The 144,179-nt window shown below is 36.6% G+C and overlaps 1 protein-coding gene and 2 pseudogenes across 5 annotated transcripts; 2 read left to right on the top strand and 1 right to left on the bottom strand.

The window, feature by feature from the left end:
• Window positions 1–23,002: 23,002 nt before the first annotated feature.
• On the top strand, window positions 23,003–24,855 carry LOC101419164 (tudor domain-containing protein 3 pseudogene; annotated as a pseudogene).
• Window positions 24,856–57,796: 32,941 nt separating this feature from the next.
• Window positions 57,797–60,177, bottom strand: LOC101419600 (vacuolar protein sorting-associated protein 72 homolog pseudogene; annotated as a pseudogene).
• Window positions 60,178–72,794: 12,617 nt separating this feature from the next.
• On the top strand, window positions 72,795–129,459 carry GUCY1A1 (guanylate cyclase 1 soluble subunit alpha 1). 5 transcript variants are annotated; one of them, XM_023592630.3, is made up of 11 exons: window positions 72,902–73,055; window positions 73,432–73,505; window positions 82,709–82,845; window positions 99,347–99,710; window positions 103,851–103,912; window positions 107,491–107,549; window positions 108,955–109,664; window positions 111,602–112,087; window positions 115,918–116,061; window positions 120,395–120,549; window positions 128,675–129,459. In XM_023592630.3, the coding sequence occupies exons 4-11, from the start codon at window positions 99,456–99,458 to the stop codon at window positions 128,874–128,876; spliced, it is 2,073 nt and encodes a 690-aa protein (XP_023448398.1). In that variant the 5' UTR covers window positions 72,902–73,055; window positions 73,432–73,505; window positions 82,709–82,845; window positions 99,347–99,455; the 3' UTR covers window positions 128,877–129,459. The 5 variants fall into 5 exon arrangements, with proteins under 5 accessions (XP_004471705.1, XP_023448398.1, XP_071070473.1 ...); XM_004471648.4 differs by lacking the exon at window positions 82,709–82,845 and having other exon boundaries at window positions 72,795–73,055; XM_071214372.1 differs by lacking the exon at window positions 82,709–82,845 and having other exon boundaries at window positions 72,934–73,134.
• The last annotated feature ends 14,720 nt before the right edge of the window (window positions 129,460–144,179 follow it).

Raw genomic sequence — 144,179 nt, 5'->3', positions numbered from 1 at the left:
GAAACGTGTATAGTCTGTTCATTCTCATTAAATTGCTGACTTAGAGTCTGATCTTAACTCCACATTCACTGACATTTCTATTTGTTTACTATCAGAGGATAAATAATAGCACTCCTTGCACTGTTAAGAAAACATGTCCAATTCTTTCCAGGAACATTCTGAAATATCTAAAGTAGGGTGAATGTTCTAGAAGAAAAATTATTCTTGGTCAAAAGAACAATTAATTCAAAACAGATTTAAATCAGGGAAGTCATAAGGCACTGGGCTGGGAAGAGGAAAAGTAAAGGAAAAAGTTATTTTGTGTTAAGAAGGCTTAAGGGATTTCTTTTAAGTCTAGAACACAAAGCCTAAAGAACATGAAACCTAAATGAAAATAATAGCTCTATGATTCTCAGAAAAGAAATATTTTTCAATAAAATAATCAGTACATATGAGACATTGGCTTATACCAGCAATCCTATTATGTTTATATTGATGTTGGAACGTAGAGTAGTGTATATATTGGATGAAAGTTGTGCTAAAATAATACTACATAACACATGGTTTGATCACAGTGGGGTTATTTTCCAGTGTACACTTCCGTCACTAACACAGATAATGCCATCAAGCTGACCCTTGATTTAAGTTGTAACAATTATTTCTACAATTTAGTTTCAATAATTTACATAATTAAGTGATTCCATTTAAGTCAATTTCTTAATGCACACATATGTCAAAAGAAAATACTACATATTTCCATATGAAAATGTCTTTTCCATCAAAAAGATGCAGTAAACATTCAATGAAACATAATATTACATATGAATAAAAATCCATTAAGGGCTGATGGTATAAAGGACTCAATGGATATGTTACATTTTAACCAAAACGTATGTGTCTTTAAAACTATACAAACATCCATGCAGAAATACATTACAATATTAATTTTTATTTACTTTATAAATATCCAAACCATTTGTTAAGAAAGAATAAACCACTTCCTTTGGGTTTTGATAAAAATCTATATCAGAATTTTCAAATTAATGGAATGAAATAAGAAAAAGTACTTGAAACCATAAGCTATATTTAGGTATTTGTCAAGGGGCCAGATTCCATGGGTTTTGTATATCTGACCCTTTGGCATCTTCCCACATAATCAACCCTTTAACCCAGACTTGGAGTAAAGGGAATAACTATGTTTTCCCTTCTCTGTTTAACTTGGCTTAACTTCCTGTAGAAACTCTTCTTTCCCACAGCCTATTTCCAAACAAACTATGATTTTAACAATGCCTTACCATGGTTAATTCAGTCATTTTGCCAGATAACCTGCTGAAAGGCCAACCATTGGATGTCATTTCCTTTTTAAGTGAGAAAGCAGTTAAGAATTTCAACCTAAGATTGACTTGTCTTACTAGTCAAATTCCTATTTTCCTCCCCACACTACACCTGAGCACAAAATCTCTGATCTTGGGTAGAGCCTAACAAAATACCATGAGGGAGATAATATCAAATGATCTAGAAAAATTTACTTTTTTTTCCTTCATAAGTACTCAGTAAGTAATAGAATGCTATAAAATGGGCCACAGATAAATCCTTGAAATAGTTATTTTTTTCCAGAAGAATTTGAAAGGATCAAAAATCTTTGCTGTTTTTTTGTAGGTCTCAGAGAGAAAATACAGTAATTTAAGAAAGCATTGCATTTCCTAAACCAGGAAAAGATAAAGTGAGAAGCTTCTCTGGAATACTTTTGATAGAGATTAAAAAACAGCTAGGGATTGAAGAAGCAAGTCAGTGTAATCCAGCATAATGAAAATGAATATGACATTAATAGGACACACATAATTTCAGCCTTGCTCCAGGACTTCTTACTTCATTTAACAGAAGAGCAGTAATCAGGAAATGTTTGAAAAGTGCCCCTTAATGGGGCAAAGAGGATTCTGGACTCCGGATCTCTCTTACAAGCAGCTGGCTAGATTCTATGTCAGCATTTCCCAGATTGAGGTCAGTGAGAGACTAAGACTTAGTAAATGTCCACAGTATGTAGGTGTGTGGGGTGGTGGTGGGGTACAGAATGTTATGTGATTAAATATGATTTAGAAATGCTATTAGTATATTAATGGTTTAAAAAATTGCTGTAATAAACAAATGGCTTAACTTTGTTTATTCCAACATTTTCCAGTTCATTTCAACAAAGAACTATCCTTTCTAACCTTCCCCAAGCACATACGTATACATACACACATACACACACAACATATTCTTTATCCACAGAACATAAGTGGCATGCAAAAATACATTTTAGTAAAGGAGGATGTTCATCTTTTCTAATTGTCTGAAATAGGAACTAGATAGATTGGCAAAAAAGGTGGGAGGGGGAAACAGCTGTGGCTCAATCAGTTGGGCTCCCGTCTACCTTGTTGTGAAGGCAGGCTCACCTGCAAGCACCACGGAGAGCCTACTCAGCAAGGTGACGCAACAAAAAGGGAAACTAGTAAAAACACAGAAGGGTGCTCAGCGAATGGACATAGAGAGAAAAACAAAAAAACAAAAACAAGCAAGCCGCAAGGTGGAGGAATAAAAAATAAATACAGACACACAGAGAAACGCACAGCAAATGGGCACAGCAGACAGCAAGCAAGCCACATTGGGGGGGGGGGGAGGTGGTAGATACTAGGACTAACACTATTGATAAAGGTTAAGGAAAATCTCAGTGACTAATGCCCTAAGTACACAAATACTAAAAATTAATCATGTAGAAGCTTCACATTCTATCATTTAGAATATACCATGCTGAAAAATGGAAATCCTTCTTTCTTTCTATACCCAAAACAGTTACCTAATATTCATACTCAAGGTCGAATAGTCATAAAGACTGATATTTAAGGACTTTTTTTCTTTGTGTGTTTAGCTAATTGACTTTAAGTTCCCATCAAGGACATCAGATATTCTATATATTATATTCTATAACTCTAATTCCCCTTCCTCCCTATAGAAAATAAGTGTTCCCAATTTAGATAAGATCCTCAGAGCTAAGCTGTGACACTTAATCCAGTCAGGAATATTCTAAAACCCAATTGATTTAACTGGTAATTCTGTTTCATATATTACATCAAAATGAAAACTAGACCCTATAAAGATTTATTTGGTAAGTTTCCTTCATGTTATTTGCAGTAGGGTAGAATTCTTGCCTGGGAAGGGCAAGATTGGGATATTATCATTGGAAAGCAGATAATCTATATAATATTTCAAAAATCTCCTTTGACTTGAAATTGCTGGATTTTATTTCTTACCCTATTGGTTCTTAAACAGTTATAAAATAGCCCACTTGTAAGCCAACATTCTGATATTTTATTTTCTATATTTTCCCTATTCTCTGAAAATCCACAATGCAGTTAGGAAATGGGCCATACTGATACTAATAATGACAATGTACATTATTTTTATTGGGGGAAGCCAGAAGAACCATATTTAATTACTGTCTCCCTATACTTAACATCACAAGCTGAATACAGGTGCCACTTAATGCTGCATTAAATTGCAGGGACATGCTGGATCTTATATATCCTGCCATAACCCACTGAATGTCCTGGGGGAGAGTGTAAACTGCAATGTAAGCTATAATCCATGTGGTGCAGCAGTGCTCCAAAATATAGTCACCAAATGCAATGAAGGTGCCACAATGATGAAAGAATTTGTTGATGTGGGAGTCGGGGGGGTGGGGTGGGGTATGTGGGAAATTCTTGTTTTTTTTCATGTTACATTTTTTGTGATCTACGTATCTTAAAAAAATACAATAAAAAATGCTCAAAAAAAATGTTACTCATGTCAAAGTTAAGAGAGTCCTTACTCCCATTACTGGAAGATACCAGGAGGGCACCTAATATGAAAATGGAAAATAAGGTGCATTATAATGAGAATTATTTTTCTTTAGTAGGCAATTATTTTTTTCTCTCTTGCTGTTGTTCAGATCTTCTCTTTATTTTTTTTATTTTTTATTTTTTTATTTTATTCTTTTTTTTATTAGAGATGATGTGGTGGGTTTACAGAAAAATCATGCAAAAAATATTATAGTGTTTCCACTGCCTTTTTATTAACACCTTGCTTTGGTGTGGTACATCTATTATAATTCATAAAAGTACATTTTTATAATTGCACTGTTAAGTATAGTCCATAGTTTATTTAACCTAGGGTTTACTATTTGTGTTGTGCAGGTCCATAGATTTTTTTTAACACTTTTTTTATTAAATTTAATATATTACAGAGAATGTTACATTAAAAAAATAAATAAAAAACATAAGAGTTTCGCCACATATCCCGCTCCCCAACCCCCCACCCCATCATTTTTGTAAACTGTATTTTTTTAAAGATATAATATACATCTTTTCTTTATTTTGATGTTTGCAGTCTCACTGTGATGCTTGTAGGTGTGAATTTCATTTTATTTATCTTTCTTGGAATTTGTTGGACTCCCTGTTTCTGAGGATTAGCATCTCATACATCGCTCCCCTCCCAAATTAATATGTTTTTATCTCTCCTCTACTTAAAGATGTTCAATCAAACATTCTTACTATTATCTCTATTGGGGAAATCAAGACACACGCAACAGTCATTTCCCGGCCTTGCCTCTCCTCCTTTGCCCCACTTGCTTGTTTGTGTGTACAGTGTTTGGTATGTTTCCTGCTTGTTGGTGTGCAGGTATCTGTTGTGTTTATGCTCGTGTCTGTGCGCAGGTATTTGGTATGTTTCTTTTCCACAAGATACCACAGGCAGGTGGGGAGACGTTAAGTCTTAAACAACCCCAGCTTCTTACCAGGACACAACAGTTGCTTACTGGCAGCACCCTCTTCCCCTGGAATATATAAAAGCTCAGCACTCAGACAGGTCTGATGTCTCTCATCTCTGACATGAAGGGAATAGTGCAGAGCTGCTGTCAACCGACCCAAGAGTTGGCCTCCTGGGGCAATGGGCCAAGGTAAGATCTTTTGCCCTGCTCCTTTGGAATCTTGTGCTATGCAAGCAGTAAAGCAGGCAAGCAGTCATTTGCTGGGCATCTCTGTTTTGCCTGAGCCGTGTTCCCATGACACACAGGATAGCAACTCACTCTGCAATCTTCCTCTAGAAAGTTCAATACTTAGACACATAGTAGAACTTCTAATTCTTGCCTCCATCTCCATCTATCTATTATATTCCCTTCTTTTATCTATTTTTTATGTAACTTATTTAGACCTATTCTTCAGTTCATAAATTATTTCATCAACTATGCCTTATCTCTTCTATAACTACTATTGAGGTTTTTGGGTTTTAATTTTGCCATCCTAATTCCTAGAAGTACTTCTTGTTTCTTTTTACAATGTGCTGCATTTTTCTGGTGTTTGGCTTCTTATTTGTGTTTTTATTTCCATCTTTTATATTAACCTTTTAAAATTATTATAACTTATAACCCTACTGTCTGTAATTCTTTGAGATCCAATTCAATTATTTTGTTTCTGTCAACTCTCCCTTAATTTGCATGTCTGGGAGAATGTACCTTGTTCTACATATGTCTAAATATTTTAGATTATAAAGTCATGTTCTGCTGGAATTTATCTGTGGGAATTTTGAAGTGCTGACATAGATGGTACTTCTCATTGTTGCCACAATGCACCGCTAACCAAAAGATAACTTTATATTGATTTGTTTGGGTCCTAGATTTTGTCTTTCTGTTCTTGTATGACCATCAGAAGTCAAGTGATTGAGGCAGTAAGCTAACTACTCTGCCTTCTGGCCCCCTCGTAGATTTTCTCACCTGGAAACATCCCTTACTTGAGTTGCATGTACATTTATGGATTTAAAAGGATATCTGTTTTATTTTAATTAGAATTCCTAAATATTTCATAATATACAGTTTGTATGTGTAAACTCCAAAAGCAAAAAATCAGCAATTATCTTTAGAAAATGATCAAAGATGTTCATTGAATTCAGTATGTAAATATTTTAAAGGAAGATGATGAGGAAAGAAAGAAGGAAAAGGAGGAGAAAGAGTATGAGGGAATGGATAAAAGTGAGGAGGAAGATATGGAGAATAAAGTGAAGGAATTGGTTTCATTAAAATGCTTCCTTTTTAATTGCATATATTTTACCAAAAATACTAATTTCACAAACAAAAAACGATTTGAACTGGAATTAATAAAAATATTTATTTCCTCTATTTCTCTCTCACTCCATTATTTTTTGTAAATATGTGATCAACGCATTTTTATTAAATGTGAACTATTTAAAAGCAATTGTTATGGTATCATAAATGTGATCAAGAAACAGTTCTTACCTTCTAATAAATTATGATCTAGTGGAGAAGAGAGGAAAAGCCAACTAGAATGCAAGCTATTGAGACTAGAATAATGATGCAAATTATGTGATATTTAGGTAAATAGATCAATTTTGATTAGGAAAAAAATGTTAAGGTATTATCAAATTTTTATAAATACACGTTCATATCAGAATAGAACAACAAGGAATCCAGTGAATTAAATAAGGTTATTGCAAACATGTAAAGTAGCATTGTTTAAACTAAAAAGTAAATTAAAAAAGGGAAGGGAAGGGAGGAGAGGGGAGGGGAGGGAGCAGCCCGTTTCCCTATGCCCCTTTGCTACACCAGGCACAGCAGTAACTTTCTCACAAGAACCCTCTCAGGAAGGTACTATACCGCCTATGTTACAGATGAGAAAATTAGCGCTTTTCTAGATCAAATACCCATATTCATATAACATAAAGGCTACATTCTATTAATATTTCATGCTAGACTCAAAAATAATGTATGATTAGCAAGACAACCAGAATTACTTTATGAACAGTATGTCAACAGAATATTATTCCAGTTGTTATAAACTTTTTCTAAATATACCAGATGTACAAAATTGTCATGTTGTATAAAATATGCTGATTAAAAGAAAATAGAGGGAGAAATTTTAGTTTTGGATTTTTGCTTGATTTCACTTCTGATGACAGAACTCCTTGAAAGAAAATTTGCAAAGTTCTAAATAGCAGAGATGACAAAATAGAAGATATGAGTAATATAAATTTCTAAGAAATTTGTTGCATTTCAGAATCGCTGATGTGGTCTTCAGTTTGCAAAAACTGTGACAAACTAAAACATAAGCCCTGATTTTACATGGGAAACCAAATCAAATTCTTCCATTGACATCCATATTAAATTATATTCATTAAGAGACTGGGAATCCTATAGGATACATGAGGGTTTTCCTTTGGATTCCATGTTTCAGTTCTCCTCATTGTTCTTTCACCTGCTCTGCTCTCACCAACCTCTCTACCCCATCATCACTCCTATGGTACCATCTGATGTCTCACTCTGTACTGAAAACCAAGGCCTCGTCCCCACTATCCAGGAAGAGAGAAAGGAAGAGGAATAGGGAGGAAGGGGATTAAAGATTGTCTTATCCTGGTCTTTCCTTCAAGGAAGCCTATGACAGAGGCACGCCCCTCATGGATACAGCAGGAGACTGGTAGAGCTTTCTAGTACAGAAGCAGTTGTTGGAGTCCAGTCACTAAGTGTGACAAGGGCAGAAGATGGAGTGAAAGAGAAAGGAAAAATGAAGAAAAAAGCACAGTTCTTAGTGACTGGCAGCTCCATAAGGGTTTGGAGGCTCCTGCTGCTTGGAGAGAGCCATGAGTCCAGCTGAGGCTCAGTCTGGCCAGTCAGTGAGGAGACAGGGAGGCCTGGGAAGGAGGAGGGAACAGGCGGGCCAAAGCTCTACTTCCTGTAGGAGGAGAGAAGGGAGAAGGGCCTCAAAATGACGCTTGCTGGTCTATGTGTTTTTGCCATTAAATAGGGTTATGAACAGATGCCCTGCCATCTCAATAATAGTAATTTTTAAAATCCTCCTAAGCCCACCTAAACATCCATGTTTGCCCCAGGAAGAGAAATGCCTCTTGATACTATGTCCACAGGCGGCCACCACAGCCACTACTTCGTCTTGGATCTTGCTTAGCCCCCTTAGCAGTCTTAGGCATTTTTGTGAGGAGTTTGCATAATAGGTTCTCCTCTTCTTGGTTGCCCATCCCTTCTCTTTTACCTAGGGAAACTCAGCTAGATTGTGAGAAGGCAGCTCACCACTACCTGGAATAAATATTAGGACCAAAGCAGCATGCCCCTAACTCTGTACCCTACAGAACAATCCAGGAAAATAACTTGCAATTGGAGAGCATAGGTCTAAGATCAATTGTATTTAGTAGAATGTATATAATTAATTTTATTGTTTATGATACTCTTATTATAATATTTACCAACCAAAAAGTATTTCAACTTTTTAGCAATCTTTAAAGGCAAAGCTATTGAGTTCCAGTTAAATATCAGGCATAATTTTAGATGATAGTTTGATTCTACATAGTCAATTACTAAATAAGATCTGGACATCTAGAAATCACTCATCCATATATTCATGCCCTTAGCAGTATATTGAGTACTTACTATACATCAAGCACAGTGCCAGGTGCTAAGAATCAAATGGTGACCCTACCAGACAGACTAGGACTTTATGAAGCCAAGGAGTCTGCACTATGTATTTAGCCTAATTTGTTGAAGTTGTCTGTCAATTTACTGAAAGAATCAATTGCTTCCTTTCCGAGTGTGCTTTAGTTTAGATTCTGTAATTTGATAACATCACTTTTTTAAATCTTTGGATCTTAGAGTTTCTTTACTTTGAAGTAACTAAGGTATATTTGAAACATGCATTTTCAAGTTACGTATCTTTCTATGGAATAGACAGAAGCAATGTTTTATGAATTTGCTGACAGCAGTGAAATAGCAATTTGCTAACTACCTTGCATACAATACACGTATTTGTAGTAACAGTAAAGAAAAAAGTAAAAGCTTCAATTAATATAAAATGTTTATATATATTCCATATATAATCATCTTGCCCCTAAAGCCCTATGTGACATAAACATGATTTGTGATGGAAAAATGAATATCTAGTAGAAAATGTCAAGAAAACAAGTAAGTTCTTCAATGTTTATAAAATACTAGGTGGGCATATTTCCCTAGTCTTGTGTTGAACATTTTCAGATGTTAAAAAAAAAAAAAATTCATAATTTAGATATCTGAAAGAATTGGGCAAAATTACCCTCTGAAACAATCTAATCCTGGGTCTCTTTCCACTGATGTTTATATTTTTGTCAACATTAATGATGACCAACATAATACTTTTATTTTAGTTCCTAAAAGCTGCCAAGGCAATGTACCAGAAATTGGTTGACTTTTACAACAGGGATTTATTAGGTTGCAAGCTTACAGTTCTGAGGCCATGAAAATGTCCAGCTCAAAGCATCAGGCTTCTCCAGGGCTCATTGCTTTCAGCTTCCTGGTTTCCATGGCTTCCTCTCAACTTCTGGGAGCCTCTCTCAGTGCCTCTGTGCACCACTGATTCCCATCTCTGGCCTCTGGGACCCTTTTTTCTAGCCTCTGGGGTTTTCTCTCTGAGCTCCTATGGATTTTTGCAATCCCCCTCTCTGTATTCTTTCCATTTATAAAGGATTCCAGTAAGAGAATTAAGATCCATGCTAGGTCATGCCTTACTGAGATAATCTAATCAAACAGTCCCACCTACAATAGTTTCACTTCCACAGAATTGGACCAGTTTATGAACACAATTTTCTGAGATTCACAAAAGACTTAAACTACCACACCCTTCAAAAGAAGTTAATGACAGCAATTTGCTGATTGTTTATTCCTGGTGTAGTATAATTTATTTCAGTTGTAATAGAGGTATAAATAAGGTAGAGAATGATAAAAATCTGTCATACAATCATCAATTGTATGGAAAAATTCTATAAATTTCAGTTACTATAATGCTTTCCTTATCTATCCACAGCCCTGCATCTTTACCAACTCATTTTGTAATGTGCTTGGCTAATTTTCCTCAAGTGTGTCATGTTTGATTTTCTCACATTTCTCCTTGTAAAATTTCATACTTCATCTCCTATACTATACATCCAGCCCATAACAATGTTTGAAGAGCCTTAGTAATTTGAAATTTCACAAACTTGTTGGTAATTATGGCTTCCTTCTATTTACCAGTTACTCATTGTCTGATTCCCTACAGGGTAACTTCTTATCTTCCACAGTCTCTTGATTACTAAATGACCCTTCCTCTTGAAATATAGCCCCTTCCCCATCCCTACTGCCCCCACCTTTCAGTTTATGTGTAAAGGCTCCCAAAAATAATGTAAAGTCACACTGTGTGTCTGATTGAAAGCAAAAGAAACTGGCACTGGGCATCTGTCAGCCAAAGGGGTGCTGATGCAAAATACAAGAAATTGGTTGGCTTTTATAAAGGGTATCTATTTGGGGTAGGAGCCTACAGATACCAGGTCATAAAGCTTACGTTACTTTCCTCACTAAAGTCTGTTTTCACTTGTTGGAGCAAGATGGCTGCCATTGGCTCTGAGGGTTCAGGCTTCCTGGATTCCTCCCTTCCAGGGTCTTGCTTCTCTCTGGGTTCAAGGTTCCTTTCTTCCTGGGGCTGGCTTCTCTTTCTTCTGTGTGCTTACTTCCCGGGGTTCCAACTTTAGTCTTTAGCATCAAACTCCAACATCAAAACTCCAACATCAGAAACCCTCAGCTCTGATCTTTGCCATGCCTTTTTACTGTGAGTCCCCACCCCTTATGCCCTAATCATAACTCAGTCATGCCCAGGTACAGATCAGATTGCAAATGTAATCCAATATCTATTTTTGGAATTCATAACCATATCAAACTGCTATAGCATCTTAATAAGCAAGGGCATTTATAGGATAACTGGGGTGGGGGTAGCACTCATGGTCAATAGGAAGCTGACAACCTGACAAATGGCAAAAACAAAGGGATCTTAATAGCAGTTTTTGTGGCTTGAACAGTCTGGTGTTCTCACATCTCAGACACTGCACTCATTTCAACCTCCAAGCATCTTTGTAAGCTCAAAGTAAGTGAGAGTCAAAGTCCTGAAAGAGCATCTGATTAGACATGCTGGGTCACATCTCCATGTTTCCACCCACCTCCAGCTCTGGCTGTGCCAACAAACAGAATTGCTCTTCTCTTGGGTTCCAGGACACTATATCATATTTTTTGCTTTTTGTTTTTTTGTTTTTGTTCTCAGAGATGGACACATTCTTTCATCCTTCCCTACTTCCTTTGCTAGAAGTGCCAATGGTGAGGATATTCTCCTCTCTCATGCCTATCTTCATATTTTCTCCTCAGAGCAACACTCATTGTTTAAGACTATGTCATTATTCTTCTGTATTATTCTTCAACCCTGACTCTTTTTTTTTTTTTAATCCACTACCTGCTGAATATTTCTACTTGGATGAATTACTGTCACCTCAAATTCAATATGTTTAAATGTTGGTGTAACAACCTTTCCTCTCTTCCCTCCTGAAAAAAAGCCTTAAAATCTACTAATCCAAACACATACATGCTGTCAGCCTTCTACAGGCTGAAAACCTTGAGCCATTTTTAATCTCAGTTAAACCCTGTTCTAGTTCCTATGTTCTCTTCCAACTAGTTCTTCAGGTCTATCAGTTTATTTAATTTACTATCCATTAGTGACCCCATCTGCAGATTGCCTGGGCCCTGCCAAATACTCCAATGGTTTTTATTTAAAATGTCAGTAACAATAAGACCAATAAAGTTCAAAAGCTAATTGAGAAACAGGCACTGTAATAACAGACAAATATAAAATATAAGAGAATGTAGATAAAAGTGAACTCAATAAAAACTCAAGAGACTTAGATTTTATTTCACAACTTCTGTTAATGAGCTCTTGGTCCTATGGAAACCAGTAAACTTCCCTGGATCTAAGCATCTTCATCTATGAGATGAGGAGTTAGTCTCTGTGGCTAAGATCTTTTCTAGACCTAATATTAAATAACTCCAGAAGTCACTGTTTTCTGGAAGTTGACATTCAACCTAAATCATCAGAGGCGCCTAGAGTCAAGTAGTATTCTCAATAAGCAAAATATCAGGCAATTGTCTGATTTCCCTTTCCCAAACAATCAGTGTTGGAAATGCAAGCCAAAGCTGGAGTGCCCTATCTGCCACCCTGGATCAATTGTAGAACAGTATATCAGTTGCCCATGAGCTAAAATGTATGGCAGAGAAGGATAATCCAAGAAATTGTCCTAGGAAGAAACTGACTTAAAAGCCAAGAGTAGCACTCAAACTAATGAATAATATAAAGAAGTTAAGAAGAAAAGGAGAAAATATGAGGCCACTGTACATTTTAGGAAATTTCTCTTAATCAGACAATATAGAATTATATCACAGGTTTCTCATGGCCATGGCCTCAGACTAAAACATTTTACCTGACTCTGCGTCTGTGTGTGCGTGTGTGCTGGGTGTGTGTCTGTTTAAATAGAACATTGAAGGTAAAAACTAAACCGCAATGAACTAAAATGTCAATGTGGAAGTGGATTTGGCCCAATGGATAGGGCATCTGACTACCACATGGAGGTCCAAGGTTTAAACCCAGGGCCTCCTGACCCGTGTGATGAGCTGGCCCACATGCAGTGCTGATGCACACAAGGAGTGCCTTGCCATTCAGGGGTGTCCCCCGCGTAAGGGAGCCCCACACGCAAGGAGTGCGCCCCATAAGGAGAGCCACCCAGCACAAAAAAAGTGCAGCCTGCCCAGGAATGGCGCTGCACACACGGAGAACTGACACAGCAAGATGACACAACAAAACGAGACACAGATTCCTGGTGCTGCTGACAAGAACACCACTGGACACAGAAGAACACACAGCAAAGGGACACAGAGAACAGACAACTGGGAGGGGGAAGGCAGTGGGGAAGGAGAGAGAAATAAAAAATAAATCTTAAAAAAATAAAAAATAAAATGTCAATGAAATGTTAGAAAGTAAAGGTGAAAATATATCATTCTTGTAATTCTTTAAGCTATGGATACTAAGAGGAAAAAGGTATCAGTAGTAGAAAGAGGAGGATATGGATCAGAAAGTTTCATTTAAACCCAATGAATGACACCACTCTAAAGAGTGAATAACATATAATATAAACATGAATCTAAAACTATAGTGTGATTTTAGTGTAAAACTAAAATCATCAGTATTCCAGGCTAAAATTATACTGCCTAAAATCCTAGAGAAAACACGAATAGTGCAAAGAACATGCAAATAAGTCAGATTAAAGACAATTGTGACTTGCCAAACCTCCTTATAAAACTTCTGTAGATCAACCTAAAATTGAATGGCCTCCTTACTGGCTTTATTTTGATCCTAGAATAAATTGTCCTTCATGGCTTGTAGAGTTGTTAGTGGGCATGACTACCACAAGGAAATTGAACATATTCAGCAGACTCATAAGACAAAAATGCAGTCTAGGCTATGACTTCTGACTACAGTGATTCACAGAGCTCTGTAGTTTGCAAATATGTGATAACAAAGTGAGACTTGTATGTGTTAGAGGCAAAGATAACTAGGAATGCATTTTTCCCTTTCAGTTTTTCATCTGTCACCATAGTAAAAAAAAAAAAATCCAACCATAATAGCTACTCAGGCAACTTTGAGGCTGCCTTAGGGATGTACAAATGGATTTACTCTATTTTATTTATCATTTATTCATATAGCATAGTTATCACTTAACATTTATGGACAACATAAGATACAGGGATAAAATGATGAACAAGGAAGAAATGGTCCATGCGCTCAAAGAGTTGACCAACTCATAGGGCATACAAACAGTAACCATAAATAAGAGTGCAGAACAATAACTTATATTTAGGGGAAATACTGAAAGCTTTAAGAACACAAGTATGACTTCCAGCTAAGGAGTCAGAAATGGGTTATCAAGAGAGTGAAATCTCAGTGGAGACAATGAATAGGAGTTAAGCCAGCAAATAGGGGAAAAGAAACCTCTTCCAGCAAGATATATCAGTCAAAGTAGGTTAAGTTTTGCTGTGGTAACAAAAAAGTTCCCCAAGTCTTAGTGACTTACAAATACAATGGTTTATTTTTCATTCATTTTACATGTCCATCATTGGCTGCCTGCTGCTCTGCTCCTTGTCTTCCTATCTCCAGTATATTGACTGATGAATCATCTACCATCTGGAACATTGCCTGTTTCATGGCAGAGTTAAGTCAGAGATTATATTGAAGTATATAATGGCTCTTAAAGCTGCTGTCTAAAAGTGATACGTATCATGTCTACTTACATTTCACTGGGCAAAGCAAGTCACATGAACAACTCTTCAGGTCAGGGATTCACAATGTCCCAGTGGGCAAAGAGTGACACTACATTGAGGAGAACCAAACTATTTAGCCAAAGAGTGATACCATATATCAATGGTAGAAAGAAAATGATCTATGTAACATATTATATGATGTAATCTAAGATATGAATTTATTTCATCAGAGCTATAGCTTATGAGCCATGTGGTAAAGTATGGAATGGAATGAATTGGATCAGCAAGCAAGAGCTATCTCACCCAGGCCCTACAGGCTAGATTAAGGACTTAGAACTTTATCATAAAAGTGATAGGTAGTCATTGATGGTTGACTGAATGAAGTGTGGAAATTGGACTGGAGAAAGGCCAAATTTTGGAAAGAGGGCCAGTTACAAAGTGAAAGATCATGGCAGGCTGACATGGTAGCAGCAGGAATGGAAAAAGCCAATATGATTCAAGAAATGTTTGGAAAATTGATTCAGCAACACTAAGAGACTTCTTGGGTATGGAAGAGTAACAGGAGAAATGGAAGATGCAAACCAAGATCTGATTAGTTGGTTAAATGTCGTATCATTCTAAATACAGAAAGTACAGATGGGGATGATGTTTGGCAACAAAATGGTAAATTCCATTTGGGACCTTTTGAATCTGGATCTCTTGGAAGGCATCCCATACAGGTACCTGGTAAGGAGGTAGGCATTTGGGTCTAAAGCTAAGGAAGAAGGGAAAACTGAGCTAGAAATATTAATATGGGAGTCAAAATACATATTATTAATGAAGATTTTTCAGTGACTGGTGTTATTAGGGAGATGGCATGAAAGAAGAGAAGAGAGGAAAAAAGATAACAGCACAAAACTAACATTTTCCTGTGGAAAGATTTTCTTTCTACTTTATTAAAGCCACATCTCCCCATTATATTTTTCTTTCTCTATATTTTGGTGTTCATTCCAGCCTCCCACCTCCCCTTGCCTAAGCAGCTACCATCACTGAGGTTCCCAGCATGACCACAATGTAAGGAAGATGGAAATTAATAAGGGACAGAGAATCAGAATAGGAAGGAAGACATGGAAGTGTAACAACACATTCTTAAACAATCAGTGGGTCAAGGAGAAAATTGCAAAAGAAATAAGTAACTAACTTTGAAATGAATGAACATGAGAATATGGCATATCAAAACATATGGGATGCAGCTAAAACATTCTGTAAGAGAAATTTATAACTATAAATATCTATATTAAAAAAAAAGAAAGCTAAAATCAAAGACCTAACTGCATACATGGAGGAACTAGGAAAAAAAACAACAACAAACTCATCCCAAAACAAGCAGAAAGAAGAAAAATAATAAAGACCAGAACAGAACTAAATGAAATTGAGGATAAAAAAAACACTAGAAAATTTTAACAACACCAAAAGCTGGTTCTTTGAGAAGATTAAAAAAGTTGACAAACCCTTAGCTACACTAACAAGGAAAAAAAAAAGAGGTGCAAATAAAATAAACAATGAGAGAGGGACTATCAGCACTGATCCCACAGAAATAGAGTATCAAAAAAGCGTACTTTGAAAAATTGTATGTCAACAAGATGGTAACTTAGAAGAAATGGGTAAATTTCTAGAAACAAGCAACCTACATTGATGAAAGAAGAAATTAATATCAGACCAATCACAAGCAGTGATGTTGAATTATTCATCAAAAAGCTCTAAATCAAAACAAACCTAGGATCAGATGGCTTCACGGATGAATTCTTCCAATCATTATGGAAAGAACTAACACCAATCCTGATTAAACTCTTCCAAAAAAAAATGGAAGTGGAGGGAACATTGCCTAACTCATTCTATGATGTCAGCATCACTTTAATACCAAAGCCACATAAAGATGCCACAAGAAAAGTACAGACCAATCTTGCTAATGTACTTGGATGCTAAAATCCTCAAAAGAATACTTGCTAATCATATTTAACAACATATAAAATGAATTATATACCATTATCAAGTGGGTTTTGTCCCTGGTATGCAAGGATGGTTCAACATAAGAAAATCAATGTAATATTGATTACACTGTGGTTAAATCACATGAGCATCTCTATTGAAACAGAAGAAGCATTTGACAATATATAGCATCCTTTCTTGATAAAAACACTTCAAAAGATAAGAATAGAAGGAAACTTCTGTAACATGATAAAAGGTATGCAAACCTTTATCCCACAGCTAATAGCATTCTCAATGATGAAATGATAAAGGCTCTCCTAAGATCTGGAACAAGACAAGTATACCCACTGTCAGCACTGTTATTTAACATTGTGTTAGAAGCACTGGCTCTAGCACTTAGGCAAGAAAAAAAAAGTTATCCAAATTGGAAAGGATGAAGTAAAAATTTCACTATTTGCTGGTGACACATGATCCTACAGGAAATCAACAGAAGACCTATATGAATGGAAGAATATTCCATGTTCATGAATTGGGAGAAAAAAATCATTAAGACATCTGTTTTACCCAAATTGATACACAGATTTAATACAATCCCAATAAAAATTACAACAGCCTTTTTTACTGAATTGAAAAAGCCAATTATGAAATGTGTTTGGAAATGCAAGGGGCCCTGAGCATCAAAAAACATATTAAAAAGAAAAATGAAATTGGAGGAATCATGCTTCCTGACTTTAAAGCATACTACAAAGCTGCAGTGGTCAAAACTACATGGTAGTGTCACAAGGATAGGCATACTGACCAATGGGACCAAATTGAGAGCTCTGATATAGATCCTCACATATACAGTCAACTGATATTCAACAAGGTCACCAAGCCCACTCAACTGAGACAGAATGGTTTTTGGAGAACTAGATATCCATATCCAAAATAATGAGAGAGAATCACCCTCTCACACAATATACAAAAATTAACTCAAGATGTATCAAATATAAAATATAAAAGTCAAAACCAAAAAATCCCAGAAGATAATGTAGGAGCATCTACGAGATGTAGTAACAAGAAATAGTTTCATAAACTTTATATCAAAAGTGCCAGCTATGAAAGAAAAAAATAATTTGTTAAATTTAACAAATTTAACAAACACATCAAAGGAGTTTGTTAAAAAGTGAAGAGGTGGCCTAACTCAGTGGGAGAAAATATTTGGAAACACTTATATGATATGGGTCTAATATCTAGTATATATAAAGAAATCCTACATTCAAAAATACAAAGACATACAATCCATTTAAAAAATGGGCAAGAGATGTGAATAGACAGTTTTCCAAAGAGTAAATACAAATGGCTACAAATATATGAAAAGATGCTCAACATCACTAGCTATTAGGGAAATACAAATCAAAACTACAAGGAGATATCATCTTACACCTATTAGACTGGTGACTGTTAAAAAACCAGAACTACAAGTGTTGTAGAGGAAGTGCTGGTGGGAATGGTGCAATCGTTGTGGAGGATGGTTTGTTGGTTCCTCAGGAACCTAACTATAGAACTTCCATATGATCCAGCAATCCCACTTCCAGGCATATGCCCAGAAGAACTGAAAACAGGAACACAAAGAGATATATGCACACCAATGTTCAGATATATGCATTATTCACTGTTGCCAAAAGTTGGAAACAAGCAAAATGTCCATCAACAGAAAAATGGATAAGCAAAATATGGCATATACTTTCAATGGAATATTACTCAGCTGTAAGAAGGAATGAATTATTGGCACATGTGAGAATGTGACCGAATCTTAAAGATTTTATGTCGAGTGAAGTAAGCCAGCTACTAAAGGACAAATATTGCATGACTTCACTGTTGTGACCTAAGCAAATTGAGATGACTCACAGAGATAGAGTCTGGAAGATACATTATTCAGAGACAGAAAGGGAGTAGAATGTGGTAAGTCGATGCTCAATATGGGCATAACCTGTGATAAAGTGGGAAGGGGTGGTTTGGCAATGGATGGGGGTGATGATACTGGAATGTGAGGGTGAGCAGGGTGAGGGTTTGGGTTGGACTCTCTGTGGAACTGGGGGGAGGGCTGGAAGAAGAAGCAGGTGAACTCTGGGGATTTGTATGTCTGCATTATAATCTACAATGGTGGGAATGTTCTTCTGGAAAATACGGCAGGGGAGGGTCACTGGTGCACAGTGTGGGTGGGGGGGTATGTGGGGTGTACCTGGGGCATGCTTTTATGGAATATGAATGTGTTTATCTTGTCATAGACTGTTATCTCAGTGGGTAGAGACCCACAAAAGAAAAAAGAAAATTCTGGGGAGTCCTGCTGCATTTTCAGCTAGAAGTAAAAGAAGTATAAGAATCTCTCAAGAACATAAGCAGTACTTAATAAAAGAAAACAGACCAATGTGTAAAGCCTTCAATATTGTTGCATGCAACTATGAACCTTATTCTTCAAAAATTGAAACTTGTTGGTTACCATAGGTTCCAAGAGAGGGGGAGGGAAGAATAGAATAGATGGAACATATCTATTTTTAAGACACTGGAATGGTTCTGCATGATCTTGCAATAATGGATGCAGGCTATTTTAAATTTTGTCAAAACCTATAGAAGCATAGAGTACAAAATGTAAACCATAATGTAAACCATTAACAATGGTTAGTAGCAATACTTCAATATTCAATTGCAACAAATATACCATACACATGCAAAATGTTATTAATAGGGGAGAGTGGGACAGGGATGGGCTTGGATATATGGGAATCTCCTATATTTTCTCTGACTTTTCTGTAATCTAAAGCTTTTCTGAAGACAAAGCAAAAAATTAGGCACTAGCAAACATATGGAAGAAATTTTCACTGTATATGAAAGACAACAGAACTTTGATGAAAGACACAATGAATAAAATCATTTTTTATTTTGTTATTTTGTTATTTTTTATTAATTTTGTTTTGTGTGTTGTTTTTTTTCATGGAGGTTTTGGATCACAGAAGGGTCACAGCTGTAGCAGGGGAGGATTACTGGTGGGGATGTCAGTAATGGGGAATGTGTGGGAAGGGGTGCACCTGGGGCATGTCTCTAGGGCATATGAATGCATGCAGGTGTTCCTGGGGTGTTGTCTTGTGTGGTTGGAGACCCACACAATAACCAAAAGAATATTAAATTCCCATTTTGAGAAGGTCTGCTACAATATTTAATAGAGTGCAAGAATCTCCCAAGTGCATGGGCAGTGCCTGGTGAAGGAGGACAGACCATTACTCCGGACCCTTGATATTGACAATTGTACTTATGAACCTTTTCCTGTGAAATTGGAACTTAGCCTTATACTATATCTCACCCACGAATTACTTCCTGAAAGCTTCCTTGGTGCTCAAATGTGGCCTCTCTTGAAGCCAAATTCAGCATGTAAACATACCACCTTGCCAGTGTGGGACATGAATGCCAGGGATGAGCCTCCCTGGCACTAAGGGATCATTACCAAGTGCTGACTAGCAATGAATCTGGAAAAAGACCTTGACTGAAAGGGGAAATATTAAATACAAATACATTTTTATGGCTTAGAGATTTCAAAATGAGTTGGAAGTTCATTCCAGAGGTTACCTTATATATATCTCAGCAGGATCTCACAGACTGCCACAGTAAACAGTGCCTCATACAATGGAGATCCTGAGGTCTCTAGAAACATCTAGGTACTCTTAGCACTCTAAGTAGATCAGACAATCTCAGGAATTCAGCACCCTGTCAGTGGGCCTTACTTTAGAATATATGTTCCCCAATGTAAAAGAGACTTATTATTATTATATTAGTATCCTATTATAAGATTATTATTATTTTAGCAATGGAAGAACTTGAATCATTGATATAAAGGCAGTGGCCACTGGAGGTTCTGAGGGGAGGGAGAGGGAAGACTAGATGTAACATGGGGGCATTTTGGGGACACTGGAATTGTCCACTTGACATTGCAGTGATGGATACAGGCCATTATACATTTTGTTAAAACCTATAAAATTGTGTGGGGCAGTGTAAACTATAATGTAAATTTTAGTCCATAGTTAGTAGCAATGCTTCAATATGTGTCTATCATTCATAACAAATGTACCACATTAATGAAAGATATGGGAAAGTGTAGGAGGGGAGGCAGGTGTGGTATATGGAAATCCCCTATAGTATTTTTTTTCTCTCTTTTTAAATGTTACATTCAAAAAATATAAGAGGTCTCCATATAGCCCCCAACCCCCTCACCCCACTCCTCCCACATCATCAACCTCTTTCATCATCATGGCACATTCATTGCATTTGGTGAATACATTTTGGAGCACTTCTGCACCACATGGATAATAGTTTACATTGTAGTTTACACTCTCCCCCAGTCCACCCAGTGGGCCATGGCAGGCATAAAATGTCCAGCATCTGTCCATTCAGCACCACCCAGGACAACTCCAAGTCTTGAAAATGCCCCCACATCATATCTCCTCTTCCTCTCCCTACCCTCAGCAGCTACTGTGGCCACTTTCTCCACATCAATGCTACAATTTCTTCCATTACTAATCACAATGGTTCCATAGTAGAATATCAGTATGTCCATTCTAGTCCATACTCTGTTCCTCCATCCTGTGGGCCCTGGGATGATTATGTCCACTCCACCTCTATATTGGGAGGGGGCTTAGATTCCACATGGATAATGGATGCAATTCTCCTGCTTGCAGTTGTAGGCACTCTTGGCTCCCTGGTGTGGTGGCTGACCTTCTTCACCTCCCTGTTAGCTGGCCAGGGTAAGTCCAGTAAACCAGAGGGTAGGAGTTGCAAGTCTGCTGAGGCTCAGGGCCCGGCCATCACATGGACAGTCCAGAGATTCAGGTCTCCTGAGTATACACCAACCCCAGTGCCAACCACAGGTCCAGTAAAACTGACAGAAGAGGCATGTCTAGAAAGGTCACATCTGAGTCCAACTCCATCACACTCAGGAACACAAACTTCAAAGTAGGGCCAACTGACATGGCACTGAACTCCAGAGCCATCTCCCATGACCATAGAACCTGTGGGTCTCTGTAGCCCTCAGGAGAATGAGTACCTGAGGTTGTATCTACTTTAGCTTTCTCTGGGACTCTGCTGAGGCATGCATAAGTGTGGCCCTTCTGATGACCTCCCAACTCTTTTTTTGGAGAATAAAGGGGAAATGGAAAGAACAAATGAGTTTATATGGCTATGAGTCTCTTTATAGTTTTGATGTAACATTTATGTAACCTAAAGCTTCTTTAAAAATAAAGAAAAAAATTTAAATTAAAAATACAAGAAAAAAGATAAAGTGAAAAATGCCACCAGGGGAACATACAGAAGAAATTGCCAATATACAAAAAAGATAACAGATCTTATGGTGATGAAAGGCACAATGAAAAATATTTTATTTTTAATTTTTTAATTTTTTGCCTTTGTTTTCGGGGATGTTTTAGATTACAGAAGGGTTACAACTGAGGTAGGGAGGCTCACTGCTGTGGGGTGTCAGTAGTGGGGGGATGTGTGAGGAAGGGTGCACCTCGGGCATGCCTCTGTGAAATATGAATGTATTCATATAGTCATGGAGTGTTGTCCTGGTGTGTGGACACCACACACAAACCAAAAGAATATTGAATTCTCATCCTGTGGAGTCCTGCTACATTCTCTAAAAGAGTGGCAAGAATCCCTAGAGGACCTGGGCAGTGCCTAGTGAAGGAGGACAAACCAATACGCCAGGCCCTTGCTATTGATGCTTGTCATTTTGAGTCTTGTTCTTGTGAAATTGAAACTTAGCCTCGTAATATATATCTCCTAAGAGTTAACCTCCTGAAAGTCTCCTTGTTGCTCAAATATGGCCCTTCTGAAAGCCAAACTCAGCATATAAACTCATTAGATATTAAATACAATGAGTTTTTATGGCTAAGAGACTTCAAAGTGAATCGGGAGGGCATTCAGGGATTTTGCTTACGCACATCTCAGGAGCATCTCACTGATTGCCACATTAAGCAGTGCCTCAAGCAGGGGTGCTACTGAGGACTTTAGAGACAGCTGGGCACTATGAGCCAGGCAGAAAATCCCACAAAATTGGCGCCCCATCAGTGGGCTTTAACCTCAGAATACATGGTAGCCTATGTCCCTAATATATATCACAGTTAGACTCATTTATAATTTTCTTACACATGGTTCTTCTTCTCCTTTTATTTGAACCTATAATTAGCACTATACCCATTAAATATATTTCCCAGAGATGTAAAACTTCCAACTGTTCATTTATCAGTTGAGCCCTGAATCTCAGCAGAGTCGCAGTCCACACCTACTCTCCAGTTCATCAAACTCACCAGGGACAATGAGCAAAAGGAGGATGATGAACAAGGCCCGTCCCCCAAAAGTATCTATAACTGCAAACAAAACTGTTCCATCCATCTACGCCATGGCATCTAAGCCCTCTCTTAATCAGAAGCAGTGTGGGCATCACGATCCCAAAATCCTCAAGATTGAGGAATGAACAAACATAATGTGGTAATTCAACTATGGATTAAGGTAGACTTATTCTAGTAATGGAAGATCTTATAATATTGATATAAAGACAGGTCATTAGAGGTTCTTAGGGAGGGAGAAGGAAGAATAAGCGTAACATGGGGCATTTTGGGGACACTGGAATTGTTCTGCATGACATTGCAATGACAGATACAAGCCATTTTACATAAAATGGTGCGGCGCAAAGTATAAGCCATAATGTTAACTGTAGACCACAGTTAGTAGCAGTGCTTCAACATGTGCTCATCAGTTGTAACAAATGCACCACACTAATGAAAGATGTTAATGGGGGAAAGTTTGGGGAGGCAGGGATTGGGTTATATGGTAATCCTCTATATTTTCAATATAACATTTATGTACATTAAAATTTCTTTAAAAATAAAAAAATTTAAAAAGTTAAAAAAGAATGCTCATTTGGAAATGACTGATCATATAAGTTGCACAGCAGTATATTTTAATTTTTTGTCAAAAATAATCCTGAACACACTACATTGAACCAAAATTAAGCTCTCAGGTATTGCTGACATTTAAAATGCATTCCTGCTTTTGAATGACTAACATAACAGGTTGGCAATAAAGTGGAGCACTTTGTTGAGAAATGAGAATTGCGGAAAAGTTTGTCAAAACACAATAGATGCACTAATGGAACCACTCCCTTTTGTGCCATTTGAGCATAAGTGTCTATCTCATGTCTGAGTGGATAGCAGAGAACTTGACCTAAGAAAGACTTTGCAAGTATTATGCCTGTCAAGCAAGTGATAATAATGAATTTGAAAAGTAAAGGACTGCTGCTATTGCAGAAGTTGCAAAGAGTAAAGAAACCAAGCCATTCAGAAGAGGTAGTGGTGGTGGTGCTAGAAGCAAACTCAAAGTGAATGCCAGTGGTAACCAAAATAGGGAAGTTTTACAAAAAGAAAAGTCAACCAGGGGAAATATGAAGGTGTCTATAGAGAACTGGTTGATGAGAAAGCTGTGAAGCTCTGCTTCAGTAAGGAAGCATTGAAGCATGCTCTTATGGATAATGGCAAAAACTTAGAAGCAGCATTGAATATACATCTTATTAGCAATAAACAGAAACCTGTTACAAGTCCACCTCTGAGAGGTAAAGGAAAAGGCAGGGGCCAAATAAGATCTGAAGATGAAGAGGACCTGGGAAATGCACGTACATCAACATCAAGCACATTATTTGATTAATGGGAACTTTGAATGTGGAATAAACTAAATCTCAACTACAGCAGCTTCATCAGGGAAAACACAGATTGTCGAATACTGAGCAGAAAGGAATAAAAGATAATCAACAAAGGCATCTTCCTCAAAATAATACAGGACAGCCAAGAAATTAAAACTTTCCATGTTTTCAAAGAGCCATGCAAAATTCCAAGTCAATTTTAGAAGGCAGTGGATGACCTAGAAACAGAAGCTGTGGAAGACCAAAACTTCCTCAGGATCTGAAGTATGGGCTGAAAGGAGAATTAAGTGTGATAGATTTTAAACATGGTAAATTAAACTTACTTTGTATCTTTCAGTTTTTTAGCACACTGATGATGCAAAACAGACTGGGAAAAGGTCCAAACAATGCAGAGGCAAAAGTAAATCTACTTTCTCAAGTATCTACGGGCAATAGTTTCAAAAATGTGGGAAAAGAGGAAAACAGCAAATCCTAATCATTTTTATGACAGGAAACCATGAATAATAAATAAAGAAGTATTCAGTGGTGTAAAATTTGCAGCATATTTTAATGTAAATACTGATTACCAGAATCCTGTGTGGTGAACTAACAGTTTCATTGGTATTCCAAATGGAGAGATAGGAATGGCACCAAAGGAAGGTCCATAGGACCTATTAAGTCAGCAGGACTCATCATAAACTAAACTGTGTGATGATAAAAACACTTTATATCAATAGACCCAAAGGAAGATCTGAACCAATTAAACCAGGAAAAGTACTAGAATCATCTGTTCCTATGAAGTATGCAAAAATGTAGAAACCTGGAGATAAATGTTTTACACTTTATTGAGAAGACAACAAATTTTACCAAGCAGAACTTGAAGCTCTCCATTCTTCAGGGTATGACAACAGTCGTTAAATGCATTGATTATGGAAAGTATGAAGAGGTGCTACTAAGCAACATCGGGCCAATTCAAACAGATGCATGGGTATGTGATCCAAATACAATACAAAACAGCTATTTTCAAGAAAGTACATAGCTTTAAAAGATTAATCATAGTCACTCAAAATTTGCAATTGGAAAACTATTTCGAGTTTGATTAAATCTGGGTTCCCCTAAAGGAAGATTTTTATTTAATAATTATACTGAACAAATCAAAATGAATGCATTGGAATTAGTTTTCTTGTATAATGTTTTGTTTTACTATGTTTTTGGAAATATGTGCCCATATTTACATGCTTACCAAAACTTTGTATGTGTAAAATAGGTTTTTATGAATATTTTGTTCTTTCCTAATTTGTTGCTCAAGTATGTCAAGCAGTTGTCAAATTTAAATCTCTGTTGGATACATGTACATTGTTTTTTCATTTATATGTAAAATTGAGAAAACTCTTTAAATTATATATTAATTCATACTGCATTTATGACAATGCTTATATTTATATATGTATAGATTATAAATATCTCTGTTTTTATATTATTTGATTAACTTTGTTGCTGAATGTTACGTTAAAATTATGTGATAATTTTGATGATGTAATATAGAACTTACTGACGTCACGAAGTCCATTTTTTATAAGATTTAAGTGACTTTATAAAATAGATTCTCAACTACATCTAGGCAAAAACAGGAGTACAAGACATGTAAGAATTATTTTCATAATTTTTTTCTCATTTCTTTCCTTTCTCCACTTTGTAGGTAGCTATTAATAAACTTGTCCTTACACCTAATCTGTTGTTATTTCCCTAAAATATCAAAATATGCTATAAAATTATGTTTTCCAGCAGGAGCCTTCCTCATTGAAATATAGTTATGGTCTTTTTACATTTTTTCTTCCATGTCCTCAGTGGCTTTCTACCCTTCTTCCCCTACACTAATGTAAATAAAACAACAAAAAACCTGGTAGTAGGATTCAGGCCAGAATCTTTATTTTGCCTTTTTTTACTAGAGAAATTATCATTTTCTATGTAATCAATATTTCATGTTTTACAGTATAATACTACTAATGTTTTATTTAAATTGAGATCCTTTCCTTCAATCTCATTCTCTAAATTTGTAACTGTTTTTTCCCTAAAAGACTGAAATATCATCAGGAACTAACTTAGGTTCTTCTTTTCTTGGAGAAACTTGATGTGTCCACATTGTTGCCCTACTTATTCTCATGTGATAGCTATTTTCACTCTCCTTCCCCAATAATATTCACATTTTAATTTAGTTTTCATGGTGAAAGTAATTATTTATATGCCTATATTTCTAAAAGTAAAGTCTTGGTTTTCTATTTATCATGTATGTCCAATTACTTTTAGCCATTGTAAAGATTCAAATAGAATTCTTATATAATTTATTTTTTTTTATATTTTAGAAGACTTAGTAAGATATTAATTTTATTCTTCTCTCCTTAAAGAAAGGGTTGATAGTCATTTCTTCTCTATTTCCTTTTCCTGTTCCAGAGTGGCCATAGCTGATGTGTACACTCGTCATTGCTAACTGCAGCCCTTCCATTCAGAGCTGTTCAATACTGAAATCATAATTTTCTTTTTACAATCATTGACCTTTCTTTTTTCTTATAATAGTTCTCATTGCTTTACCCTTGCTTTTTTTGTCTGTATAAACTTATCTGGACAATAAATGTATCAGTTCATTTAGTTATTCTGTTGTGGACAACAGGAAATACTTTCCTATTCTGTCTGTTCATTTGTGAATAATTATCTTGGCTTTCTTGTGATATTTTCTTACCTAATTACTTTTTCTGCCATTATCTTTAAAATCTTTTATTAGATACTTGAAATATTTCACAAAGAGAAGCGGGATAGAATCACTAAATCTTTTCGAGAGTCTGGTATTTATTTTCTCCTACTTACAAATGATCAAGTGATTGCTGATGTTTTATAGCTGTGCAGGTTAATATAATACTTTGAATCATACATATCATTATTATCATATCATTATCAGTAAGATCAGCCTTTCTTTGTCTGCATGAATAATTAATTTAATTGAAAGAAACATTTCTTCCTGAATTAGAGAGGCCACCAGATTAACAAATCTTCATCCATCTCCTTAAAAATCTATGTCTGGTGGAGCAGCTGTGGCTCAAGCAGTTGGGCACCTACCTCCCACATGGGAGCTCCCTGGTTCTGTTCCTGGTGTCTCCTAAAGAAAAAACAAACAATGAACAAAAAACAATGAACATACAAGCACAAACAATGAGTAAAAACAACGAGAAAAAATAACAACAACTAACAAGCAGACAGGGGAGCCATTTCTGGGGGCAGGGAATCTATGACTGCATATATTCATAAAAACATTGAAGAAATATAATCTTTGAGGCTGTTAGTAAAATTATTGGAAAGTTAGTGTAGATTCCCCTTGACCTCTGAGAATGTTGGGGTTTATGAGCACTTTTTCTTTTTGTAAATGTGGAATTGTAATGGGTTTTAATTTAATCTTATTTATGTATCAAATGTAAAAAATTATCAAAAAACAATTCACTATAGCAATAAGATGGTAACTCTAATTTATCAGCAATATCGAAAAATTAAAGGGTAGCAAGGTACAAGGAAGTTGTTGTTAGAGGTCTTAGCACAATTATTCACTCACACTATTGATTGTGGATTTTCTAATTTATGTATCTTTCTAATGCACTGCTTACGTGCATTAGTATTTTTATATGTGAAATGGTTTTGTAACTTTCATTAAAGTTTGTTTATTATTGGGACAAGAGTTTGGAAAACCTCTCATTTTCCATTTTCACAGTGATAATTCAGCAAAGATTTTTTAATAGTTTGTGGAAAAACCAATTAACAAAAGCCTGCATATAAACCAAAGCCTTAATAGAAACCATTTGCCTGTATTGTTTCTTAAAGGTGTAAGGATAAATCATCAAATAACATTAAGATACTCCAATGGCTAAATTAGTCTGTTACATACAAAATTAAAATAAAAATCAAATTAATACTTTAAAAAAATCACATCTCCCTAAATATTTATTACTCTGTCAGTAGAAAAAGAACATTTATTCTTGGAAAAGAAGCTTTTAATTCCCGAGGACTTCCACAACACTCAAAGTGGTCAGAAGAACAATTAACTAGTGAGTCAGATAATTTGGGTTTCAATCCCCAGCTTTGCTTCATGGTAACCATGTGTCCTTGGAAATCCCATTAATCAGTCACATCTTAATTCTCTCATTTTAAAACTGGGTGCTAATGTCTTTACTTCATATGGCACAGGGTTGCCAGGACTGACAAAGTTGCAGTCCTGGCAACTTTGGAAACTGAAAGCGCTTTTCAAACAAGCTAATGTTAACTGTAGGACGGGAAATTCCTAAATCTATTTTGAGGTCTCATGAAATTCAGAGAAAATAGATATCCTTTGCCAAATCTCATAAAAGCAAAATTGACGACATTTCTGACATGACTCATTCTTCCTTTGAAAACCGCCGATCAGATAAGGGTCAGCTTCTTCTAATCAGAAGCTTGAGGAAAGCAAAACAAAAAGGTTTTTAAAAAACCTTTTTAGAGTGTGACTGTCTTCTTCACGCTGCTCATTTTGGAGGTGCCTAGTACATATTTATGTTAAGGAATATCCCTTTACATTTTCCTTTCAGGAAGACACATAAGTGTGATGGCAAAAATAGCTGAAAACTTCCAATTATGACACTAAATTTTAGTGGGTTTTTTTTGTGAAGCTTTCAGTATTAACCAAAAGCTTTGAATATCTTTCTACTTATAAAAATAACTGAATACCAAGAAGGCACCTCAAGGCAGGAGACTAGGAGTTAGAGTTTTTCAGTCTGTCAATAGCCCAATGAATGTGTTTTCTTTAACTTACCTTTTCAAACAGTAATTGTGATTTACTTGTCAATGTTTTCTAGCCATTTGGGTTAGGGCCACCCTTCTCTGTCATGGTGTGTTTGCATTATTTTAAACTCCAATTTAAAAACACATTAGTACCCTCTTTCCAAGCAGTTTATATAAGAAATGTTGGACTCTTGGTGATATGTCAATGTTTGTTTGTTTGTTTTTTAATGCTGTGCCTTGACTAGGACTTCTGCTCTGTGCTTCGCATAATCTCTTCATTTTATTTACCCATTCAAAGAGTGCTCCAAACATTGTGCAAGCAACATATACCACAGATAGTACTAGGTATGATTTAAAGAGAAAAAAGTAATAAAACCTTAACTATTTAAGTTGCTCAAAGTTTTCTGGAATAAAATGTTAAATGTATATCCAGTGTTATATAAATAATAAAATTTCGTTTCTCTTTTCATTTAATTTCTAAAACATATTTGCTTTAGAGGTAATAAACATTAGGAATACGGGCCATCTCCTCACCCCCATCCCAAGCATCACTAACTTCTATCATTATATGTTTTGTTTCAGAATCTGTCTCAACACAATGCCCGAGGCAGCCAGTACCAATCAGAGTTGGTACAGAACATGAAACCTATTTGAGACTCTGAGGCAACAGCCTGGATAAGCAATAAATAATGATAACTAAATGTATTTTGACAACAGATACAGGCCATTATATATCTTGCCATAACCTACAGAATTGGAATGGAGAGAGTGTAAACTACAATGTAACCTTTAATCTATGCTTACTGGCAGTGCTCCAAAATATGTTCATCAGTTACAGTGAATATCCCACAGTAATGAAGGATGTAGTTAATGTGGGAAAATGTGGGAGGTGTGGGGGGCAGGGCATATGGGAATCCCCTGTATTTTTTAATGTAACATTTATGTAATGGAAGTGCCCTTTAAAAAAAAATAAGTGTAATATGGTGGCATTCTCGGGACACTGGAATTGTTCTGAATGATGTTGCAGTGATGGATACAGGCCATTATATATCTTATCATAGCTTACAAAAATGTGTGGGAGAGAGTTTAAACTATAATCCACACTTGACTGGCAGTGCTCCACTATGTGTTCATCAATACACACACACTAAATAAATAAATAAATGTATATCATCTTACGTTATATCAGTTTTATCTGTGATTGTAACTTGATTTATACTACAAGTGCAAAACAGGCAATTGTTGTTTTAATATAGGTATTAACATTACTCATGGAAGAATAAATTATTATTTTCCTATGGGTACCTTTCCTAGCACCCTTCACCACTATCCAAAAACAGTGAAGTATTTGCTGTTAACCACTGAAGGCTTCTTTAGCAATAATCACTACACTCCTTTCAAGTAAACTGCAAAATTGGGAAGGAAAGGATACACTGGTTTTAAATCTTATGCAAACTTTGTTTTAGCACTTCCATGGCTACAGCCTAATTTTTCATATCTCTGCTTATCTTTTCATTATCGTTGGTAAAGCAATAACAAAACGGACGTTTATTACACACTAATGTGGAAAGTTATCATTATTCTTCCACAATACATCCTTTTGCCTTCTGTTGAAAGACATTTTCCTCTTTTCACATTCTTTTGGACTCTTCCAAATGAAACTCCACTAATTGCACTGTGAAGTCACACCATGTAGCCTTTGAGATCATGCAGATGTTTCTTGACAATATAGCTATTTCAGGCACTGTACATTGCCTTGGAAAATGTATTTTAATGACTAGAAAAGGAGATTTGTTAAAGAAAGTGAGTTGATGATAAGCAGCTGTTTCTGTTTTAACATTCTGTTAGGCCATATTTTATATATTTGTGCTGTTTTCAAGTCAGATCTTCAACAGATTCAGTTTAGTCACTGTGCATTTAAAAGTAAATATCTGGTGTAATTCTGTGTCGATATCTGTAATCAGCTGCATAGGGAGCATTTTGTTGGACACTTCTCCTGGCTGTAGCATTTGGCACCTTTGTTGGAAGTTCTTAGTCGGCAGTGTGAAATAGATTTCCAACCACCATAGAAAAATAAGATAATACCTCATGTCTATAATCACAAAAATGCTGTTCCTGTAAATACATACCTGAAAATATTGACTTCAGACGTGTGTTTTGTACCAGCACAAAATATTTTTTTTTCTGCAGAGAGTACACATTTAAAACTTATTTTGAATTAATTTAAGTCCTTGTAATGAAAATATTTTCAAATTACTCATAATGGGTCCCTTATGTAAAAATAATAATAATTAGCAGAAATTATTTCTTTGTCCTTTTTTCATATATATGTATATATATAGTATACTTGTGATACTATAGTCATTAAAATATATTTATACTCTTTGTACAAATCACTAAATAAATCTTGGTTAAATGTACTGATACATTAATTTATTCAACATTACATGATTTCTACTGGTGATGTTTCTTGAAAATATACATTCGTGTTCTCACATAAGCCTGATACCTCAGCCACTCAACATATCTTCACCCACCAGACTGAGAGATACAAAGACAGAAAGGCAGTTCCTGCTTTCAGGAGTTTATAGTTGAATGGAGCTTAAGTCAAATATTGGCCTGTCATAAAACCTACATCAAGAAGGATCCATTCATCTATTTAATTTGTTTGTTGACAAAGTAAATTTAACAAATTAGCTGTTTTAGAGCTACTGAGTAAAAACAAACTTTTAGGTTCTACTTATAATAAATGTTCTTTCCCCAGAGAGGGTCACATTTCATGGGCTGGATCAATCCCATGGATGCTCGGTCTCTTCTGTACAATGCATATCTCACTGGAGAAGTAAAATGATTTATGGTGAAATTGTGTAGACTCCCAAATGTATACTAGTGAAGGAAATTTTGTACATTTTTATGAGAATGGAAAAGTGAGAAAAAAAAAAAGTGAGACCTTGAGTCACGGGCAGAAAGATTGGGCATAGCCAGTGTTTCTGGCCTGATTTCATTCCCTCCTATACCTCCAATGGATATGTTTTAAAGATTACAGAAGGTGGAGCTTGCTAACTGGCCAAGACACTTCAATTAGAGTCTAAGAAGTATTAATCAACATAATACATCACATAAATAGAATGAAGAGGAAAAAAACACATGATGCTTAGTAGATGCAGCAAAGACATTAAACAAATACCCTTTCTAGAATAAAAAAAGAGCACTCAGAAAAGTAGGAATAGAAAGGAACTTACTCAAGAAGGCTATTTATGAAACACACAAAGTTAACATCATATTAAATGGTGAAAGACTTCAAGCTTTCCTGCTAAGATCAGGAATAAGATAAGAACACCTGCTTTCACCACTGATATTCAATAATGTAGCAAAAGTTCTAGCCAAAGCAATTAGGCAAGAAAGAAATAAAAAGTATTCACATTGGAAAGGAGGAAGTAAAGCTATCTCTATTTGGAGATGACATGACCATATTTTTATAAAAATGAAAAATTCAAAGGAATCCACAAGAAAACTATTCAAGCTGATAAGTTAAGCAAGGTGGCAGGGTACAACAAACAAAAATTCTGAAAATAAAATATATAGGAATAAATTTAACCAAGAATACAAATAACTCATACAATTAAAATACAAAATACTACTTAAAGAAATTAAATAAGTCCAAAATAAATGGCAAGACATCCCATGTTCATGCATGGGAAGAGATACTATTGGTATGATGTTAATATTACTCAAAGCCATATACAAATTCAAGGCAATCCCTGTCAACACTTTTGGAGCTTTTTTTCCGAAATGGAAAAAGAAGTTCTCAAATTTACACAGAACTGCAAAGGACCCCCAATAGTCAAAACAATAATGAACAAGAAGATCATGGTCAGAGGACTTACACTTGCTAATTTCAAATGTACAAAATTACAGTAATAGACAAAATAGATCTACAGATAAAAATAGAAAGTCTAGAAAGAGACTCACACAAATATGTAAAACTGATTTTTGTCAAAGATGCCAAGTATATGCTGTGGGGAAAGAATAGTCTCTTCAACAAATGGTGCAAGAAGACTGGATATTCCCAGCAAAAGAATGAAATTAGACCCTACCTCACACTATATGCAAAAATCTACCCAAAATGGACCATCAAGAATCTAATGATAAACATATAAACATATAACATTTGGGAAAATCTTCATAGCATGGAATTCAGCAATGGATTCTTAGATATGACACCAGTAGCAGGAGTACTAAAAGAAAAAATAGATAAATTTGATTTCATCAAAATGAAAAATGCTTGTACACTGAAAGAAAATAGGAAGAAAGTGAAAAGGTAAGTTACAGAATGGGAGAAAGTTGTTACAAACCATTTATTGGAAAAAAGATCTAATATCCAACAGATATAAAGAACTTTTACAGGGAGGCAGACTTGGCCCAGTGGTTAGGGCGGCCGTCTGCCACATGAGAGGTCCGCGGTTCGAACCCCTGGGCCTCCTTGGCCTGTGTGGAGCTGGCCCATGTGCAGTGCTGATGCGCACAGGGAGTGTCCTGCCACGCAGGGGCGTCCCCCGCGTAGGGGAGCCCCACCGGAGGGAGTGCACCCCGTAGGGAGAGCCGCCAGCGTGAAGGGGGTGCAGCCTGCCCAGGAATGGCGCCGCCCAAACTTCCCGTGCCGCTGGCGACAACGGAAGCGGACAAAGAAACAAGACGCAGCAAATAGACACAGAGAACAGACAACTAGGGGAGGGGGGGAAATTAAATAAATAATAATTTTTAAAAAAAAAAAGAACTTTTACAATGCATAAACAAAAGGACAAGCAAAATAAGTTTAAAAATGGGAAAAGGACTTGAATAGACATTTCTCCAAAACAGATACACAAATGGCCCAACAGCATATGAAAAGATGCTCAACATCATTAGCCATTAGGAAATGCAAATAAAAACCACTTCATACTCACAAGAGATACCCCTTCATACTCACAAGAGTAGCTATTATTTAAAAATAAAAATTAGAATATTGGAAAATAACAAGTGTTGTAGAAGATGTGAATAAATTGGAATGCTAGTGTAGTCTTGGTAAGAATGGAATGTGCTACAACCACTGTGGAAAGCAATATAACAGTTCCTCAAAAAGTTAAACATGGAAATTACCATTGCATTTCCACCCAGCAATTCAAATTAAAGGTATTTACCTAAAGAATGTGAAAACAGGGTCTCTAATAGATAATTTTATACCAATATTTATAGGAGCTTTATTCACATAACAAAAGGATGGAACCATCCAAAGTGTCCATCAACAAATGAATGGATAAACAAAATGTAGCTCATACTCACAATGGAACATTACTCAGCCATAAGAAAGAATGAAGTTATGATACATGCTGGAATATGGAAGAACCTTGAAAACGTCATGCTCTGTGAAATAAGCAAGGCTCATTAGCAGAGATATAGTATATTATTTATAAGTAGAAAGAGCCTTGCTTTAGAAGAAAGAGCACAGATATAAGAATTGGGAAAGAAGGAAGAAAGAAGGAAATATGTGCATATAAAAACCCATGAAATAACTATAAGTAAATTTGGCGAAGGTATAAATACTTACAATGGTAGAAATCATCAAGCTGTCATGGGAGAAGCAATGGGGGAGAGGCAAAAATGTGGCAAGGGAGGTCTGTGAGGGTGTCCTTGCCAGGACCAGGGGTGGGACAGGGAAAGCCCATTGGAGAGATGTCACCAGGCATAGACAGGTACATGTGGGGTGCAGGGGGCAGCCAGATGGCTGAACTTGGATTCATCAGGCCTTGGGACTATGATGCATCATCAAGGCAGAAGTAGAATGGGGGATTGAGAGAGGTCATCCCAAAGGAACTGGCTCTTTGGAACTGGTCTGCACCCATTTGTGGGTCCCTGACCAGGTTCTGCAAAGTTAAACACAGGCAAGTCTAAAGAATTAGAATAAATTTAAAGAAGTGCAGAAGAGCAGCCATATTGCAAAGCCAAACAGCAATAAAACTCCAGACAAGGGAGATAAACTGATCATCAGAATAAACTCATCAAGATAAGTAGACACCTAGACACCATTAAAAATTGTAAGCCATGCTAAGAAAAGATGAGACATGGAATTTGGAACAATTAATCAAAGATGTCCATACAAATCTAAACCAATTCAAGGAGAAGAGGGAAGAGATAAAATATATTAAGAAGACACTGGGTGGAACATACAGAAGAAATTGAGAATATACATTAAAAAATGGATCTTATGATAATGAAAGACGCAATAGAAGAGTTTAAAATATTAGAATCAAGACAATTAGCAAGGTAAGGAACTCCTAGAGCCAGCTCCTGCTACAGGGCAGTTAGTAATCACCCAGAGCTATCTAAAGCACCTGTTTGGGGGCTCCAGGAGACCAGAAGAGTATCCTGCAACATACTTGAAAGAATGAAAGCAGGAGACTGTCTATCTGCAGAGAAGATTCCTAGGTAGAGCACTTGATACCTTGAAGGCTGGTGTCCATCCTACACTGGAGGAATGAGTCTCCTCAGGAGCTATTCTATGGCTGGAATTGGAAGCCCCACTTCCCAAAAATAGGGGAGGAAGAGATGGTTGGGCACCAACTTCAGCCACTGATTAGTACATTCAGTGAGCTAAAGTGTTATCCTAAACACATTTAAAGTTTGAACTTGCCCAAGTTAGAAAGAGGCTGGGCATACTGAAAATCACAGTGCTGGTAGGGAAGGGCTTCTTTCCAACCAGATCAGATTGCAGCTCTAGCATAAGCCCCAACCCGACCTCAGGCAGGGAGGAAGCTGGGGGTACCTGTACCAGCCTCTCCAGGAAAATACAAGCCACGCCACCAAAGCTGGTGATCATCCTACTCTGGCAGCATGAACTGCCTCAGGAGCAATTCAGAGACTGGAATTGGAAGCTCCATTTCCCAAAAACAGAGATGGAAGAGACAGTTGGCCATTGGCTTCAGCTACTGGTTAGTAAACTCAGCTGGCTAAAGTATACCATAAGAACAACTAAAGTCTGAACATGTATGTCCAAGTCAGAAAGAGACTGGTAGCCACCATTTTGACTCTGCCCCTGGCATGAGGGGAAGCTGGGCTGACTGAAAATCACAGGGATGGTAGAGATCAGTTTCTTTCATGCAGATTGGCCTGTAGCCCTAACCTAGGATATAGGACCACCTTTAGCAGGGAGGATGCTGGCAGGCCCTGCACCAGCTTATCCAGGTAACTGCAGTTACCTTAGGCTGGCACATACTGAAAAATCAGAAGTCTACCGGGGAACTGCAGTTATCTTTGACCCACACAGCATAGATTGTTGCTCTGCCCATACTTACAGTTCTATCCTCACCCCAGACAGGGGAGAAAGGGACATAAAACTTCATCAATTTCTCTGGATAACTACAGCCTAGGCCTGAATGATTTGGATTATTCCATACAATTGTAGCTCTGTCCCTACCCCTGGCTAAGGAGAAAGTTGGGAGAAGCTTAATCAGTCCCTGGAGCACTGAAGATGGTTTGAGTCTCCAACAACTTATAGGACCAACTACATCCTTATCTCCTATTGCACAGCCAGCAAGGGAGAAAGGGCAGAAAATCCTAAACTGCACCCAGAATAAATACTCTAGTAAAACAGATGCAAAGACATGAACAAAAAATTACAATCCACACCAACAGGAAGATATGGCCCAGTTAAAGGAACAAGGTAAGCCTCTAGATGACATAAAGAAGTTGAGACAACTAATCATAGATGTTCAAACAAATCTCCTTAAAAAATTCAATGAGATGGCTAAGGAGATTAAAGATATTAAGAAGATATCAGATGAGCACAAAGAAGAATTTGAAAGCATACATAGAAAACTAACAGAATTTATGGGAATGAAAGATGCAATAAATGAAATTAAAAATGCACTGGAATCATATAATAGCAGATTTGAAGAGGCAGATGAAAGGATTGGTGAGCTTGAAGAAATGGCCTCTGAAAGTGAATATGCAAAAGAGCAGATGAAGGTAAAAATGAAAAAAATTGAATAAGGTCTCAGGAAACTAAATGACAGCAAGAGATGTGCAAGCATATGTGTCATGGGTGTTCCAGGAAAAGAGAAAGGAAAAGGGGCAGAAGGAATATATGAAGAAATAATGGTAGAAAATTTCCCAACCCTATTGAAGGACATAGATGTCCATGTCCAAGAGGCACAATGTACTCTCATCCAAATAAATTCTAATAGACCAACTCTGAGACTCCTACTAATCAGAATGTCAAATGCCAAAAACAGAGAGAGAATTCTGAGAACAGCAAGAGAAAAGCAATGCGTAACATATAGGTGATACCCAATAAGATTAAGTGCTGATTTCTCACCAGAAACCATGGAAACAAGAAAAGAGTCATATGATATATTTAAGATACTGCAAGAGGAAAACTTTCAGCCAAGAATCTTATATCTGGCAAGATTGTCTTTCAGAAATGAGGGTGAGTTTAGAATATTCACAGATAAACAGAAACTGAGAGAGTTTCTAACCATGAGACCAGCTTTGCAGGAAATATTAAAGGGTGTGCTACAGCCTGAAAAGAAAAGACAGGAGAGAGAGGCCTGGAAGAGAGTCTAGAAATGAAGGTTAAATCAATACAAGTAACTAAAAGGGTCAAAAGAGTGATGAAAATAAAATATGACAGATAAAACTCAAATATTCAGGAATAACCTTAACCACCATTGTAAAGCACTTATATTCAGGAAACTATAACTCATCGTTAAAAGAAATTTCTTAAAAGCCCTAAATAATTGGAAGAACATTCCATGCTTACAGATTGGAAGACCAAATATCACTAAGATGTCAATTCTTAAATTGATGTCAACTCAAACTGATATACAGATTCAATGCAATCCTGATAAAAATTCCACCAGAATTTTTTAAATAAAAGGAAAACATGATTATCAAATTTATGTGGAAGGGTAAGGGGTCCTGAATCACCAGAAACATCTTAAAATGGAAAAGCAAAGTTGGAGATCTCTCGTTTAGGGACTTTAAATCATATTACCTAGGTACAGTGGTAAAAACAGCATGGTACTGGCATAAAGACAGACACATAGACTAATGGAATAAAATTGATGGTTCAGAAACAGATCCTCACATCTAGGGTCAAGAGATTTTTGTCAATCCTGTTAAAGATACCCAGCTCGAGCAAAAAAGTACATTCAACAAATGATGCTGAGAGAACTGGATATCCTTAGCCAAAAGAAAGAAAGAGGACTCCTATCTCACACCTAATACAAAAGTTAACTCAAAATGAATTTTGAGTTATTTAAATTTAAAAGCAAGAACCATAAAGCCTCTAGAAGAAAATGTAGGAAAATATCTTTAAGCCCTGGTGGTAGGTGGTGGATTCTTAATATTGATAAGAGGAGGACTGAGATGGACTCATGATGTTTAATGTATGTAGAAGTTTTAATTAGCTTTACTGTAAAAGTGTGGAAATGTACAGAGTTGATAGTAACACATTACAGTTAGTAACAGCTGGTTTACAAATAGGAACATGGCTGAACATGGTAGTCTAAGGATGTAAATGCCAGTTGACGGAATGCTATAGAATAATCTAGAGACTGAAAAGTATAGTAAACCCAAAGCTGGATGAGAATTGTGGTTGATAGTAAAGATGGAAGATGTCCTTTGTTATCTAGAGCAAATGTACATCGCTATTGCAAGTTGGTGGGAAAAATACAACTGGAGTGACCTATTGACTGTGGTTAACAGTAATAATGTAATATTCTTGCATCTAAGACAAAGATGTACTGTGTTGATAATGGGAGAGTATGGAAAATGTGTGCCAAATGTTTGCTATGGACCTGGTAATAATCAGATGATATTATCTCATAATCTGTAGTAAATATTCCATCATGGTTTGATGTGTTGATTGAGGAGTTTTGTTTGGAAATTCTGCACATGTGCATGACTATTTTTTAAATTTATAATTCTGCCATAAAAATTACTTTTAAAATATTAATAGGGTGGGTTGGGGGGAAATACACCAAATGTAATACAAGGACTATAATTAGTAGTAAGATTTTGACAATATTCTTTCATAATTTGTAACAAATGTCTCATGACAATGCAGGGTGGTTATGGAGGGTTGATGTATGACATTATGCATGATTGCTTTGTAAGTTCACAATTTTTACTACATACTTATTGTTTATTTTTGCTCATGTATAAATGATAAAATAATAATAGGGTGTGTTGGGGAAAATACTTTGGTTAATAGTAATATTCTGTGGATGCTCTTTAATCATTAATTAAAAATTTTTAACAACAATGCAAGATATTGGTGGTAGGGTGGGGTATAAGAGCCCTATATGATGTTATGTATGTTTGTTTTGTAAGCTCACAGCTATTACTATACACTTATTATTTATGTATGTTTATGTATGAGTGATATACTGCAATAAATTAAATATATGTATGTATATATTACAATCAAGAAAAAAAATAAATGGGGCCTCCTCAAAATGAAATACTTTTGTGCTTCAAAGGAGTTTGTCAAGAAAGTGAAAATGCAGCCTACTCAATAGTAGAATATATTTGGAAACTACATATCTAGTACTAGTCTAATATTCAGCATACATAAAGAGATCCTATAACTCAATAATAAAAGTACACACAACACAATTTAAAAATGGGCAAAGAATGTGAATAGACATTTTTCCAAAGATGAAATGCAAATGGCTAAAAAGAACATTAAAAGAACTCAGCATCATATTAGGGCAATTCAGATGACAACCACAATGAGATCATTTCATACCTACTAGAATAGTCACTATTTAAAATAAAACAAAACATAAAACTGCAAGTGTTGGAGAGGAATTACTGGGAATGTAGAATGATCCAGCCACTATGGAAGGCAGTGGGGAAGTTCCTCAGGAAACTAAATATAGAATTGCTATTTGACTATCCCACCACTAGGTATAGACCCAAAAGAATTGAAAGCAGTGACTTGAACAGATAATTGCACACTGATGTTCATAGCAGAATTATTCATAATTGTCAAAAGATGGAAACAACCCAAATGTCCATCAACAAATGAATGGATAAACAATATGTGGTATATACATATGATGGAATATTATTCAACTGTAAGAAGGAATGAAGTACTGATGCATGTAACAACATGTCAGAACCTAAAGGAATATATGTTGAGTGAAATAAGCCAGGCACAAAAGGACAATTATTGTAAGAGCTCTCTAATATGAACTAATTTAAACAAGTAAATTCATAAATGTAGAATCTAGAAGATAGGTCACGAGGAGATAGAACAGGGACAAGACAGAGGATCTTATGCTTAATCTGTGCAGAATGTATAATTAGATTGATCATAGTGGTTTGGGGATGGCCCGCGGTGATGGTAGTACAATAGCGCGAGTGTAGTTGACAGTGCTGAGGTGTGTGGTGTTCATGGCTGAAGGAGGAGTTTTTGTGTTACACATGCTACTAGAAGGAAAGCTAGAAGATAAAACATGGATTGTATAACACAGTAAACCTTGAGATGGATGAGGATTGTGGCTTGAAATACAAATACAAGGCTTTGCTTTCAGAATAAAAAACAAAAGTATGTCCTATTGTTAATAATAAGGTGGTATGTGAGGAAAGATGAGCCTAAACAAAATAGGACTACAGTTAACAGTAACAGTTTAAAATTCTTGTGTCAATTGTAACAAAGTTACCACACTAGTATTAAGTGTCAACAATGGGGAGTAGAGGAATGTTGCATATTTTATTCTTAGAAAAATATTTTGTCACAGAAACAGCCAAATTTCTCATAATTTATATGGTTTTATACAGAGAGGGCATTTTAAACAGCTTGAATACTATATAGCTACATACTTCTGTGGAATATAAATGTATCCTTGTTGCCATAGGTATGTTTTCTGGATAGATAGAGGTTTGCACAATAGCTAACAAAATATTAAACTTCCCTTCTAGATAAGTCCTGCTACTTTCTCAAATAAGATGGCCAAAAGCTCTGGAATATATGAGCCTTGCCAAATAAAGGAAAACAGGTTAATAAATCAAGCCCTATATCTTAATGATTGCTCTTATGAACTGTATTCCTTTAATAATGAAACTAAACCTAATTATAATTAATTAATCCTTAAGAATTGCCTTCTGAGAACCTCCTTCTTACTCAAATATGGCCTTTCTCTAAGGTAAATTCTGCAAATAAACTCACTACCTTTTTCCCAGCATGGGATATGACTCTCAGGGATGAACTTTCCTGGCACTGTGGGATTATTGCCAAATATTAATCGATGATGCATTTGAATAAAGACTCTGACCAAAAGGGCATATAGTAAATAAAATAGAGTTTTATGGCTAAGAGATTTCAAAGTGAGCTGGAAGGTCATTCCAGAGGAACACTGATGCAGGTCTCAGCCAGACTTCAAAATAATGCCACATCACCATTCCAGATTCATTCACCAATCATTCAGGATTGGTGAATAAATGATGGACTAGAGTAGACTTACTGTTATTCTACTATAGATTTATTGTTATTCTAGCAATGGAAGAACATTTATCATTGATGTGGAGGCAGTGGCCTCTGGAGGTTCTGAGTGGAGGGATGGGGGAAAAATGGTGTAATATAGGGGCATTTTGAGGACAATGGAATTGTCCTGAATGACATTGCAATGACAGATCCAGGTGATTATATATCTTATCATAACCTACAAAATTGTGCAGGAAAGAGTTTAAACTATAATGTAAAGTATAATCCACACATAGTAGCAATGCTCAAAAAAAAAATAGATCATATATATATATATATTTTTTAAAGCCACAGTAAAGACACAAACAAAAGGGCCCCTGAGGGACCTAGGGATGTCCAGACATCATAGGCAAGCCACACGGCCACATGAAATCAATTCACCCTCAGAGGGCTCTATCTTGGAATATATGGAAAGTATTTACCCAATATAACATAGTTATACCTATTTTTAGGTTACCTAATCATGATTCTTCAACTTCTTTTATTTGAACCTATAATTTTCAATATATTTGTTAAGTATATTTCTCGAGGACTTAAAGTCCTCAGATGTTTCTTACGCTTGTTGAGCCCTGAAACCCAACAGATATGTGATCAGCTCTCTTACTCTCCAGTTCTTCAGACATTCCCTGAAAAACTAACGAAACAATGGAAAGGGACCAGCTCCATTCCAAAAGCAAGAAGCATCTTCAACTGCAAGCAAAATAATTCCATTCCTCTGTCCCATAATAAATATGTCCTTTTTCAGCCTGAAGCAGTCAGAGTAGCATCATCCCAAATCTCTCAAGATTGAGGAATGAACGAAATAAGGGGGAAGAGGGGAATGTGACCACTGACTAAAGCAGATTTACTGTTATTTTGGTTATTAGCTTGTGCTAACTAAGTAACTTGTAGCATTGATATAAAAATTTTTTTTCAAAATACATCTATTTTTGGAAACATTTCTCCTTAAGTTTGAAGTAGCATACCTCTTGTAAATTTAAAAAAAATAGCATAAGCAGAATTTTCAGCTACAACTCTGATATGTAGAGTGGAAATTGATGGTTTCACTGTTAAAAACAGAAAAAGCTGAACAAACTGAAACTCGGCCATTTTTTGAACCCATCCATGAACTAAGGTTGCATAACAAACTACAACTAAAAATATGAAGCTATAATAAGTGTATTCAGAGACTCTTAGCTGGGATCTGCTTACCTGAAGAAAAAGCCTCTGGATCAATAAACTGCTAATTTTGACATATCATTGGAGGCTGAGTGTGGACTAGCATAAATATGGGAAACTCTTCAGTGCCTTAGTTTTAGAGATTTAGGTCTAACCCACTTTTTCATGGGTTTTACCTCTAGTAAATCCACCACATTTGCATGGAGAAAAATCTATGAAAGAGTGCATCCAGATTCTGGTAGGGGAGGGGAAGAGAAATTACTATGAAATGCTCCCAGTGCCTTCTCTGTAAAAAAAACCCTACTCTTCAGGGAGAAGTGTTTACTAGAGCATTTACCTAGCTGGGGAAAGCCATTCCACCTACTCTAGCCCTCTTTGGCCTTCCTTCCTCAGCTAAGATAAAAAGCTATACCACTGAAGAAACACTTGTGAAGATCACAACCCAGAGACACAGTCCATTAAAAGGCAGAGCCTTAATCTAAAGGTAAAGAATGATTTCCCTACACCACATCTTACCACCACACCAGCAGGGCTCCAGTATAGTAACAGTAGATTACCATTAAAAGAGCTATAAGACAGACTCTCTCTGATGAAGTATACTTTGGTAAGCACAAAGTATAGAGGTGAGAAATAAGAAGGACCCTAGAGAAGGATTCCCAAAAGAATTTCAAGACTTTCTTGCCTAGAGGTATAGGAAATATAAAACATAGCCCAACTCCTAAAATAATCCTTTTCTTCGTATCCACTACACATCTAACTTTCAACAAAAAATTACAAGGTATGACAAAAGGCAGAAAAACACACTCTGAGGAGACACTGTAAGACATGTCATAGATGTTGGAATCACCATATGGGGAATTTAAAATAACTATGATTAATATATTAAGGGTTTTAATGGTAAAAGGCATGCAGCATGCAAGAACAGATGTATAATAGTAAGAGATGTGACAACTCTTATGAAGAATCAAAGGAAGTGCTAGAAATCAAAGACACTGTAAGAGAAATGAAGAATGCTGCTAATGGGATCAGCAGTGGACTTGACCCAGCCAGGGAAGGAATCAGTGAACACTAAGATAGATCATCAGAATTTTCCAAATTGAAATGTTAATATAAAAATAAGAATGAAAAAAAAAAAAAGAGAAAAAAACAGGAAAAAAAAAGAATGAGAGAAATATTTAAGTTAATAATAGTCAAGAACTTTTCAAAATTAATGACAGACCCAAAATCACAGATCCAGGAAGCTCCGAGAACCAAGTAGAACACATACCAAAAACTCTACAAGTAAGCATATAACATTTAAATGTCAAAAAAGCAAGCAAAGAGAAAGAAGAACAAGAATAAAAATTACAGTAGATTTCTCATCTGACTCAAGCAAGCAAGGAAAGAGTGGGATGAATATTTTTATGTTGAAAGAAAAAAATCATAACCTAGAATAATTCTCTATTGTACTTCAAAATTGTCCTTCAAAAGAAAAGAGAAATAAAGATGTACTCAGGCAAACAAAAACTGAAGGAATTTATCCCCAGCAGACCTGACCTGTAAGAAATGTTAAAAGAAGCTCTTCAGAGAGAAGAAAAATTACTTAGTTCCAAATTTTTTATCATGCTAGCAGGAATATAAGAAAGTCAAACATTTTTGCTATTTTTCTTTTTTAATTTATCTGAGTGACAATTATTTAATTCAATAATAGTAACAATATATTTGGTGATTGTAGCATACGGATAAGTGAAATGAATGATAGTATCAGAAGGGAGGGAGGAAGGAATTGTGAATACTCTTTTATAAGATATGCTACATTTGAAGCAGTATAGTTTTATTTGAAGGAAAACTTAGATTAGTTAAAAATGTATATTGAAAACTGCAACTCCAGATCTATCACTAAAAAACATTTTAAAGAGTTATAATTGATATGCTAAGAGACAAGATCAAATATATAAGATGCTTAATTAAAACCAGAGGACACACAAAAAAAGGAGGAAGGTAGCCAAGAACAAGTCAAGAACAAATTTAAAGAATAGAAAACAGTTACAAATATAGTGGTTGTTAATCCAAATATATCAATAGTCACTTTAAAAGTGAATGGTCTAAATGCAGCAATTAAAATACAAAAGATTGTTGGTGAGGATAATAAAACAACAGCCTACTATATACTGTCTACAAGGAACCCATTTTAAATACAAAGACTCATATAGGTTAAAAGAAAAGGAATGAATAAAGATATGCCATTTTAACCACATATGAGAAGGCTGGAATAAGGATAATATTTTCAAATAGAGCAGAATTCAGAACAAGGAAAATGATCAGAAATAAAGAGGGGCATTAGATAATGATAAAAGGGGCAATTCTCCAAAAATGTATGCAGATCCTGAAGGTGAATGTTCCAAAAAATAAAGAACTAAAATATGTGAAGCAAAAACTGATGGAAATGTCAGGAAATATAAACAGTATCACTACTGTAGTTGGGGACAGCAATATGTTTCTTTCAGTAATTGATAGATCAAATAGTCAGAAAAGCCATATGATATGGTTCACCTGATAGCACTATCAACCAATTTGACATTCATAGAATACTCCATTCAACAAAAACAGAATACATAATCTTCTCAAGCCCCCATGGAACATTCACCAAGTCAGAACACATTCTGTGCTTCAAAACACATGTTAGCAAATTAAATAGACATAGTAGAAATTATGTTCTCAGACTACAATAAAATTATACTAGAAGTCAATAATGGAATGATAGCTGAAAATCTCAAAATATTAGGAAGTTACACAAGATGCTTGCATGGGTCAAAGAAGAAGACTTAAGAAAAGTTTAAATGTTTCAAACTAAGTGAAAATGAAAATTCAATTTATCAAAATTTGTGTGATGCAGTGAAAACAGCACTTGAGGGGAAATTTATAGCATTAAATTAAAATATTAGAAAAGATGAAAAATCTAATATCAATATTCTAAACTCTCACTTTAGTAAATAGGGAAAGAACAATTTAAGCCTAAAGCAAACAGGAAAAAAAAGAAATTAAAATTTTGGCAGTGTAGGAGAAAATACAGCTTTTACTGGGACATGGAGACTGATTGACCATAAGCAAAGAATTTATTTATTGGGAAGCTTTCCCAATGGAGGGGGTTTGAAGAAGAGACTTCAGCCCACTCCTGGAATGGGGGGGACTTGAATTTATACAGAACTTTCCTAGGTGGGGGAATGATAGTTGGTGGGAGGGGTTGAGGGTCCAAGTGAAGTGCAGGGTTCAATAGGAAGCCCTAGAGATGAAAACTTTCCCTGACAGTGACTAGAAGAGTTATGGTTAGGGAGTTATGGTTTGTTGGAATGCTGTAGGAGCTGATGTTCCTTTGTTCTGTAGGAATTTTATCTCCCTTTGATATGTAGGTAGGGAAGGCTTCCATTTCTTACTCCCGTCTCTATGTGGTTTCTTTGTTTAGCCTGTGGGGAAGTTCCATGCCCTTGGACATGAAGGCTTATGGGGGATGGGGTCAGCCTTTCCCCAGTGCATATCAGGGGAAACTGAGCTACAGCTTGTTAACTACTGCAAACCTCTCCCAGGCAGAAATCAATGAAATTGATAATAGAAAAATAATAGATTCACAGGAGCTGGTCAAGACTGCACTCTGCCCTAAGCCAGGCCGCACGAGGGCTGTGCAGTCCTTCGTCAGCCCCACCATGGCCACCCCTGCAGTGACCTCGTGCTGCGGCCAGATGGCGGGGCCCCTCCTGGGCGAGGACTGGGGCCCCATCCAGGGCAAAAAAACATTCAAATAATACTGACGGTTTAGGCATATATTTTCTTTTAACAAAATGCATCATATTCTATATTCTTCTATTTGTTACTCTAAATATTTCTCAACTCTCATGAGTAATTACTTAGAATAAATTCCCAGAAATATAATTGCTAGGTCAGAGATTGATTTTGTTTTTAAGCCAAGCTTTTGTTGTTGTTGTTGTTGTTGTCTTTTTAACAACCAACACATTTATGAAAAAACTATTTCTTTTAGCATTAGCGGCACTCCTACTTTGGGGGAATTGAAGTACAACTATCAGGTATAATAATGTTATAAATGTGTTGTCAATTATTTAGATTGCTTTCTGGAATAAACCCAAATTAATCAGGGAATCAGCCTTGGCCCAATGGATAGGGCGTCTGCCTACCACATAAAAAAAAACCAAAAAACAAATTAATCATTTCTGTGGACAAGAGTTGTTAAGAATTAGGCTGTGTAAAATGCCACAATGTGGTTTAACATATGCCCTCGAGAGCATAAAGAAAGGGAGCAAGTCCCAGCCTTGGAGGAATTTCCAGTGTTCTGGGAACAAAACATACTCCTGTGCAACAATTTTAAGTACTTATACAGTAAGATGTATGACAAGTGATAACTAAACAGTATGTTTGCAAAGCACTCTAGATACGTCAACTCTCTTAACATGAAACTTGCCATTTCAATTTCAGGTCTATTTTCAAAAAATGTATAGTTAATCATACTTGTGCCTGTCCTAACATACCCAAATAAAAAGAACAGAAAAACAGAAAAACCTGATCAAGCCTATCTTTACATTATGTCAGTTCCCAAGGGATATTACTGAGAATGAACACTTTTGTTAGCAGGAAAAATTAAAATTTAAAGCAGCTGAAAATTTTATAATCTATTGTACTATTTCTATACCTGTCTGTATTTAGAAAATGTAAAAACTGCTACAAGAACAATGCTAGTTAAAGATCCAAGAATATCCATCTATTTTCTGCTAATATTAATGTCAAAAATACTACATTGTGATGTATGTGGAAAGTAGACCATACATATTTTACTGGACTTTGTCATACACAAGATTTGAGGACCTACATTTATAAATAGGTGAGATCTTTTTCTGATGATATTTTTAAATAATTTATTGGAACTATATGTAATATATTTTAATAGTGCAATCTCTAAGACTGAGCTCAATGAATAAATGTCCATACTCAAATATATTTCAGTATTGATGGGAAATTATTTTGTAAACTGACCTCAATCATCCTAGACATGCACAACTTCTAGGTTCTTTTAAAAGTTTGGTGAGGTTTAGACTTTTTCCCACTCTCATTTGCAGTTGTATATGCTTTTAAAAATGTAACTTAAAGAACATATAATTTTAAAAAACCTAAATATGACAGATAACCTAATAATTGTATCTACGTTAAAGTGACAAACATGATATTACTGCTTATCAAATAAAAAACAAAGAAAAAATGAAGTCAATCTTACACAAATTCTGTCACACATACATTTATTAAACAAATGTCTATTAGCAAGCAAGCACAAATCAGATTTTATAAGTTGTTATATATGCTTGATGAAGTTCCAGCTTTCTTCCCTCTTAGGAGATAAAAATCAAAGCTTACAGGAAAGGTTCACTAGAGGCAGAAATAAACATATACTAGAGGTAGGATTCTGTTACCAGCATCATCAGCATCAGGCAACCAGAATCCTGCTTTCAATACTCGGGCACAGAACGGTTTAGGGATCCAGGTTCAAGCGTCACCTTAGAGTATACGGCTTGCTTTGGCAAAGCCAGTTCACATACCTTGAATACTATGGGTTTTGCCAATGAGAACCCATTTCTCTCACTCATTATGGAGATTAAAAAGTAAGGAGACCATAAGTACCAGCTTACCTAGGAGGATATCACCTTCCCTGGGACCTTTCTAGTTTACCTGTCTGTCATATCTGTATTAACATTTGTCTGGATTTCTCACTTAAAAAATGAAGTATTATTTTTAATAGTTGCTTTTAAAATAATTGAGGACGGGCTTACTATTCCTCTACTTTATGATTAAAGCTTCTGCCATGCTGTCTTTTAGTTTTGTGGGTTCTATTACATTAAACAAACTTCATTTAAACATATGTAAAGTGTGGATAAATCTGAAAGACAACCAGTGATAATCCATCTACCTTTTAAGATGCAAGATAATCACCACCTTATTAAGTGAAGTATCAAGTGCATTGGCTGGTACAGATGTGGGACCACTATAGTTGCCACTTCAAACAAGATTTCAGGCAATTTTTATAGCAAATTAAATATAAGAATAACTTATTGAAATAGTAGTTTCTATAAAAAATGCCCAGAAGAATGATTATAGAGATAGACACAGAAAATAAACTGACTAAAGTTTCTGAATATATACTAATTATATTTATATTGCTTTGCTATTTTTAAGGACTTTTAATTTTAAAATAGATTTAACTCCATGGAAAAATTGCAAAGACTGTTCAGAGCATTCCCATATACCCCACACCTAGTTTCTCCTATGATTAGCATCTTTTTCATTAAATAAGTTGCAGATTTACAGAAAAATTATGCAGAAAATAGAGTTCCCATATATCCCCTCATTATTAATACACTGTGTTCAGGATACATTTGTTACAAATGATGAAAGATTATTATTATAATTGTATAATTTACTATTAGTTTTTTATAGCATCATGCTAAATGTGTTACAAGTAATGAACCAAAATTGGTACATTATTATCCAGTAAAGCCCATATTTTATTCATATTTACTTTTTACCTGATGTCCCTTTTCTTTTCAGGATACCAGCCCTGATACCATCTTTCAATACATAATCTTTGTTGTCTAGTTTGTCTTGTAATGTCTTTACCTCATCTCATAACTAGGGGAATGCTGACTTAATAAAATGATTTAGGAAGTGTTCCTTCTCTTGCCTTTTAAAAAAAGAGATTGTGGAGAATTGGTATCATTTCCTCCTTAAATGATTGGTGGAATTCATCAGTGAAAGTATATGGGCTTGTATTTCCTTTTATGGAAGATTGCTATTTATTCATTAAGTTTCTTTAATAGACATATATCTATTCTGATAATCTATGCTCTTATGTCTGTGGTACTTTGTGTGTTTCAAAGAATTTGTCCATTTCATCTAAATGATCAGATTTGTGGGCATAGAGTTATTCATCCTATTCTTTTATAATCCTTCGAGGCCCATGAGATCGGTGATAATGATCCCAATATCATTTATGATGTAAGTATTTTATGGCTTCTATAACTTTTTCTTGGAATGCCTGGCTACAGATTAACCAACTTTATTGATCTTTACAGAGAACTGGCTTTTGGTTTCACTAACTTTAGACATAGCATAAATAAAATAATAAAGATGTATTACCAAAATATTACATGGAATTTGCTCTCTATTGTAAATATTACATGAAATATGAATTTTCTTCTTTAGGTTCCCTATATCGATCTTTTTCTCCAATAAATTCACATTACACTATTTTTAAATAATAAATAAACAGATGTTATGTTGAAATTCTGAGGTGTTATTGAAATTCTGATGTAAACAAAAATATTACTTGGGCTTAAAAAAAAACAGTGTGATTTCATGTGTCAACTTGGCAGATTATGGTGTTCAGTTGTTTAGTTAAGTAAGTACAAGCTTGATGTTACTATGAGAGTATTGCATGAATTTAAACCATGTCAGTTGATTGCATCTACAGCTAGTTTACATCAACGAAGGAGAATGACTTCAGTAATGAGAGGAATCGCCTCATCTAACCAATTGGAGGCCTCAAAGAAAAAATTTAAGATTTCAGCAGTGAGAAGAATTTCCATCCCAACCTCAACCAGCCAAAATCTTATGGGTAATTCAGGATTACTAATTCCCACAGTCACATGAGCCAATTCCTATAATAAATTTCTTAATATTTATAAAAATCCTGTTGGTCTTTGGTTCTGTTTTTCTGGTGAATCCTGGCTAATACACATATAAGATAAAGAATCTTATAAATGGATGGGATAGTATTAAACATCAGCTTTCCTAAACTCTTTCCCTGACAGAGGATGATCCCTTAGTTATTTGTATAGATGGGAAAGCCAACATCAATTTGTATTACTTCCAGTAAAGAGCCTTACAGAGTCTATGATCTTGGATTATCATATAGCATTATGGAAGATTTTTTTGCTCTTGTGGAAACTATTTTGTCTGGACTCAGGTAAAAGCAAGAAAAATGATGAAAACTTACTAGACCAACAAAATTTGTAGAACATAAGTAGAAATGCTTTCTTACAGACAAAAGTTATTAAATTAAAAACAATTTTGAATTTTTTACCAAATTTAATCACAAATTTATCTCATTGTGATGGTTAAGTTCATGTGACAATCAGCAGACTGAGGAAGAGAAAACTTAGTCCTGTTTTTGGATGGTTCTGCACAATACACAGGTACCTGCCCAAATAGACAGCTGCAGCACTGCAGCACTGCAGCCTCCTTCTGGGACATCTCTGAAGGACAGTGGTAAAGGGAATTCCTCCCAGTGGGCAGAATATCAAGTACTACACCTGGTTGTTCATTCTGCTTGGAAAGAGATATGGTTGGAGGTGTGTTTGTACACTGATTCATGGTCTGATGCCAATGGATTGACTGGATGGTCAGGGACTTGTAAGGAACATGATCTACTTAGATAGACCTTCCTGTGGGCAAGATATGTGTCCCATATTAATACTCACCAGAAGGAGACATCAGCCAAAGAAGATTTTAATAATCAAGTGGATAAGATGACCCATTCTGTGGATACCATTCGGCCTCTTTCCCGAGCCACTTCTGTCAGTGCCCCCTGGGCACATGAACAAAGTGGTCATGGTGGTAGGGATGGAGGTTTTACATGGGCTTAGGAACATGGACTTCACTCACCAAGACCAACTTGGCTACGGCCACTGCTGAGTGCCCAATATGCCAACAGTAGGGACCGACACTCAGTCCTCAAAATGACACCATTTCCCTGGTGGCAGTTTGGTTACAATGGACCACTTCCATTATGGAATAAGCAGTGTTTGTTTTTCTAATTGAAATAGACATATTCTGAATATGTTTGCCTTTCCTGCATGCAATGCTCTTGCAAAAACCTATCATCTGTGGACTTAGAGAATCCCTCATCAACCATCATGGTAGTCCACACAGCATTGCTTCTGATCAAGGAATTCACTTCATAGCAAATGGAATTTACTAGTCTTACCATATCCCCATCCTTCTGAAGCAGCTGGTTTGATTGAATGGAGGGATGGCCTTTTGAAGACTCAATCATGTTACCAACTATATGACAATACCTTGCTGAGCTCAGACAATTTCTCCAGAGGCTGTGTGTGCTCTAAATCAGTATCCAGTCTATGGTGCTTTTTCTCCCATAGCCAGGATTCACAGGTCCAGAAACCAAGGTTTGGAAATGGAAGTGGCACCACTCATTATTACCCTGAGTGATCTCCTCGAAAAATTATTGCTTCCTGTCCCTGCAACCTTAAGCTCTGCTGGTCTACAGGAGATTGCCTTCAACACTGAGAGAAGTCTCATTCAATCAGGTAAAAGTTTTAAAAGAAGTGATAATTTCAGAAGTCGGAAGAGAAAATATCCAACTGTACTTCATCCAGTCAACTTCTCCTGAGGAAGTCATCAAAAATCAGCATCTGTTCCCAGTTTTGGACTTGCCCATTCCCATGGTCACATGAGACAATTTTAATTACAAATCTATAATTTTTCATGTATCTCCAGTCAGTTTTGTTGCCATAAAGAACCCTTTACTAATACTTGTTGACACATAAAATGTGTTTAATGTTTGAGAGAGTTGATACAATTACCTAAGAGTTGAACAGTGGAGGTTTCAAAAATTTACTCTAAAAAAATGAACAATTTAACACAACTCTGACTCCAATATCAACTGTTTGACTATGACTGTTGTTTAAAGCATATAGGAAAATGTTCGTGTCCTAAAAGAAAACAATGTGAAAGAAATAAACCCTTGTTCTGACTGCCTGGTAATGCATAGAGGAATTATGCTGTTAAACAAGAACTATAATGAAAATTGTTGGAAAATATTATATCCAGGGAAAAGGATTACTTCAAATAGAATTGCAGAAATAGAGTTTTAAAAATTAGTGAATAAAGACCATTTTAACAAAGCTTTGGAGAATTTTAATACTTACTTGGGAAAGGGGCTAATTAAATAGAAGCCCATGTGAATTGTTTGTTATCATACAACATTATGATAACTTGCTGAACATATATATGTTTGGAGACATACAAACATACATAATATATATTATATATTATTAAATTATATATATTATAGAGATTTAAATATTTTTAATTTTATATATGTGTGTATACATACACATAAACATGCAGAGAGAGCTGTGAATCCAAAAAGATTTTTATAATGTGTGATTTATAAAAAGACATATTGATTTGTCTATTATGAAGATAGTATCCATTGATAGATTTGTTTATAATGTTTAAAGTTCATCAAATGTGACAAAACTTCACAAATATATGTCTATATCAATAGTAGAGTATGAGAATAAAACAAAATTCAGTATAGACAAATGCTTTTGTCAAGATTCCTCTGATTTTGTTTGGTAAGTATTAGTTTATAGTTTTTAAAGCAAGAACTTTCTATCTAAACGACATGTATAAGGAAATTATTTTACTTAGATAATACAAAAGTAAAAATATCCTGAGAAATAAAGCTCAGGCCCAAGATTTGACATCATCCTAAATTTTATTGAAAAGTTATCCAAGCCACTTTAAAATGTTATTACCCATATTCAATGACCATTCTTCACTTGGAATACTTATATTTGAATAATAAGTATAATGAAATAAGTAATATATTTATTTTTGAGTAAAAAATCTGGTCATTTAACAAATTTTGTTAATTCCATCTCCCTTTTTTACTTGACGCTAATTAATTTCTTTAAAAGAATGATACTCTAACTCATGGGAAGAAAACTATTCTCAGAGAAAATGTAAAAGATAAAAAACAGGCTTTTTTTGTATTTTCTGTGTACAATACAAAATGACTTTATAAGACCATAAATGTTGCAAATGACGTAATCATTAATATGTTTAGGACAAAATAGACTTTAAAGTCATCACCCAAACTTCCTGCAAACAACTTTACATAATCAACATCCAATTCTTGACAACTGCATCTATTCTGGGTAGATGAGTGAAAGAAAACAGTCTATAGATTTAAGATTCTGTAGCATGTATCTTTAGGTGGCATGAGATATCAGCGAAGTTGAATAATGATCACTTAAGAGGAGCTCTATTGACATTTAGCTTTTCCTCTTTTTAATATCTAAAAAAAAGTGGCTGCTTTAAACTCCAATTACCTTGAGGCTAATAATGCCCATCTGTTTAAATTTAGTTGACTAAGATGAATGTTGGGGATCAGAATTACTCAGTTTTACTATCTCTAGCTTAAGCATTCAGATAACTGTAATTTTTCCTTTATAGATTAGGATGAATAAACTTTGCCTTTTATTTGGGATTCATGTCCTATGCACTAAAAAGAATTAAAGGAGTCTGATAATTGGTTTATCACCACTAAAATAAGCTCACTTGTATATGACAACATACAATTGTCATAGATATCTTTTATTTTTCATTATGAATTTCTGGCTCTAGGAAAGGAAACCTGAAATTAGCTGGAGAACACCCAAGCTGATGAGCTAAAGCTTTTTCTGAAATTAACAGGAAATATTCTTCCTTTCCTTACAACAGTTAAAATATTAGTGGAAGATGAGTTTCAAGGCTTTTTATGATTATTAAACTTACTAAAGAGATTCAGATTATCCTTAAGAGAATACAACTGTAAGAAGATATTATAACATAGAAAGATTCATTCCACCTAGTTATGAAATCAAACCAAAGTTAAAGTAAGCAGATCTGAAAATAAAGTTTAGACTGAAAGACTGAAAATAAAGTTTAAACTAAATTATGTAGCCTATTTTAATTAATGTTTTGCTAACTCAAGTCACTAGTTAACTATCAGGTCTTTTACTGAAGTATTACATTCTTATAGAAAAAGCAAAAAAGAATGTAAAACATGCTTTTTTGAATAATTTAATGTTCATATTAATCACTGCTCTTTTGAACTGCTCTTTCCTCTCTGAAAGATAAGTGTTAAGAGGAGGTGTACAATGTATTATTCTGTGTTGTTCAAAGGATGTCCAGTGAATAAAGAATTACCTATATCTGGAAAGATTGCTCTATCACTCCTTAACCATTCCCAAATCACGCTTCTGTGCCGTCATGGAAATTGAGATCCCATACTATGTTTTAATATTCATAACAGAATCACATTTATTTTCTTATAAAACTCCCCTTTTAACAAGGAAAATTATTGTTAAATATTTTTCTAATTTTAAATGTCTCTGTACAGACCTTTAATGCCGGTTGAAATCATTAAAACTAGATAGAAGGGTTAATAATCAGTCTTAATTATCACAAAGTTAGTGAGTAAAAGTTGCTGCTTCTAACAAACGTAAAAGTGAACAGTTTCTAACTTGAGGGCTCAAAGGTCAGCTCCCTGGCTGGTAGCAAGCATAAGTACTGAGACAAAGAGCACTGCTTTTGCATGGAGCAGGGAAAATTAAACTACCAGCAACTTTACTATTATTGTCACGTTTTGCTAACAAGCAATGATTGATCTTTCACATGTCAGATTTCTAGTTATCTTAATTTACCCATATTAAACTCCCCACCAAAAATATATTCTATTTATAGAAGGAAAACAGGTTAGAATATAAAACTACTCTCTCTGATTCACTGTGATTAAAATAGTTAATTTCACTAGATAACTCTGTAAAAGTACCTGGATATTGGCTCTTTACCTATGATAGCCTGTAGGCTAAAAATATTGTTCTGTAAAAGGAATACAGATCATTTAGAAATCGCAGTTGTTTTTGAATCTTTGGACTCTAACTTAGATTACAAATTTCTGAGGGAAGCGGATATAAAGTATTTGGGAATTCTTAATAGTATTTGCTGAAATATTAATGATATCAAACTATAGTTAAAGTTTTTAAATATATTTTTGAGTTTAAGCTTTTCCCTTGCCCTCTTATTCTTTGTTCTAATCATCTAACTTAATTACTTAAGTAATATCTGTTTTGGGAAGTTATCCCCATTTTCGGTATTCTTTGGTAAGTATATCATTAATGGCTGCAGTTCATCTCATGAAAAGATAGAATAAATGCTTAAATAGGTAAAATAGATGAGTAAATATAGAAGATAATTGTCTGAATTAATGTTCACACCACTCTTATTGTTGGAAACATATAACACATGTATTAGTCAGCCAAAGGGGTGCTGATGCAAAATACCAGAAATTGATTGTTTTTTATAAAGGGTATTTATTTGGGGCTTGAGCTTACAGATACCAAGCCATAAGGCACAAGTTACATCCCTCACCAAAGTCTATTTTCACCTGTTGGAGCAAGATGGCTGCCGACTTTTGTGAGGGTTCAGGCTTCCTGGGTTCCTCTGGGCTCAGCACCTCTGTTTTCTCCACAATGTCAACTGTAGACTATGAGGCTCTCTAGGCTTTGCCTCTCTCTACAAGGTCAGCTGTAGACTCTCAGGCAAACAGTTCTGTCTCTTTCAAGCTTCAGCATCAAACTCCAACATTAAGAACCCTCATATCAAAAACTCCAACTCTGTCCTTTGCTATGCCTTTTATCTCTGAGTCCCCGTCCACCAAGGGTCGGGAACTCAACGCCCTAATGATGTGGCCCAATCAAGACCCTAATCATAATCATACCCAGGTATAGACCAGATTACAAATATAATCTGATATCTATTTTTGGAATTCATAACATATCAAACTGTTACAGCACATAAAGGGAATTTCAATAGAGCCAACTCTCTTCCTCTCAGCCTCCATTCTCCCTCTCCACATTATTCATCTCATACCTGCTCTTTCTAATACCATCTGTATTAGTCAGCCAAAGGGGTGCTGATGCAAAATGCCAGCAAAATACCAGAAATTGGTTGGCTTTTACAAAGGGTATTTTTTGGAATAGGAACTTACAGATACCAGGCTGTAAAGTATAAGTTACTTCCCTCACCAAAGTCTATTTTCACGTGTTGGACAAAGATGGCTGCTGATATCTGTTAGGATTCAGGCTTCCTCTATGGGGTCAGGGCTTCCTTCTTCTTGGGCTCAGGGTTCCTCTCCTACTGGGGCTCCAGCTTCAGGCTTCAGCATCAAACTCCAACATTAAGAACCCCAACATCAAAAACCCTTAACTCTGTCCTTTTCCATGCCCTTTGGTGGGTGGGGACTCAACACCCTACTAGCACAAGAGGTTTACATAATTATTTAATCAAGTAAACCTATGATTCTGATATAATCTAATATGCCCAGAGAAAAAGATTAGCTTACAAACAAAATCCAATATTTCTTTTTGGAATTCATCAATAATATCAAACTGCTATACTATCTCTCTAATTTCCAAACTTCCGGCTCTGCAACTCTCATTTTTCCAACCTCTGAACTTCTCACTTGGCCTTGTTTTCCCCAGTCTTTCAAGTCCTACTATCCCCTACTCTTTGGGCTTTCAAAGTGAAGTTACTTTAATTGGAGGCTAAATTGTTGGCAGATAGCCCAAGGTTTGCAGCCATCTGAAGACAGTCACCATAATTATGGGGAAAAAAACATTTATTATCTGGACTACATATTTTATACCACTTTTTTCAAATATCTCTTCTAGTCATTGCCATTATATCCACAAATAGATCTGAAGCATAAAGTTTTGAACATTGGAATTTTTTCTTCACATGTAGGAAACAAAGAATGTTTGCATGAAAAATTTCCCACTGGTATTACAATAAAGGGCAAAGATGACATTTATGCTGAAATATAAATGCCATCTATATACTCCATAACTCACTTTCCCTACAGATATATAAATATATTTCATATTTTTCTGTGAAGTTTTCTCTGCCCTGCAGTAGTCAGATAACTATAATAGGATACAAAGATTTAAGTGACTCTGTAAACTTTATTTAGAAATAGTTTTATATGTAATATAAGAGATCTATCTATGTAGTCGATCCTCATTATTCATAGATCCTGTATGTGTGCATTTGTCTACAAGATAAAATGTATTAGGAAACCCAAAATCAATACTCATGGTGTTTTTGCAGTCATTTGCAAACCTGTATGAAACAGTGAAACATTAATCACCTGATGAGAAAATTCTCAGCTGAAGTCAAATAAGGTGATGCTCTGCCTTCAATTTTGCTCTTAAACTCTAAACAAGTATCTTTTTTGTGGTATATTTAGTGCCACATTTTTCACAATTTGTGTAATTTTGGTTGGTCATGTCGTAATTTAAAATGGCCCCACGTATAATGCAGAAGAGATTTCTTAAGTTTCTAAGCACAAGAAGGCTGTTATGTGCCTTATGGAGAAAGTATATGGATTAGATAAGCTTTGTTCCGTCATGAATTACTGTGCTGTTGATGGGGAGTTCAGCGTTAATGAATCAACTATATATTTATTTGGATATTTCTATTTTATTAGATTAAAAAACATAAAACCAGCAGGAACCAGAGGGAAAGATGGGAAAAGAAATATAGAAGAATACAACATCTGCAAACATCAGGGGTAGCAGAAGAAAAACACATGGAGAATGGAAGATCAAGGGCCCTAAGTTAGGGCAAGAAAGAGATTCCCATGACTAGACATTCCTTCACTGATGACAATTTTCTGGTGCAGGGGTTGGGACCAGGGACCAGGGTCAGGGGCCGAGGCAGTGGGCAGCAGTCCCTGGGCAGTGATATACTTCTTGTAGGTTTCATGGATGATCTTCAAGGCTTGAACAGTGGTGTATGGTATATCTATAACAGGGTTCCAGTATAAGGTTGGGTGATGGGTCACTGGGCAGACTTCCCAAACAGGGACTTTTCAGGATTGCTCTTGGGGGAACCATCCCTTAAATGTTGAAACATCACTAAAGGTGATGAAGGTACGTGAGCAGTGAGCAGGGAGAATGACTGGTCCAGTCCCAACATGAAGAATCAAGGTAGATGCTGTGGGGGCTGGATCAAGTCCTACTACATCACCATTATCTTCCTTTGGGCTTGGTTCTTCCAATGAGACACAGAAAGATAGGTGATTATAAGCCCAGGTCACTTCCACTTCTTGTGAACCTGCTTCTTTTTGTCAACCTCAAGCAGCTCGTGTCTCCAGAAATTGCAGGTTGAGCTCCTTTGTGATCTTGGCCTTCCTAAGTAGTTCCTTTTGGGACAGTGGCCGCTCACAATGGGGTCCCTTTGGCTGCCATGGATGGCCTTGCCTCTTCCATACCTGAGGGAAAGATTGTTGTGTACACTGACTTGTCGTGTACAGGTGTATTCCATTCCTGATGCACCGACTTCTAACTATTAGAGTCATCATCCTGTCATTCCAGCAGCAGAAGTGTCTTTTGTCTCAGGACTTCTGATTGCTACCAGCTGGGGTGACCTTAGCACTTGAGAGAATCCTGATAGGAGGCTTTGGCCACTATTCAGCACTTCTCAGCTTTGCTGCTTCTCCATCACAGATGGTTCATCCCCTTTGCCAATGTCAAAGTCAGTCCAGCTTATCTTGTTTGTCTCACTGGTCTCCTTGATACTCATCATCTCCTTATTCCTATGTGAAACCCCCATAAGTCATTTGGTAGAACTCATCTTCCTCCTCTACTTTTAAATAAAAACACACAGAAAACAGGTTATGTATTGTTCTATTGATGAAAATGTTGTCATAAGAGGCTTGCAGAAACCTGACCTGAGGAGCAATTGTTCAGTATTTGCTAATTCAATGTTTGTGGTAAATTTATACAGCATATCTACAGTGCATAAAAAGAGATGACAATGTTTGCTTAAATGGACTGTTAAATATATTCTTTACCTTAGAGTAAAAATTGATCCTTGAATTGTTTTAATAAAAATTTTGGACATAAATTATATCATATTTTCAGTTGAAGCTTGTCCACTTATCTTTAGGACCAATGCATTTAGGATTAAAAGTAGAAATCACTCTTTCAACATTTATTTCAATCATCTTTTACTACTTCATAAACAAATTCTCAAGTGATTTTGTTGATTCATAACCAGCTTGAACCTACCTTAATTAGTCCTACAAACATTGTGCTTAATGTTTACCTTTAAATTAATGCTTTTTGTACTTGAGTCAAAAAATTAAAAGTTCTATATACACTACACATCATATACCAAATTAATTTCAAATTAATTAAATAATCAAATAAACACTTTAGGAATAAAGATAGGGAACTGATCTGGGATCTAAACATTAAAAACCTTTCAAACAGTGAAAACCATAATTAAATAGCATATGAGGGTAGATATTTCTAGTGAATGTTTTTATAACAGTTTTCAGGGTTTATCGGATAAAAATCTACTAGAGACACCTGTTTTTTCAAGGAAGCCCAAAGAGAAAATTCTCCTAGACCCTATCAAGCTTACCTGTACAGTATAATGATAGAGTGATGAGTTAATTAACTCAAGTGCTATGTATCTACAACTTAGAAGAGCAAATTCAATATCCTATAATAGTATGGCCTAACTGAGCAAAAACAAGTGTTTGGAATATTTGCAATAATAAATAAATAAAACTTAATTGTTGCACTAGATTGTCTGTTATCAATTCAGTATCACTCCTGCCCCATCTGCATTCTCTTTTGCAATATAAGCAGACCACCTTGAAAACTTCAGTTCCCAACAGAGTTAAAGTTGGGTTCTGAAATTACATGAGATTTAAGTGTCAGAGAGAAGGAGAAGCAGTATCCTCCTCTGGCATCAAGAGACATAGACAGGGGTCAAGAGGTTTATAAGATATAAGGCACCCACTTGCATGCTGCCTAGAACAGATGTCATCAGTGTCAGTTTCCTCTGATTTCTGCAGGCAACAGCAGGTTTTTCCCACACTCCTCTCCCAAGACCTCTCAATACTTCTGTTACTGCCCCTTTCTGTTGGAAATTCCTTAAGAGGTTTCTGTTTTCCTGAAGATTAAGTTGATCTGATACCATGGTGTCTTCGTTTCTTGGCTGCTGTGATAAATGCCAAGCAATGGGTTGGCTTATCAAGAGGAATTTTTTGTTTATGACTTCAGAGGCTAGAAGGCATGCTTCCTCCAAGGGTGAGGAGTAATGTGGCCAGCTAGCACTCCTTGGTTTCCTTGACTTTCCCATCACATGCCAGTGTCTTCTCCTTCCTCTACCAGGTTCCTTTGAATTCCGGGTTTGACTGGTCCCTGTGGATTTTCTTCTCCCATGTCCAAATTCCTTGCTTTTATGGTCCTTAACCATAATGGACTTTAGCCCACCCTCATTCAGCTGGTCACACCTTAACTAATAAGAAAATCTTCATAGGACTGATTTACAAATGGGTTCATACCCACAGTACCAGGGATTAAGATCTGAACATGCCTTTTGCAGGGGATATGATTCAATCCCCAACAAACACTCATAAACAAATATTTTATATTTGAGAGATCAAAAGATGAAAACCTTATTAGTCGAACAGTTAATGTCTCTCCACTCTCCACCTTACTGCCCCACCCCTACCATCTTTCTGTGCTTTATTTTTTTACCGTATCATGTATTATCATGCCCTAGTGGAAGTTCCGTGACAACAGGGATCCTTGTTTTATTATTCTGTTGAATTCCTGATTTCTAGAACGGTGCTTCATGGGTGATTGATACGCAGTAAAAATATTTGAATGAATGAATGAATCTCTGAGAGTCTTTGCTCCTTCTCTTTGAATGGCAGTAAACAGAAGAAAAGGAGTTCTAATTATGGAAAGGAGAAACAGAGCACTTCAATTTTAAATAAGTCCTTAGCATATCTGGTTCATGAAAGAACACCATCTATGTTCTTTCGTTATCCTACAATGACCACCATAATGCAAATGGTCTTATTTTGGAAGGGGCAATAATTAGCCCTGCACTTGAATATTATTCTCTAGTGATTTCTCATTAAATTCCAATGTGATTTGTTTTCTTATCATTTTAATTAGTACTGATGCAACTTTGAATCTCATAATTTAACTCAGATGAATATTCTTAATATATAAGGAGTTCCTTCAAATGCATCAGAAAAAATATTCATGTCTCAACCAAGGGAAAAGTGCATGAACTGACAGTTCAAAAAATTAGGTAGTGGTGGTAATAATAATGAACAAATATAAATATAAAATATTTAAAATCACCTAGGAAAGGAATATAATTTGAGATTCACTTCTCACACAAAAAAATCTAGCATAACCTATAAAAAATAATAGCAAACATGTACATTCTTTACATAAAACTGATAAGGCCATACTTGTTTAAAACTTCTAATAAAATGATCTGGCAAGTGGAATCAGTAACCATAAAATAATTCATTCTCTGGAACATAAGATTCCTGGGAATGTATCAAAGGAAAATATAATGAGCAAAATTTATTTACAAAGATGTTCATCTGTTTTTTATTATGTGTTGCAATTATCATCAGTTGGTTTGTAGTTTGTCTTTTTACTTTATGGTGGCTTTGATGAAAGGAAGTTCTTAATTGAAAAATAGATTCCTTTGTTTATTTAGCTTGATCATGTCACATGTTTATTATTTTTTCTGCTCACTATTATTTTATTTATTTATTTATTTGTGAGGTACTGGGGCCAGGGATTGAACCTAGGACCTCATATGTGGGAAGCCGGTGTTCAACCACCAAGGCACATCAGCTCTCCTGGGTTGTTTTTTTTCGTTTGTTTGCTTGTTTTTTTTGTTTGTTTGTTTTGTTTTTAGGAGGCGCCAGGGACTGAACTGGGACCTCCTATGTGGGAAGCAGGCACTCAACTGTGTGTGCCACATCTGTTCCCCTTATTTCTTGACTCTCAGGTCTTCCATCTGGGAATATTACCCTTTTTCCTGTAATAGATCTAGAAATTCTTTTAATGCAGGTATGTTGGTAGTAAAATCTTTAAGATCACCTCCCCACAACAATCACCTGATTCATTCAGTTTTACGGAACATACAAGTCTAACTAAATGATTATTTTTCTTTCAACCATTTCCAGCACTTTGAAGATAATCTATTTTCTTCTACCTTAAATTGTTTCAGTTAAAAGTTAGCAAAGTTGGCAATCAACCTATTTGTCATTCCATTGTAGATGATATGAATTATTTTGTGGATACTTTTAAGATCTATCTGTCTTTGGTTTTCTCATTTTAATAAATTCATTTGAGGGGATTTCCTTTTAGTTTATCTATCTTTCTTGGGAATTATTACACCAATAGCAGAAGACGGGTGACTGATTGAAATTCTGGAAAATTTTTGTCATTGTTTCTTTGAATGTTGCCTTTGCAATAAAACTCTGTAGTTTCCTCCATACATCTTGAACTTTCATTTATATTTTCATCCATCTCTATCTGAACTGAATTACTTCTTCAGATCAATTTACCAGTCCATAGATTTTCTCCAGTTTTATCTAATCTGCTCTTTAATTCACCTGTGAGATTTTATTTTCAATTATTATATTTTTTTCATTTCTGGAAGTTCTCTTTGGTTCCAGTTTCAAGTTTGTCAAAATTTATATTCTTTATTATATTATAGATTCCCCATTTTATTTTTAAAATATATTAAACATTAACTTTATATTTTGTTTGATGGGTTTATACATTTATAGTTCTTATAGATCTGAGTTTCAGTTTATTTAATTCTGCTTTCTGTCACTTATGGTGGCTTTTTCCTTCATGTAAATAGTAATTTTTCTCTTTTATTAATGGTTTTTATTTATTTTTAAAAGATACATAGATCACACAAAATGTTACATTAAAAAATATAGGAGATTCACTTATGCCCCACTCCTCACAATCCCCACTTTTCCCACATCAACAACTTCTTTCATTAGTGTTGTACATTTAATGCATTTGATGAATATATTTTGGAGCATGGGTTATAGTTTACAATGTAGTTTACACTCTCTCCCAGTGCAGTCATTGGGTTATGGCAGGATATATAATGTCCTGCATCTGTCTCTGTAATATCATTCAGGACAACTCCAAGTTCCCAAAATGCCCCCATATCACATGTCTTTTTCCTTTTCCCTGCCTTCAGCAACTCCAGTGGCCACTGTCTCCACATTAATGATATAATTTCTTCCATTTCTAGAGTCACAATAATTCTACAGAAGAATAACAGTAAGTCCACTCTAGCCCATATTTTATTCCCCAATCCTGAGAACTCTGGAATGGTGATGCCCACTCTACCTCTTAATTGAGAGGAGGCTTCGATCCCACATGGCTGATGGATGAGGCTCTCCTGCTTGCAGCTGTAGACTCTCTTGGTTCCTTGGTGTGGTGGTTGTCCATCCTCACATCCTTATTAGTTGACCTGGGTAAATTCAATGAACTGAAAAGTAGGTTTTGCAACTCTGCTGAAGCTCAGGGCCCAGCCGGCATGTGGACAGCCCAGAAATTCACATCACTGGGCATACACCAACCACAGCACCAACCACAGGTTCAATAAAAGGGATGGAGGAGTCATGTGTTGAGACTCAGACTCACATCTGAGTCCAACTCCATCACACTCAGGAGCACAAATTCCAAAGTAGGGCCCACTGGCAAGGCATCACCCCGGAGCCATCTGCCATGACCATAAGACCTGGGTGTCTCTGTAGCCCTCAAGAGCACCACTACCTAGGGCAATATCTACTTTGGCTGACTGTGAGATCCTGCTGAGATGTGGATAAGTGCAACCCCTCTGATGACCTCCCAACTCATTTTGAAGTCTCTTACCCATATAAACTCATTTGTCTTCACCATTTGACTCTTTTATTCAAGATGTTTTTCTAGTTGCATCACCAGCCAATGCTTGGTAGGAATCCCTTGGTGCCAGGGAGGCTTATCCCCAGCAGTCATGTCCCACTCTGCAGGGAATGCAATGCCTTTATGTGCTAAGTTTGACTTAGAGAGTGGCCACATTTGAGCAACATGGAGGCTCTCAGGAGGTAACTCTTAGACACCCTGTAATACTAGGCCAAATTGAAATTTCAAGTGCAAATAGCTTAAAAGCATAGTCAGCAGTATCAAGGATCCATCATTGGACCATCTTTCCTCATTGGTCAGTGCCTGTGCACTTGGAGGATTGTTGTTCTTCCATTTGTGGAATGAGGCAGAGCTCCCTAGGATGGGAACCCAGCATTCCCTCAGTTGTCACATGAATCTCTATCCACTATGGCAATACCCAATGAACATCCAAACATATCTATATACCATATATGCATGCCCAGGCGAACTCCCTCCCATGCATCCCCCATCAACGACACCCCACACCAATGCTCCTCCCCTGCCATAACTGGATCCCTCTGTCATCCAAAACTTCTTCAAAAATGAAGCCTAATATATTGCCAAATTCAATTAATAGGAAAATGAGATAATAATGATAGGTTGAAACATAAGAAATAAAATACATAATAATTTAGAAAAACTAATATAAAGTTTTAAAAATTGAGGTATTAAAAAATGAAAAATATTATTTTAAAAATTTCTTTGACATTTTGCCTTTCATCACTGTAATAGATGTTTTCCTGTATGTACAGTGACAATTTCTTCCATTTCTTACTTTTTTTATTATGTCTTTAAAGAAGTTTTAAGTCACTGTAAAGTCACATACATAATATAGAGGACTCCCATTTCCCAACATCCTCCCTACCTTTTCCCCTTCCCTATTAATGACCTTTTTATATGTGGATGTTACATTTGTTACAACTGTTATACAAATATTGAAACATAACTACTAATCATGGTCAGTAGTTTACATGATGGTTTACATTCTAGATTATACACTTTTATACATTTCTCTTAATACATGTACATTTTCCCTGGGACTTTATCTGTAAAATTTTCTACAGCCTGATTTAAATCCTCAGTGGGGATTTATGTGCTTCTGCCAGGCTTCTGGAGCATTACCAATGTCTTCATCCTAGGGATTTTTCAAGCCACAAAATTAGTATGAATTTTCAATCCAAAATTGTGGATGGATGGACTTACGGTTAGGAATTCTCAGGAGAGAAATTGTTGCTCCCTATGCTACACTGTGAGCGAAGGCCTAAATAAGGTACCTTGTGTGACTCTCTTATTCTCCCGTTTTCTACTCTGTTGTCATTTCCTGTTTGTATCCTCAGTTTTGTCTTCTGTAACCTCTGCACATGTTGCCTAAGAAGCTATGTTCTAACGCACCAGATGACTTCAGAACATTGCCAGTTCAGTGCTTAATTTCCCATTAATTCCTACGTTCTTATTGTTTCTAGTCTCAGTTTGTCCTTTCTAGACAGGCAGCTTAGTTAAGCTTAAAAATATTTGCAATTTGTCAACCAGCAATGTTAGGTTTTCTGTACTGGGATGGATTTTCTGCACATCTGCTATATTGATGAAGAAGGAAGGCCCATTGAATTTTATAATCAGACCAAAATAGAATACTCTAAAAAGCAAGGAAATATTTGGTAAGACACTATTTCCCTTAGGTAATATTGTCAACTGTTTAAACAAAGATTTTATTAATATAAGAACAGTAACCACAACTGTCATTTTCATAAAATAAGATTTCAACAAGTCTGCTTCTGCATAATTTTCCTTTTCTTTATGTCAAAACAAAGTTCTCTTTACTTTGAAACTTGAATTGATTTCTTTTTTTAAACCAGGGCTCATGATATGCCTTTTGGCCCCATCTGGTGAGGCTATCATTTAAGAGTCTTCTTGGCTGCATTTTGCAGTTATGAGATCTATGTTCTTCATTTGTTGCAAAAGGAGAAGCATGAAACACACTTAAGATCAAGGCTGTAAGAAAACATTTACATCTTGACTTCTGAAGCAAAATGAAAAGAGCAAAACGGATGTCTCTTCATTAGATGTTTCTGGCACAGACTCTTTAGCTCTTTAGTACAAAACATCACCAGTTAGTGAGTGAACCATGTAAGAATAATGAAGATCACCAGACCTTACTCCTAGGAGGCTGCTTAATGAGAGGCATAATGGTATGTTTATCATACAGTATTCTGCATCTTTAAATCATAAAACTGTATATGGGAAGCAGAAAGAGTTCTATCTATTACAACACTTAAAAGAGGGGAGGCGACTTTACTGACTAATATTTTCCATTTCCTTTACCATCACTTGGAAAGTTACAAACATGGATTTCCATTCAGTTGGCTCTCCTTTCCCACAGGTAGGTGGTTGTCATCCATATTGCCCTGAATTGTTTCTCTTAAAATTTAAGGGCACATTGATTTCCATGTTAAATTTCTTCTAGTTTGGGTTAAACACTTCCTTCTAAAAGTGATGCTTTGATAAGGCTGTGATTTTATAACTCTATTTCAACTCAGCTATTTGGGAAACCCTTCAAATAGCAGACAGCCGTACTGGTGAGGAAGGTACTTTAACTACAGGAGCTCTTGTTTACAAGTCCATAGTCTGAATATATAAAGGATTAATCAATTTTCAGTTCTCTATATAAGGCATTCATTTAATCAACAATTTTGGGTATGTCCTGCCATGAAAAGAAGCAGAAACAAGTTAACCTTTAAAATTTTTGAAAATATGTGAAAATTTACATGAGTATAAATATTACTTAATACTTAATTCTATTAGTAGCTTTATTGGATCTACTTCCAATGCTTTGCCTACCTCCTTCAGTAGAGTTCTATTATTCATGCCCTCTTCTCTTCTTCTTACTTTTTTTGTAAATGCATCATGAAATGGAAACACTCTACTGCTTTTTAGTTAACCATTCAGTTAGGAAGTCAAGCTATTGAAACTCATGTTCTCAACACTCCACTAATCACTTGGTAACTTAATCTAATTTCAGGCATAGAAAACAGGAGAATATAAACAGCCAGAAGTGTTAGTCTTGAAAATCCAAACCTGTTACAGAATGGCATCACCAATGTGTACCTATTCCAGGACTTCTTTCAATAAGACAAATTTATTACCTTGAGATTTTAGTGTTTCTGCATGTGATCATTAAACATCAGAATTACCTACAGATGCTTTTTAAAGTACAGATTTCTGGGACCTACTAGTATGCAAAGTTTCAACTGGGGCTCTTTAATCGGCATGACTGACCAGCTTTTCTTCCCTCAGAATTACCAGAGTGATTAATAACAATAGCTGAGGGTTATAAACCAGATTGCTGGAGTTCTAATTGTGTTTTTGCCATTTGCCAGCTGTGTGATTTTGGACAAGTTGCTTAATCTCCCTATACCTCATTTACGTCTATAAAACAGACATAATAATAGTGCTTAGAGGGTTATTGGGGAAAATATATGATGTAATATGTATATCGTGCTTAGAACAGTGCCTGACACATAATTAACATCCCGTAATCTTAATTATTATTATTCTTTCTTGATCATTAAAATGTTAGAACCCCAGCAAAGAACTCATTGGTCCTTCTTTTAATGACCACTTTGTTGATAGCTAGAATTTAGTTTTTCGTTTTAAAAATAGTAGAGTCTAAGATTCAGAAATTATATAGGCTCTGTCTTCATGTGGTAAATTATTATGGAAAGCCTGGAAGCCTTGCACAGTGGAGTGGGAGCAGGAGACCCAAACCAGTGAGGAAAAAGCAATATTCAAATTAAGAATATTTCTGAACCAAGTTAGAATGAGAGCTTAATTGCAACCTGTCTTTCTAATGACTTTTTATAGGCAACGTATCTTTGTATGGCTGAACTGTTCTTTTTAAACTTGTCAATTTTTACTTGTGTGAAATATTTCTTGGTGGATATAGTAAACATAGTACTCTCAATAAATACTTTGAACAAGTTTGACCAAATATTTATTTAGCAGTAGCCATTAACCCATTCATCTTAGGTGGCTTTTTATATCACTGTATCTAACATATGTTTTCTTTCCAATTTCCTAAAGTCAATGAAATTGTAAAGTATTCCCAAGGGGGAGCATGTTTAGAGCAGCATTACAAGCATCGAGACCTACAGGATACCATTGTGTTTTCTTTTTGAAATACTAGTGTTATGAAATATCAAGGTTAAATATTGGCAAATAAAAGAGTCAATATAACTATTGCTTAGGGCATAAATTTAAAATATGGGGAATAAATTGTGTTAATAGGTTTAGCAGGGTTTTAAAATATGAGAATCAATAAAACCTCTCAGTATTGCCAAAGTAAAGACATAAAGTTTTACCTGGACAAAGGATAGCATAGTGTCTTTTGCAATCTTGGTAGCCTAAGAATTCATCAGATTATTAAGTCCTGGTTCCTTTTCACTTAACAGTTCTTCCTTCAATCTACCTTTTTCTTCTCACTTTTTTTTTTTTGTAGTAAACAAGAAACCAGACTGTGTCTTTAACACTTTGAATGGAAATATCAAATATCTAAGTATTTATTACTTATACATAATTATAGGAGTCAATTCAGCTAAGATTTCTGCCACAGTACAATGGGGATTTCCTTTCCTTCAGGTTCTAATAATATGCTCCTCCTTTCCATTGGAACCCTCACCAGACGTACCTTTAAATCCATATTTCTATGGATTGCTCATGGTGATTTAGATATTCTCAAAGATGATATGGTTATTTCTACCATGGCCCTTACTTCCTGCTGAATTTTCACTAACGTGGTTAATATGCATACCTCTAATAACAGCCTGTTCTAGGTATTCTGGCCTAATTTTTAAAATCATGCTTCACACAATTCTTATTTCTGCCCATTGCCCAAGTCCAAAGTCATTTCCATATTTGTAGTTATTTATAACAGCACCACCCCTCTTCCAGATACCAAAATATGTATTCATTTCCTGTTGCTGCTCTAACAAATTATTGCAAACCTAGTGGCTTAAAATACACATTCATTATCTTCCCATTTCTGCAGTTCAGGAGTCTGGCCACGGCTTCAGTGGGTTATCTGCTCAGGGTCTCTTTTTTTTTTTTTTTTTTTTAATTGACTTTGTAATAATATTACATTAAAAATATATATGTGAGGTCCCATTCAACCCCACCCCCCCACCCCCCCTCTCCCCCCCCAACAACACTCGTTCCCATCATCATGACACATCCATTGGATTTGGTAAGTACATCTTTGGGCACCTCTGCACCTCATAGACAATGGTCCACATCATGGCCCATACTCTCCTCCATTCCATCCAGTGGGCCCTGTGAGGATTTACAATGTCCGGTGATTACCTCTGAAGCATCAGGGTCTCTTAAGGTTCTAGTTAAGGTACCAGCTGGGCTGAATTCCCATCTAGATGCTCGACTATGGAAGAATCTGCTTTCGAGCTCATTCAGATTTGGGCAGAATTCATTCGCTTGCATCTGTAGGACTGATTGGCTCAACTTCTTGTTGGCTGTCATATGGAGAATGCTCTCAGCTTGAAGAGGCTGCTCTCAATAAAGGATAACTTCCCCATGTCAAGGCCGGTTGTTAGCAACCCTAATTGCACCTATAACCTTAACTCTCGCTTGCCATGTGACATAATGTATTCACAGTTCTAGGAATTAGGACTTGGACATCTTTGAAGGGCCATTATTCTACCTATCACTATCTCTTTAACAAAATATAGTGGATATTTCTGTTACCATTAGAATCTTTTCTAAACCAGTCTGCTTCATGAATGCCTCTACCAGGACTAGAAATTTAAGGACTCCATCCTCACATCATCTGTTTTTCCTAACTAAAACTTCACATTCCAAAAGAGACATTTTGAAGTGATAGTACGGTACCCAGTATAAAGCATATTTTAACCAGATGTGTTTCAAACAAACTGAAAGTAAATAATTTTAAGAGGAGGAGGTATGTTAATCACCCAAAGGGGTGTTCGTGTAAAATATCAGAAATCTGTTGGCCTTTATAAAGGGAATTTATTTGTTGTAGAAGCTTACAGTTACCAGGTCATAAAGTGTAAGTTACTTCCCTCACCAACTTTGTTGCCACATATTGGAGCAAGATGGCTGCTGACATCTGCAAGGATTTAGTCCCAGCTTCTTTCAATATCAGCTCTAGGCTGGGATAAATCTTGTCTCATTCTCAGGGCTCATTTTTCTCTGGGCTCACCTACTCTGCTCTCTCCACAAGGTGAGCTATATTCTATCAAGTGAACAGCTCGTGTCTCTTCCCTGGGTCTCTACCTTGTCTAATGGAGCCTTCTCTCTTTTCTCACGTATCTGCTTCTCTGTGTGCTTACTTCATGAGGCTCCAGCATTAAACTCCAACTCTCTTCTCTGCCATGTAGTTTTCTCTCTGAGTCCCTGCTCACCAAGAGGGGGGTACTCCTTATCCCACTAACATGGCCAATCAAAGCCCTAATCACAACTCAATCAAGTGAAAATGAAACCTCTGAATCCAATACAATCTAATATGCCCAGAGGAACAGACCAGCTCACAAAAATAATCCAATATCTATTTTTGGAACTCATAAACAATATCAAACTGCTACAGGAGAGAAAAAAAGAGTAAGAAGTAGTTTACCTTGTCTTCCTTGTGTTTCAAGGTGCTATCCTGATTTGACAAATGGTACATTCTCTTAGTTCTACTGTCCTGCTGCATCCTCTCTTTCTTGTCTCTCTTAATTCTGTTTGGTTTATGAAATTCTTATGACTCAGAATCCAGTATAGATAAATGCTTTAATGCTAGTGCCTTATTTGAATTGGTATGGCAATACTAACCCAGAAACAGAAGATCCTGGTTCTAAAAATCTCTAAATTTAGGCAGATTTATAGTAGCCATTGTGACATCCAGCATACTTAATTAGTCGGTATTAGATCAGTGCTTCTCAAACTTTAATATGCATAGGAATCATCTGAGGATCTTATTAAATTGATATTCTGATTCAGGATGTTTGGGGTATGGCTTACGTTCTATATTTATACTAGGGCACGGTTCATGCTGACACTGATGATACACAGATCACACTGAGTAGCAAGGATTTAGATTGCATTTCCAATTACCCTTGTCATTTTGCAAATATAAAAATACTGCACATTTGACTGCTTTTGTACATTTGTCAATTGTGGGTACAGGAAAATCAAAACATCTTAAAAAGAAACACAAATATCTTGATTTTTTCTGCCAGAGACAACAACAAGGCTACAGAGGATTGCTTTACACTGAATAATCGTCCTTGTTAACATTTTAATTAAGTTGTCATGACAACTTTCCTGTTCATAATAAAGTGGAGGCAAGTAAGTTTTAACTATCCAGTAACCATAAGACAAAAGAATGTCCTGGAAGATGATGAAACAGTTATTTGTTTATCCACTCGGCTCTTTTACTGAATGCCTATTGTGAACCCTGTTCCCTGCTTAGGTTGCAAAGGGCGTGCGTAACATCAAAGAGCTCACAGTTTTTCTTCAGGACATAGCAAACATAAAGATAAGAGGATCTCCTTCATAACCACCTTTTGCTGGTTTCCAGTCACCCTTATCCCTAGACTGGTTGCTTTTTTTCTCACAAAGGATGGGAGAAAGGGATGAAGACAAAACTTCCTCTAACCAATAGTCAACCTCTGGTAAAACTGAGTACCTTCCTTGGCAGCAGTTTCTGGGTTTAAGACAGTATTTATCAAGGAATTTGGTGTACTGTGGAGTTTGAGGATGGTAAAGGCAGATATGAATAGGTTAAGCATGTTATGTTCCAGAAAAAAATGGGAAATTGACAAAAGTAATGGCAATGAGGGTAATACAAAACACAAAATTTAGCATGACCCTCTTTCAATTACATGTTACTGTGGGTTTTTTGTATTTTTTTATTTTTCTTTCTAGGTTTCAAGTTCTAACTACTCTGAGGACAAATTCCCTGCTGACCTATGACAGTATCACGGGTTGGAAGTAGAGGAAGAGAAGTTTTCAGAGATGGCAGAAGAACAGAAACCCAAAACCAAAAAATGCAAACACAGCTCTGAACCTTTAATTTATACTAATACCTCTTGTTTGTGTGGCTACTTGAATTTCTATTGTTCTTTCTGGATGTTTCTGGCTTAAAGACCTTTTTATTTTCTCTCCGACTACATTTCCCCATTATAGGCAAGGTGAGGAAGATTTCTCAAATATGATGAGTCTAACATGGGACTAGATTAAATGGGTTTTGGGAGAATATATATGGGATGGAGGAAATCGTAGACAATTTGTCTTAACGTTCCTACGTTTGAAGAAGGATCACAGAATGATCAAGATTAATTGTGAATTCACAATTAAATGGCATAAGATTTTTTTAAAAATCAGAAAGGCAACTCAAAAACATTAATTTCAGAATTTATTTCTCTGTGCTGAAAAAAAATATGTAAGAACAAATAGAACTAAGTATACTCAACCAAGCAACCAGTAGAAATCAGAATCTTACTCAAAAGCTGTAAATGCCCTGCAGCCATGGAAATGCATCAGCAAAGGAGTCCATTGTCTTCAAACCTGAGACCCAGGACAAGAAAACCACCTATACAGTTATCAACTATCGACTTCTCAGCAGAAATGTTGGTGTTTTTAACTAAGGCAAGCAAGTCAGAAATTACATTTTTTTAAAAAAATCATTGCAAAGTGAATGAGACATGTTTTGTTTTGTATTGTTTTTAAATTGGGCCACATTTTCCTCAGGTCCCTTCCCTCTTTCTTCTTTGCTTCTCTTGCCCCCATCGCCTAACTCTACTGCCTCCTCACAGTAGGTTCTGGGATGGCGATTGGGCGGTTTGAGAGGCCTGGACTCAGTTCCCCTGTCCTAGTCTGGACATAGTGGGTGGGACTCAGCGCAGAGCCGGGTTTCCACCAGCAGGTTTCCGCCTGGTAATCCTACCCTTTGCCTGCATTCGGCCGGAGGCAAAAAGCAGCAAGCATCCGGTAGAGCAGCCTCAGGCTCCCGACACCTGTGGGAAAGCGAGAGCCACAAGCTGCCAAGGGACCCCGGCCCGGTGTGACCTCAGGATGGTCCGTTTTGGCAGCTACTTTCTTTTTCAGTCTTTCAGTGCAGGGAAGCGGAGGGGTTCTAAAAAGAAGTCGAAGTAGGGTAAGGAACTGCAAGGGTTCCTTTGGGGTCATCAAAAAGAGATACCAGGAGATACAGGGGAGAGATAAAGGAGAGAACTGCTGGAATCTTTCGGAGAATCACCGGGAATCTGGTTTCCGTGGACAGGTCGCGTAGCTCCCAGCCTGTTGAGCAAGTAGACCCGGGAGAGAGCAAGCGTGATCGCCACGGCCGCGTGTGCGGTGGGTGCTCTCGCGCGGGGCAGACAGGTGCAACTGCAGGGTCCCCTTTCCCACCCACCTTCCCGCCCCTGAAGCCGTTCTCTTTCTGTGTTGGCAGTGCGGATTCGCGAGGCGCGCCCTGGAGCTGCTGGAGATTGGGAAACGCAGCCGTGAAGTCTGGGAAGCCATCGAGTAAGTGGTCGCTGCGTTCCCACACGGGTCCGGACGCCAGCTTGGGATCTAGGGTGTCTGGAGGGGCGGCTCCTCTCCCCGGGGTCCAGGTTTGGGCTAGTCCTCTTTCTTCCCACGAGAAGCTTCCCTCGCGCTCCCAGCTGCCCAGCCCCGAGGGGCCAGAGCCCGGTTCCCACGCTGGAAAGAAGCGAGAGAGCAAAGGAGAAGGCGCCAGGGGGCCCGGCTCAGGGCCCCGGGGACCTGCGGCGCCCGAGGGAGGAGGACCCCGGCTGCGCCGCGCTGGCGGCTGCGGAGCGGGGCCGTGAGAATGTTGGTGGCGCGGGCGCGCCGGAGCTGCACTTCTCTCACCGCCTGGGCGCAGCCCCGCGCAGCCCCGCGCAGCCCCGCGCAGCCCCGCGCAGCCCCGCGCAGCCCCGCGCAGCCCCGCGCAGCCCCGCGCAGCCCCGCGCAGCCCCGCGCAGCCCCGCGCAGCCCCGCGCAGCGCGCCCTCCAGAGCCGCCGCGGAAGAGGGCTAAGCAGAGTCGCTTGGGCAGCCCCGCGCAGCCCCGCGCAGCCCCGCGCAGCCCCGCGCAGCCCCGCGCAGCCCCGCGCAGCCCCGCGCAGCCCCGCGCAGCCCCGCGCAGCGCGCCCTCCAGAGCCGCCGCGGAAGAGGGCTAAGCAGAGTCGCTTGGGCAGCCCCGCGCAGCCCCGCGCAGCCCCGCGCAGCCCCGCGCAGCCCCGCGCAGCCCCGCGCAGCCCCGCGCAGCCCCGCGCAGCCCCGCGCAGCCCCGCGCAGCCCCGCGCAGCGCGCCCTCCAGAGCCGCCGCGGAAGAGGGCTAAGCAGAGTCGCTTGGGCTTTGGAGGCAAGCGGGGCTTGAGGCCGCGGGTCTGGGCTTCACGAGCCGGCTAAGGTGCGAGCAACTTCACCCTGCGGGCTGCTGCTGGGGTAAGCTGTCCGCTTTTCTCCAGAGGAAGCCACTAACAAAACGCCGAAACAGCCTATGAAAAAGCAGCGAGCAAACTTCCAGTGGGCTGCTCAGGGACTTCACCAAAGAATAAATGTGTTTTAGTTTTAGTGGGTTTTTTCTTTTTTTTCTTTTTTTAAATTACGGCTTAGCAGAGCCTAATTTCGGTTTTCAGTGTGACTGCGGCATTTTGGGAAATGGTGAGCTGGGGCTCGCCACGGTCTGTGCGGGCAGCCCGTAGGTAGGCTGAGCTGCCTTCAGAGTTGATATTCGAGTGAGGGGCTGTGTGGTGATGTGATCATGTGATTTCAGGCTGCGGATTTCGTGAGTTTTTTCTTTTGCTCCCTGGTTTTCCCATGGTTGTTCTTTCATTTTGCACTTGAGAAACAGTACACCAGAAGGTTGTGCGTCTCACTTGTGACAGGTTGCAGGCATCCTGGTTTCTAACACACTGAAATCTTAATTGCTTTTTTATTAGAAAGGGCCAATTTTTAAATTGCGCTTCATTTACAACATGCTAGTAGTGATTTTTCAGGGACAGTCCTCCTGATGATGATTTTATTAAATTACCTATTCACTACAACTAATCCCGGTAGTAACATCTTTCACCCTCTGGTTACATAAAGGTAAGCGTTGAAACAGTGATAGAAGTAGGTATCTTAGTTCTTAGTATGGAAATAATCTGTTGCTTTTCCTGAAATGTTTACATGTTTTTTTCTTCAATGGTCATTTCAGGTTTTGTATTATGAAATGATAACAACAGCAACAACAAAAATGTCTAAAATTCTAATACAACTTTCAATTTGTCAAAAAGTCATACAAACTTTTGTACTCCTTCAGTGGAGATGACTGTGTAGATTTTACTCTTTGTTCGTTTGTTAAATAACCTGGCAGTAGCTCTACTTCAAGGGATCATGAAGCCCTTGAAATTGTATTCAAATCCTTGGGTCACAGCATTTTTAGGGAGGACAGTCTGTGGTCCTCAAATTTCCAAGGGGATCTGTGACTCCAGATAAAAGTAAGAATCACTGAGTTAAAACATGTAAGCTACAATTTATTTTTCTTGTCAAAACAACAGGCCCTCTAAATAAAGTTTGCAGGCATAGAGTATTACGAGCAATCCTAGAATAAATAGTGCCACAATAACTTAAACATTTCAGATAAAATAGAACCATTTGTGTGTTTTTAAATATAAGGCAGGAGACTTAGGACAATGAAGTTTATTTAGGGAGAATCTGTAAGACATAGATGAGCACCTCCTTTCTTCTTATACTGTAAGACCTCTTTGTAGTAGATGACAGAGAAAATAAAATTTAAATAAGTTTTTTCTCTATGGAAATTAATCGAATATAAACTTTGACATAGTGTTTTATAGTGTATGAAATATAAATACCCCTAGAGGCCCTGCTTCTGAATGCCAGGTATGAAATGATATGTCTAAGGTTGTTTTCTATCATTTAGGGAATGTAGAAGGAAATGTAAAGGTGTTTTATTTATGTCTAATAACACCAAAGGAAAAACAAGTGAGGAAAACCTCACAATAATGCCTAGTACTTACTTCTCTTATAAATAAGACTTATTAAGTGTTAAATCATCCTTGTTTTAGGGCATTATTTAGAAACACTGTTTGTACTACACTACAGACTTAAGGACTGATAAAATTAATATTGTTATTTCAGTTATGAATATGTCAATAAAATATTTTCCCAACTAAATGACAATTTTACAATAGACATTTTCTAACAAAAGATTTTTAAAAACCTTTTAAATCTTTAGCTAACATTATTTTTTATTAATATATTAAGGCATGTACAACCCTGAATTTTGTCAGAAAATGTACAAGAGAAAGTTAATCCTGTACCTGCTTCTGTAGGTTGTAGTTGGAAATGATTAACATGAATGTTGGGGACGAGGAGTATTGATTTTTTACAAGTTAGTTTAAAATAACTTGATATGCACCCAAAAATCTCTAATCTTTTTTCAGGAATAGATAAAAATCAGATTAGCCTTAAGAATGAATCTTCAGGTAATCCAAAATCAGAAGACAAAACAGTATTTGTATATGCTAGCCAAAATGTATGTTGTGATGAGGGGAAAAAAATTAGAGGAAAGTGATTTTTCAGAGTGACTTTCTATGTGTCAGAATCATCAGGAAGTTTCTTAGCTTTTCTTTTATTTGCTAAGATACATAGTTTTATGGCACTAATTTTTATACCACTTAATTAGAAATATTTACGCAAGCAACTTTTCTTATGCATTACTTTTTACTACTTTTCTGGACATTTGTAAAAACAAAAACACATCTTTTTTTCTTTCCAAAATACTATTAATTTAAATGGTTTGGTCTTTAGGCTATGTGTACTTATTCAACAATAATTTATCTTAATAGTTTTTGTTTTTCTCTACCTTGATATGAGAAGAGTGTTTGGCAATTTTTAATTCTTTAAGAGAACCAATTTAATTGCCTATAGACAAGCTGATTTACTTGTGATTAAATGCCTTGGCCATCCTAAATCATATCTGCTTATATTTCTTTCAGAACAGTTTGAAATATCTTACCTATCAAATACTCAAATCTGCCTCAGGGTGTTTATTGTTGACTTCAAAGCGCTTATACATAATAGGTATCTATTAAGCTTAGTTTTGTTGTCTTTGTGATTATTGAAGTAAGTTTAAAACCTGTTCCTTTGATGCTATAGGTTGTTCTATTGGACAATAAAAATTAAAGCACACTTTTTCTGTTTTGTAATGACCCTATATGGCGTAATTGGTTTTGGTTAGATGGAGATGCTTCTGTGCCCTTCTCTCATATAACTTGTAGCCTATTCAGAACTGCTTGTAAACTCTTCTTTTCACCGTCCTGATTACTTGTCTCCCGTCTAAATTTACATCTTTCCCTGATACTACTCTCTATTCTTTGCCAGTGCTAATACTTTCTGAGCATTCCACCTTCCTTGAGGATATAGACCCATTGAAGGTTTACTTTCCACACTATGATCTGCCATCATTGTCCAGAACCTCATTTGATGTCTACACATTTGGCTTTCACAGGACCTTAACCTGCTCTGCTTCCCTGTGCAAAGCCACTAGCACCTGGGTATTCTAATTGCTCAAACTGAAAAATGTGAGAATATAATATTCTTTTTCTGACCACAATCTCCTATCCTTCCAATACTTTTTATTCATGTACTACTCATTACTGAGCAACTCTCTGTCCCATTAGTGTTCCTTGGCTGCATGCCTGGACTTTTTTGTTTGTTTGTTTTTACATGTTTTACTCTCTTAACACTTCTGTCTTGGACAGCAATTTCAACTCTACTATGACTTTCAAATCTCTTGCTACTTGACCTACCACAATATCTGCCTTCCCAAGTTTTGCTTTCCCTTTTATCTCTGCTTTGCCTTCCTTGCTGTAGAATGTAGCTGGACAGTGATAGAACTATTCTTTGGTCATCACTGTAATTGGTCATTCACTGTAACATCAGCTTAAATAATTAATGTGCAGGGAAATCCTTTATTCTTCCTTGTTGAGCTCTTTATCAGTTTCAACATAGTAGATGTTCTAGATTTTTCCTATTCTCCAGTTCCTCCAAATCCCCCCACACCAATATACATGCACACTCTTTTTATTCTTAGCAAATGATCGTGTCTCCTAATTCAGAGTATATTAAGGCCAATTTAGGCGTAAAGCAGGTGTTTCTTTATTTCACCTGTTCTGAGCATACAAATCCTTTTCTTATATTGTACAATAATATTCTTTCTGTAATATCCATATCCTTATTTTACCTCTTAGATTATTTTTACAAAATGCTTTTACATATAACAACTCTTACCTGTGTCTAAGATAATATTTAGCTCCTTCAGTCCATGCTTTTTATGGCATGGTTTGAGATTCTTATCACCATTTATTCTTCCTCTGGGTACATTCATTTTTACTTAAAGTATTGTCTCCAGGCCTGAATATAGAGAAGTAGTCCATTATCGTTAGATATAGCGGGTTATCTCCTTTGGATATCTTGTAGTAAAGCAACCTAAAAATTAGTCTGCCTTTTTCTTTTTTTGTATCCTTATTATGTAACTTAACTACTGCATGGTCTTCTGAAAATATACTTCTTCCCAATTATGTGTTTGGCCACTAGATTTTAGATGTAAAAATACTTACTACAATTGAATTATCTGTACCTTTAGCTAGCCTGTTCTTCCTCAAGGTCAAGTTCTTTTGGGAGTCTGATTTAAACTACAGATTAGCCATTCTTTACAAGTTAGGGGCATTAAGAGATTTTGTTGGTATATCTTTACTACCTGCAACAAAATAACTGGGAAAAAAACCATTATGCTAAATGAAACTAGACACAAAGTACTACATATTGTATGATTCCATTTATATAAAATGTAAGTATAAGTCAATATATAAAGATGAAATTGGGTTAGTGGTTATGTAGGGCTGGGAAAGGAATGCTAAGGGGTTGGAGTTTTTATTTTTGAAGTAATGAAATTGTTCTAAAATTGTTTGTGGTAATGAATGCACAACATTGCAATTATAGTAAAAGCCTTTGATTATACTCTTCAGATAGATTGTATGGTATGTGAATATATATCAATAAAACTGCTTAATAAATATATAAATAATTGTGCAAGAATACCTAGAAGTAGCATCTATGTATAGCAACGAAACAGAGAGATTGAGAGGTGAAGAATTTTTGTTGTATGTTTGTGTTTTTGTTTGTTTATTATCACTATTACTGTTGAAATAATTAAAATGCTCTGATAATGATTGAAGTGATGAATGCACAGCTATGTGATTATACCAAATACCGTTGTTTGTACACTTTGGATGAACTGTATGCTTTATTAGTAGGTATCAATAAAATTGACTTATTTTAAAAAATGACTGTGAAATGCTGAACAGAAAAGACACATGATATGACCCTAAAGACCTTCCTTTGTTAGTCCATGAATTAGCACTCTTCACAAGGCTCTTCAACTAGTTGTATAGTCGTATATCTGTCTTCTCTTGAAGCTTCTTTTCCTGTCCGTGGCCCAAAACCATACATTGAGAAACTTGACTAAGTTCTTTGTGAGGTGCATTTCCACTTTCTGTAAATTAGCTATCAAGTAATCCTATTAAAATCAAAATAAAATTAGGCTGGTTTAGTTTGTAATCATTTGTTTCATGGGATCTCACACTGGCTTGTAGATAGCAGCACTTTGCATTTTGAGAGATTTTATGAATCTCTTTGAAATAGTGTATGGAATTACTGTCAAGCTCTCTAGGCTAGAGTTTCTAGAATCTTCCTTCTTTATTTTGAAAATTAGGACAATGGTTGCATTCCTTGTTCTCTATCAAATCTTCATCAGAATTTTAAAAGATTATTTTAAAAATTCCCCTATCTCATCTATGCATTTTTCCAGTATTTTGTAGTGTAATTTTCTCCAAATTAATGAATTTAAACTCATTTAGGATATTTGATATCCTATATTTTGGGCTTTAAATTTGTTATTTTAATTTTTCTCTAGTCTTGCAAGTTTAAATATTATTTTCTTGAGGAAAGATGATAAGGCAAACAAAAATAAAGTAGTTCTGTCCTCCCTCTGTCATGTAGTAACATACAAAATTCTTCATCCCCAGTAGCCAGTGTAATCTTCCAATAACTAATAAAAATGTCATTATCACTACTATCAGGGGCTTCTATGTTTAATTGATTTTTGAAAGTTTCAACTTACTTTTTGCCTTAAGATTTTGTGGCATTCCTCTCACAGGTTCATAAAAAGTTCCACTATTTTGTTCTTCTCTCAAAAAAGCTTGTTATGGATTATGCTTCTGCTTGAGGGAGATGCAAGCAAATTTTATGATATAGTCCCTGACCTCAAGGAATTTAAAATCTGGATGTGGGTGATAAAACCTATAAATAGTTTCATAATTTTATACACCAGAGATCAAAAAATGAGCTTAGTACTGCTTTAATTGGTTCTAAAGAACTCAAGAGAAGGGAGAGAGTTCCGTACATTGGATCTCCTGAGAAAGGCTTTCAGGAAAATAACTAAGACCTATTTGAGATTTCAATACAAGGCCAGGATGTTGCACTTTGAAGGGCCTGCAGGATTTAAATATTCAGAATAATGGGAAGAACATTCTAGGCAGAGGAAGGGAAACAGTGCACTGCAGGAAGCAGGAACAGATCTGAGTAAGGATATGCATTTGGTTGTGTGGTTGTGTGTGTGTAAGGGATGCAGACATAGAAAGCACACCACCAAGTCTTAAGCTCTTTCCTGTCTGGGGAGTATTTCTATTCCTAGCTCCTTTTCTGTTCTTTTTTTTTTTTTTTTTTTTAAGATTTATTTATTTCATTTCCCCCCTTCCCCTCCTTCTACCCTGTTGTTTTTGCTGTCTGTGTTGTCTTCTCATTTTTTCTCCTCTAGGGTTCACAAGGATTTGATCCTGGAGACCTCTGATGGGGAGAGAGTTTCCCGGTCAATTGAGCCTCCTCAGTTCTTGGTTTCTGCTGCACTTCACCTTGACTCTCCCCTTGTCTTTCTTTTGATGTGTCAGCATTTTGCTGTGTGACTCACTTGAGTGGAGCACTGGCTCACTACGTGGGCACTCATGCAGGCACTCGAACAGGCACTGGCTCACCACGTGAGCACTCGTGCGGGCACTGGCTTGACACATAGGCATGCTTTCTCTACTTCTTTTTCACCAGGAGGCCCCAGGGATGGAACCCGGGTTCTCCCATATGGTAGGCGGAACCTCTATCACTTGAACCACATCTGCTTCTCCCTATTTCCTTTTCTTGATTTCCCTTTCTCTTTGCTTTCTCTTTGAGAAGTCCACTCCTATTCATCTTTTCTATCTCAAATTATACCCAACTTCTTGGAAACTTTCCCTGATTTTCCAGTCTGAATTGCTACCTTATCTAGTCTGGCCGCAACACCCTGAACTTCCTCTATCATATTATTATACCATGTTTGAATTGCTAATCCTATGGTCTGTTTTCTCTAGTAGACTGATATTGTGTAGGAGGAGGTACCTATCAATTGCCTCCATTCAATTCACAGCCGCTTAATAAGAATGTTTTTTAGATCATAAGCACTCATTAAAAATGTTATTATGACATGAGCTTGCTTGCAGTAAAGAAGCTATGTTGGGGAATATTTGTAAATCAGGTTTAAGGTTAAAAGTTGTTAGATTGCAACAGTACCAGATTGTGAGGCTGCTACTTTGCTTCATTACATAATGTGGAACCATTTTATGGTTTTTGAGTTTTGGGAAAGAAGTGTGGCATACTCATAACTTATAATTAAGCCTTCTAAATCAAATCAAACTCTTCAAAGATATATATTTCTAGCCTTAGCTAGGAAATCCAAGGCTGCCTTACCTTGGATCAGTTGTTTCCATCCTAAGGCTTGGAAACCTTATAACTTTAATCTTGTATGATTTTACTAGAGAGATTTTGATTATTTTACTAGTCCAATTCTATGTAGGCACTGAAATTCTTAGCTCCTTATAGTTTTCTATTTTCAATCATTTTTCAGCTTCAGATACATAGTTAAATGATCTATAGTTTACATTATTAAATTAATAAGACATAGGAAAGAACCAATATTCCATTAATGTAATATGAACTTTTTAAGTTGTGTATTTGTGAGCATAACACTCAATCAGGATAACACCATGTGTGAAGTATTTAGTAGATTATAAATGTACCGTATTTGTAATATCAAGATTTAAAACAAGATAGTCTTACAATGGATTAGCACTTTATATCTGTAAGTGGGATTAGGAATAGGCAATTTTCTCAGTGAGAACTCATTGGGTAAGATTCCATGGAACTAAAATATTTGCAGTCACTAATTATAAGTAACATTCCTCTTTGTCCACCTCTACTCTAAATAATTTAATATGCCACAGCATTTATTTCTGGTTCTTTTCTGTGGTGACTGAGTCAGATTTTTAGGTTCTTGTTATATCTTTTAACACTAAAAAACTTCAGCGCTGGGATGTAAGAGAGCTGTGATAATTCTTGATAAATTTTAAGTTGTGTAGGAATCGTGCTGTGTCCATAACTTTAGTTGATAGAAAATTATCCTAACTAAGGTTGCTGCCCCTCTTCTCTTGTTCCCCATCCGTTTGAGGCTAGAGGTTCGTCTTGACTTAAATGGGGTTACCACTTGTAGCTCAACTGCTGGCTTGGCCAAGAGCCAGGAGGTCATACATGAGAAATATCACAAGGCGACACCACAAAAGTTTCTCTCCCACAGGTCCTGCTGTCATAGAGCCTGAAACGTCTTTGGGTTCACTCAGTCCTTTGAAGACCAAAGGGAGGAATAGAAAAGAATGCCCTGAAAACAGATGCTTATTAATTCAAAGTTTTGTTCCATATTACTTTTTTTCCAAGGTGGGTGTACTTTGGACATTTTCCCTCACCTCAATGTTGATTATCTAATTGAACCAAAGTAAAGTCAATGTAGTTATTTTTATTTTAACATTAGTAGAAATTAGTAGCTGCATGTTGTCACAGTCTATTTCATACATAGCAAAGTGGTGCTTGGCTATGATTCTTTATATTAACTGCCTGTGATAATTAATCATTGGTCATTGAATATGAGTGTCAAAAACTTATGCTGCATTGGGAGCAGCTGTAGGTCAAGTGTTTGAGAGCCTGCTTCCCATGTATGAGGTCCTGAGTTCAATACCTGGTGCCTCCTAAAACAAACAAACAAAAACTTATGCTGCATATCATAAGTTAAAACCATTTTAAGTTGTGTAGGAATTATGCAGTGTCCATAACTCCAAGTAAGTAATCCTACAGCCATACTTTATTGCCTGCAGCATGATTTCTCAATTGTTCTTATTGAACCCTATGTTAGTCATACTGTTCACCTGAATTTTCTCATCAAGCTTTGTTTTTGTTTTCATATCTTTGTCTTTTGCACATATTGTTCTCACTTCCTGAAATGCATTTCCTTGTTTCACTGCATTGCTATGTCCTATTTATCCTACAAGACTCAGTTTCAATGTCACTTTTCCAAGGAAGAATTTCTATGTGAGCATTAGATGCAGCTGTTTTCTGTAACAAGGACAACCTGTAAATGATAATTACACTGACCTGTATTTGTGTGTTTTATTCTACCTCCCACCCCAAATCCCTACCTGGAACACTCCATAAAGGGTCTAGTGTTCACTTGATTTTGTCCATTTGTGTTTTTACTCCTGTAATTCCATCCCTTAGAACATAGCAATCAGTGCTTGTCTTGGTTTGGTGAAGATTGCCAATGAAAAATACCAGAAATGGGTTGGCTTTTGTAAAGGGAATTTATTAGTTTAAACGCTTACAATTCTGACGCTGTGAAAATGTCCATAGGTCATCTACTGGCGATCCTGTTCTCCTGCCACGTGGCAAGGCACAATGGTGACTGGTCTCTGCCTCTCCCTCCAGGCTCACTTTCTACCTGAGCTCATTACCACATGCCTGATGGCCCACAAATGGCAACTCGGCTGGTTTCTGGAGCTCAGCTGTGGGCAATCAGGCTATGGCTAGTTTCTCCCCTCTCCTCCAGGTCTCATCTCTTTTAGCCTCCTGGAGATCTCTTTTTGTGCCTCTGTGCTCTGCTGATTCCAACCTCTTGGGGTTTCTGTTTCTGCCACTTTTCTCTGTGTGCCTCTACTTTCAGTACTCCCTTTTTAAAGGACTTCAGCAAGGTGACTGAGAACCATGCTGGGTTATGCCTCACTGAAGCAATACAATCAAGGCTCCCAACTGAATCCAATCCAACCAAAGTGTTCCCTTACAAACAGAAATGGACCAATTTAAGAACATAATTTTCTGGGGTCTACAAAAGACTCAAACCAACACAGTGCTTAATATTTTGGGGATATATGAATTATTGAATGAATGAATGTTAGAATGATTAAGTTCAGAAATTCAGGGAGACAGAAATATTAAAGAGTCTAAGGGAGAACAAGTAGAGTAATTACCAAAGAAATGTCCTGAAGACTGCATGTTGAAATGGAGTCCAGAGCAGAATATAAACTGTAAGAGGAAAGAAACTACTGTTTCTTCCAATACTGGAGAAAATGTGGCTGTGGTAGATGGAGTTTTAGGGTGATGTTTAGGTCAAGGCCTTAAGAGAACTAAGTGCTATTACCCAACTACTTGGTGATATATTTAGAGTATATAATCTGTAAGCAGTAACTATATTTCACAAAAGATCCCACCATCATTTTATGAACTTTTCAAACAAAAAAAGTTTTTTTAAAACATTGAACAAATTTAGATAATTTTGATTGATATGAAAAATATCCAGTCACACACTGATATGTTGTTGGAAAAGGAAGGAGTAGTTTAATGGTCTTTTCAGATAATTATAGATATTCTTTGGTATAACATCAAATTCAACAAGTGCTAATTTCTTAAAGGTTAATTTCAATGTGGGATCTAAAACCATTAAAATCTATTATTCTATTTTGTACTTTGATGGATCATTTGGTCAGGCATGATTTTGTAACATCATGATGAGGTAGTATTATGGTAATTGAGAATGTATTGGCTCACTGAGTTTTCCCTATATTTCATATGTTGACACATTTTATTATATAATATTTTTAAAATTACATTCATTAATATCACCACTTATTTCATTTACAATTTTTTTAAGTATTGGGATGCTGTCAAGCGCCCCATGGAAGATCTAGATGGTGCAGCTGTGGGTTGAGAAAGCAAGTCTTTTGGTCACTCTTTTTAAGCCAAAAGTCCACCCTTAAATGTAAGACAAATATAAATAAAATGTCATTTAATTTAGAATAAGCATTGTTATATTCTAAAATAACAATTTGAGTGGAATTTTAAAATTTAGAAGAGTTAAAATTTAGTGCTGCAAAACAGAACAAGATGTACTTACTTTTATGTTTTAATGACATTCAACAATAGTGATATTTCAGAAATTATAGCTAGTATAGCTGACAAAAGCTAGTAAGCGCCTAATAGATGTTCACATCCTCACATTACATAGCTTCTGGAATGTTGCCGTGTATACTTGTGGGTGAACTAGAGTGAAAAAGATAAGTAAAACCTTAGTATTGTTATAAAAATAGTTTTGACCTTGCAGATGCCCTGAAAGGGTCTCAGGGCATCCCCAAGAGTTTGCAGTACACCCTTTGAGAGCCACTGCTTTAGGTCAGCCATGCCTAGAGCAAGGTAACATAAAACATAATTTTTTGTCTAAGTCCAGATAGTAATAGTTAACATTTATTCAACACTTGCTATGTTCTAAGTACTGTTAAAACTATATTACCGGGGAAACGGACTTTGGCCCAGTGGTTAGGGCGTCCGTCTACCATATGGGAGGTCCGCGGTTCAAACCCCGGGCCTCCTTGACCCGTGTGGAGCTGGCCATGCGCAGCGCTGATGCGCGCAAGGAGTGCCCTGCCACGCAGGGGTGTCCCCCACGTAGGGGAGCTCCACGCGCAAGGAGTGCGCCCGTGAGGAGAGCCGCCCAGCGTGAAAAGAAAGAGCAGCCTGCCCAGGAATGGCGCCGCCCACACTTCCCGTGCCGCTGACGACAACAGAAGCGGACAAAGAAACAAGACGCAGCAAATAGACACCAAGAACAGACAACCAGGGGAGGGGGGGGAATTAAATAAATAAATAAATCTTTAAAAAAAAGACAAACTATATTACCTTCATCAAACCTATTGAGAAATATAATTTTCTTACCACTATTTTACAGATGAGTTAATGGGGGCACAGAGTAGGTAAGTGACTTGCCTAAATGTCCTACATTGAATTAACAGTGAAACCCTTATTTGTTCCCAGGCAGAATTCATCCTCCTAATTACTGTGCTCTACCACCTTGCTGCCAACATACAAGCCTTTCTAATGGTTTGTAAATGAGCCAACTTCATATATTATATAAACCATGCATTTGTTTATACCATTGTCAAATTAGAGTAGATTCCATTGCATGTGACTTTTAAGAGTTAAGTTTCAGGGGACTGTGAACTTCCAAATAAAACACACGAAACAAGAAAAAATAATGCATTTGAAAGAAATTTGACAGAAATTCAGTTAAATTTTTAAAAATCTTTAAATTTTTCCTGTATAACATTGTTATAGTTGTAATGTTTAGGAAACATGTCTTTATTTCTTATTATTCCTTGCAGAATATTTTGTTGGATATAGAATTTGACATACACAGGTTTCATTTCATTTTTTATTTATCCTTAAGTTTGCAGTTCCATTATCTGCTGTTTTATATTGTTTAGATGAGAAGAAAGTAAAAATTCTAATCATTTTTTAACTTTTCATTATGTACTTTTTTCTCATTTTTTTCCTCTGATCTTTGAATTTACAAAGTTTGACTACAATATGCATAGATGAGATTTTCTTTGGGTTTATCCTGCTTAGGGTTTGCATCTTGTGTCTTTGAGGTGATGCTGTTATAAATATGGAAGATTCTTAAGCATTTTTTCTTCAAATATTTCTTCTGCTCCTGTTCCCACTCTTTTCTTCTTTTTTTTTTTCTTGGACTCCAAAAACATACATTGATATTGTTCTGTAGATTTCAGTTGTTCCCATATTTTTTAACTTGTTATTTTCTTTGTGTTTCTGTTGTGGTAATTTTTACTTACCTGACTTCAAGTTCAAGATGCTCTCCTCTATTGTTTGCAGCAATAGCTGGGACCTGACTTTGGTATAATGTTGATTAGACGAGGTAAGAGTAAGCATCCTTACCTTGCTACTTATCACAGTGGGAAAATATTTAGTATTTCGTCATTAAGTATGACTTAAACTGTAGGTTTTTCATTGATTCCCTCTGATGGGCTTTTAGAAACTATGACTTGGTACCTTAAGTAATTTGTTCTCATAATTAGGGTTGGAATGACAGAGACTTGTGATTTTCTGCAACCTAACCACATGTGGATGAACCTTCACTTTGACTTTTTCTGAGCTCATTTTGCACACAGTGTAGGGAGTAGTTATATTTACAGAATAGCTACCAATTGACATAAATTAGGAAAAAAATATAATCCCTATCCTCAAAAGCCTTCTTTCCACTTTGCCATCCCTCAATATATTCACTTTGACATAATCTATACACTATAGTATTTCCACACCAAAACTTATTTCCTTTCATTCTCACTTCACTATTCTTACTGAAATTGCTCTCTTAAATGTCATAAACATTTTTCTAATTTAAAAATCAAATAGTATTTTCTAGTTCTTCCTTATTCTCTTTAGAGTCATAACATCTACATCTTTTTTAACATTCCTCCTCTTCTGTATACATTTTCATATTTTTGAGATTGCTGCTTCTCTGAGTCATAAGCCTTCTTCAAGTGTTAAATATGATTATCTTCCAGAATACTAAATATGGCCATATTCTCTTGCTCCAAACCACCCTTTGACATTGAATGGTTTAAATTAAGCTCCTCTTTTCAATGCCTTCCTCATTGTGGAAGACCACAAATTCGTATCTCTAGTTTTCTATATGCTCATTAATTACAGACCCTAAATTTCAAAGGCATCTCTACCTGTCTGCCCGGCTGACATTCAAGATCCATACATACAAAACAAAATTTAACATTCTTTCTTTCAAGCCTCCTACTCCACTTCTGTTACCTCTTTCTATAAATGGTACTGTTATCCTCCTAGGCAGAACCTCAGAGTCATGGTGTTCCCCAGAGCTATTTGGTTGCCATGTCATGGCAACTTTAATTTTAAAATATTTCTAGAACCCATCCTTTCCTGCCCATTCCCATGATTTTTCCCACTCTTTACTTTCATTTAAATTTCTCTCTCTTTCAATGGCATATACTTTTGCCAATGTCTTCATGTCCAAACCCTTGTTATTTTCAAAACTACGCTAAAATTCCGTACACTACAAGAAGTCATCCATGATCTTTGTTTCACTGGCACTGCCTGAAAATAATCTTTTTTCTTAGCTTTGTTAATCCTCTATCTCTATCTTTTCTCTACTTCTATCAAGGGATATGTTTATCCTTTTCAGAAGCTTAATAAATATTGATTGAGTTACAGATGAATTTATTAATAACTCATTTTAAAATTTGTTTCCAAAAAGCAAGACTCCGTTAGGCCCTGATTTAGCCTCATTTTACTTATATTTTATAGTTGTATGTCTGTGTTTTGTCCTGTCTTTTGGCTATAGCCAAAAGCCTAAAATTAAGACATTTTATTAGCATTAATCTTTTAAAAAATTTTTTTAAATTTATTTCTCTCCCCTTCCCCCACCCTGCCCCAGTTGTCTGTTCTCTGTGTCCATTTGCTTCGTGTTCTTCTTTGTCGGCTTCTGCTGTTGTCAGCGGCATGGGAATCTGTGTCTCTTTTTGTTCCATCATCTTGCTGCATCAGCTCTCCATGTGTGCGGCACCATTCCTGGGCAGACGGCACTTTCTTTCGTGCTGGGCAGCTCTCCTTATGGGGTGCACTCCTTGTGCATGGGTCTCCCCTATGCGGGGACACCCCTGCATGGCACGGCACTCCTTACATGCATCAGCACTGTGTGTGGGCCAGCTCCACACAGGTCAAGGAGGCCCGGGGTTTGAACTGCGGACCTCTCATGTGGTAGACAGATGCCCTAACCACTGGGCCAAGTCCGTTTCCCAACATTAATCTTTATTGCCCTTCTAATTATGCATGATGCTATGCTAAGAGCTTCTGATAAAGCAGTTAACTATAGACTGCATGAATGTCATTTTACTTAGCTAATTTCAGAGTGAGGTGGAGACATAGGACGGGATTACATGAGCATTTGTGGCAAGCTTTGTAAACTTCAGTGGATAGTGAGGTTTTACTCTTCAAAAAAAAGAAAACTATAGCTAATAAAAAATATAAAAGGAAATAAATATAGGAATATTTATAAACATATACTTTTCAGGCTGGGGTCATGAATGTATGTGTGCATGTGTGTGCACACACACAAAGGCTCTAAGGGAAATAAATGGAAAAAATAGAGTGAATTTGATAATAAGGAGTTAGGCTATATTTACCCCTTTCATTCTTATACCAGAGTACATGAACTAACAGTTATCTTCTAGTTGTAATATTTTAATTACAACAGAAAAATAGCTTTTTTTCTATAATTAAAATTGTAATCTTTTAATTACAACAGAAAATAAATTTTTTCTTTAATTAAAAATTTATAAATGGTAATGTAATAACTTACTGGAGGTCCAACCTTGAAAAACTGTGATCTGTGTGTGTTGGTTAGATTAAGGATAGAAATATACCTACCTTTCTATTTAGTGGCAAAGACAACAAAACAAGTAAGGATATTTAGAAAATGTGTTTAGAGAATTTAAAAGTTATTAAAGATAGCTTCTTGAGAAAGTGCAACAGGCAAAGAGGAAATCATGAGGAGGAGCCTGGGGAAATATTTTGAGGCTATAGACAGCCAAAGCAGTTTTAGAGTGTGTATTAATATAAGAGTGAAGTGTTGGTAAAAGGTAGGCCTCTGATTGGACTAAGATGAAGCATTTATGATAAGCTTCAAATGATTACTAAGCGTGAAACTTGAATTAGAAGTATACAAAGTGTTCCACTCTTCTTTAGGCAGTCTGAGCCTTTGCAGGCCCATAAAAAGAGGGCTTCTCTGCACACCAGTTGAGAAGTCAAATGGGGTATAATTCTGTGAATGCTGGGAATGTGGACAAATAGTCTGAGATCCTGTCTCATCTTTGTACCTCAGTAGCTATAAGATTTAGACCATGTCCCTAAACTGGATTTCTGGTTTGTCCTCTTCAGATAAGAGGGATCGGAAAAATAATCTCTGACATCTGTTTTAGCTTCCTAAACTGCTCAAAGCAGCACCATGAAATGGCTCAGTTTAGGCAATGGGAATTTATTTGCTTACAGTTAGAGTCTGGGAAAATGTCCAAATTAAGGCGTCATCAAGGTGATACTTTCTTCCTGAAGAATGGCTGCCTGTGATCCTTGGCTCTTCTGCCACATGGCAAGGAACATGATGGTGTCTCCTGGTCTGTCCCTTCTCTTCCACGTTTTGTTGATTTCAGCTTCTTGCTTCTGTGGCGTGCTCTCTCTCTCTCTCCCTCTCTCTCCATCCCCTTTATGAAAAACTCCAGTAATAGGATTAAGACCCATCCTGAATTAAGTGAGTCCCGCTTAACTGAAGTAGCCTCATCAGAAGGTCCTACTTGCAGTGCGTTTATACCCACAAGAAAGGATTACTTAAAAACATGTTTTTTTCTAGGGTATATATAGCTTAAAACTATTACAACATCTCTTCCAGTTCTAAACTTTTGTTACACACATGGCTGTTGATTTTTATATGGCATATCCTGGAGAGAAGAAGTAAAATTGGCTGGGGTTTATTGTGCACAGGCTGGTTTCTTTTAATTTTTTGTATTCTGAATCAATGAGAGGATGGATGGAATGAAAACACAATGCACATTTTGGTTTGGAATTTAATGGGAAAGGACCATGCTTTTTTCAACATGTAATTTGTAGATATCCAACTATGTTTCAGAAGGCAAAATGCAATTTATGGTAATGATTTCTTCTAAACTAATCATTATGTAAACATTCAGAATGGTTTGAATTTGTGTCTGAATTTGCTTCTTTTTTTTTTTTTTTTTTTTTGCTGGCCTGGTTCCAGCATAAGCCTGGAAGATTTAGGTCTCATCATCAGTGAGGAATGGTAATTTTCTGTTCAAGAATCAGAAAGAATTGTGCTACTGACCAGAGAACAAGAGTTCTCTGACTGCTTGTGGACCTCTAACCAGCCAGTGGCCTGAGGCCCCAGGCAACCTCCAGAGAAAGTCCTCTTCCTCTCGGTCTTGAGTGCAGTGAGTAAATTATACAAGAGGGAGGTTTATTCACAGTACATCTCTTTTCTGCGTATTACACTTAATTAGCTGTTTCATTCAATTTATTAGCCATTTTCCCAGGGTCTTAAGAGAAATTTTTTTTCTGAAATACGTTCTTTCCCATAATTTCTTCCTCTCCTTTACCATAAAGATTTTTTAAATGTGAGAGACACGTGCAGTCTTTCTAGTTGCCTTCCGATTCTTTAATTCCTAAAATCAGGAGGCTTAAAGCAAACTTTCAGAGAAACAGTCTTTTTTTAGATCGCGGGGACCCTGAAAGGGTTTCTCACACCTGCATGTTTTGAGTGTTTGGGCTTCATTCCCTCAATTGACATGCCCAGCAGTCTCATCTTCCATTTTCTTCTGTTTGTTTTAAAGCAGATATAATTTAATCTTTGTTCTCCCAGATTGTATTTATTGTTAGCGGAACTTGAGAAATAATCACCATGGTGTATAAAAAGCCTCTTGTTCTGAAGACTACTCCAGGGCCTGGACTCTTTCTAGTCAGACAGATTTGGGTTCATTGCCAGGTACTGCCACTCATTAACTGTGACCAAGGACAAGTTACTTAATCTATGTTTCAGATTCTTCCTGTGTAAAAGATAGCAGCACACACATACACACTCTTACATGCACACATGCAGCCTTTCCCATAGGGTTGTTATGAAAATTAAATGAGATCATCCCTGTAAAAATGCTTGCCAAGCCAATTAAAGCAGGAGTCAGTAAACTTACTGTATAAAGGGCAAGACAGTAAATATTTAAGGCCTTGCAGTCCCTGTCACAACTACCTAACTCTGCCATGGTAGTGCAAAATATTCACAGACAGTATGTAAATAAATGAGCATGACTATGTTCCAGTAAAATTTTATTTATGGATGCCAAAATCTGAATTTCCATTTAATGCTCACATAGCATGGAATTTTCTTTTTTGGCTTTTATTCAACCATTTAATAAAGTAAAGACCATTCTCAGCTCGTGGTCTGTACAAAAACAGGCAGCAGGGTGGATTTGTCCAGGGGCCATAGTTTGTTAGCATCTTCTTTAAAGGCTCCTGCAGGTCTAGTGTTCTGCGACAGTGTAGATATCCTGCTCCACTGAACCGTTATACCTTTATTTTTGCTCTCTTTTTTTGTCATTACTGGCTGTTCACTCTGTGTCCAAGCCTACATGCCTTGTTTAATTTGTTCTTGATTCAGTTGCATTAGGTGCTCTCTCCACCAGTGCTTACAAGGTTTACATTTTCATGACTCTATTAGTTTATGACGGTTTTTGACAAGCAACTTGGGAAAAGTTCCCAGGGTTGGACTAGAAACTTAAGATCCACTATTGTGTCTTATTCCAGAGTCTTCTTTTCTAATGTGACAGGGTGGAGCCCAAGCAATATGATTTCTTCTTGCCCAGGGAGAATTCTGTGCTCATAAGGGCACCCATTCCATCTTACCAAATATGAGGTCACCTTGAATCCAGCGGTTCTTTGGGTGGGACAATCAGTTCCTGAATCCACTATGTTTTTTCAGGAACTCCTTGGTTGCTTGCCTCTTAATCTGATAGGACTCTGGGTGGCTTAACTTGGTTTCAGAAATATCATTAAGTGATTCTTCAGATTAGTGACTCATCTGCCCATCACCTAAAATTTTCGCCAAAATACATCATCAATGAGAAAGTGAGAAGATAAAAGGAGTTAACATTGAGTCACCGTTGAGAAGAGTATTTAGTTTACAGAAACAGTGATTGCAGAGCAGATTCTTTGTATAACAAATACTGATTACTTTTCAATCTAGCATTCTAGGAAAAGAAAATTAGATACCACAAAATTTCTGTGTAAGCTTGGTTGTTATGAGATATTTTTGTTTTTGAAATTTCTGTGTTGAGAATAATATGGAGGTATAGAAAAACAAATGTATTCAATGGAATAAAATTTGCTTGAATTGCACAATACATTTAGTTTCATAAATGGAAAAAGAGGCTTAAATCCAGTATCATCCCCCAGTTACATCCTAATATTTTATGAAGGGAATTTGACACGTAATGTATTAGCTAATAGAATTACAAAATGAAATCTTTCTGCTCTAGGCTATGCTGTGAATGCAATTATTTTGTAATTTATTAACAGGTGTCCTAACTATTGACATAGATATCATTATTCTTGGTGTGCATTAATTTTCTAAGGTATGCATTAATTTTCTGTATCAGGAACTGGGTATCCTGATATAGATTAGAGATCCTAGTATATATTAGAGTTCCCTTAAACAGGATTCAATAAAGGATAAGAAAAGTTTCTACAAATATAAAACATTCCTGGATCTTCTGAGAAGAATAAATAAACTTGTCATTTATTTCTTTAGCGACTTCTTGTCGCATGATTTTCTTGTTGAATACAATGAGAATTTATATTTGGTTGTATGCACCCAAAACTCATATTGTAAGACTACTCTAAAGCTATTAATCAGGCAGTGATAACTTGGTCCCTGTTTTAAGAAATTACTTAGAGATTTCAAAAAGGGCTAAGATATGTTTTGTAAAGCAAATGACTTGAGATTGTTTTAACTTTGCCTATATATTATCTTATTTATCCTACTCTATTTCATCATCATTTTATGGGTGAAGTAACAAACTCAGTGAAGTTAAGAAATGTGTCCAATGTCACACTGTTACTAAGTAGTGGTTGTGATAGAATAGTCAATATTCTTTAGTATTGATGAGACTTGGATATACTGTTTGTTCTACTACTTTGTCTTGCTTTCCTGAAATATTATAGAGGAAAGGTCTACAAATATTTCCTACTGCAAAGTAAAAAGAAACACATTTTAAGAGGCTGATTTATGGATTTTATTTAATACTTTTCTCAATTTTTGAGGAATGAAATACTAGATTTTCAGTCTCCCTTAATATTAAACTGTTTTCTTTTTTTAATGAAAATGCTCATTACAGTTTGCAAGCAACCTATTATGTTGAACAATTGGGAGAAAATATTTTGATTATGAAATCTGATTCATTGTGTTTACTGGAGCACACAAACTTTATCCTTACCAAACCAATTTGTTTTTTGGTTAGGGCTCTCGTTTTTTCAGATATTCTCAGAAATTTGGACTTTGAAATTTGATCTTAAAACCTTTACATCTCTTTAATCACAGTTATTGGTATGTCTACATCCTGCATCTGATATTGGCCATCAGATATGGCTATTTTGTTTACAATGAAGACAATACTTTTAGGTTTTTTCTCTGTTGCTAATTTAAAATCTACTTTTTAAGATGTCCTGCCATAAAAGAGGCTTTCTGTGTCAGAGAGTACCTGTGAGGTATTTCTTTTGAGTCATGTAGGAAACAAGATTCTCCTACTTACTTAAATTCTGGAATTTAAATTATAGATAGTTGTTTACCTGGACAACAGTACATCCTGGTTACTAATAAGAAGTCAATAGCTGGGTTATTATTCTTAGCTCAGTAGAGTTCACTGTTCATTAGTACAAGGGAGAGCATTCAGTAGATTTGGAGGCTGTTTAACCATCAACTTTTGGGGATGACAAGTACCTTTCCAAGGCCTTGCAACTAAATTTGTTATGTTAATGATTTTGTTTATTCCTTACATGTTGGTATCATTCTAGAACCAGCTATGTACTGAATTCAATAACCAACCAAACCATTGTTGAAGTTACTGCTAATGGTTACACATGAAAATCATCACTGGTCTAGTTAAAGATCTTATTTTGTATCCCTGGCAGGCAAGCAGAAGACAAACATAGGTTTCTAGGGTATCAGCACTGTGTGTATCTGTTACATATTATAATATAATTCCATTAGTTTAACAGATGAAAAATGCTAATTAGTTTCTTTATACATATGTGATTTAGTAACGCTTAATGATCTTGAAGTAAGCACAAATTGTTTCCTGATGCTCTTTATATTTTAATAAAGATCAGTGGTAGGCACAATTTGTGGATATTATTGTACTGTACAATACAGGATATATTAGTCAGCCAAAGGGGTGCTGATGCAAAATACCAGAAATCTGTTGGCTTTTATAAAGGGTATTTATTTGGGGTAGAAGCTTACAATTACCAGGCCATAAAGCATAAGTTACTTCCCTCACCAAAGTCTTTTGCCACATGTTAGAGCAAGATGGCTGCCAACGTCTGCAAGGGTTCAGGCTTCCTGGGTTCCTCTCTTCCTGGGGTTTGCTTCTCTTTTCTCACAACTAAGCTCCTCTGTGTGCTTACTTCCCAGGACTCCAGCTCAAGACTCCAGCGTCAAAATCTCAACTCTGTCCTTTGCCATGTCTCTTATTTGTGAGTCCCCAACCACCAAAGGGAGGGACTCAACACCCTACTGACGTGACCCAATCAATGCCCTAATCATACTTTAATCACTCTCAGGTACAGACCACTTTACAAATATAATCCATAATCTATTTTTGGAATTCATAACTATATCAAACTGCTACACACAAGAAGAAAGAATTTTAAGAAAGGTTTGACTGGTCAGTTCTATCCTGCTTTAGTGAAATGGAGTAGAAACATGAGAATATAAATAATGGGTTCTAGACCAGCCTTCAAACTAGTGCGAAAGAGAAGATTAAGTTTAATGAAGGGATTTATCAACTATGTTATGTCTAACTCCTATTTCCAATACCGAAATTCAAATATTTCCCAGAATAACTTATTTTAAGGATCACTTCTATACCTCCATCTCATCAAACATGTAATCTTTTATTTCTTTTTTTTTTTAATTCCCTCTTTACTAGTTATATTTTGATATAACTGAAATCATGGAATTTTGTTAATAGAACTTTCCTTCCTGAACATTAATATAAAGTAATGATATACTTTTTATAAATAAATGATTGTTTAATATCATCTCCTACAGTCTATGTGCTTACTTTCAAGTTGTGGAAAAAACAGTGATCCACATAGGCTGCTGTTTGTTTGTTTGTTTTTTTTCAGTGTGGGTAGAGAAGGTAATGTCCTATGGTCAAAATTAAATTTAGATTAAAATGATTTGCTTAACTCAGTAAGCTTTGTACAGCCAGGGGTTAGCAGACTATGGCAGGTAGACCAAATCTGACCCACAGCCTGTTCTTGTAAATAAAGTTTTATGGGAAAGCATCCATGATCATTTGTTAAAATGTTTGTGGTTGCCTTCATGCTACAACGGCAGACTTGTATAGTTGATCTACAGACCATGTAGCCTGCAAAACTGAAAATTTCTACTCTCTGGCTTTGTAACAGTAAAAGTTTGGTGACCACTAATTTAAACCATAAATCAGGACAGAAATTCATTAACAGAAATAGAGATATTGTGAGTTATAGTCAAGACTGGAGAACAGATATTTGTGTAGATTAATCTTCAGAGAAACATGGTTGAAGCCATGTTGAGTGGCCTTCAAGGTTTAGGTCTTTCAGAATCTAAGTCACAGTTTCCTCATACTGCCATCTTATCTTTGGGCCACCTCAGTAGCCTACTGACATGGGCAGCCCCTCTTTATGCTGACAGAATATGTTTTCTGCTCAAGAATATATGCCATCCTCCTTTGTACCTTCTTGAAAATTCAAAAAGTACACATGATCACAGATTTTGTGTATGACTTTATGTAACGGAATTTACCAGCATCTTTTCTGGCCCATCAGCATCTATAATGTTGCCCTATATCTATTGCCCCATGTCATCCCTCATATATCAGGTATTGGATTTAGGTTTCTTATTTGCCCCAGTTGATGTCCATTGTTCTAAATTTATTAGACAATTTATCTGTGGAAATTACAGGCTGTCACTTATACTTATTGGAAAAAATTAAGGGCATTGAGAAGCAAGGAAAAGAGAAAAAATAATTGAAATTGAACTCTACTTCTGAAAACTAAAATATAAGGCTGTATCCCGGATGATTCAAATACCACCAGCCAATAAATAGGAGAATTGAATTCTATTTTGCTTTGTAATAAAATTTTCAAGATAAACTAATCCTAGTTTACACACTAAATCTGATGATTTGGAAACCGTTCTAACTTGGTCATGCGAGTTTTGGATAAGAGAAAACACATTGGCTTTGCGATCAGCTGGATCTACATGTGAACTAACTCTGTCACTTTCTAGCATTTCAAATTGGAAAAGATGACTTAAACTCTTGAGCCTCCACCCCTCATATGTAAAAGTGGGAATAATAGTTCCTGTGTCTCACCATATTCTTAACATTTAGTAAAAAAACAATATTCTTTTATTTATGCTATTAACTAATATCTTCATTTACCTCTGAGGGAAAATTAATAGCTAATTTAACTTATGGATAATAGTTAACAGTAATACTGTAATATTTTTGTAGCAATGGCAGAGAAGATACACCAATTCTAAGGGACAACAAGGCGGGGTATAAGGGGGTATGGGATTTTTCCTTTCGGAGTAATGAAAACTTTCTAAAATTGAGTGAGGTGATGACAACTCAACTCTGTGATGAAATGAGAGCCAGTGAGTGTACATTTTGAATAGATTGTACAAGGCATGGGGCTGTATAACACAGGAAATCCTATGGTGGAAGATGGACTGTGGTTAACAGACCAAATATGAGAGCGTTCTATCATGAACTAATAATCAGATAGTTGGGGGAAAATACACCAAATGTAAAATACTAGCTATAGTTAATACTAATATTTTGACGATGCCCTTTCATAGTTTCTAACAAATGTTCACAACAATTTAAGATGGTAGGGGATGATGGGAGCCCTATGTGATAATATGCATGCATGTTTTGTAAGTTCACAACTTTTATTATATACTTATTGTTTATGTTCATGTATGAATGATATACTTGAATAAAATTTTTTAAATGAAAAGAAGAAAAAATTAATTTAGATCTAAAAAAAAAGAAATAGTTCCTGTGTCAAATGGTCGTAGTATGAAACAATTCCTAGGAAGATTAAAGGCAAATACAGAATTTCTAGCAATGTGCCAGTCACATAGGAAAGGGTTAGTAAGTATGGGTTTATTTCCACTTTTTCCAGGGTTGCTTTGATTTTCCAAGAGTAGAAATAGTTATCACCTAATCAAGATTGTTATTGTTGGTAAGCTGAATTCACAACTAGACTATTCTAATGACAAATAACCAGTGATAACTGTGTTTTGAATTGTGTGAAGATTCACATCCACAACAACAACAAAAACAAAGAGTTTTTTTGTTTTACCCCTGGGTTGTCTGGATTGGGATCCAGAGACCACAGAAATTCAAGGCCATGTTCTTAGCAACACAGAGTTCTTTTAAAATGTATTTTTTTAAATTTGATGATAATATTTTATAAAAAATTCTAGCTTCAGAAATTTTTTTTCTATAATAAATCTCAATTGAAATAATTTTCTTTCATCTAAAAGTTAGTGTTTCTGTTGCAAAAGCATACCTGGGCATTGTTATATGTTTTTCCCTTTAGATATGTTTAAGAGTAGAATGGGTGTAGCTCAACGGTTGAGCACCTGCTTTGCATGTATGAGGTCCCAGGTTCAATCCCTGGTACCTCCTAAAAAATATATATGTACATTCTGTTTGAGGTCCCAGGTTTGATTCCAGGTACCTCCTAAAAACAAACAGCAAACAAACAAACAAAAACAAATAACATTTACATGGATATGTTTAGGAGACATTGGCTTATACTATTCTGATTTTTCAGAAAGGAAAGCACAATAAGAGTAGTAGTGTTAGCCCTAATAAAACATAGATTAAGACTTGGCCTCTGTCATAAAACTATAGTGTTCCACCCTTGTGAAATCAAACTAGACCAAACAGGTTATAAAAATTGTAATTGTTAGTTTGGTCTCTGGACATTTTCAAGAAAATTGCATTCTATTTGAATAATGTTAAATATTTTAAAAAGTATTTTACTAAAATGCACACATATTAAATATCTCTAACAAAATGTCACATTAACTTTATAATTGACATTTCTACCAGGATTTTCTGTATGTGAAAATAACATATGCACATATGGTCTTCAATTTTATGTTTGATTTTTTCTTTTTTCATGAGTGTATAAAGTCATTCCTCTTTCTCTTCTAACTTTCCACTATCCATAGACACTCCAGTCACCAGTGTCCTTGATCTGATAGTGGCTTCCATTTGTTGGTCCCACGGAAGAACTTAGCTCATCAGGAGATCTGCATAGCGTGAAACATCACCAACAACATGTTCTGCACGAAACTGAAGGATCTCAAGATCACAGGGGAATGTCCATTCTCTTTACTGACACCAGGTCAGGTTTCTAACGAGACAGCCGAGGAGATAGCAGGAAGCTCAGAGAGCTGCAAAGCAACTCTGCCCATCTGTCAGGATGTTCCTGAGAAGAATGTACAGGGAAATCTTCCTCAAAGAAAAACGAGTAGGAGCCGAGTCTATCTTCACACTTTGGCAGAGAGTATTTGCAAACTGATTTTCCCAGAGGTGAGTTCTTGCCCTTTGGAGATTTTTATCATATTTTGAAATTGGTAAATGTAAGCACTTGCTTTCTCACTGCAAAGTTTATAATAAATTTTGACTGTCTCCTAGAAATACATGAAAACAGTTCTTTAAAACAGCCATGTTCTTAAATCATGTTTAATCTTAAAATGTTTAAAATCTTGAACACTTTTCACTCTGACTAGCATTATCATTTTGAGCAACTTGCTTAACCCCTCTTAGCTTCTACTCCTCAAGTGTGAAATGAAAATAACAATACTACCTGCCTTCTAGAGTTTTCAACGAGTGGTAATTGAGTAATCCTTGTAATACCCTAGATATCATGAGTCCTCAGTAATTGTTAGCTATTATAATTTTTAAATTAAATTCATTGAAAAAGAACTTATTTTCTGCCTGGTTTTCCTCTTCTAATTCCAAAAAGCATCAAATGTTCCCTGCCAATTTGCAGAGGTGTGAAAATCTCCCTTTCCTGCTGGCTCTGAGTCTCAGTTCGCTGCCCGTGGAAGGCTAGAACCTGCCCCCTTGGGTCAGAGACAAGGGCGCTTGGTCATCAGCATCTTCATGCTGTTAACTCTGACACTTCTTGACACAACTCTGGGAGCTGTGTAGCCCAATGCCATCTTGAAGCTGGGAGCATCTTTTGTCAGTTCACCACTAAGCAAACTTGGGAACATGACCTCTATCTCAACAGGTCAAGTGTCTTAGGAATTGAGGGAACACATAAAGAGTTCCTCTCCTTCTGCAGAGCTAAAGAGAATAACAGTTGAAAATCTTTACCATGTCTTCTTCCTTATGTTGGTGGCCATGGTTTGGGTGCTGGATAACTAAAAACACTAGTGTGATATTTTTGCCTATTGATTGCAATGGATTAATTTTTAAGGAAATATTGGATTTAGTCCTAAAATATGAAATTAAGAACCAGTATATAGAATTGTTGGAATATAGAGTATCCTTACCACCCTAGAGCAGTCCTGAAGTGGTTTATTTTGTTTCATGAGTCCCTGAGGATTCACTGAAAATTGAATCCTGCTTACAACTTTATTGCTAATTCCTGTCATCTCAGCTTCTGGGCTCAGGATTTATCACAGGAGCTAGAGCACCAAAGTGGGAAATTCTGTGCACCAGCAGCCTCCACCAATAAGTTCTTTTTTTTTTTTCTTTGTTTTTTTTGGCTGGAAAACCGGTGGGTTGGTTCCTTGTGGTTTTTACTTTGTTTTGTTTTGAATTCACAACAATTTTCCAGAGGAACAATGGTATAAGATGAAGGTAGATTTCTACAAAAGTCTCTTAAACCATAACATTGCTCAAGTATCTTCCTCATGCCTCCCTAGGACTTCAACACCTTTTCTTTATGAAAACAAATTCTGATTCAAAATGGAAAACTAGGAATACATCTCCACCAACCTCAGCAGTTGGAGGAGTGACTATTTCATAACAATATTGCTATTAGGAGGAAAGGGTTAAAAAGAGAAGTTCCTGGTGTCAGTGGGAAGGAAAAGAAAATCCAAAAAGGATCTTGAGTGAAGAGGGTAAAGTAAGTCTACCTGAAGTTTTAATCAGAAAGGTAAAGAGGAGGAGAATGGTGCCTCCAGTAGCACTGGGAAGGGGGAGGGAAAAGTGATAGGTGCCTTCTGCAGTGGCAGAATTATATGGATTTCTTTTTTCATAGCTTATCAAAAATTCCTGATCAGGGCAGCAATTGATATATAAATAAATATAACTCAAATTATTTTACATTGGAAGCAACTTAATGGAATAACCCCTCAACACTGTCTCTGTCACTTCACTGATGAATTTTTGTAGATTAAGCTTCCAAGAGTGTGAATATCTGATAGAGGTAGTGTCTTTCACACACATTAATTCAGCAGATATGTATTTCACATCTCTTCTAGCCAATTACTCTTCTAGGCGCTGGGCATGCATATACCATGCAGTGGTGAATCAGACAGGAATTCCCTGCCAAGAGCTTCTATTCTAGTGGAAGAGACAGGTAGAAGGACAAAAAGTCAAGTTGAAAATGCTGTGGAGAAAAACTAAGACTTCATGCACAAGGGCAACAAGCTCCATTTTCCTGCAGACCCTTGTCACCATATGAATATGTTTGCAGAATGAAACAACTCAGAGCAAACATATGGGTTCAGGACTTTCAGTCCACACTATTGGGAAGTGGATTTGGCTCAACTGATAGAGCGTCCACCTACCACATGGGAGGTCCAGGGTTCAAACCCAGGGCCTCCCGACCTGTGTGGTGAGCTGGCCCACATGCAGTGCTGCCGCATCAAGGAGTGCCGTGGCACGCAGGGGTGTCCCCCACATGGGGGAACCTCACACGCAGGGAGTGTGCCCTGTAAGGAGAGCCACCCCGCACGAGAAAAGTACATCCTGCTCAGGAATGGCACCGCACACACGGAAAGCTGATGCAGCAAGATGACGCAACAATAAAGAGACACAGATTCCTGGTGCCGCTGACAAGAATACAAGTGGACACAGAAAAGCACACAGTGAATGGACACAGAGAGCAGACAACTCGGGGAGGAGGGAGAGGAGAGAAATAAAATAAATAAATAAACAAATCTTAAAAAAAAAAATCCACACTATTACTCTGGTACTAGTAGTGCCAGTGCTGCTTTCTATCAAGCAAGAGGTGCCTGAGACATTTATACTTTTCAAGTGCCCTGTTAATCCACCTCATTTATAATCTACCAATTTAATGTTACTTTTCTTCTCTGGATGTGACCAATTGCTAAGAAGCATTCCCATATGTTCCTTCCTGAACATTTTCCTGCCCTTTGCCATCACAAAAGCCACTAGGACCTTGCTCAGAATCCATCTTCTGGGTAGGTCCCCTGCCAGCCTTGTGTTCATCCTGCAGCAGGTGTATCCTCTCTCTCTATACTTAGTCAGAAAAATTGTTATATACTGTAGATTTAAGATTTCTTTAATTTCTCTCCAACACTTCAGTTTGCTCTTTCTTTCAATAAATTTCAAATTTCTAAGATATATGTACACTTTTAAACTGAAAAGCCTTTTCATAACCCATTTCATTGAAACAGAATTTTACTGTAGTTTGCTCAATGCTATTGATTTACTTGCCCAGTGGAAATTCTAAGGAAACTGTAAATAGTTCTTAAGGAATAAAGAAAGTATTTCCACAATTTGGAAAAAGCCAGAAAATTCTTCCCTTTCCTCCATGTAAACTATAGAAAGAATCAATAGCTCCGTATACACACATGGGTACCTATGTTTTTTAGGGAGGGCAAAAAAAATGGCATCATTGAATATCAGAGTTCTACTTCCTGTTTATCAGTTAGACACAATTAGCTTTTAAGAGATCAATTCATAGTAAACAAGTATTTATTATGATTATGTAGACTACATACAAGTGTCTAACAAAGTAGAAAAGTTCATGAAATATTCAGAAATTAATAAAAGAGTTCTACAAATTGAGTGGTGAAGATTATTATTTTAGTTCACAGGAAAGAAATCTGTATAAGGGTTAATCCAAAGTTTGTTTCAAATATACAATCAGCTGAGGTTGGTGACAGGTTAGATTTAAGGAATAAAAGGAAAAGGAAAGACATAGATAACTTCAGTGTTTTCTGCATGAGAAGACGGAAACGATATGTGAAATATAAGTGGGAATGTGCAGCTTAGGACTGGAGGGTCACTGGGTGTCTGGATTAGAGTTTGTGACAGGAACAGTGTTTTTTTAGGTTGAGCCAGACTGAGATTGAAATATTGGATGGCGCACCAAGGAAATTTCTTGACACAGAGAAGGTAGTGCCCAGAGATTCCTTCTTTGCAGACTGGGCATTACTGAACTACAGTCTTCTGAGCCTGACTCCGACTGAGTTTGTCTGTTTTGTAGCCCTCAGTGAGGCCTACAACCAAGGGGAAAGCCTGTGCCCCCCAATGCGTGAGTTCTTTGTTTCTTTCTGAGTTTGAAAGACTCATAGAAAAACAGTCCCAGCCTCCAAAGTGTAAATTCATGACATTTACTTACGTTCAAAGTAAATAATGTTTCTGCTTCTTCATGAGAAACTTTCAAGACTGTTTTAAAATATATGCCTTCAAATGAATTATTATTTGTTGGGAGTGTTTAAATCTTTTATTTTCCATTTTTAGTTTGGCCGGCTGAGCCTTGCACTTCAGAGAACATTGACCAAGCATAAAATAAAAGAAAGCAGGTAAGTTGAATCACTTTAGTTGCTTAAACCCAAACGAATCTCGTGTCACAACTATTAACATTGTTGTTACTAGGCAACATTTATTGACTGTTTCAACATTTATTGACTCATTCTGATATGCCAGAAACTGGGTTTAAAAAAAAGAAACTGGATTATGTGTTTTAGCAGTTACTAACCTGAAAGTAAGTGCATTTATTTTCCACATTTTGTAGATTAAATTCAGGCTAATATAAAAGGTTGAAGGTTTTACACATAGGAAAAGGCAGTGCCGGCTTTCAAGTCTTTTTTAAGGTTTTTCTGTAAACATGAGTTTAACCGTGTTACCATATACTGCTGCTTTTTACAAGCTCTTATAAAAGCCTTTTCATTTATATTAAGGGATAATTTCTAAAATATTTAACAACAAGTAAGGCATGGATGCCAAACAATCAGAAAAGATTCCTTACTTTAAAGACACTGCTAAAGGTTTGTAGCTGGGTCCCAGGACCCTGCCCTCCCGCCCCCTCCCCCACCCCCCCCCCATACACACACACCCTAATCACCTGCTAAGCCGTTAGGTGCTACTTCAGGAGGAGATGGGTCAGGAGAGCCTGGGAGCAGCATCAGAGAGGTTTCATTATTTCATCATTTCCAGTTTGGTTGTACCACTGTGCACTAGCTGCATACCAATTCTATTTCTGTATTTTATTTGTATTCTGCCTTTGAAATTTTTTAAGAAGACTTTGATTGTGTGTGTGTGTGTGTATAGTGTGTGTGTATATACATACACAAACATATAGTGTATATACACATATGATTTTTAAAATATTTAATATATATAATTATTCAAATATATCTAGGCACATTTACTCTTGCCAAATAATAGATCAGTCCTGTTTTTGATCCCCCAAAATCTCAAGGATTATTGTGTATGTAAACAAAAGAATAAATACTTCCAAATGTGCAATTTTGAATATTGGAGTTTTGAAAAATATTACCATTGTCAGGAATATTTTATACATTCATTTAGCTATCATCTACTCAGGAGTAGATAATCTGCTTTGTGGATTTTCTGTGCTTAATTTTCCTTTCTGAAAACTTCCTGCTCCCAAACTTCAGACAGCAGGACCAAGCTAAGAAGGAGGCATTGGATGGATCTAGAAGGAGAGGGTGTGAATCTATGTGTCTGACAGAAGCTTTGCTTCCACAAGTGATATGAAAAACATTCCAGAATGGCTCTGACCTAAAATTCTCAGTCAAGCTGATTAGATACTCAGAAGTCATTCCAGCCATGCTACTGTTGTCTGTCTACTTAAGTCCTTGGCAGCCAGTTTACTCGAAATTTATTTTCAGGACTTTGTGTTTTGAAATGTCCCTACAGCTAGATGCAGACATCCAGTTAAGATGTGTTCCTAACAGTGTGTCCTTTAAAAATTGCCTATTTTATTTGGAAGCCTTGAAACATCTTTACTATTTCTCTTATTTTTTAAACTGTAAAAGCTGTTTCTGATGATAATTATTCATTGGTTGAAATAAGATGAACTTTTATCCCATAAGAAGACCTGCTGATATACTAAATGACTCTTCTTTACGTTGCATTTTTGGTTCTGAGTATATTCTTTGTTGGGTTTTTATTATTTCCCATCTTTTTGTCAGCAAGTCAACTGCCATTTCTACTGCTCTGAACTTGCCAGCTGCTGAGCACACTCTAACCTCTTTTGTGGACTGCTTCTTATCTTCTATGACCTGAGAACCAAAAATCCAATATAATAAACAACTGCCTCTGAGTGAAGGACTGGAGACAAGTCCCTCCCATTCTTTTTTTTGGGAAGTGAACTGAGTTTCTTAAATGAGCATGTTGCCCAGAGAAATTTTGCTTAGTTTCTTTTCCTGAGGTCTTTTGATCACATCATCATATGCATGGACTCATGGCTGGTGTGTGTCTCTGCATGTGCTCACATGTTATTGCACATGCATGTGTGTAATTACCCCTACTTATATATTTTTTGAGGTAAAGATTGGGAACTTATTTTGATTGCACTGTATACTCTGTACGAGCTAAGGTTCACTTACACCTTCATGGGTATGGGGTATTAAGCATAAAAGTTCTCTGATCAGACTTGCTCACATTCTTTAGAGAAAAAATGCCATTGTTTATATGAACTAAAGAAATCTAAAGATAGAGAAATATATAATAAGGGGCTTGGGGATCTCTAAATCCACACGGTATATAACATCACTGAACAACCCTTAATCAATTAAGAAAATACTTCTACCCAGTATTTTAAATACTTATAAGTAATAAATCATTGTGTGATAAAGTGTGGAGGAGTGAGCAGTTTTCCACCTCACAATAATTTTCTTCCGAAATTTCTCTACGTGTACTATATTTTATTGAAATCTGCTTAAAATTCAGATATATGCCTATTTCATAAACCTGGGTTGACTAATGTCAAATTGAACCACAAATGCACCCTTGCATGTCTTTTAATATGCATTAGCACTTTGCCAAATTTGGTTATAATCAGTTACCACTATCAGAAATCATCATAAAATAATTAGACATGCTTGAATTAATAAGTTAATTTAAAATTCTTAAGCTTTCTGTCAATCAAAATGTCTGCTATTACATTATCAACTTCTATGGTGTAGGAACTGTGCAGTAGTTGAATAAAGAGTACACTTCTTTAGTTACTAGTTTAGTCTCTTAGGGCTGCCATAACAAAGTACCACAAACTGGGTTCCCTAAAACAACATCACTGTGTTGTCTCATGGCTCTGGAGGCCAGAAGTCCAAAGCCTGGGTCTTGGCAGGACCCTGCTCCCTCTGAAGTCTGCAGGGAAAGTGCCTTTCTCCTGGCTTCTGGTGGTGGCTCGCTGGCAGCCATAGGGTTGTCTGCTTCATCCGTTACCTGGCCTTCTCCCCTCCCCTCTGCCTGTGTTTAATTCTCCCCAGTACTAGTAAGGACACCAGTTGTCCTGGTTTGGTCTCATCTTAACTAATGACATCTTCAAAGACCAAATAAAGTCATATTCACAGGACCAGAAATCAGAACTTGAACATACATGATTCAACTCCTAGAAGATGTTACTAATTTTTTATACACGATCAAGGTTAAAAGTTTAGTATAATGATGGCTGAGAGATACATACCTAAATTCCTCAGCTTAAAAGCAAGAAATAAGATGTATCTGCTTTAGAAGAAAATGATAATTAAAAGTGAAATCTGTATGTAGATTTTTCTCCTTGGTTGGATAATTAGAAAAACCTCGAGATGCTTTGTTACTAGCCCCTTCTTGACCATTTCACACCCCTGGGACCCTGCCAGTGCAAACCTCTTTAATATTAGTCTGTGCAAATATAACTTAAATGATAAATATCCTTCATAAATAAAACAGTGAAAAACTCAATATCCTGTATATTTTGGGGTTTTCCAACATTGTTTTGAATTTTACATGTCATTGCTCCTTTCCTATAAACTTGATAGTTCAGATGTGACTCCACAAAAAAGGTAAATTATTTTCTTTCATCTTTTATTATGTTATAATCTGAAGTTTTAGAATTGGCTGTTTATAATTTAAGATATTGAAATATTTCCAGGAAATCTTTGGAAAGAGAAGACTTTGAAAAAATAATTGCAGACCATGCAATTGCAGCAGGTAATAGAATTGTTTAAGTATATGTAATTAGGGTACATCCTACACCTGCAGAACTAATATTTCCTCCTAAAATACTCATATTTATTTGTTAGCAACTCCCAATGTGAAGTGTTCCAATATTATATATGGTATACACTAACAATAACTCTTTCTCATACTATATATTTTGGTTGGACTGAAAACATTTTCTATTACTACCATAAGGTTGAATGAGAAGCTGACTTCTATACATTTGTGGGCCTTGATCTTGAATCTAACTATCTGCTTCTCTTTTATGCATGAGAAATTCTTTTCCACAAAGTAGGAATAAAGACTTGTTAAGGTTGGAAGCAATCACAGGAAAAGGGGGCACACTATCTAATCTGATAACAGTGTTTTCACATTAATAATTAGTTTTGGAGGAAAAGTAGATGGATGAATTTGCTATGGTCTCCTTTAGAAAGTGTGAGTACAAAATGTTAAATAAGAGCTAACTTATACTGAGCACTTCTTAGGAAACTGTCACTATTCTAAGCATGATCCCCACACACCACAACTGTGCTATCAAGAGGGAATTATATTCAGGAAATTTTCCTGATAGTTTCAACATGAATATTGGCAGATATATGGTTAATAATGATAATAATAATAGCTTACACACATTCAGTGCTTTCCATGGTTCTAAGTAGTGTATATATATATATATATATATATATATAAAACTTGTTTAATCTCAAAAAAAAGGGAATTATGGTTTTCCTATGTTACAAATGAAAAAAATGGGATACACAGAGGTTAGAGAGACAAAGCGATTAGGAAAGAGAAGCTGTAGAAATAATAAGACATTCGAAGCAAATATCCATCCATTCAGGTAACACTGAACAACATGAACATTATTTTACTCAGACAAATAATTATTTAAAAAAATAATTTATAATCCTACTTCGAGAAAAATGACAAGATTCAGTTTCAGGACCAGTGACTTTAAATTTATTCCAGTAGTTAACTCTTATACTGCTGGAGGTCCTCCAACCGGAAGAGTGCCCCTTTATGAAGATATACTTATTTTTGCTGTTAACAGAAAGATGGCAGGGCTTTTTTCGAAATAGAGTTGATTCTAGAATTCTGATTTTTCTTTTACAGTTAAGTTTAAAAGAGATTAAAAAATTGCGTATGGTACTTAGCTGCCATTCTTTTTAAATTAACTGAATTGGGATTTTTATTTCAATGAGAGCTACCAGAATTTTAGAAGCTAATAATCCATGTAGCTAATTTGAATATACATGTTTCATTTTGTTTGGAAGTGTTATTGGCAGATATAAAGAGAACTAAATAAACAAATAAAACCTTGTTGATAGTACTAACAGTCACAACTCTACCAAGATGGCATATTTGAATCAGCAGACATTGTGTTATATTCTTTCAGGAGTTCCAGTGGAAATCGTCAAAGAATCTCTCGGTGAAGAGCTTTTTAAAATATGTTATGAAGAAGATGAACACATCCTAGGCGTGGTTGGAGGAACCCTTAAAGATTTTTTAAATAGCTTCAGTACCCTTCTGAAACAGAGCAGCCATTGCCAAGAAGTGGATAAATGGGGCAGGCTTGATGATGCCTCCATTTTATGCCTTGATAAAGATCAAGATTTCTTAGATGTTTACTATTTCTTTCCCAAAAGAATCACATCCCTGATTCTTCCAGGCATAATTAAGGCAGCTGCTCACGTGTTGTATGAATCTGAAGTGGAAGTGTCGTTGGTGCCTCCCTGCTTCAGTAACGATTGCAGTGAGTTTGTGAATCAGCCCTATTTGTTATACTCCGTTCATGTCAAAAGCACCAAGCCATCCCTGTCCCCTGGGAAACCCCAGTCCACTCTGGTGATCCCTGCGTCTCTCTTCTGTAAGACATTTCCATTCCATTTCATGTTTGACAAAGATATGACAATTCTGCAGTTTGGCAATGGTATTAGAAGGCTGGTGAACAGGAGAGACTTCCAAGGAAAGCCCAATTTTGAAGAGTACTTTGAAATTCTTACTCCAAAAATCAACCAAACATTTAGCGGGATCCTGACTATGTTGAACATGCAATTTGTTGTACGAGTGAGGAGATGGGACAACTCTGTGAAGAAATCTTCACGGGTAAGGAAAACATTATTTGGGGATTTTCACATTCATGTTTAAGGAGTAGAAATAAAAAGACAAAAATAGTGCCTGATTTCAAATGCTTTGATAAAACATTTCTGTTTAAAACAATTCTAAAATAAATTTAAGGCTAGAATAAATAAAAAACAAAATCCTTTCTGCATTCATTTGCTTACTTCATTCATTGCTTCAGCAAATACTTGTTGAATGCACACCATCTTTTTAAATCTTCATGGAGTGTTTTATAACTAAGCTGTATATTAAATAAATACATAAATATTTTTCAATTATCCAATTGTTTATTTAATTTGGAATAATAAGAGGCATTATTTTACAAAAGCAAACAAACATTTACTTGTTTCTTTTAGGAGGCAACTATATGGATTTTTAAATCAGTATTTAATAGAAATGGCAACATAAAAATTTTTATTTTAATTGTTACAGGGTGTGCAGGAGGAAACCTGTACTGTTGCCTCATGGTAGATAACTTTGGTAATTATTCAATCTCAGGAAATAGTTTGCTAAAATCATAGTGGCTAGAACAAGCAAAGCTAATAGTGCTTATAGTGCAAATAACTTTTAGACACACTGACCACAGCAAAAGCATTGTTTGTTCCCCAAAATGAAAAAAGCTTTAGTATTGTTTTTCTTATCATGAAAATAATATACCCAAATATTTTTTAAAAATAGGTAATACTTAAATATGTTCATTGCAGCAAAAAATTCTAAAACATTAGTTATAACATACATTTTACAACTTTCTTCTTTTCGCTTCACGATACATTCAGGGCATCCTTCCGTGTCATTGGTTACAAGTTTATTTCACGTTATAAAGGTTTTGTCATATTCACTGTATGGTTATAATCTAATTTAACCAGTCCCCATTTATTAATTAACTAGATGCTAAAATAAATACCATACAACATGTTGGTTTAAATCCAGGGAATTTATTGGCTCATGGTTTTGAAGCTAGGAGAGTCCAAAATCAAAGCATCAGCAAGGTGATGCTTTTGCCCTGGAGAATGTGACATTCTGGGACTGATTGCCGTGGATCCTTGGTCTTGGGCTTTTCCCTCATGTGGCAGTGCACATGGCAATGTCTTCTCCATTTTTCTCCCAGTTCCCTTGGCTTCCAGCTTCTTCCATGGCTTTCTCTGTGTGGCTTTTTTATAAGGCCTCCAGTAATAGGATTAAGACCATCCTGATTTAGTTGGCTACATACCTATTAACTAAAAATAACCTCATCAAAAGGTCTTACTGACAGTGGGTTCCCACCTACAGAAATGGATTAAGATTAAGATGTCTTTCTTAAGTGCTTAAGTACATAATTCAATATCCAAAACCCTCAATGAAGGACATTTGGGCTGCCTTTGACTTTTTGGTGCAGCAAGCACGCATCTACATGTTTGTCCACACTAATACAAGTAATTCTTGGGACTGAGGATGATCACTTGAAGACCCACCTCTTAAGGCCTCAATATTACAGTTTGTTCTGCTGGATTTTTTTTTTTTTTTCTTTTTTATGTGTTATGTAGGGCAGTAAAGTTTGAATTGGGAGGTAGTTTGTCCTGTAAGATCCAGATAGTTCACAATAAATCTCTGGAAAAAAGATGGTTTCCAAAAGATAGCTCTGGAGGGCAACTCCAGATAAACCAAATGAGAGTATCAAAACAAATAGGAACAAAAGTATCGTAATAGATCTTTGCAAGTCAAAATTTCTTGGTAAAGATATTCCAATATATTCCTCAAATCCTGCGTGCATTTCAGAACTTATAACAACTTGGAACAATAAAAAAACATACTTTTTTTCAGTTGGTTGACAAAATAGAGTTTAAATACAAAGGGATTATCACTATATCTACTTCCTCAGCTTTTGTCTCAGGAAGCTGTTGGTAACTTGAATAAACCACAGTAGCTGTTCCTTTGCTTCATAGGTTATGGACCTCAAAGGCCAAATGATCTACATTATTGAATCCAGTGCAATATTGTTCCTGGGGTCACCCTGTGTGGACAGACTAGAAGATTTTACAGGACGAGGACTCTACCTTTCAGACATCCCAATTCATAATGCACTAAGGGATGTGGTCTTGATAGGTGAGCAAGCCAGAGCCCAAGACGGCCTGAAGAAGAGGCTGGGGAAGCTCAAGGCTACCCTTGAGCAAGCCCACCAAGCCCTGGAGGAGGAGAAGAAGAAGACCGTAGATCTTCTCTGCTCTATATTTCCCTGTGAGGTTGCTCAGCAGCTGTGGCAAGGACAAGTAGTGCAAGCCAAGAAGTTCAATAATGTCACCATGCTTTTCTCGGATATTGTTGGATTCACAGCCATCTGCTCCCAGTGCTCACCCCTGCAGGTCATCACCATGCTCAATGCACTCTACACACGCTTTGACCAGCAATGTGGACAGCTGGATGTCTACAAGGTAGGGGTGAAGCGGGAAATGGTGGTTTTACAGGCAAAAGTCAGGGAGCAAAAGCACTCACTTAGGAGCTGAATTATAATGCAAATGAAAGGTCTTCTCTGCAGGATCCTGCAGGCCACATCCTGGGAGCAGGCAGAGTACATTAATCATGTGGGTGTTCTCTGGCCAGAAATAGCTCTGAATCTGCTTAGAAACAGAGATAATTGTACCTTGAAAGGGTGGCCACGTTGTCTTCTCAAAGAATAAGCATGTAATGGAGGAATTGTAGGCTGAGAAGAGGATGAGCTTAGGAAAAGGTAAAGTTTCACAGTCAAATGGACCTTGCAGTCTTTGTGGAAACTGAGTTGAGTTATTGAGCATAAAATAATTCATGGTATGACTTAGGCATGGAAAATCCTTTCTATCTATAAAAGTAAATAGAGATGAGAATTACAAAAATTCCTTAAGTAGATTAATTCAATACAAGGTTAACATGATACATTTCGTGCCCAGTTCGTGGAAATCCAAATCAGCTAATTAAGGCATTATTTTAGAGAGGACAAGGACAGAGGCATTTGTATAAGAGAGACCTGTCTTCAGATCACGTTCTCTACCTCACTTGCTTAGTTAACTAAGCAAGTTAAATAACCACACTCAAGTCTAATACAGGGAAAGTAACAGCCACCCACAGAGCTTATATGCAGAGATACCATGCTTTATTCCCAAAATCTTCGTGATTATAATAGATAATATATGCTACTCATCAGACAGGCAGTATTTATTGATGCCTACCATACTAGACATCATTCTAAGATTGGGGTATAATAGTGACTGTCCACAGCACATGGTACATTATTTTTTAATATAACTATTAAGAGAACTAATGAGGAGATTTCATGTTTTGCCCGCTTCTTTGGATTAAACCTGTTTTATTGATTTAAATTATTCTGCATTGTTTTAGATATTGGCTTTAAAAATAAAATAATCTTATGATTTGTATGGCTTGCATAATCTTAATTTGCCACACAACAATCTAGAATTTCAGAGCTTAACCCAACAATAAATAACTAAATTATTTCAGCAGAAACAAACATTATTTATGCCTCATTTCATTTTAGATGCCAGAAGTAAAGCTTCCTTTTATGAAATTTCTAACAGGAAATTCCAGTCAGAGCCATGATTCTCCTGGGGAAAAAAAGAGGTCATGCATAATTACAGATAAAATAATTCGCTTATGTGAGGTTAAGTGTGATGGCTTCTTGTGGAATTTACTGTATTTATTTTGTAGACATTTTCTATCTTGAGAATGCCTCCCTCTCAGAACTGAGAGAAGGGGGTCTTTCTTTCTTTGGCAAACTACTGTGATTGTTAGCAGAAGAAGCCCTCTTCCATTGTAATTCTCAGCTTGTGAAAACTAAAATATTGTTCCTATCAGGTATTCAGAAATTTTGCTCCATACTTGAAGAACGCAGCCACAGTTTCTCTGATCAACCAAGTGTAGCTTGACTAGATAGTGAGTTACCTTTAATCCCAGTCCTCATTTGTACTTTCTCTTCACTTCTGATTTTGCATGAAAATTCCTGGAGACAGATAAAAATAAATAAGAAAGGGTCTTAACCATGGAATAAATGTAAGCCATTCGGAAGGTATATAATTATAGGCTGACCTATGAGTGTGATGGTTTCCAAGGAATTGTCAACCTTATTTATTTACAGGACCTGATTTTACTCGGGCTATGTTTAATTTCGTTTTCTCTTGACCTTTCAATCTTTGTCATTTTTCTGCCTATTTCTGTATTCATTTATCCATCGTTTTAACAATGCCAGCTTTCCAATGACAGATGCTCACTTCCACCCACATATCTAGGTACTAGGAGGGCACAGCGAATAGGCACCCAACAGCAAACCAGCAATGCTAGGGCATTTCTATTTAGTAACATTTGAGTTCCTATGATATTAATATATTAACCATGATGATAAACACTTCTAATATCTTCATTACTGAGATAAAACTTAAGGGAGGCATTTCTGCCTGGCTCATTCATTCAGCAAATATGCCTACTTAGTACCTACTTTACACTGACTATATAGGAGTGAACAGTGTACCAGCACTCAGAGAGGTTACATGCACTGGGGAAGGAAAAACAACAAAGAAATGGATAAACTTATAGTATTTCAGTTGGCGTAAATGCTCTGGAAGAAAATTAAAGTAGGGTAGGAGGTGAGAGCTGTTCCGTAGAGGTTTTGTAGAAGTGGTCAGGATAGGCCTAATAAGGTGACATTTTAGCAGGGACTGAAAGAAATGAGGGACAAGCTAGGTGGTTACCTGCAGGGCGAATATTCCAGGCAATAGAAATAGCAAGTGTGAGCTCTTTGGCCATGTTTGACAGATAACTAGAAGGCCAGTGAATTGAAACAAAGTGCACAAGATGGGGGGTTAAGGTATAAGTCGGAGTTAGCAGAAAGATAGATCAAGATGAACCTCAGAACCATGATCAGGGCCTCAGCATTTACTCTGAGTGAAATGGGGAGTTACTAAAGGTTTTCTCCCTTTCTTTTTTCTTTCTCACTCCATCTCTCCACATTGGAGGCTTTGGATAAGAAAAGTGCCATGACCTGTATTAGTCTTCTCTAGGGAAACAGAATCAACAGGAGATATCTGTAAATAGTAAAAGATTTTATAAAATTCTCTCATGTGACCGTGGGGATGCACAAGTCCAAATTCCACAGGCAGGCTGCAAACTAGGGGCTCTGATGAAGGTCCTTGGTGAGTTCCCAGGAGATTGGCTTTCTGAATTCACGCTGGAAAATTCTCTCTTAATTCTGAAATCATGTCCCCTTTTAAGGCATTCAACTGGTTGGGTAAAATGTCACTCATTGCTGACAGCAGTCTCCTTGGTTGATTGTAGATGTAATCAGCCATCTGTGCAGTAAACTCATTCGTGACTAAAGTTCATAACTGTCCTTGTATTATAGTTAGCCCCGTGCTTGCTTGACCAAACATCTGACAAGTTGACACATTAGCCTCACCATCACATGACCTCATAAGTTATGATAAATATTCAGAGGAGAAGGAAATGGAAACTATTAGAATTTGGGGGATTATTTGTGGATTTAAATGAAATACTAGGTCTCTATAACCATCATCACAAACAAATACAAATTACCTATAACATCAACATTATGATAACAATAAAAATAATAATACTTGGAATTTATAAAATAAATTGATTTCCAATAGCCTCCCAAGTACCATTGTTTCTGGCTACTGGTTTGATATCCATGTCCATGTAGATGCTTATAATTGGTATGAGAACCTCAAAAGTCCTTCCGTAAAACCATATCTGTATTACTCTTCTGACTATATTTGCCAAAGTTTTATGCTGTACATTCTTGCTACACTCTTATGAGATTTATTGAGTAGTGAGTTCATGGGAATACTGTATTTTATGGTGACGGACATATAAAATCAGTAGGGAATCCGGTATCTTTAAGTGTTTTATTATAAATTCAAAATATATAATTTTCTCTCACAAAAGCCATTTTACATAGTGAGGGAAAAAGAGGTTACATGATGCAATAAGTTAGTGGCATGTCTGCGAGCAGAAGCCACCTGGTATTTTGTTTACAGGTTTGTGCTGCCTGTCAGTACAATGCCCTGATAAGGGATTTAAACCTTATGAGTTTCCTAGAAGGGTAGGTGGATTTACCTTGGTCAAGAGAGCCATCTCTGAGAGTATTCTATTTAGCCTAATTTTCCACAGGGCTGGAACACTGAGATTTCTGCTATTCAATGTATGCTATAATCCTTCCTGAATTTTGTTTACAACATGGAAAATATGTTATGTCTAGGTGGAGACCATTGGTGATGCATATTGTGTAGCTGGAGGATTACACAAAGAAAGCGACACCCATGCTGTGCAGATAGCTCTGATGGCCCTGAAGATGATGGAGCTCTCTGATGAAGTTATGTCTCCCCACGGAGAACCTATCAAGGTAAAGCAGATGAGATATTTTGAATAAATGCTTGTGAGCTCATTATGAAAAGAAAGGTGTATCAGTCAGGATTTAGTTGCAGAGAGCACAGTTTTTTCTAACTAGTTTAAGTAGGAAGAAATTTAGTATAGAGTATTAAATGGCTTACAGCCTCAGTGAGAGAGTTCTGGATACCATCCGTAAATTGAGCTTTCAAAAATGGCTCCCAAAGCCACACTTCAGAACCACTGCCTTTCCCACAGTCTGGAAGCTGGCCCTAGGACTCAGCTGCTACAGCCACAATCAGATAGCATGTTCAGAAAGTGACTGCCTCTGCTGCTGGCTAAAGAACAAACAGCACCTATTATAATTCAGATCTGAAGAATGGAGACCCTGCATCACAACAATTGCAGAAGATTCTATGCTGAGCATGGCAGGGGCTTCTGCCATTGTGCTTGTATTTTTAAGTGGCAGAAGTGCAGTCACGGCCGAAATCCTGCCTTTTAAATCTCATGCTAGTGCATTTGATTGACCAAACTGAAATGCATTTAGAAGCTGCAGGAACGTGTAGGAAATGTAAGTTTTAGTTTTTCAGCTTTGAAGGAAGAAGGTTACACTAGATTGGATGTTGCCTGCTAATGCAAGGATATTTTCCAGGGTACGTTACAAGGCAGAATTTCTGAATGAGCCATATCTCAGAATATCTTACTGGAGATGAGAACATACAGTTAATATGCTAGGTGTTGGTTTAATGGCCAGAATATGAGTTTACCTGCATTTATCGCACTTGTGGTGAATTTCCCATTTACTTTCTAATAACCAGTTCTCAGCTGATGACCTTCAGAAGTACATTTTTGAAGTAATATAGAATCCTATCTGGTATGCTATAACATATAGAGGGAAGAAAGGAAAATAATTAAACTATATTATTAGCCTTGGCTCTCTTTAACCTTAATGCACACCATGTGTCTAAGCCTTCACAAACTGTTTTCTAAGTCTACAGTCATCCCAGTTTTTACTGCTGTGTAACACACCTCCCTAAATTTAGTGTTAAAAAAACACATTTTTTATGCTATGGACTCTGTGCATCAGGAATTTGGATAAGGCATGGCAGGGGTACCTTCCATCTGTTCTCAAGTATTGGGTCCTCAGCTGGGAAGACTCAAATAACTGAGAGTGACTGGAATAATGGGATTAGAACTTTGGTACTGGTGGGTCCATTCCAATATGGTTATTCTCATACAAATCTGTTTCCTTGGAGGGGATGACTTGAAAGGCTGCGCTTTGCTGGAATAGTCAGACTCCAGCAGGGAGCAGACTTAGACCCCCACATCTCAATGGGAAGAGTGTCAACAATTGTAGCTGTTTTAAAGCTACCACAACACCTGAATATTCCAGACTGAATTTCCAAAATTGCCTTTTTTAGAGGAGAACTGTATATTTCTTTCATTACTTCATTTTTTGTGAGGGAACTCATAGCATCAAAGTAAACATTTTTTAAAAATCTAAATTATTAACAAGATGATTGGGTATTTGTCATGAAAATGGGTGTATTTGGGGTGGGGGTACTAGTGGCATCATTTTTGCTATTTGTAGAAGTATATTTTTAGATTTTAGCAATTGGAAGAATTATTTATAGCTAGTTTCAAACATATTTACCTAGGTCATAATAGTTTAGTTTTAACGACCAGTAAAGGGAGATGCTAAACATACCTTTACATGTGTATTGGTCTGCAGTCTCAGGAAATCTTTGATGGCCTTAGGTGCTAACTGTGGACCTTTGCAGAGGCAAAAATGGAGAGTATTTTTAGCAGACAGAGAAGCATTAATGTTTATGAAAAGGGAGCATAAAGTGACTTAAACATTTTCATTAATCCTTATAACAACATTTTGAAGAGGCATCGATAATTCACTGATGGACACGAGTATTCGGGTCTTTCCTACATCACAATTTGAAGTCATTTATATCTGGCTTCAAAGCCAGTCATTTTCTGCTATTTGCCTGGCTACCTCATGAAATGGAATTGAAGTGAAAAAACAGAAAATATTTCCTATTCTCTTTTCAAACTCTGTTTTTTCATGCTACATGTAAAAGTCCTCCATCTACTCACTTATTCCATATGCTGATTTCCTTACTAATATCCAATCACTCAGGCTTAGCAAATTGCAGTGGACTGTGATAGAAAACAGTGGATTGAAACTAACATTGAAAATCAGTAAGTGGTAAGTGAGCTTGGAAATAAACTTCCATGCCCATCCTTCTTATTCTCAGAATCCTGTGATGAAATGTGCTATGCCAAATGTTTCCCAAATAGAAACTGCCCCAGCAGGCTCTCATCCATGCATTTCCAGGGGAACAGTCAGAATTCTGTCTTTGCCTTTCATTATTTCACACACAAATCTGCTTCCAATGTTGCATTCAGGACATGATGTGCGTCTTGAACTTTGGATTATTCTCTTGTTCGTGAATTTGAAAAATGCCCTGATGAGTGAATTTTGGAAAGAGGAGTGAGACTCAAAACCAGAGAAGTTGAGGGCAGTATGGTGATAACAAAGGGGGCATTTGCTTTACATGCATTGTGTGGATTTTTACAAGGACAATATATTTATGTATTACTTGTGAAATTAAAAAAATTACAATGCTGCAATGAATTTATCATATAAAAAGCTATGGTAACTAATTTCAGAGGGAGAAATTGGTTTAATTGGAAGAGTGCCCAAAAAGAACTAGTACTTCTCAATCTAAATTTGCTAAAAATTATGGCTGATATTTGTGGGGAGAAAATATTTTTTTTTCTCTTTTGTTTTATTGTGCAGTTGTTATGTGTCTTAAAATCATTTTCTCCTACAGAAGAAAAAGCCATATGTAACAGATGTCCAAAATTTGCTGGTTAGAGTAAAACTGTGACCAAGATAGGACTTTAAAATTAATCCAACCCTAATTTTTTAGATTAGAAAATAGAGAGAAATAAAAAAAATCTAGAAAGTCAGACAACCAATTAGTAACTTAGTTTGCTTTAGAATGCAAATCTCCTGATTGATAATCTAGTGCTTTTGTTTGAATATTTTGCACAATTCATGATTTGTCTTCCCCCACTCCACCCTTTGATGGCTCCCTCATCTGTTTGTCTTGTTGTCACTCGCTGTATGCTTTTTTTTTTCCTTTAGGAGTTACCAGAAACTGGACCCGGGACCTTCCATGTGGGGCGCTTGAGCCAGAGCCACTCCCTGCTCATTTGTTTTTGCTTGTTGTCTGTTCATTATTTTTGCTTGTTGTCTGCTTGTTTTTGCTTGATGACTGCTCACTGTCTGCTCATTGTTTGTCTTCCTTAGGAGGCACCGGGAACCCAACCTGGAACCTCCCGTGTGGGAGGCAGGCACTCAACTGCTTGAGCCACAACTACTCTCGATTTGACATCTTAAAAGCAAATTATTTTAGAAAGTTTCTAGGAGATATCTGAAATTATCTGTAAAGCTTAGCAGAACTGGAATCATCTGGTTTCTAAATTTCAACATGGTTACTGAATACTCGCCCTTTGCTTAAAATGCATATAGTGCATATATATTCAACAAGTCAGCTAAATATATCACTTAAAAATAATGAACAGGGTGTCCGAGTATCATTTAAAATATTCCATTTTAATTTACTTCATTCTAGCTGTAATGTTAAGAATGTGTGCATCCTCTAAGTTTTCAGATCCCTTAGGAGATCCCATTTAGAATATTCTCTTTATGGTCCTTCAAATTGCTGATAACTTTCAGAATTCCTGAACTTTTACTCCAACACATCTCAAACTGTCTCTTATATCTAGAAGTGGCGGAGCACTTTTAATTTAGTGTATGTAGTCATTGTATTCTCATCCAGGCCTAAGCCACCCCAACTTTCTGCTTCCTCTGTCATTTTCTGTTTAAATATTACATTTCTTTCTCTCCAGTTCTTGGTTACTTGAATAGTGGTATGGTGTCTGACATGAAGTTCCTTTAAAGCAAAATACCTAGAAAACTACATCTATATCCCTATTTTGTTGCCTGTCTTTGTTGGTGTTTTGGGAATAAGCAAAAGATGTGCATGGAAATTTGTTACAGATATTGAAAATGGGTGAAATAAAAATGGTCTGTGTAATTACCCTGAGCACATAAGCAGAGAGGATTTAAGAGCTGTGATTACTGATTCTGCATTAATAATTTTTAAATTGGAAGTGAAAAGTACAGGAGAGTTGGTTGGAGGTTTTGAGGAAGTGAGCAGTAAGGTGATGAGAATAAATGGTCAATTAACTTAGGGCATTCAAACAACACTGATGGATGGAAAGTGTTTTACCATTGGCTGAGAACATTATTACATTTTGCTTTTCAGATGCGAATTGGACTGCATTCCGGATCTGTTTTTGCTGGAGTTGTTGGAGTTAAAATGCCCCGTTATTGTCTCTTTGGAAACAATGTCACCCTTGCAAACAAATTTGAGTCCTGCAGTATACCTCGGAAAATCAATGTCAGTCCAACCACTTACAGGTATTGACTGAAATAAGCACCTGGAATCTATTCTCTTTATTTATAAACAGTTGTCATTTTATTCATTGGTTTGTTTCATTCTCCATAATTTGTTGTTCTTGTTTAGATAATCTTATAAGAAAAAGAAAAGCCATAACTTCCATCACCCTCTCCTTAACTTTTCCTTAAATTACTCAATATCTTCATGAGATCTTCTCTCCTGGAATATTTCTAATCCTTGACAGACATTGTATCTTCCTTGATAATTCTTCTTTTAAAAGCATGTATTAATAATGTTCTCAGTGCCCCCAACAGAAAACAATTTGTCAGAAGAAAAACTAGCAGGTCATTAAACATTTTGCAAAGATTACAGAGTGTCAAGGACTAACAGTGAGTGTTAAAAGAGGGGCCACATGCTATCTAATATCACAGAAACTTCTATTTTAACTGTCTCCCTGAGTAAATAAATTCTACCATTTCACTATCACTTATCCATCCTTAAACCAGAAAATAAGCCAATCAGTGTTGGGGGGTGGGGTAGTAGAAATGTATCTGTTTTATAAATTACATGTTGTTTTAAAAGTCCGATTATAATAAAAATCCCTTAAATACAAAATAAATCAGTTTCCCATGATAACTCACTTATACCAAGCAAGTAACTCTTCTCAGAGAAACAACCATCTACATCTTTCTACTTAAAGCTCTGCTATGACAACCTTTCTTTTCCAATCTGGACTCAGTTGATAACCTCGTTTCAAATGTCACAGCAAGAAGAGATGAAGTCAAATGAGAGCTACCTCATCTTCATGCCACGGATTCCGTGAGCAGCATACTTCAGTACCCCTGCATTGACCTTCTCTTGTTACAGTAGGTTACCTGCTTCTGCCCCTGCAGGCATCCAGCCCTCTCTTTTTTCTCCAAATGCTGTTTCTTATCAACTGCTCAAAAAACTTTCCCCCTGAAAATAACCCCTTTCTCTCTGTGACCAATTTTTCTCTCTGATGGAATTATCATTACCTTCAAAATACAAACATATTTTAGCTTAAACCTCTTCAAACAAACAGAAAAACAACTTTTCCTGTGTACCAGTCCTCCTCCAGCTACCTTCCTATATTTCTGCCCTTTTTACAGCAAAACTCTGCTCCAGAGTTGTCCATATGCATTGTCTCTTCTTTTTCACCCTCATTCTCCTTTTGTGCCTCTCCAATCAGGGTTTGTCGCTTGTCCCTTTGTTCCACAGAAATGGTCCTTATCAGGGACACTTGTGTGCCTTACTTAAAATCAAGGTCAATTCTCTCTCAATATCTCAATCAGCATCTTACTAGCAATTGATATGCTAATCACTACCTCCTTTAAACATTTTCTTCTTTAGACTTTAGTGGCTTCATCCTCACCTGGTTTTCTCATTATCTCCCTTGATACAGCTGCTCAATATCTTTCACTGATACTTCTCCCCTACCAAACTTTTGGATGTTAGAGGGTTTCAAAGCTCTGTTCTCTTCTCTGTCTGATTATTTATGATCCTCACCTTTTTATATCTGTAGCCCATCTCCACAGAGCAACAGATCCTTGTTTCCTGTTCTTCAGTCCCATGAGATGACTAATTGGCATATTAAAATTAACATGATCAAATTAGAACCAGGGATTTCCCACATACTCGCCCTCATGAAACCCACTTCATGCCCAGGCCAGCTTCACCAGTCTCATTTAACGGCACCACTGTCTGCCCAGTCTACTCAGACCAAAGCCTTAGAGTGATCATTCCTTCCTCCCCTCACAGCCCACCATCTCAACCTATAAAAGATAACCCTGAATGCAACTTTTCTTATCTCCTTTAATGCTACAAGCCAAGACCCCATTATCTCTCTCACCCATAGGAACTAGCATCCTCCCTGCTTGCTTTCTTGGACACCTCTTTCCCGCAGTTCATCCTTTACACAGCAGCCGGATTGTCTTTATAAAAATGTAAATCGAATCTTATTTCTGCATTAAAAACCTCCCGGTGAATTCTTATTGCAAACCAGAAAAAAATTTAAACTTTGTACCATTGGCTAAAATGTCTGAACAGTATCCTGCCACCTCTGCCTTCTCATTTTCTTTATTCCCTGGGCACCTGCCACCCTGGCCCCCACCTTATTTGCAAGACTTGGCCAACCAAGCCCTGAGTCAATGATACTTGCTGTTCCTTCTGCTTTATAACACTTTCTCTTTGATCATCATATGTCTTCCTTATTCTCATGATTCAGCCTTTACTCAAATGCCACCTTGTACAAGAGATGTTTTTTAACCACTATACCTAGAGCAGCAACCTTGTCCTCACATTATCCTATTTTATCATCTTCTCAACTCATATCAGTATCTGGAATGGTCTTACCTGTTTATGAATTTACTGTCTTCTTGGCAGGATGTCAGCTTCATGTGGCTTGGGTCTTGCTGCTGTCTACCTTCTATATCCCTAGCTCCTTGATCAGGTTCTGGAACACAGTAGGAAAACAATAAATATTTATTGATTGACTATTGACTCTGTTATTAACATCAGAATTGGAAAAGTCCCTGGAGATCATTATAATGATAATTGATTGACAGTCTGATTAAGGATGACAGGTAGGGATAAAAATCAGTGCCCTCAGAGGACATGACTCTACCATCTTTGGTGGCATTGAGAAGATTCATTCTTTTGTATCCCCGGAGTCAGTTGCTAGTGCTTTCCTTGATACCTCTGCTGCCTTCCTACTGCACAGTGAGGCAGTAGGTGTGCACGGGCACAGTGAGGAGTCCTTGGGTGTATCAACCCTTGGAACAAAACCCTTACATACAAAAGGTCTCTTTCTGTTTCTTCTATTTTGATTCCTTTTAAGCAATATGAAACTAAACTCTTAGAAAAATATCCATTTGTTCCATATTGTAAAGTTTGGTGGTCTTGTGAAATGAAAGGAGACATCAATATTAACTACTTTTTACTGTCATAATATAATTCAGTATCTCACATCTTCCAGCAGAGGATCATGACATTTTGATACACATTTCCATCAACAGGACAAGGCTCAAGATTTAAATTGTTAGATTCTCTATATTGGTATTATTACCAGAAATAAAGGTACAGATTTTTACTGCAGAGATAGTTTTATGTTTGGCTTTTCAGGAAAATAATGTGTTTCTGATTATAATCATAACACATAAATATTTTAGAAAATTTGCAAAATCAGAAAATGTATATTAAATAATAATTTATAATCGCACTTTACAGATATTGTAACTTAACATTTTTGTGCACTGCATGTATATTTAGATGTATGTGCCTACATGTAAATGACAGTGAAAATTTATATCATTATGTATTAAACTTGGATGCATTTGCTAAAGTCATTTCTGCTTTTTATAGACAAATAGTGTATGGTATAGCTTAATTTATCTTGATTGATTGACATGAGTAATACTTATTCTTACATAGGAAATATTTATGTCTCATCTAAAAGGCAAACCATGGATAATGTGCTTTATTTATGTGAGAAATAAATACCTAACATGAAAGAATTTTAATAATATTTTAAAATGCTTTCTCTTAGAATAATTTCATTTTTTCATATAATAGGAAAACTTAAAGGGAAATAGATATTTTGAATGTCAATCAAACAGCCAAGATTTGTGAAATTTAATTAATGATTGCATGACAAAATAGGGATATAATTTTACTTTACTCAAAATTCAAGAAAAACAATATACTCTGTTAGAAATTTTGCAAATGTGAAAGTTGATTATTTATTCAGAGTGGTTTGTTGGTAATATACTAGTTGAAAACTGAATTCTGGGGTGATATTTAATTCTGGGGTGAAATAATCTGTTTAATATTAAAAATGGATTGTTCGATATATTTATGAAATGTATGTAAATTTAAGACACACACAGAAATCTTGTACGGTACAAAAAATATTTACCTTCAAACTTCTGGTTCCAAATTCCAATCAGTTAATGTACTAGTTTAATGAAAATGATTTATTCCTTTCTGTTAAATATTAGGAGAAATTTTGTTTTTATTTCAGGGGATAATTTTCTGTATTTTTGTTTGGCTTTTACTGAAGCTAGGAAAGCTAAGAGTGACTAGATTACATGTTGCTAGAGTTTCAGGTGAGTGGATTAATGACAGAGATTTATGTGGGTGATTTCAGTATCTAAAGGAAAGAAATGGCAGATGCAGGGTATAAAGGAAAGCTGCCCAGGCTGGTCTGGGTAACTCAACCAGGATCTTCCATTTGCAGATCAGAGGTCTGAGAACATAGTGAAAGAGAAGTAGGACATGAATTCTAAATGACAGAGAGCAAAAAAGGAAAATGGGAGTGATGATGCAAAAAACAGTTGATGTGGTGGGGGGAATGGTATCTGGTCAAGAGAGGGAAGAGAAACTATTTCCACCATGCGAGGACGTCTTGACTGTTGCTGACTTTCTTCAGTCTTAATGCTGTCCAGTGATTTTATTATTCCAGTCTGATTTTTTAATAAATTCTGATACTTTTAAATATGTTTTAATGAACTCTGAGTCCATGACACCCCACTTGTGTTTGCAAGTTTTACAAAAAAGTGTAGGAGGTCGAAGGGTGGGGTACATAGGAATCAACCGACATTTTCGATGTAACATTATGTAATCTAAAGCTTCTTTTAAAATAAAATTAAATTGAATTACATATTTTTAAAAAGAAAAAAAAAAACATAGGATTTATAATCAGAAGATATGCCTTAGAGTCCCAAATGCAGCACTTACTAGATGTGTGATCTTGAGCAAGCTACTTAATAAATTTAGATGATAGTTTTAGAGCCACTTGTACATGCTATTTCAATATAAATTTTAAATATAATGTTGTGATTCTAATCACCATATTTAATAAGGAATGCTGGGTAGATATAAATAGAAAAAAAAATTTATTTTTTTCAGTCATTGTACTTTTTTGTTGCTGCATTTTTTAATTTTCAGTTTTTTCTTATTTTTAAAGAAGTTTTAGACTACCTAAATGTTTCATCAGAAATATAGGGGATTCCCATATACCCCACCTCTCTCCTTCCCACACTTTCTCCCATTAACAACATCTTTCATAAGTGTGGTACATGTTAACAATAAATGAACACATATTGAAGCATTGCTGCTAAACATGGTCTATAGTTTACATTATGGTTTACACTTTGCATTGCCCAATCTTACAGGCTTTGACAAAATAGATAATGGATTATATCCATCATTGCAATGTCACGCAGAACAATTCCAATGTCCCAAAAAATGCCCCATGATACACCTATTCCTTCCTCTCCCTCCCTTCAGAATCTCTGGTGACCACTGTCTTTATATCAGTGTTACAAGTTCTTCCATTTCTAGAATAATAATAAGTCTACTTTAGTCCATAGTTACATTCCTCACTTATGTTTGTTTGTTCCCTAATCTTGAGGATTTGGGGATAGTGGTGGCCACTCTGCTTCCGATTGAGAGGGGCCTTAGATCCCATGGAGCAGGTGGATGGAACTGTTTTGCTCGAAGTTGTAGATACCTTCTGGTTTGGGGGATGGGCATTGTCCATTGTCCGTCACCATCCTTTTGTTAGTTGTCCTGGGTGGGTCTCATGAACTGGAGAGTAGGTGTTGGCTGCAACTCTGCTTAGATTCAGGGCTCAACTTGCATATGAACAGCTGGAAGGTTTAAGTCTCTGGGACATATATTTAACAGGTATAGTGGTATATTTTTTATTTATAAATCATTTATGGTTTTATATATAAATCTTTATATGTACTTTTAAAATATTTCAAACATATAGGGAAAAACTTTTAAAAATACATTTAGCTAATACTAGTATTTATATTAGCTGTCAACATTTTTCCACATTTATTTCAAATCCTTGTTTACTAAAAGAAATAAAATATTATAGATATCTCTAAGGTCTCTTAGTCTCCCTGTTTGAAACGCTAGACCCTGTACCCCTTTAAGTTGGTACGAGCAGCTGAAAACATTTGCTCCCTGCAGATAGGTAGGCTTCCAAACAAGAAGACAAGAATGTAGTGAGTAGAGTATGGTCAGCGACTTCTCCAAATTCACTAGTAAGATATGTCATGTATGCTTCTCAGGAAGGAAAATGGGAGTCCAGCTGAGTACATCTTATTTAGGTCCCTCCAAACATAAAAGTAAAACCAAAGAAAAATACTTCTTGTCCATATCCTTTTGTGACTTGCCTTGATTCTACTAAATATTGTGCTTTTGAGATTTATTTCCTTGATGAGTCATATAAATCTGGTACATTTTAAAAATTATTCCTAATCTAGTGAATGTTGGTAAATTGGTTTAGGGGATGGAGGTAGAAGAGTCCCTGATTCTTAACATTTGCTGATGGGTATAAATGCTCCCACCATGGCCAGTTGTGCTAACTGATGGTTTCTCTGGCTTGCAAGATTCCTAAATGTTTAACAGTCACCTCTGACAAGCCTTTACAAGCCAGATCCAACACATCACTATATGTGTGTGTGATATAATATGTATTCTAATGTATGAATAAACCACAGTCTTTCTTCTATTAATGGTTAGAGTGTATCAAGTTGTCATTATCATAAAAACTGATTCAATAAATATTCTTAAACATATGTCTTTAGATAAAATACTTTTTTAGAAGTGGTATTCCCAAATCCTAGGGTATATGAATTTTCAATTGTACTAGACTTCAATTAGCTGTCCAAATTGGTTTTGCCAATTTTCATTTGGCTAACTGTGTATGAAGGTTTCTGTTCCCCAAAGTTCAACATTATCATTTAATGTTACCAATATTATTGGTATGGGGTGATATCTAATTGGTGTTAAATTGATTTTATTTAATCAGTTTATTTAATCTTGCTATATGTAGTATGATCATCATCTTTTTAAAGACTAGAATCCTAATATCTTTGCTAACACTCAAACCCAGTTCTATTAGATATTGATGCTTATTGTTTTAATGCTATGAATTCTATAACTTTTCATTGTATATTACTAAACACTGTACATTACTAAACAGGTTTTAAAAATCATAAGCACTCAAAAATATTTACAAATTCGTGACTAAAGCATCCTTTTCACTAATTTTATGTTGCACGTTAGATATTTATTGATGCACTGGTAATAATTAGTTAATAGAATCCTCACATGTGTTCTCCTCAAGGTCAGTCATTCTTGGGGCATAGATTTTGACTCAGTTAGGTTTCTGCAGTACCTATATGTATCACAGAACCAAACTCTAGTTGCATTCATTCTGTTTTATTTAGAATGACATCAGACGCTGGTGAGTAGAAGGCTATGGTCTGGTTGGGCAGATCAGAGATTTTATGTAGAAGCTGGTTTAGTCTATAACTATTTGACATTTCTCATCAATGGCTTGTATAATAATATAGAGAGACTGCTTATTAAGTTTGCATTTAACAGAAATCTAGGGAAGAAGAGCCAGTAACTTAATCAGTAGGTGGGATTTAGCATAATAATAAGCTAAGTAGCAAATAATAATATTTGCCCAAACTGATGAATTTAAGAAGAAAGAACATTGCAAATACAAGATAATACGTGGACAGTTGTACAATTAAGTCTCATTTGAGTCCTACAAACCTGGAATTCATATTAATTCTATTGAAAGATCCAAATTTATTCTCACATTGTTTATATCTCATAAGGAATTGTTGACACTTTTTTCACAACTTATTGCACATGATTACTTCTCAGTAATATTTACCAAATGGATGCATCAATAAATGAACACCATTGTTATTTCTTTCAATGGATGAAACCTTTATTCCATAACATTACATTTATATGTTGTTGTTTTTGTTTTTTACTACTATTAGACCTTTGGCTTCTTTTAATTTATTTTCAGTATTGTGGATTACAGTTATATAGCTTATATTTTTGTAAAAATAATTTGTTTTGATTGATTTTTCCTAATATATATGAAATAAATATTTAGCAGAATTTTCCTGTAGTTGTGATTTGAATTTTCTCTATACTTCTTTTGTAAAGATGTTTGTTAATGTCATTAGAATTATCATTTGACTAATCCTAATATTCTCAGGAATATTCATTTAGTTATGGTGTCTTCTTTTTTTGGGTGCAAAAACTTTTGTGTCATTATTAAATTTTAATATTTAATTTTTTCAGATTACTTAAAGACTGTCCGGGGTTTGTGTTTACTCCTCGATCAAGGGAGGAACTTCCACCAAACTTCCCCAGCGAAATTCCTGGAATCTGTCATTTTCTGGACGCTTATCTACAAGGAGCAAGTTCAAAGCCCTGGTTCCAAAAGAGAGATGATGAAGATGGCAATGCTGATTTTTTAGGAAAAGCATCAGGAATAGATTAACGAAATGATAAATCTTTGGGGTTTGATTCCTTTGAGGATATATGGAACCTCTGAAAGCACGTTAAGATTACAGATGGTTAAAGAACAGTGCTAAAATTTAGAGCTAAGTCAAGATCTGCTTTTTCTCCCACTTAATATGACGAAACTGAGTCCCCCCTCTACATGATAAAAGTGTATTCCCTTTAATATTTCAATTCTTCTGTTAAAAAAAAGCCTCAAAAAGTGACTTTTTCAGGCACTTTCTGTAATATAACAATCACTTATCATCTGTACCCAGAATCCAACACAGCACGTACATCTAGTCATTGTAGCGAACTGTGCAAAGTGAGGCATCACCTGCAGTCTTGTGCCCTAGTGGAATGCCGTGGTTATTAACATGTATCTGTGATAGCGTTGCCTTAAAAAAGCTTTTTAAATAGAAATCATAGTCTTTGATACCATAGGCTCTTTCAACTCTGCATTTTATTATGGAATTTTCTCATTGTAACTGTTAGCATATGTAACAACTGTAGACATATTATTTTCTCTGTGTCTCTGTGGCAGTTTTTCTTTTTCAAAATAAACCATTATGGGTTAAATGCAATTTGAATATAAAATGGATTTTCTATAAATATTAAACATTATTTTGAGTTCTTGAAGTTAAAAATGTTCTCCATAACAAGTTTCATAACAATAAATATCTCCTTTTGTTTGACATTTATTCTACACAGGCTAAAGGCTATTTTAATTCATATTAGCAATTTAATTCATTTTAATATCACAGTAGCAAAATATGCAGGACAAAAGAGGCTGGTAAGCCATAGTAAAGTGCAAGAACATCATTCTAATTTAATTTAACCAGAAGCAGCATGGGAGTAATGTAAGTATCCAGGGAGCCTACCGTAAAGTACAGCAGTAAAACATCCACATACCCACTCAGCAGTAATTTGGACCTTCTTCAGCAGAAATCCTCCATTGCCATGCTGAGCCTTCCAAGAAGGAAATCTAAGCTCAGAAGCGGGAAATAAGACTTGCTCTTCTGCTGCAAACTTATTTTTCTTAAGTATTGGTGCTGAATCTTTCTACACACACACACCAGTGTATGTGTATGTGTATGTACTACGAATCACCATTTTTCTCTCAAGTACACATCTTTGAATTTTTTGTTTCACTTGAAATATCACAATAATAATTGTAAAGAACTTGTTGATATTTATGAAAAATGGTGTGATTTCATCAAAATTTCTAAACATTAATCTGGAATTGAACACTTAGTTTTAATGATGTCAGTCTAAGTTCTCTAGTGAACTAAAGAAGCTGAAGAATTTGGTCTGGGATAAGGATTTTATTTATTTATTTTTTAGGTATGGGGGGCTGACCCAGACCTGATACGTGGGCCACATCAACTCCTCTGTTTTGTTTTGTTTTTTCATTTGTTTTGCTTGCTGTTTGTTTTTGTTTTTTTTAGGAGGCACCAGAAACGAAACCTGGGACCTCCCATATGGGAAGGAGATGCTTAAATGCTTGAGCCACATCTGCTCTCAAGGATTTGATTTTAAAAGGAGCTCAACCCAAAGCAAGAACAAGATGAACATTATCGTTTTTAAAGCAAGATTAGCAGAGCCACGTGTACCCAGAATTCTTATTTGGGTTTCTGAGAAATCACTCCATTGAAAAGTTCTTTAGCTGGCTCCATTAGTCTCATGCTAGTCTATGGTGACCTCAGGAATTGAAAGTCATTACCGATAGGCCTCTGGTATCCCAAGGGTACTGTTATAGTTTATATATATAGATCTAGTGATTACTATTTACTAAATGATGTATTCTAATATCCTGAAGGATCGACTTTGTCTCATTAAATACCTTAAGGAAGATAATAGGCTTTAGGTAAGTAGTCACAATTATATGAAGTTAATGAAGGCATTTAAAGGGAGAATAAAAAATACAATTTTCTTTCTATAATTGAACCCATAATACCGAGAAAGTCATGGAAAATTAAAGGAAATTTAAAAAACAAGATTAAATTGTCTTCTTTAAGCAGATACCAATTGGGCAAAACTTTGTACCCAAAGTTTGTAAGCTAATTAGAATTCAAAAAATATTCCCCATACACACACACACACACACACAGAAAATGGAGTAAAATGTAAACAGTAGTGGTAAAGACTGAGGGAATTCCTTGTATTAATCCTGCAATTTTTCTATAAATTTAACATTTTGTCTAACTAAAATGTTACCAAAAAGTATAAAAATGAAATTATGTATGATAGGTTCCCCAAACCAGCCTACGAAAGCCTATTATTAAGTAATGTTCTAGAATCTAAATAAGATGAGCATAAAACAGTTTCATGATAATGTGCATTTGAAGTCCACAATATGGTTTCTAAAAAACTGAGGAATCTCTTTTCTTTCAATCTTATCCACTTTGGAGGGCAGAAGTTATGGATACATTTTCAGACCCAGACCGCTGATGGAAGCCAGGGTGGATATTTGGGAGGGTAGGTTGTCAAGGGAAGTAAGAGACCAAAATGGAAGCTCTGAGGTTAGGAGCTGACTTGAGGATGGAGAAGAGAATGTCAGGGTGGCCTATGACAAGGTTGGGGTTAAAGACAGAGTATTTTTGCCAGTTTATCATTTAAAAACAGATGTGGAGTCCTAGGGCTACTTCATCAGCCTGTTTCTCCTGAGGCCCCCAGGAGCTGCTCCTTCTATTCTAGTTGTATTATTTCTATTCATGTCTCCTTGTCCCTTTGAACCAATGCATGAATTAAGTTAGCTATTCAGATACATTTCTCAAGCAAGCACAGAGCATATATTGACATTTTCTAAAGATTTTTGCAGCAATGCAAAGTGTGAACCTAAATATTCATTTCCATTTATGATTCATCAACATTTATTGCATGCCTACTATGAACCAGGGACAATGCGGTATTTTTTTAAATAAAGTATAGCCCATTCTATCAAGAAAGAAAAGTGATGGCCAAACATAAGATAGTTAATTATAAAATTCCCTGGTTGCACAATAAGGAACTAAGCACTTGGAGCAGTCTCTTGGTCTTAAGTAACCCAAGCAGGGAGAGAAAAAGACATGATCTAGGCAAGTAAACTAACACATAAGGAAAAGAGGTCTTGGAGGTACATAGTATATTCTGGACAGCCAGGGGCTGGGATGAGCTGGCAGTGAGGAGAATAAGTTCAGCAATACCATTTGGATAGAAATCATTAAATGTACTGTTTTTCACGTTAAGATGTGTGATTATTATTCCTATCACCATCATTATTATTATTAATGCCCATGGAACCTCTTACCCAAAATTCATCTTACCCAAAAATAAGGAATCAGAACAGAAAAAAAAAGGACCTATTCACTTCTCTTTCACACTATTTTAAAATCAGCAGAGAAGGGAGATGTCAAATGTTAAAGCAAGAGAATGGTATAATCAGATGTGTGTTTTAGAAACAGCTCAAATAACAGTGGATATTTACTTCCAGAGATGACCAAATTAACATTCTTCCATATCTCAGACGATACATATTTAGATCCTGGGTGTTTTGCCATAACTGTGAACAGAAGTCAGGAATGTCTGTATCTTTAGTTTGCCAAAGGCTGCCAGAGCAATATGCCAGAAATGGGTTGGCTTTTATAATGGGAATTTATTAGATTAAAAGCTTACAGTTCTGAGGCTGTGAAAACATCCAAATCAAGGCATCATTAAGAGATGCTGTCTCATCAAGTTGCAGCTGTGGGCAATAAGGCCCATGGTGGCATCACCTAAAGATGCTTTCTCTCTGAGCTCAGCTGTGGACAAATAGGTACATGGTAGGATATACTGGCAGCTCTGCTCATCTCTCTTGGCTTCTGTGAGGTTTTCCTGTATCTCTGAGAGACTTTTCTTCCTCCATTTGTAAAGGACTCCAGCAAGAGGGCCAAGATCCACCTTGGTCATGCCTCACTGAAGTAATCCAACCAAAGTCTCCCACACCCACAGGAAAGGACCAACTCCAAAAACATGGTCTTTTCTGGGATCCGCAAAAAGACCCGACTGTCACAGCCTGATATTGGAACTTTATATCACTCTTAAGGTCCATAGTCCTTCAGATCCTTTTCTGGGGAATGAAGAAGAACTGCTTCAGTGTTTAAACTCAATTTTCTTCCCAAATGCCTTCTCTGTAATAATGCCATTCACACCTGCAGATCTTGCCCAAAGCCTGTCGTATGTTTGGGTTAGAAGTAAGCACAAGGCAAAGCAGAGTGTTCTAGGGTGGGCCTAGAAAATTAAAGCAATGACTGAAGGGGCATGTCTATTCAAAATAATGTCTGGGAGATACTCATAGACTCTGAGCTCATACAGCTGGGAAACTGCCTAAATGGAGGTTTACATGCAAAGCATGATTGTAAATTTGGGGCCATATATTGCTATAAAGCCATTTTCAAGTTCCTGTTAAAGCAACTTTTAATAGTCCCACAGAGAATGGGTAAATGCATTACTGCAAGAGTAGTTTTCAGCACATACATTTGAATTAGATTAATCATTAATAAGTGAGAAGGACTACCTTTGACACCTATTAGTTGGGGTGGCTTGACAGATCATTGCCTTTCACTACGCAATAAAATAAAACACAAGGAGTTTGTGTTGTCCAATGGTGCCCTTCGGTGCTATTTCACTCTTTAAATAGCATATTTGGAAAGTTAAATAAGACAGACTTGAAGAGTACAGAGGTGGGGGCACGTGAGGTATGTCCAAGGTGAGAAGGCAGCCATGAGAGGGGGTCTGGACCAGAGACATTGCAATCCCTGGAAAGATGGGCATACCATGTCCTCCCAAACAGGAACTCGGCATTGCAAAGAGGATGGGGAGGGCAACCCTCTTGTCTAAACACAGGCTGAGAAGGAGGCCAGCTTGCCTTTTTAAGTAGAGAACACCTAAATGTAATTATTTTTTATTTTATTTTTTACACTTTTTTATTAAAGTTAATAGCTCACAAAGAACATTACATTAAAAAACATAAAAAACATAAGAGGTTCCCATATACCCCACTCCCCACCCCCTCACCCCATCATTTTTGTAAATTGTAATTTTTTGAAGATACATACATTACACAAAAAAATGTTACATTAAGAAATATAAGAGGTTCCCCTATACCCCCCAGCCCCCACCCCACTCCTCCCACACCAGCAACCTCCTCCATCATTGCGGCACACTCATCGCACTTGCTGAACACATTTTGGAGCACTGCTGCACCACATAGATAATAGTTTACCCTGTGGTTCATACTCTCCCCCAGTACATTCAGCAGGTTAAGGCAGGATATATAAAGTCCAACAACTGACCCTGCAATATCATTTAGGACAACTCAAAGTCCCAAAAATGCCCCCACATCACATCTTTTCTTCCCTCTTCCTACCCTCAGCAACTACTGTGGCTACTTTCTCCACCTCAGTGCTACAATTTCTTCTATTACTAGTCACGATAGTTTTATAGTGAAATATCAGTAGTCCATTCTAATCCATATTTTATTCCTCCATTCTGTGGACCCTGGAATGGTGATGTCCACTCCACCTGTAGATCAAGAGAGGGCTTAGATTCCACGTGGATGATGCATGCAATTCCTCTGCTTGCTGTTGTTGGCACTCTTGATTCCCTGGTGTGGTAGTTGACCATCTTCACCTCCCGTTTTGCTGTCCTGCATAAGTCCAATGAACCAGAGAGTAGGAACTGCAACTCTGCTAGGCTCAGGGTCCAGCTGGCACATGGGCAGTCCAGAGATTCGAGTCCCCTGAGTATGGACCATCCCTAGTGCCAAACCACAGGTTCAGTGAAAGTGACAAGAGGCATGTGTAGGAAGGTCACACTGAATCCAGGGCAAATTCTAAAGTAGGGCCCTCTGACATGGCACAAACTCCAAATCCATTTGCCGTGACCATATACCTTGTGGATCTCCATAGCCTTCACGAAAACCAGCACCTAGGGTTGTATCTACTTTGGCTCTCTCTGGGGTCCTCCTGAAGTGTGCGTGAGCGTGACCCCTCTGAAGAACCCCCGACTCTTTTTGGAAGATTCTTAGCCATATGAACCCATTTGTCTTTGCCATTTCCCCCTTTTATTCAAGGTCAAAAAGCAGTTTTTAACACTTGATCCAATATGTAGGCCTGAGATATTCTCCTGGTCTGAGTTGACCCTTTTATTCAAGGTCTCTTTCTAGTTGCATCACCAGTTAATGATTGATAGTAATTCCTCAGTGCTAGGGAGGCTCATCTCCAGGAGTCATGTCCCATGCTGGGGGGAAGGTAATGCATTTACAAGCTGAGTTTGGCTTAGAGAGAGTGGCCACATTAGAGTGACATGGAGTCTCTCAGGAAGTAACTCTTAGGCACCCTGCAGCTCTAGGCCTAGTTCATATTTCAGGCACACAGGCTCATAAGCATAGTCGTCAGTATCAAGGGCTCACTATTGGACCATCCTTCCTTGTTGGTCTTTGCCATTGCACTTGGGGGATTATTGTTGTTTCATTGGGGAATGTGATGCAGCTCCCCTGGGTAGGAACTGTAACTGCTATGAAAATACCCAACATCTATCAGAACATTTTTATGTCCCCTATATACTTGCCCTGGAGAACTCCCCCTCACTCATGTGCTTCCTATCAATAACACCCCACACCAGTGTTCCTCCCCTGCCATAGTTGGACCTCTCTGTGATCCAAAACTTCTTAAACAATGAAGCCTAACATATTGCCAAATTCAATGAATAGGAAATTGAAACAAAGTGATGGGTTTAAAGTTTAGAAATAGAATACATAATAATTTAGAAATACTAAAACAAAGTAAAAATAAATTGGTGTATTAACAAAATGAAAAATATTGTAAAGCTTTGTTTCAAACATTTTGCCTTTCATCACTGTAATACGTGTTGCCCTGTATGTGCAGTGTCAAGGCACTTTCTTTCATTTCTTCCTCAGTGTCTACATCCTTTCTTTTTATTTCTAATTTTTAATTTTGACTTCAAAAAAGTTTTAGATCACAGTAATTCACGTACACAATATAGAGGACTCCCATATATCCAACAACAAACTCTTTTCGTCTTTCCCAATCAATGATCTTTCTACATGTTTATGTTACATTTCCTGCAGCTGATATACAGATTTTGAAACATAGCTATCAAACATGGTTCAATTTCTGGATTTTAAATAAAGTGTGCCTACGTTTTAAATGTTTCTTTTCTTATATTGCAAATATGTACACACTTGGTATTCTTTTTTAAACCACTTTACACATTTTATATTTAATTGGCATCTATATTTCTCTTGAAGCAACTTGGCTCTTAATCTATTGACACTTACATCTGTTTTGACTACCCCAAAAAATCCACACACTAGTTCATTCTGAACTTTTCCCTTAACTTTTATTTGTGCACATTTTTTCCCAAACATGGTACCTGTAAAAAAAAAGGAGCAAGTGTTCATAAATGCACGGTTTCCAATTTAAAAAATAAGCAAAAGGGGAAAAGAGGAAAAAGAAATGGCCTAAAAGACTTCTTCATTATCATCGCCAATTATTTTCCATCACAATAAATCTTGTTTCAGGAAAATATTAATTTTTTAGATTTAAACATTAGAGTGAAAACCAGAGCAAACGTTAAATGGCAAACCTGAGACTTCAGATTTTATGGTTGAGGTTTTTAGATAAAGTTGTGTTGCCTTTGAATCTTTTGAATTTTTTAAAGTATTTGATGTTAGAATATTATTTGCAAATAAGCCTTACAGATACTGAACAAAATTACGTGGCAGAAAATGACTTTGCAAATGCCCAGAACTTAAAGTATCTGCTAAGGTATTTGTTTAGTCTGAAATGCTGCCAAACACATATGTACTGGGGCAAGATCTATGAGGTAGTTTCAGAGAAAACGAAAACAAAACAAAGCAAAACAAAAATGCCATTACAGAATTTAGACAGTCTGATGTGTTAAATAGTATACACCTAGAAACAAAGGAGCAAAACAAAAGCCCTTTGGAAAGTTGTGGTGGCAGTGGTTATAGAATTCTGTGCATTTAGAAATAAATGAGTGATTTCCTGTGATGCAGGGATTTGCATCATCCAAGTTTCTGTTTAATCACAATGGACTGCCTTGTTCCCAAATAAATTATATCATGCAAAATCAAAATGAATAAATGTATTTGTTTTTGGAAATTTACTATTCCTTCATCTCTTCCACATATAAATTAGAGATGCCCTGAAAATCTTATGACAGGACACAACAGTCACAGATTTCAAGCAGTATTCTCTCAACTTTTGGATTTCTGCACTCCATTTGGCATAACTACAATGTATAGATTCTGATTTATAAATATATTTGCAGCTCTCAGTCTATACCCTACACATTAATAAACCTTATTTTATTTTAACTGATCACAAATATAGATATTCTTTTAATTTCTTCACTTATTCCAGTGAATCACCTTTACATTTCACTTCAGTAATTGCTACAGCTGAATAGTGGGTCTTCACTTTCATTGGATCACATATCACTTTAGGAACTGTATAAAAGTTATAGACCATCTCCCCTCAAAAATGTGTACATGCCTATACACTCCAAGACATTTATACCCTCAGACATTTGGGAACTTTGTGGACTACATTCCTAGATCACCCTAGAAGTTACCTTAGACTTTCAAATAAATTATTTTCTAAAGGGGAAAACACTAAATAATGTATGAAATGAACAGAGAATAAACAACTGGAAGAAGTCTATGACATTTGGTTTAGATGAAACCACTTTTGATTTTTGAGGAATGAAAGAATATGTGGGTCTAATGTGTGGAATGACTTATGGAGCTTGACATAAAAACTACTGAACTTTTATTTACAGCAAGTATTTAATATATCACAATATTATTTTTCCAACTTTGGGCAAATGTGCATAACTATAGGTATTCTAATTTTTTTTCTAATATGGTGACTTCTAAATTTTTTTTCATCTCTCTAAAAGGAGGACAGCCATTCTTGGTAATCATAGCACTCCTTTTATTACTACTTTCGCAGTTGCTTTAAATAACATGTTTATTTCTTAGTCCCACTTTTGGCAAGGGTGCAAAGTCTATCGAAAGGTTACCAGGTGTCTGAGAAGCTTTTTAGATATTGCTGCCACATAACTAGAGTAATTAAAGTTTTTGAATAAAAACTCTCTTAAAATTTAAAATGAGCTCTGTTTAAAAAGAAAAAATGGAACACTGAATCAAATAAGTTACAAAAGTGTATTTGTTCTGACACAAGTCTCACTGCTATAGATAATGGAAAGTTGAACAAAATGGTATGGAAATACAGGAAAAATAACTACTATGTTAGGCTTTTGCTATGTACAGATCAGTATATTTTAAATCTTTCTTCAAAAAGTTATCACTAAATAAGGCACTAATACAACCAAAATGCATTTCTTTAGGTACCTAAAAATATTTCCAAAAAAAACTCATGTTCAAATCAAATGTAAAAAAATTTATAAGGAAAAGAAATAAATTTTAAAACAAAATTGTATTCAGTTTAACCAAGTGCAATAATAGTGTTTGTAGCACAAGCTCTGGAGTCAATTTATTTCACTTGCAATCCGTTGAAAGAACATTTTCCATCAGTATCTCAAAATTTTTATAGAAAAGAGGTGACAACTGCCTTTGCTCCACACCTTCTTTTCAAAGATATTTGTATAGCAAACAGTTCTGGAAAACAGAGGTAGTATCCTCCTCTAGAACAAAAGGTAATCATTCTTACTGTCCCATTTTAAAGTGTCCCTCAGGAACAAAGGTCAGACATGTTTACTGCCCATTATAAAAGATTTGGATTCCCTAAACTCAGGTATCCACCCCTGTAACACATCCCATTGCATGTGCAGATGTCTCATGGCCTTCTTCGCATCTTCCTATGGGAATTGGGGCCTAAGCATCCAGTGCAAGATAATGCTGATGCTCCATGTCTGGTACTACAGCTGTGAGTAATAAAGTCTTTTGCCACTATCCAAGGAGACTTGTGTCTTCTGCCAGCATTCATGAAACTGTAGCTTGGCTTACAAGTAAAGTAAAATCTCAGGCCCTTCACAGCTATTGACACTTTTGGCAAAGAGGATCGGGACCTGATAGAGATGTGGCTGTCTGAAAGAGGAAGGATGAGGTCATCGTGGGAGAAAATTTCATGGAAATTAGTAGCTAACATGGTGACCAAATGCTTTGTTGAACAAGTCAATGAAATGTCCTCCACTTTATTGCCTGGTGATGAAGAAGAATTGAAGATGTCAAGTAACTGAAAGTAGGTTCAAAGACAGTGGCCTGAACAGTGCCTTGGTAGTTGTTAACTCTCCTCTGGGCAATCAGGCTTTCTCACCAGTTGGGCTATCAGCTTCAAGTCGATGCCCTGTGACAACCAGTACAGGAAAATATCCTGGGTTAGAGGAAGGTTGTGATTCTTTTAAGACAACAGTTTCAGAGATGTTCACTTGCATTGAAGACAAAAGGAGAGAAATTTGTGTGCGCTGTGGGGGAAAAAAAAAAAAGGCAAATTATGAGAACACTGGCTGGGACACTGGAGAGATGAGGGGCATTAGGCACATGCTTAACAATTTAGAAGAATGGCAGCAGTTGAGCAGTCCTAAGGGTGACGTCTTACAGTCTATCATGCCACCCTTAGATTCTTTCAAGACCACAATCGACGATTTCAGAATTTTTTGCAGTAGGTCCTGCCTGCAATAAGGGAACTTTGACACTCTTGGGGAGATTTCCTTGAGACAGACAAACCCCCATGGGAAAGCTGAGACATTAGTATTTGCATACTTGATGCCTACCTTAGGTGGCTAATACTGATGAAATTGGCTTACTGGAGAATGAGAGACTGACCTAAGCACTATACATTTTTGGGGTCAGATCCACATCTCTGGAAATATCCCCTAGCCCTTATGTTGAAATTGGGTGAGAACTTAAGAAATGTTTTCTTCACAATGGGAGAGCAAATATCCCTGATTAAGATGGATCGATTAAAGAAAATGTTGCTGCTGGGCAGTACAATACTATGTCAGCCAAAAGATGCAAACCTGATGCCCCTGGCTGAAAGACAAATTTGCTGTGGCTGTTGAGAAAATAGATACCCAAAGCCAAAAAAGATGGTATTAGAACGATGACTTTGCCACCTGCTCTAGAGTGAAGCACAGGCTAAAAACACTGGAAGGTCATTTGGTTGAGCCTGATGCTGCCACCATGCTGCCCTGAACAGAAAGTAAATGCTCCTTGGTTACTGGCATAGAATCACTCTCTCTCACTTTGCCCCTTGAAACATCCCTCTTCTCCATTTGACTCTGCTGCTTTAAGGAAAAAGATGAAAGAGGAAATCAAGATCTTCCTGTCCCAATGGAAATCAAAGGGCAAAAGCACCTGTCCAGGTACGTGTGTTGTCCAGGGGGAGGAATTGGGAAGGGAGGCTTGGTAATCAAATTTTTATGGTTTTGTTATACAGACACTCAAGTCACCATCTGACACAGTTGCCCGGTGGGATGGGCACCTTCATTCAACTAATGGATGTGGGAAAGATTCTTAGTGGTAGATGGAAGCTATTGTGAGCTTCATTGGGTCTTTGTTACCGATTCAATGTATTGTCATTTCTGTACCTGAATATAGAGTAGGGAGTTGTGTGCTATATGCTTGAATGTCTTCATCCCGTAAGTGACAGAGGGAATTCTCCTGATCAGAAAAGCAGCACGTAGATAAGTACTAGTACCTTTGGGGCCTCTCAACGCTAATGAACTCTTTGAAAGGCAAGTCTCTCTCTGTATCTGATAATTTGCTATTGGAATCCTAGTAATGAGTGTCAGCCTTCCCTTAGATGTGGTTTGCTCTTTGAGGTTTGGGACTTTGTCACCTGCCTGACAGATCTGTCAAATAACCATTTTTCAAAAACTCCTATTAACTTGCTACCAAGTTCTTTTGAAACTAAATGCCTGACCCATGAAGACTGTCTGCGTTTAGACCTGATATTTCCATTTTGGGGTAGTTCCACTAGGACTCAATAATGAACAAATGGTAAGGGTCTAATAAGCCTCTCTTGGTAAATGGAAATGGTAGAGATTCAAGAATGCAGCTAACCCAGTCCCAGAACTATCTTAGCTTTACATGAAAATATGGCAGCTATCACTCTGGGAAAACTTTATTCCTTACTTGGCCTCTTACAACAAACAACTAGCTCAATGGGGCCTTCAATTCACAGAGGTTTCCCTGCCTGTCTGAGTCTGATTCATTAATGGTTCAACTAAGGTGAAACCTAATGGTGTCTTATTATATTTTTACTCATTCTTGGGCTGTTGCTAACGTCACAGTTCGTTGTTCTGCCCCTAAGAAAACTCTCGATTGGCAGATTAAAGATCTCACTCTTTGAGGTCATAAACTGGAAAAAAAATCAAAACTGCTGACTTCACCATCAGCATCATTCATGTAAATACTCACTATAGGGGTCTGTTCTCTAAGGAAGGCAACTGGAATCCAGAGGCTGATGGAGCCTGCACCACTCAGATGGCCACCATCACCGCCGAGATCCATTATTATATCAAACATGGCAAAAAAAAAAAAAATATACCACCATACACTGGGCACAAAGTAAAGAACTCTATATTTCAGATTTAGAGGCTACCATATGTCACATTTTGACTCCTGCTTTAAGTTTGTCCATTTGTCTCAAGGTCAGAGTGATTGTTCCTCACCCCGCACCCCACCCAATTATGGCGGGTGGACAACATAATGCTTTCTTGGGGCTATCAGTATTTACCTTTAACCTTTTTTGTGCTCACAGTGTTGAAGTTCCAGTCCAATCAGTTGACTCCATGCATATAACTGTAGCCCTTGAAACTAAATTGTTCCATATTTTCAGCTTTCAGGAACATTTGTAGTCTAACAATGATGTACTTTTTATCACAAGTGAAACTCAACAATGGGCTAACAGTCAAAGTAGTTGATTCAACTTCCGAGCTCCCTACCGTCTAATGAGCATCTGATATTTTTTATCACTGAAATAGGCTCCTCAAAAATTAAATTAAAAACAAAAATTTATGCTAACTCCATCACCTCACCTTAGTCAACAGACCTTAATAAAAACGGGGAGTTACTGAATGTAGCTATCTCCAGAAAGGGATCATCTCTTCCTGGCTGCTTCCTGTGTAACAAGCAGGATGAAAGGGGTAAGGATTTAATTTGAGATTTTGCTCTGGACTTTCCTGGGCATAATGCTTTTTCCCCTTAACAGAAAGCCTGGGTTGGCATGGTTACTCCACCCCCATGGTGGCGGCCCAGACAAAAAGGGACCTATTCAGTGTGAATTCTGGTTCAGCCACCTGGATTCTCTTGTTGGATTGACATGGTCCGAGATCCTCAGCATAATGGCCTCCTGGTTGAGTAAACTGCTCACTGAGTCCCCATTTAGTGGTCCACATAGGCCAAAAAGAGGAAAATAATTTTTTACTTTAATTTTTATAAGAATACCTTTGTCTCCCACACACTCCATCCTTCCAGATGAAATGTCTGGGTGCAATTAGGGTACAATTGAAGAAAAGAAGAATTTATAGGTACTGAAATGGTAATAGAGGGGAAACAATAACCCTGGCATTTGGGGAGTGGACACTTTAGACACCTGGCAAGGTGGCAGACAGAAGGGCCTTAATCGTCTTTATCCTTCAGAACACCCCTGGAGCCTGAAGAGGCTCACAGAGGACAATACCCTGGCCTGACTCTCCCAAACCGTTTTAAATGCCTCATATTTTACTCACTACTTAGTCTGCCATCCCGCATCAGGTAGCACTGAAATGAATGTGATTTGACCACCATTCCACTTAACATTACTGACTCTATCAGACACAGCAGAGGATGATGCCAGCTCATGCACCTCCTATGCACATTCAACTGCCTTCCGCACGTCGCTCCTGTAGCTGTGGTTCAGCCACTCCATGGGGCTGGTGAACGCCAGCATTTGGTGCTATGAATAAACAGGACAGGTTGGGCCAACTGCATGCAGGCAGTCCCTCCCCAAGACTCTATTCAAATTGAACTGAGAACCCTAAGGTCCACCACCTTGCTGGGAAGTAACATAGGAGGCGCCATCAATCTGTGCCCCCTGACTGATGCAGTCCCACTTGGAGAATCTCCCAAATGGTAAACAACAATACTTCCTCCCCTCCCCTGTTCCCCCCCACCCCCCCCCCCCGCCCCAGGACCTCATGTGCAACAAAACACAGGCATTAAATTTACTCCATTGAGAAAACATAGTGGCATGTACTGTAGAGGTAGGTATTCATAAGAGAAATTCAAGTGTTTAAGGAAACACCATGAGTAGATTGTAGTGCCTGCAAGCAAATACAGAATGCTCTTCAAAATAAGGACATCCTGATTACTCGAGGGAGCTTCCTGGAGGCATAGCTGACTCATCATTGATGCACACACTTCAGCAGTTACCCCTGTGATGGCAACCATACAGTTACAAAATTTGTCCCAGACTTCACCTTCAACTCACTGGCCAAGGTCATTATGAATAAGAAAACTGCCCTAGACTTTCTTATTGCAAACCAAGTTGGCATCTGTGCAATTGTTAGTACATCCTACCGGATACCTGGATATCACATCACCTTTTGGAAACTGGGGCTTGGCTACCTGGGCTACTTCTATTGCTGTGAGAAAAAAATTCCTTAGTCACTGACTCGGGAGTTTTGTGCCTTCTACCAGTATCCATGAAAATGTGGCAGGCTACTTGGTTGGCTTCCAAGGAGGGTAAAATCTCAGACTTCTCCCAGATCCTGAAAGAATCCTGTTTCCATTAACCACACTATACCTCTGTCATTTCACTTGTAAAATGTAATGCTTATCCTAGCAGGATTAGCATAGAGATTAAATTAGGTGATATATGAAATTTCTTTGACCAGGATCTGGTATTTGGATAGCACTCAAAAATGTTAGTCATGATTGTGAGTTAGCATTAAATTATTCAAATAATAGAGATTTATAATAATTTATCTCTTGAGCCTCATGTATCCAGGCAGCCCCTAAACCTATTTTGTCTCATCTATAGGGTACTAAAAAATTTGGATAGGTTGTCAAAATTTAAATATCAGATGGTTTCACATAGAGTCATCACCAGTGACTTATTGGATTATTTTCAGATATTGGGCCTTACTGGGTCCAATTTCTGTCCTGTCAATGAACTGTTGACCCTGAAAAGCAGCTGCCCCATTTGAATGAAGAAAATATTGGCCAGCTCGCTGCACTTCCCCTCACGGTCTTTTATCTTAAGCCTGCCTAACCTGCCTCATTCCCCTCTAT

This window comes from Dasypus novemcinctus, chromosome 1, assembly GCF_030445035.2.
Source record: "Dasypus novemcinctus isolate mDasNov1 chromosome 1, mDasNov1.1.hap2, whole genome shotgun sequence".
NCBI classification, from domain to species: domain Eukaryota; kingdom Metazoa; phylum Chordata; class Mammalia; order Cingulata; family Dasypodidae; genus Dasypus; species Dasypus novemcinctus.
This window is presented reverse-complemented; position numbering and strand designations above follow the sequence as displayed.

Bases quoted from the DNA above. Each gene is read 5' to 3' on its own strand.
- GUCY1A1 (XM_004471648.4), top strand. From the start codon at position 99,456: ATGTTCTGCACGAAACTGAAGGATCTCAAGATCACAGGGGAATGTCCA. The intron at 103,913-107,490 runs GTAAGTTGAATC...AAATATTTCCAG, and splicing joins CATAAAATAAAAGAAAGCAG to GAAATCTTTGGAAAGAGAAG. The intron at 112,088-115,917 runs GTAGGGGTGAAG...TGTTATGTCTAG, and splicing joins GACAGCTGGATGTCTACAAG to GTGGAGACCATTGGTGATGC.